Here is a 144,179-nt window from a genome sequence, read left to right as displayed (position 1 = left end):
AGCTTCCAGTATCTGCTTAACACAAGAGTAATGACAGAAATCACTAGTAATTGGCTTCCACAAGAGATATGCCTGCCATATACATGGCCTTCTCCAAGATTTGCCTTCAGGCTATTTACACTGCAGTATGGCCTCTCTAGGAGTGGATTGTCTGTCTTATGCACTGCTGTACTCTCAGAGTCTAATGCAGTGCCTGGCACATGGTAGGTGCTTAATAACTGTGTTTGGAATAAGGGACACCTGAGATCAACTACTGGTAATAATAGTTGGATCTGTTTTTCTCTTAACACTTGTATCAATCAAAAATAAAACTTCTGACAAAAGTATCTTTTTTTCTGATGATCTTTTTATCTCTTCTTCATAGTGAATAAACTCTGGATATTCTGATATTTATATCGGTCATCTATCTTTCTATCAAGAGAAGGCATATATGTATTTGTAGATCTGTATAATTTGTGAATACTTTTTACGGTAGTTTCTCAAAGCCACTCTGTGTCATGCATCTTCCCTGTTCTGAAAACCAAATAAGGTCTAGATGAGGACAGATTGCCTACTGTGTCCCCATTATATTAAAGAAAAATAAGAGAGTACTTCAATCTTTGTACATATGTGACATGGCCAATGACCTTGTGGTCTCAAAAACACCCAGCAATTCTGAGGGAAGCTCCATCTTCTTTAGATTACAGAGTAAAATATGTACATTGTCTTACAAGGGTCAAAAATGCTGATTTTCTTAATGGCTTACAATTTGTCTGAAAGAACAAGGAAAATAATGTGCTTTAAAAATATATCACCCATTCACTCATATAGCAGCGCACAAATATAGAAAAAAATGTCAGTTTAATATTCATAGGGAAATCTGTATTTACTCACACCATAATGACCAGAAAGGAGCTATTCTATTATGAGGGATAAAATACACTCAAATTTCAAATTCACTGCAAATTGTTTGAAATAAGAATAATACACTTACTTTGTGCCTTTCTTAAAAGTTTTATTATTTTATTTCTTAGAGGTCAAAGACACCAAGATCTTTTTATGTTTAAAGACACCAAGATCTTAAAGTATGTTAACAAAGCATATGAGAGGTAAATAATCGTGGCAGAGATTTACTGTTCATCAGGGAAAAACACTGTTAACATATCTATGATGTCTTCTCTTAAAGGAAATTTGGACATAATTTAGACATGATTCTGTACACAAGAAACTTAGAGTCTGGTGGAGAGAGCACGAGGGAGAAATACATGAAAAATTATTGAACTATATAATTGATCTGCCTGATATGTTGCAATCCGTCAACTTGTCAGAAGTCAAGAAAGCTATTTCTATCATTGTCTTTTGCACGCTATGTTTTCTTAAATGCAAGACATTTAAGCCACTATGAAGATGACTGCCCTTGAGTTTTATGACTTTTTAGTTTGTCTGTTTTGTTTCTTCACGTAGCTAATTCTAGCTTAGTTGGGTCCAACAGTGCTATGATCTTTTGAGTAGGGTTATGCCAGCATTTGTTATCATTCCTTTTCTCATTGCTTTTCCACAGTGTTCTGCTGTGAACCCCTTGAACACATTTGTTTCATGCATGGGGGCCTTTGCATATTCTTCTTCCACTGCCTGGAAGCCTCCTCTCAATGTCTTTGCTTGAATAATTATTATTCATTTTTAGATCTCAGCTTAGATATAATTTCTGCCATTTGGCATGAATCTCTAAAAATCATTGGGTTCCCCTCTTAGGTTCCTTAGCAGTAGCTTCTTGTTCTTAGGTATATTATAATTCAATGCTGTGGGATCCCTGGGTGGCTCAGTGGTTTAGCACCTGCCTTCGGCCCAGGGCATGGTCTTGGAGTCCCGGGATCGAGTCCCACGTTGGGCTCCCTGCATGGAGCCTGCTTCTCCCTCTGCCTATGTCTCTGCCTCTCTCTGTGCGTCTCTCATGAATAAATAAATTAAAAAAAAAACTTTAAAAAATAATTCAGTGCTGTATTTCACTTCATTGTTTACTTAGCAACACTCTAACTAGACTGTATGCTCATTAGGGTAGAGAAGAGGGTTCACGTCTTGTTCAGGATTATGTGCCATCTTTGTATTGATGTATTCTATATTTTCTATGATATGTGTCTGAATATATCTATGTATAGAAATATATTGAGACCATAGAACAGAGTGGTTATTTTGAGCCTGGACTCTGTAACTAGCCTGCCTGGGTTGGAATCTAGTCCTGCTACCTGCTAGCAATATGATCATTGTTTCTTTTATGTCTCAGTTGCATCGTCTATGAATCAGAGATAACAATAACAGCAGAGGGTTGTTGTAAATGCTAAGTAATTTAATAAACATAAAGGTCTTAGTACCTACTAGATGCTATGTAAATACTTGCTATTATCATCATAAATATTCAGTATATAAATGAATTAATCACTAACCAACCTCACTATTACATTCCTCTAAGTGCTACACATCCCTTTCCCTCTAGTGGTCTCATCCATTTTTTTCCTTCCTAGCCTCATATTGTCCTCTGTTTAATTGAATCCCGGACACCTGAGTTCCACTTGATGTAGTCACTTCTTCATTTCAACCCTGAATTGATCACAAGGTCAAAGGCAGAAAATTTGGTCATAGGAGGATTACTATCTCTCAGTGCTGGTGCATCCCTCTTTGGATGTGACACCAGTATGCAAATAATATTGTTGAAACAATGTAACTATTGGGAGCTGGGATGTAGAGCTGTTGCCTCATCATTCCTCAAGGAAAAGGAGCTTTGAAGTGTGCCACATGCAAAAGCAAAGTCCTTCTCCACAGAAAGTGTCCCTACTTTACAGGAGTGTGGTGCTATTATTGGAAGGAATGAATAGCTTATAAAATGAACCAGCCTGGGTTAATCACTTCCCTCTCTTAACTACTTTCCGTCATGTTCTCTCTTCTCAGACTTTCCTCCCATGAGACTGGTGTGGCAGGGCCAGTTCCCAAGACTGCTCTTGATCAATGAACATTTCCACTAGAATACATAATAGCAGGGTAGATCCCAGGGGAAGTGAATACTAAAAGCTGCTCAGAGATCTTCCACTCCTGGGTTTGCTAGGTGGGCATTAGAAGCCACTGGCTCTCACACATGGGCTAAGAGGGGCCAGTAGACCAGATGACCAGATATGATATAGGCTGCAGCCCTAGATTGTACTTAAATACAATATTTTTTATGACTATATTCTTGAGGAATCTGGCAGAGTGATCAGTTAGATAGAATTTAATCATTAAGAGATTCTGCTCCAGGCCACATACTTTTAGGACTAATAGCATTAAACTTCCATCAAAGGAAGAGTTTTTTTAAAGGACAGAAAATGAGAAATTATTAAAAGCCGACAATTTATTTAGGGATTATAATGAACATTGCACATTGTAGAACTTTTTTGATGCTATAGGATTTGCTTTGGAATTGACAAAAAACAAAAAAACAACAAAAAAATTACTGAAGCTACTTGTGATAGAAGTTAATTTAAAATTAAATTATTAGAGAAAAGACTAAATCAAACTAAAACTAAAAATAATTTTTACAATTTCTTGTTGAAATTTTAAAAATCATATTTTTAAATAACATGTATCAAGGGAACTTAGGATAGATTTGGAAAATACTTAAGATTTAATAAAAATAAAATTACTATATAACAAAAACTATAGAGTACAGCTAAAGAGGTACATAGAAGAAAATCTATAGCCTTAAATTCTTCTAAGAAAACTGAATATTATTGAATTATTATTCTATCAAGAAGTTAGAGAAAGCACAACAAAGTAAACCCAAAGAAAGAATAAGTAGGAAATGTTAAAAATCAGAGCAGACATTAAAATAAAAGGCATAAGAGAAAGAATTTGAAATTCTGGAGTTTATTTGAAAACACAAAAGTATAATCAAAAGTTTGGTAAAACTGAGAAGAAAAAAAGTTGGCATAAGATAGAAACAAAAATATTAAGAATAACAAAGTGTAACTATAAGGAGCACACATTTATTAAAATGGTGTGAGACATGTTATGTAAATATATTTGAAAAATTAGATGGGATAGAAAAATTTCTAGGAAAGTATAATTTAGCACAACTGACTCCAGAAGTAATAGAAATTATAAATAGGCCTGGAAACAAGAAATAAATTGTATAAACAGTTAAAATTTTACCACAATAAAAACACCAGGCCCTAAATAATTTTAAAGATAATCTTTTCTAAACATCTAAGGGACAGCTAATCCCAATCATAAATAAACTGTTCTAGAAGAAAAAAAAAGTTCTTTCTTAATTTTATTAAACTATTGCAACTTTAAAATCTAAACTAGACAAGAACATTGTGAGAAGACAATATTAAGACAACCTTATTTGTGAATATAGATAAAATATCATAAATAAAGGAGATACCTGTATACTACTTTCATAGCAGCATGATATACAATAGCCAAAAGGTGGAAGCAACCCATGTGTCCATGGATGGATGAACAGATAAATAAAATACATAAAACATATACATATAGGGAGACTATTACTCAGAATTAAAAAGGAAGGGAATTTTGACACATACTACCACATGGATGGATCTATGAGCCTTGAAGACATTATTGTAAATGAAATAAGACAGTCACAAAAAGACAAATACTCTATGGCCTACTTATATAAGGTAGTCAAATTCATACGGAAAGAAAGTAAAATGATGGTTGTTTAAGGCTGGGGGCAGGGGGAATGGGCAGTTTTTGTTTAATGGGTAGAGAGTTCCAGTTTTGCAAAATGAAAAGTTCTGGAGATTGGTCACACAACATTGTGAATATACTTAGCACTAAACTGTACACTTTAAAATTGTTAAGGTAGTAAATTTTATGCTATGTATAGTTTGCCAGAGTAAAATCAAATCATAAATAAAATATATCCAACAATATATTAAAAGAAATACATCATGACCTACTTGAGGATGTTTCAGAATTGCAAGTTTGGCTTAATATTAAGAAATCTATTAAGGAGGGGCACCTGGGTGGCTCAGTAGGTTAAGTGCCTAGAGTCCTAGGATCCAGCCCTGCATAGAGCTCCCTGCTCAGTGGAGAGTCAGCTCCTCCCTCTGCCCCTTCTCCTTGCTTTTGCTCTCTCTCTCTCTCATTCTGTGTCTCTTTCTCTTTCACTCTCCTTTTTAATAAATAAATAAAATCTTTAAAAAAAGAAATCTGTTGAGATGACTCACTACATTAACAAATTTAAGGAGACAAAATACAGGAGATCACTCATCAGATGCAGAATAAGTGATAAAATTCAACACTTCTTTGTGATAAAAAGTCATAATAATGTAGAAAGAAAAGGAAATTTTTCAAAATGAAAAAAAGTTAAAAAAAAAAAACCCTGCTGAATCAGCAGCAAAAATCATTCTAATGGTGAAATATTTCAAAAATTTCAGACAAGATAGGGTAAACACTAACTTGCTTGCCTTCATTTGTTGCTGGGGGTCCTAATTATGTTCATTATATTAGATGAATACATTTTAAAAAATTAAAATAAAGAAGGAAAAGATTTTTCTTTTTAATTTTTATTTATGATAGTCACAGAGAGAGAGAGAGAGAGAGAGAGGCAGAGACATAGGCAGAGGGAGAAGCAGGCTCCATGCACCGGGAGCCCGACGTGGGACTCGATCCCGGGTCTCCAGGATCGCGCCCTGGGCCAAAGGCAGGCGCCAAACCGCCGCGCCACCCAGGGATCCCAAGGAAAAGATTTATAATTCATTAATGACATGATTTTTTTAAAAAAGAAAACAATATGTACTTTAAGACTTCAGAGACTTCAGCAAGATTTTTTGATAAATGATCAATGTACAAAAAATGTGCATTCCTGTAAGCAACAAGTAGGCAAATATTTAGGAAAGAGATTCCAACACAAATTTTGAAGAGAAGTGAAAACCTTAAAGGAAAAAGATTTAAATCTTTACAGAGATCTAAACAAATGCAGGAACCAAATTCACAGGACAACTTATCATCATAATGACACAGTTTCTCTTCAAATCAAACTATGAAGTCTAGTCAAAATTTGAATAGGATTTTTAAAATGTAACCTGACAGGTTATCATAAATTTAATATGGAAATGCAAAGGTGCTAAGGTGATTTAAAATAATAATAATAAGATGGGCCATATGATATTATATATCAAGAAGCATTATTATTATAATTATACTCACAACAATTAATACAGTATGATAAGGAGTCAGGAATAGACACATTGGATGATGGAACAGAAGCGACTAGATGAGTTGTCAAGAAGAGAGCCAAGAACATTTAGAACTATAATGTATAACTGAAGTGGCACTCCATGGTCTGTCATGTTAACACTATATAACCATATGAGGGGGAAAAACTCATTTCTGCCTTATAATAAACACAGAAATGAATTCCTCGTGAATTAGAGACCTCGATATGAAAGAAAAGCTGTAAAATACTTAGAAGAAATTAGAGAATACCTTTATGATCTCAATGTAGGACAAGATCATTTAATAGTAAAGCTATAAGACATTTGACAACATTAAAAACTTCTGTCCAACAAATCTTACTCTAACAAGAAAAGAAAATACAGACTGGGCAAAATTATTTGCAATACATAACTGACAAACATTATTATCCTCAAAACATAAGAACTTCCCACAAATCAATGAGAAAAAGAAAGGTATTCCATTTTTTAAAAATTTTTATTTATTTATGATAGTCAGAGAGAGAGAGAGAGAGAGAGAGGCAGAGACACAGGCAGAGGGAGAAGCAGGCTCCATGCACTGGGAGCCCGAAGTGGGATTCAATCCAGGGTCTCCAGGATCGCGCCCTGGGCCAAAGGCAGGCGCTAAACCGCTGCACCACCCAGGGATCCTTCCATTTTAAAATTGAGCAAGTGAAAAAAGAAACGAATAAGCAGGCAAACTAGGAAATAGAGTGGCTCACACTCGACAACACTCAGTGATTGAACAAAATGATGCTCAAATCTCCTTAGTAGCCACGAAATGCAAGTTTAATTCACAGTACCGTAAAATTTCTTACACATCAGATTTGCAAAAAATCTAAAAGTCTGAAAATAGCAAGAGTTGGTGAGATAACAGGGTATAAAGGTATAAATTGATACAACCACGTTGGAGACAGTTTGGCAATATCAGTGAAACCAAAGATGAGCATCACAGATGACCCAACAATTAGAGAAATTCGAGCCTGAGAGCATTGCATTCATATACAAGAGTGCTCGTGAGTGTCTATCGCAGAATGAAAACTTCATGAGGTTGGGAGGTTGGTTTTATTCATTACTCTGTTTCAGAGCTTAAAAAAGTGTCTGGAGCCAAATGAATAATAAACAAACAACGCTTTAAAATGCATCTAAAGCAAATAAAATTAAAGATAAGAATGAAAGCCAGTTCTATGAACACGAAGGACAATCTGAGCGTTTGATTTAATCACTCTACTTTTGCACCCTTTTTTTGTCAAGCCAATCTAGACTTCGCTCAGCTTGTGGGCTAGCTACTTTAGCATATATTTTCTTTTCTTATCCCGCAGGCCCTACTCCAGTTGTCACAGAATGGCTTGAGGATAGCCTATTTCTTCAATAGTTCAGTCTAATGGCTCATGGTTGTCATATATATATATATCACATATATAATATATAACATATTATATATATTCTCTACCAACTGTTACCTGGGGGAAGAAGATCCTGAGAACGTCACATCTTTGAAATAGCATCCTTTCAAGATAAGATGGTGGCACCATGTGAGTAAGGTCCTTCTGTATTCAGTCCAATAGCCCTGATGCCTTGAAAGATAGACCTGTCTCTAATTCCTTCCTTCAGCAAAGAGCAGAGGGCTCTCGGGCAGTTCTAGACACTAGTGACAGAGGTTGACTCGAGGCATCAGAATGAGAAGTATTATGTAGATTAAATTGTATTATTTTCTTTAACATGAGATAAAAATGGGCCTGTGTACAAAAATGTTTTCACTAATCATTTTGGAGATCAAAGATTTCATTTCCTAAGAGCTCAAACTTCACATCTTTCAGCAAGGACTTACTTTGAACCCTGTTTAATGATGCTGTAGAAGACTTTTTTTCTCTTGAACTACAGCTAAAAGACTTGTAAAAAAATGTTGTTTCAACACTGAAGCACTTTAAATGACTGACTCTAACCACAATGTATAAAAAGTATAATTCAGACTTGGCAGAGTGAGCTAAATAAATAGTGATGATAAGCGACCTATCTAACAATGTAGCCGTCGTGTCTTGTCATTAACACAATTATGTCAGCACAGTCAATCAGCACATTGCCTTGACTTTAAAGCCGGGGACTGAATACATGCTTTTAAAGTTGGAGGTTGCAGAGAGAGAGAGAGAAGAACTATCACACTTAAGCCAGCAATGTGACTTCACAGTTATTCAGGGCTTTTTAAGAAAAACAAGGTTATACATTTACAAAATGCTTTGTTGTTGAAGTAATGCTAAAATTATTCTTATGAGTTCAATACCAGCTGTAATAACTCTCTGGCAATCCCAAACAAAAAGAGGGACTTGGGTTGCAGTCTTCTTTTCACATATGAGAAACTGATTTACTATCTGAAGTGATAATTAATGGGATTCCGTTCAGTTTCAAGTGGAGATGAATCGCACAAGAGGTGAGTACGGGATCTCAGAATGGCGATATTCTTCTGAGAGCTCTCCCAAGCGTTCTGGGCTGAAAAACCTCCATAATGGTAATCAGCAGGTGACAGCACCTGCCAGCTGAATATCACCCATGACAACAGGCAGAGGGACTGAGCCACAGAAAAGGGAAGGACATATCTAAGAATCCTATGTGTTATTTCTCTTCTGTTTGGCTGTATAAAGCTCACCCAGGCTACAATAATCTGTTTGTATCGTTTGTTGGAGTGACTTCAATTTCACTCATGGACACAACTAACATGCCACAAAAAACCACTTGGCATTCCTTTGAGTTTAAGATAATTTTCTGCAGACTGGAGAAGAGGGCAAGTGTTTTTAAAATTCAGTGAAGATGTTTGTCTATCAGAGTTTGAACAATACATACTGTGTTGACCCTTAAAATGGAAGGGGTGGGGGGGAAGCACCCTGTGGTTGATTAGATTGACTTTTATCCCATGAGTTCTACAATGCGGGCTGTTTCTACAAGCAACAGCCATTGTACAGGGCTTGTGGTAGCAGGCAGGCGATGCTTTTTCTCTAGTGTCCCTGTATCCACAGCAGCCCATCCCCATCCTCCTGGCACTCAATGCTGCCTCTAGCTTGCTTTCTTTTGCTCCATGTTATTATTTTTAAAATTTATTTATTTATTTATTTACTTATTTATTTGAGAGACAGAGAGTAAGCAAGAGAGAGAGAGAGAGAGAGCAAGGTGAGAAGCAGAGGGAGAAGCAGACTCCCTGCTGAGCAGGGAGCCAGACATGGGGCTCAATCCTGGGACTCCAGGATCATGACCTGAGCCAAAGGCAGGCACTTAACTGACTGAACCACCCAGGTTCTCCTCTCTGTGTTATTATTATTTCTTATCATCTGTCATATTATAGGTTATGTATTATTTATTTCTTTGTTAATGTCTGCCTCCCCTTCTGGAATACAAGCTTTTAGAAAGCACGGGTTTTTGTGTTGGGTTCCCTATGGTATTCTTGGTGCCTAAAGTGGGATCCGTCGTGTCATGACTGTTCATGGAAGAATGAATGACCACTACCACTCTGGTTTTGTACATGAGGTGATTAAGAATCAGAGAATCTTGCCTAAGGTCACACAGAACTTTAAGAGAAGAAGTTGCCCTTTGAACCAAGTCTGAGGATTGTCTGGTCTTCTTTGCACCGAGCCACATTGCTTTCAAAACAGAGGTTATGTGTTCATTTAAGAACTGACAAATACTGGCTACCAGCTTTAACAGTTTGGGGGCAGATCAAAATCAGGAAAGAAAAACGTGGTGATATTTCCTGGTTTCAGGAAAGTGGCTTTAATATTCTAGGTTTTTTTTTGTTGTTGTTGTTGTTGTTTTTTAAAGTCACCAAAGGGGTAGGAAGTGAAATTGCTTAGTTTTATCCCAAACAATTATAAAAAACCATGTTGAGGTTTCAGAAATAATTTAATGACCAGTATGATGTGATTGAATACAAATTTTAAATACTGTAGGGGTGGGAGCGAGGTGGGGACTACTTTCTATGATATTAAAAATAAAAATATTAATTCCCTACTTCCCACTCCAACGAGCACCATATCATTTTTCACTTCTTCCTAAACATTGGATGGCAGCTTGTTTAGCTAAAGCAAGGTAGAACTATGTTTATTTAAATCATGAAGTGTTTTGGGTGGAAATTAGTGAGGCATATCTCAAAGTATTTGGACACTTAACATAAGAGTCAAGGATTTGGGCTTTACTTTGGATATATCTGAAAATCATTAACAATTTCATGGACAAAGGAGGTTTTTCCTGGAAGAAAAAAAGGGAGTTTAAAAAGTCTGCCAAGGACCTGAAACAGAAAAGAAATAGTGGAAGAGGTCCACCATTTACCACTTTCTATGACTATTAGGAAGTATGCCCAGCTATCCCATGAAGGGATCATCATATCCATTTTACAGATCTTATAACAGCTAAAAACCTTGCCGAGGATCACATAGTTCATAAGACGTAGAGCCAGGATTTAAATCCAGGTATGTTGGTTGCAAATTTAAAGCTGCTAAGAGACAATATATTGGCCAAGGAAGTCTTGAAAAGCTACTTTCTTAAGAGCCCATAGCCTGGGAGACTGCACTAAAATGAGACATGGTATGAAGAGATCCAAATTTTGCAGTTAATTAGCTCTAATAAATATAAAAACCATGATCCTCAGTTTCCTTTTATGCAATGAGGAGATAATACTGCTGACCTTATAAGTTTGGCATGAAGATGAAAAGAAACAAGAGGACAGATTTGCACAACACACTTCAGGACCATCAGAATTCTCTCTTATGCTTTCATCTGTAACAGTCTTTCAACGTCTCTGGTATAAGCTGAGAGGGAGAGGGATAGCACTTGCCAAATATATCTAACCATGAATCTCCAACAAAGATTGATACATATTGACAAGGATTTTAACTGAAAGGTAGAAAGAATTTCCCATTTCCCAACTTTCTAAAGTGAGTAAAACTGGCAGAGAGATCTGCCCTTGATGTCATGAGAAGAGAACACAATGAATTTGGGAAAATGAAACCCCCAAAGGTTGACAAACATGCTCTCTGTCAACTGTTACAGTCTTGGGAAATGTCAGCTTTGATAATACTGGAAAAAAAAAAAAAGAAAAAGAAAAAGACACCCTAAAGAAGGACCTGAAATCTGGAAGCTTTTCCACATGTAACTGGACTAACCCATTTGTTGAACAATTCCTACATAAGTGACATTGTACTAAGTGTTTACACACATTTTCTCTTCACAACGGCTCTTTGAGTTCTGTGTCACACCCATTTTACAGAGAGGAAAACTGAGCCCTGTGGAAGTTAAGGAATTTGTCCATGTTTGCTCAACAAAAATAGACCCCAAATCTGGACTCTGTCTTTAAAGTTGCTGCATGTAACCACTAAGCCATGAGATGAAACTAAACTCTTCAGGTATAAGAAGTGATTTGATTGCTTGCTACCATCGCAGACAAGGAGATTACTATAATTCGTGGAAGGAAACTAGATATCTTACCCTCCCGTCCCCCAGGAACAGGGTGGAACAGGGGCAGAGAGGATGAGGAACTATGTTTCTGGAGCATGGTGGTGTTCACGGGTGATGCATACAACACAGAGGGGGCATCTCCTGAGTCCCCCATGTCCATGTCGGAAAGACGAGGGCCAGCCTGAGCTAGGCAATTGCTTATGTAACAAAAGGCCTGGCATACAGAGAAAGGTTAAGGATGTAAACTGGAAAGAGGGCTTACTAAGCAACAATTAATGGGGATGTGTTGACAATTTACAAACACTGGCAATCTGCAAATATCAAGGAGAGAGATTTGCTAAAGCAGAGTACAAAAAGGTGTAACAAAACTAAGGCATGATGATATAATAATTGCTCTTCAAATTGCATTGAATAAAATTAAGCAAAGAAAAAAATTAGGCCAAATGTCAAGAAAAACTGCCACCCTGACAGAATTAGTATCAGCTGCAGTGTGGAGGGTGTCCGCCCAACGCTAGCTTCACAGCCCCCCTGGTAGCAAGGCTGTGGACGCACTACCGCCCTTGGAGACTAACCCCACTAGGTCCCTAAGTGGGGGACACACAGGGTCTTGGGGCACAGTATCAAGTCCCCTGCTGGTGCTCCAAGTCACTCTGTAATGTAGGCCTCTGTTTCTTAAAACTGGCTTTTGGTCTATTTCTAGACCCGGTTTCCTCCTTTTACCCCTGTACTGGTTACTGGTTAACTGTCTTGTTTCCTGAACTTGAACCCCATTTTATGAGGCTATTCAGCTATCCCTAAGCATAGGGATTGTAGTTCTGCTCTTTCTGACAAAATTCCTACATATCGACACCTGCCTGCTCAGGTTAATCAACTGCTACTGGATTTCCTTCATCAAACTTGAAGGAAACCTATTAGGAAACCTATGACTTTCACTGACTCTTTAGATCTGTACTATCTTCAACAGCATATGGATCTATCCTAAGGACTCCATGCTTAAGGTACTGGGCCAGACTTCTTCCTGGCCTCTTCAGCTAGGCACGGCCTCACTCCCATATTGTGCGCATTCGATGGCCTGGATCTACTCACAAGCCCTGGTCATGGTGACAATAGTGTGGGTATGTAGCCATGACTATAGAGATTGAATGGAAGAAGCCCCTGGAAGGCCTTCTTGATTGGGTGATATTGAGCCGAGTCTTGAAAAATAAGATACTCATCAGCTTGCCAGTGGAAGGATGAGAGAAAGACATTTCAAATAGAGGGAATAGCAAAGGTATGGAAGCATGACATGGCTTTAAGGTGCAAGCAGTGCAGTGCTGCAGGAGGGTGACGTATGAGATGAGGAATGGCAAAAATGATGTTGAAGAAGAGGACAAGCTGAGAAGGAATTGACACTCCACGTTAAAGAGTTTGGGCTTTGTCTTGACAACAATGGGAAGACACTAAAAGATTTTAATTGGATTAATTAATTTGGTATACTTGTATAGATATTTCAGAACCATAATTTAAGTAAATGGAGTGGGAGGTGGAGATTGAGAGTATAGACAGCCAACCGGTGGGAGACTATTACAATGTTCTAGTCAAGCATTGGTGAAATAATGAATTCAAGTCAATGGCGGGGGGGCGGGGGAGGAGAGTGATATAACGGACCAGAAGAAATATTTTTGACGTAGAATTGATTAGACCTGGTGGCTTATCAGCCAGAGGAAGTAATGAGGAAGGAGGAATCTAGAACAAGTCCTGATTTCTAGTTTAGAACAAGGGATGCGTTCCTCTCCTAGAAGAGCAGAAAGCCAGATAGTGGATTTCTCCAGGGATGTGGTCTTGGTGAGACCCAGGGATGACCCGCAGGACCAGAGAGCATAGCCCCAAGGGGAATTGAGAGCCAGGTAGGCCCTACAACAGAATCATCAATCTGAAGTAGCTAAGCAGAGAGAGAAGCTAAATAAAAGACTACAGACCCAGAACCAGAAGATTCTAAGTGGAGGGTACAAGTCAGAGAGATTCTCTGAGCCACTCTGACACCTAAGTTCTGGGCCAGGGAGGAGAGATGATGAATTCAGTGTGGCACATGCGAGTATGAAGTGTCTATCAGCCAGTCCAGGAGAGAGTTCAGTGCAGAGAGTTCAGTGCATAGTTGGATTTAAGTCTGGTGCAAGGAAAGGAATTATCGGCATGAAGGCTGGATCCAGTCCATGGGATGGGTGAGGTTGCCCAGCATGAATGTACTGTTCATGGGATAGTTAGCCCATACTTGTGTCCTCTTTCTTGTCCCCTAAGACATTCTAATTTTCTCTCATCATTCCTCTGCCATTAGGAGCTCCTTTGACTTATGCTTGTTACACTGATCCACTCGCAGCTTCTTTGGAGCCCCTACAATCCTCCTTGAGCCTCCCTTTGCTGTTCTGATCCCTTCTATGCCTCCCCTGTGAGTCTTCAATTATCTCTCAGCTTTTCTGAGTCCCTCAAATCCCTTAAATCTCAGCTGTGAAAAGCATACTATTCTTAGTAGGCATGCCCCTTTTGAAGTCAATGGGAATTTACAAACAACAACAATAAAAAATAAACACGATCCATCTGCCATAAAACATTGATGCAATTTAAGAGAAAACTAGAAGTGGTAGTTTTTAACTACAGTATCTAATCTTTCCTTCTTTTGAAAGAATAATATCTGGTAATGATTTGAGATCATAGTTTTCCCGATAATTTCTACATTTAAATCTTAATCTAAACTGTTCTCCCTGAAAAAAGAGGTCTCAAGTCAACCACTCAATGTAATGTCCAGGTTTGTACACATGCCCACATGCCCCAAATCAGATTCTATAACTAGTAACTGGGGGTAAAGGGAGATCCATTTCTGCATGAGTTTTGAGCAACAGAATTTCATCTAATATTACAAACGGTTGTAAAAGTCACACAAAGCCAGGTTTGGAGTCATGAGGTTGACAGCCCTTTTAATGCACTTTCATTAAAGATACTCATCAAGTCATGTGCCACATTTGAAGACTCAGATATCCATCAATTATCATTTAAACTTGCTTTGTGTGCTGTGAGACAGTGAGTTACTCTAACTTATGTTTACAAAAGACAGAATGGTATATTGGAAAGGTCTCGAGATTTGGAGGCAGGGATATCTGTCTTCCAATTCCACTTTTGAATTCTTTAGAAACAGTGTGTGTGTGTGTGTGTGTGTGTGTGTGTGTGTCTTTTTTGAAGAAAGAACTACCATTTCTGATCATTTAATGTCCTCGAGTCATCTCCCAAACTGAATTACAGGTATGATTTCTAATTCGTAACCACTATGAAGTATTATTATCCCATTTGAGAGGTAAGAAAACTGAGGCCAGAAAGTGTTTAAGTGTCTCACATACTTGCAAATAAATAGTAGCTCATGGATCCAGACTCTTGTTTCATGTGCTCAGTGAGACTGCAGTCTTTTCTTTGTACGCACAGCCTTTCCTATGAATGGCCTCTTTTACTAATAAGCTATGTTAAAGCCTTAACGTTGCTAAGCCTCAGTAACTTAAGCTTTAAAATGAGGACAATTATTTGTACGTAGAACTGTTATGGGGATCCAAGGAGGAAATGTATAATTAAGTGTGTGGCACATAGTAAGTGCTCACAAAATTATGCGTTTTTTGTTGTTTTTGTTTTTGTTTTTTTGGTAGCTGAGAATCTTAGAAGCGAATTGTCCTAGTTTTTGTTAGTGAGATATAGCAGAAGCAGATAAATTGCAGAAACCCTCTCATACTTCTCCATGTGAGAAGGGGTCTCTACTTCTTCGAAGAGACACTTTTTGTCTGTCTAGAGTTTTCTAGCTGACCCTAGAAGGATGCCATCAAGTGTTCCTTCACAGTATAGTAAATAATGGTACTAAAGTTCTTTGTGGGCTTTTATTTTACTAGTAGTTCAAGAATATGTTTAGTTAACTTGTGCCCCCGTTTATCGTGATGCTGCATCAGCAAAAAATCAGTAAGGAACATTAATTATCAAATGTGCCAGTTTTGTGACCATTAAGTACCTCATTAGATTCTGTTTTGGAAATTGCATTTATGAGCATCTTTATAGAAAAGAGCACAATATGATTGGCACTGCTTAACCGTAGCACAAGTCCAAAGCAAAATCACTTATTCAATGCACCTCTTTTATTATGATGATGATGCCACAAAACAACAAAATGATCATTTTTTTTTTGCAAGCATAACTAAAAATAATTTACAACCTCAGCCTCCAAACACATACCTTGCTTAAGGATACAATCTTCATATAAAAAAAACCCCAACTTTGTAGATTAAAAAAATATGTATCTCGAAGATCAACCTGTAATTTTTGTTTTGTATTTAAGCTCCTTGTTTGAATGGTGAAGCTTGTCTACACCTATAATCATCCTTCCTCATTGTGCTTGCTGGAATGTGGGCAAAACTGGTCTCTGTTGACAGGTTTTATATCATATTGTCCTTATAGGCACTGATTTTTTTTTTTGTAGTGGTTAGCATTAAAATCTGATATGCTTCAACTGGGAAGGGAAAAAATAGAAAAGAGAAAAAATAAATTAAAACTATGTTTAAAATATATGGTATTGCCTAACCTTTTCTCCATTAGGGAAACTATAGCTGCAAAAAAGATTAAATACAAATTTGCTTTGCTTTTAAACCTACTTAAGAAGCACCTATCCTATCTGTCCATATAAATTCCAATGGAAAACATGATGACATGCAATTATTAATCTCAATGTACACAGCTATGCCTCGGGGACTCGGTGGTTCATATTTTACTGTTCTGTAATCAAATACAAAACTAATGAGTAAAAATATGCTTCCCCCAATAAATTTCCAGCACCTGGACAAGTGTCTGACAGGGAAATGGAGGATGCGCACACAAAATTCATTCTGCAAAGCTATTAAAGTGTTATACTTGCCAACAAGTGTTCATTAAACAAGAATGAAGGATCTTTATGCCAGTTTCTTACCAAAGGCTTTTTAATATTTTAATGGAGAGTAAAGACTATTTATCTGAACTCTGATCAGTTAACGTTCAGATCTGTTATGAAGAAACAAGGAGTCCTTTATAATACCTTTCATAAAAATCCACTTTGCAATGCTTCAAATAAAGACTAAGGACTGTAAAAGATTATGCTGCATATAAACAAAATCAGTATCGTTTTGAAATTATACGGTTATCCGTGGAACTCCTTAGTACATTAGAATCATGCTGTATTTTTATTTAAAAAGTGGTTAACAAAATCCAGTATACAGATGGAAAATGGGATTAGAGGTGGCATCTCAGCCATGTGACTTTATCCTGGCCCCAGAAAGCAAGTAGCACAGTTAATGGGGCAGATGATGGGAGTGGAAGGCTCTTTTGCCATCTATGACCTGAGAAAGGAAGGGAAGGGGAAGGAAGAGAAGATAAGGGAGTGGATGGAGGAAGGAAGGGAAGGGAAGGGTTGGGGAGGGAGAAGAGAAGCCAAAACATCAATGTGTGGTGATGGAATCTCCTTTTCACAACAGGATTCAAGTAGATAAACTCTCCCACCTAGGAGTCAAAATATATGAACATATGCAAACCAAAGAAGTTGTGAAATAAAAGCAGTATTTTAGGAGTTATAATACAGTACCTCTGAATTAATATTTTATTTTATTTTTATAAAGATTTTATTTATTCCTGAGAGACACACACACACACACACAGAGAGAGAGAGAGAGAGAGAGAGAGAGAGGTAGAGATGCAGGCAGAAGGAGAAGCAAGCTTCATGCAGGGAACCCAATGCGGGACTCGATCCCGGGTCTCCAGGATCACACCCTGGGCTGAAGGCGGCGCTAAACTGCTGAGCCACCCGGGGATCCCTGAAGTAATATTTTAATGTCAGGTTGCTATTCACATGAATTTTTATCACCTAATTCTACCATAATAAATGTATTCATATATCCATTTATGCACACATGTAGGTACACAGACATGTATCTCTCTCACATACACACACACACACACACGCACAAATCTGAGTGTTGGAGTAAATGTTGAGTATGGAGGCAGGGATCTAGATCTTGGATATGAGACACAGCGACAATTTTCAGGACTTCATCCCCAACACCTGTGTTTGCTACATGCTAAGCTCACCCTTGGGCATGCCTAGAAGGCAGCCAGACTGACAAGACAGAGCAGGAGCAAGGTCTCATCTAACTTAATTTTTTCCTTATTCCAAAAATAGAGATTAATACTAGTAATAGTAATAATGGTAGTTATAATGCTTTAGCTAACACTTATTAGACACTATGTGCCAAGTGCTCTCCTAAGAACTTTACATTTATTTTCCTACACGATTTCAAAATAACCCAGTGAGAGACATACTATTATTAACCTTTATTTCCAGGGAAGGCAAGCGAGCCTCAGAGAGAGCCTGCCACTGGTTTGTGCAGGAGGCCAGATACAGATCCAGGCAGTTTGCCCTTGGTAACCAGACATTTGACGGAAACATCAAGAACCAGAGTTAGACCAGGTGATACCTACTTTGTATTCCTTGCACCTGGATTACCAAAGAGGGTGAGAGCCCACAGGGAGGGGCATTTGTCATGGAAATGAACCACAAAAAAAGGCAGAAGTTGGGGTGGCTGGGGCCACTGATTTCCTTGTGATCTTGCCCAAGTTGTTTAGCTGCTGGGTTTACGCTTGGATAAACTAAGGTAATAATGTATGGCTAGAAAGGGGCTGGGAGAAATAGGGAAGGCTTGTTGGGATGGTTTGAGCTCCTAAGATAAAGTATGAAAGTGCTGGAGAAAGATACAATAGCACCCCTGTTAAATCCTCACCTAGATGCAAAGTGTCTGTAGGAACACTCACGGGAAACCAAAGACACACTCCAGAATGTACCTCTCAGTATGTTCGAATCTGCTCATTATATCACCTCTGCTAATGATATGTAGGCAATAGGAGCCTATTTTTCTAAATGTGAGAACTTCCCATCTCAGGTTTGAGTTTCAAGTCTTTGGAGTGAGGCTATATAAAGTCAGCTTTAGATATAGCTTCTTGATATACCTATGTATACGTACATATAGATACCTACACATTTTTAATGAGAAAAGAGGGAGGGGTCAGGATTTGGATGGATGATGAATTTGACATTCAGGCCAATGACCGATCGAGGTAGCAGGGAAAGCACATTTGCAGGCCAAAGACTTGTTCTCCCAGTCACAAGGGACTGTCCCTCTTCGCCAGGGTCTGTGTTCATGAAATCATTCAGCTATTAATAGTGAGGTACAGTGAGACCCAAACTTCACATCCTCACCAGAACCATCTGAAGCCAATACCATCTCCCATAACTCACAGGCAGACTGCTTTCAGTTTGAAAACCCGGCAGGGATGCTAGCACCGATGACCGTGAATAAATAGAAGGTTCTGATCTTCCTCCTCATAAGGAGAGATATCTGAATCTTAAAAACCATGGGGAGAAAAAATGACTAACAATTTAGAAAACCCCACTAGCGAGAAAAAATGCTGGTAAAGAGGGAAAGAGTGGCTAAATGTGATTTTTTTTTTTTTTTTTTTTTTTTGCAAACACATGCATATACACTTCGGGGTGAGAACAAGGATTTCAATTTTATTTATTTAACTTATTTAACACGTGGAGAGTGTGCCTTGTTATGTGCCAGGCACTATTCTAAGTGCTTAACAAATATGAACTCATCGAACTTTCTTTTTTGATGCAGTGTTAAGCCTAAAAGATTGTTTTATTCTGAAACCTGGAACTGCGATTAGGTTGTCTCTGTACATTAAAATGTCTTGCCTTATAAGGAAGCGTTTGACTGCACTAGATTAAACTCATAAAAGCTAATGAAGAGTCCTCCTTAATACACATTTCTTTTTTCCTGTTTGGACTTGAAGTGACAACATTACAGAAACACCCTGCAGGTCTTTATCTAAATAGCATCCTATAAAACAATGTCCTCCTGTCAGTCACCACTAATTCAGCCCAGTCAAGCTATAAATCTGTCCAAAGGCCAGCAAAGTGCTTAACTTGGCACATCACTAATAAAATTAGGAATGCGGGTTTATTACATGAACCTTAAGTAGGTTTGGCCAAGATATTAAGATTTTTGCTTATGGCAACCATAGCTAATGTGGATTGGTATTTTCATTATAACACACCCCACAGCATTTCCCAGTACATCTCAGGTTTCCAAATTAGAGACTAATCTTCCATGCTCTCACACTCACTGGTAGGGGCTGCAGCCGGAGCCCCATCGCTAAAGCCTCATGCACTTTAGGGTACTCAAGAATGGTAAAGACTTTTCAATAATGCTAATTCTGCTGAATAAAATTAGAGCAAATTAATTAATACTTCTATTAACGTAACCTGATTTCACTTTGTTCAAGAACAGAAGCACTTACAGGCTTTTAACATGCGCTCAGAAATATCATTTCAGCTCAGGGCAATTTTGAGAAGTGATTTATAAGCAGTTGCAAATGCTTCTAAAATGGTAAGATTTGAGAAAGCTGAAGGTACGTTAACCAAGTTGTCCTGCGGTCTTGGGTGTTTTATTTTATTCTTTAAATTATGGAGGAACAACAAATATATCCTCGCTCCTGAGCCAACACTTATTGTGATGGCCTATATATGCATAGTGATTTAGTTCGCAGAGTGGGCTCTGGTGCTTCCCGTGAACGACTCGACAAGGTGGATGTTGCAGGCATTCTCCTCATTTTCCAGATGAGGACACATGCAAGGACCAGGGTGGAGAGTGCAAAGTGGCTCTCTACCTCATGTCAAGAATGTCTCTCCAGAGAATGCCTCATATTTGTGAATATTTATAGTCTTACCAGATGTTATTACCTCCAATGGGTCTGTAGAGCACCTAGAAGGGTGGTTGGCACATGGGGCAGTGTGCATCCTCATGCATGTTTCATCTTTTTGGCTCATCTTAGTATATCTACTTTCTCTGACCTATAGGCTCTTTGAATCCTCCCTTCCCAATGACACTAGCTTCCTCACACTTTCCTTTCTTACCCACCCTGTTGAGATTGTCTGTGTTGGCAGCCTGCTTTATGGTGGCTGCATTATGAGGTTGGGAACGCAACCGAGGGATGAGAAGCTCTCCTTTGTGTGCCACAATCTCAAAAACCTGTGGATGGGCAAAGTCACTAAAGTTCACTTCATGAAAAATACAACACACCACAGAAAGCAGGTGTGATTGATGCTGGCAGAGCAAACTGTTTATCAGACAAACACATTTTGCAAACTTTGACATAAATTGTTAAGTTGCCTTATCACTCAGACAATGTAAGACTAGCATCTTTGCAGGGACTTCCCCCAAACTCTTTAATGACCTCTAAAAAGCTCTATCTTATCATGATCTGATTTGCTACTACAATAAATCATTTACACATAGTTTAAAAGAAAAGCTAGTATTGGAAATATGGAGTCATTTTCCAACTATAAGAAGGCTTTGGCACTCTTCTGGCTCTTGTGAGTTCCAAAGGCATGAGAAAGCACTCAATATGCTCAAGACAAGAATGTTCAACAGGAGTCAGAGGGCTGCAGCCTCTTTGGGTCTAACTGGACGCTGATTACACATTTAGTAAATCTTACAGACCCTTCTGTTTTCTCCCTTCCTGCTTTCTGACTTGTATTACTTATGATAGGGGAGGAAATTTAAAAAAAAAAGGAAATTAAACTATTTTTTTGTTTTTTGTTTTTTTTAATAAGTTTATTTTTTATTGGTGTTCCATTTGCCAACATACAGAATAACACCCAGTGCTCATCCTGTCAAGTGCCCCCCTCAGTGCCCATCACCCAGTCACCCCCACCCCCCGCCCTCCTCCCCTTCCACCACCCCTAGTTCGTTTCCCAGAGTTAGGAGTCTTTATGTTCTGTCTCCCTTTCTGATATTTCCCACACATTTCTTCTCCCTTCCCTTCTATTCCCTTTCACTATTATTTATATTCCCCAAGTGAATGAGAACATATAATGTTTGTCCTTCTCCGATTGACTTACTTCACTCAGCATAATACCCTCCAGTTCCATCCACGTTGAAGCAAATGGTGGGTATTTGTCATTTCTAATGGCTGAGTAATATTCCATTGTATACATAAACCACATGGAAGTTAAACTATTTAATTTCTAGTGTTTCTGATGTTCAAAAATCAAAATGCTATCTGGTGGTGGTATACAATTGACATTTAGGATGTTAGTGTTTAAATTGTGGCTCTGTCTTACATAATCTAATTTAATTCAATCAAATCAGTAAATAAACATTTATTGAGCACCTGCTATGAGCCAGACACTGTGCTAGGCATGAGGGATATGACATGAGCATGATAACACTGATATCAAGTGATCCTAGGTTCTGATAAATCACAACTACCCAACACATGCCCTTCTTCACCTTCTAAAATGACTCAGATGATTAAGTAATTTTTAGGTCTAATTTTTGTGTGGATGATGATGATGATGATTGTTGTGCCGAATCTTGTCTATTTGCTTCTTAGATATTTTCCACTCTTTTTTACCCAACTCTGTCCTGGGAGAGTGAGAATGGGCTATTTTGTCCTTTGGCTTTAGTTGTGTCTAGTCAATGGAAAGTCCCTGTGGTAGAACAGAAGGAAGGAGAGAGAGGTCAAAATATTTGTTCTTCTGCCTTGTCAATTTGCAAGGATGACTTGAATTGGCTGTACCAGTCTGTGGAAGGTCCCTGATTTTTTCAAGGTAATGTTTTTTATCTGCCTCTCTCTAACTGGGTCCTGGTAACTGGCCTGCCCCATCCATTTGGACAAGAATATGGCAAGAGTTCACTGTTGCTAGCCCCAGGGCACTGCACGACCCTGGTGGCTTCCTCACACCCTGCCTACTAATTTTTAATTAGTAAATTATCTTCAGGTCTACCTAATTTGAAGGTACCATCTGTTTTCTGCCAGGGCCCTGGTTGATATACTACAGGATTTTTTTGTCAATTGAAATTCATTTTTGAAATCTTGCGAAGTCAATGTAAGACAGAAATTCTGAGGAAGGGTTGGAGGATATACTAATTCCAAGAATAGTTAAGACATTCTCTTTGGCATAGGAAAAGCATTCTAGCATTTAATTTAATAAGACTGACAGGTGGACTATGATGAGAGAATCAGGAGCCACAGTATGAACTGCATTTCCCAGAATTCCCTTCCTGTATGTTATGGACAATGGTGGGCCACAGTTGGAGGATGGAAGTGAAGCAGTGGTCACACTGTTTTATATTTCCAAAAGGTCAGGGCAGGGTTGCCAGGCAATTTTGCAGCTCATGACCTTAGTCTACTTATGATTTGGCTTACTTCATTGATGTGGGATAACAGCTGGGCTTGCAACGGCTCTCTTTTCCTCTGGATTCTCCTTCAGCTCCTGGCACAGGTGTTAAGCTCAATAATGAGGGGAACTAACTTCTGTGAAATGTGATTATCATCCAGGTTGTAGGAGCTAAGAACTGGTAGGGGTTCCTATGCAGAGAACCCATGTGTGGTTTTCAACTTGTGTTGGCAGGTTCCAGCTTGTTCTTGCTCTCCTATATGTTATATCCATCTTCCTTCTCAATTCCCTGCTCCTACGACTTCAAACTCTAGCATAAAATATAAAGAGAGCAGTGTTACACGGACTGTTTAGCTTGCTTCTGTAATTGTATTAGAAGGAAATCCCTGTAATAAATTTCTTTCTTTCTCCGTCTATCCCACTGGTCTATGTGTGTATTATATATATATGATATATATATATATATATATCATATATATATCATATATGATATATATCACATATATATCATATATAACATCATATACATGATATATATATAAAACCTTGCAATATATATACTCATTATATATCTATGTTTGATATCTATCTATCTATCTATCTATCTATCTATCTATCTATCTATCTTGTTGGTTCTACTTCTCTGACTGCATCCTGACTTATACACTGACTAAGGCTTTTTAGTAGCCTAAGCTTCAGGCATGTCCCTCAAAGTTGGATCTGTTCTTTATATTGTCAGCCAGGAACACATTAGCCAAGACTGAACCTTGACTATCATGCCAAAAGCAAAGAAACACTTCTTCCTAAAATAGCTCATTTGGCAAAGGGCCGTAAAAATTGGTAAGATTTTTTAATTGGGAAATTGTATGAAAATAACTAAGTGAGGCGAATGAACATACCTATTGGCTTACCATGAACCCTACCCTAGAGTTGCTACAAAAGGAAGATTGACGTTAATGGATCTAAGGAAAGAAAACTGTGTGAAATCCCCGGGGATAAAGAAAATGTTTGGATCAGGGTATCTGTGTGTAGGGAAGGTAAAGACAAGCAGCCCAGAGTGGACAAATATTTGTGAAATAGTGAAGTAATAGGTTGGGAGTGAAATTCTTAGATGTACTCATTACCCATTCTACAACCACTATGAGGAGAAAAATTTTAGTACCATTCCAGCCTAGTGACAGCCAAAAAGACAGGGTGGCATCAAGATGATACAGAGTTCTGGCTGGATTGGGGAGCGGAAGGCCATGGATATAGCCATTATTCTCCTTCTTAAAATACTAAACTGTTTGAGGTACGCAAGCCAAGAAAGATAAAAAAAAAAAAAAAAGGGATCCCTGGGTGGCGCAGTGGTTTGGCGCCTGCCTTTGGCCCAGGGCGCGATCCTGGAGACCCGGGATCGAATCCCACATCGGGCTCCCGGTGCATGGAGCCTGCTTCTCCCTCTGCCTGTGTCTCTGACTCTCTCTCTCTCTCTCTCTCTGTGACTATCATAAATAAATACAAAAAAAAAAAAAAAAAAAAACTAGGGCAGCCCAGGTGGCTCAGTGGTTTGGCATCGCCTGCAGCCCAGAGCCTGATCCTGGAGACCCCGGATCGAGTCCCACATCGGGCTCCCTGCATGGAGCCTGCTTCTCCCTCTGCCTGTGTCTCTGCTTCTCTCTCTCTCTCTGAATAAATAAATAAATAAATCTTAAAAAAAAACCTACATATTTTTTGCATATGAAGTGGAATTAATGGGTCAAAAACCTACATATTTTTTGCATATGAAGTGGAATTAATGGGTCAAAATGAACATGAATTTAAAATAATCATAATAAACATGGTGAGATAGGTAATTTGGTATATTGATAACATGAAACAATTACAAATTATAAAGAGAAATCAACTCAAGATCTAAATGAAATATGGCAGACCAAAGAACTTCATAGATATGTAAGAGAGCAGATACATCTCAAAGATAAACTAGTCAGTGGAGGATTAGGTCAAGAGGTTCTCTCAGAAGATAAAGAGAAGGCATAAAAAAAAAGTTTCAAGGTATGGAGGATAGAAGAGGTGATACCAAAATATGGCTAATAGAAGACCCAGAAGAAGAGGTACAAGTAAGTGAGAGAGAAAATATTTGATGGAATACCCAAGAGTTTATCAGCCATAGGGATGAAACACATCTGATTAAAAAGACACACATATTGCCAAACAAGAAAGGTAGCAGGGGGAGAAAATCCTACACCAGAACATATGATAGCTAAGTTTAAGAGCATCAAAGTCAAAACCTGAAGTCTAAAAGTTATTAGAAAGAAAGAGCAGACTAGTAGAAAGGAAAGTGCTTGATTAACATCAGACTTCACTGAGTGGAAGAAAAAATGGTCAAGAAAATAGAGGACGTAAAAATTTGTGTTCTGTATCTAATGGAGTATTGTCAGGTGTAGAAGAGTCATGAAAGCTACATTTACCCTCTCTGTTGTAGCTCTATCAGAGCGGAGGCCCTGGCTCCAGCTGGAGTGAAGCCTGTAGCCAGCAGGCTTTCCCTCTACACTGCCTTCCTCACTCTGTACCCTTGATGGCCTGGGGTTTGTTCATCGGAGCCTCTTCATCTCCCCATACCTCGAGCTTGCCTAGAGGAGAAAGTGCTAATAGATGCATCTAATAGATGCTTCCTAGATTTGTTGTACTGGTCTCAAAGTCCATGATATTTCTTCTCTGCTGAGAATTGGACTAATTAAGCCAACTCAACAAATGTAACCAGTAAACTATGGAAATGGAATAAACCAAACGTATTCTATCAACAAATATTTATCATATATAACTTAAAGCACTGGATCCTATGAAAATGTCAGAATGGATGAAGCCCAACTCCTGAAAAAAAAAATGTAGGAGCTAATGGCTTACAAAATATCTTAAGTATCCTTCACATGCAGGGGAGGGAGAAGCCTGATTCAGGAATTCAGAGGAATGAGGCATCACTTTCATTCAAAATGATAAGGGAAGACTTCATGGAAAGAATGGCACTTAACTCTGGTTTCTGAAGAAATGATAAGATTTCAAGAGGCAACAAACTGGTACTCGGATTCCAGGTGGAGGAAATAGCAAAAGCACAAGAGAAAGGATTCTGAAACCTTCAAAAAGCCCAGTGTGGCTGGAAGAGGGTTCACAGGGGAATTGGAAGAGATAAGCCTGAAAAGACTGGGTAGGTCCAGAATGCCAGGAACTTCAAAGAAAACCCGGGAGCTGGAGTAAATGTGGTGAGTATGTAGACCACCAAAATTTTATGAGCCAGAGGAGAGCATGGTACAAACCAGATGAACTGAGTGAAGCTTAATTTTGCACCAATAAAACATATATATATCGGTTGGAGAAATCCTAGAGTCAGAAAGAAGACTGAACTAATTTGAGCAGAAATAATTAGATCATAAACTAGGAAGATAGTTATAGCCAAGAAAAGGAGAAACGAGACAGTCCCTACTTGGCTATTGGTCAGGTGTGGGTTCGAAGAAAAAGAAAGATAAGTGGCTGCTACGGGTTCCCGCAAAACATCTGCAGCCCTTGGAGTATAGAGGTGCCAATGTCTACTCTTGGTTTCATCGGATGAGAGGGATGAATATATATGTGTGTGCATTTTTTCTTTTTCCCATTCAAGAACCAAGTCACAGTTTTTCATGAAAACATGTCCTTTGCAACTTTTGGACCAAAAAGTGTTTTATCCAAAGGATCCAGATATTTTGAATTTCTTTTCTTTTTTTTTTTTTTTGATATTTTGAATTTCTACCTCCCTTCTTTAGCTGCCAATGACTAGAAAAGCCAATCCAGTTTGGTTATTTTGAGTTAATTACCTTTATTAAAGTTTAATTTAACATTTTGAAAGCATAAAAGCAGCCAAAACTTGCCTCGAGTTCCCAAATCTTCCCAGGCATTTGGATTCGTGAAAACTGTAAAGACCAAGGCGGGGGTGGAATCTTGTTTTGCCAGAGAAAACTCACAGTGAGCAATATAAAGTAAATTTACTTCAATTTAATATGGATAATCATATGCAGGTCTAGAGTCTTTATATTTTATAGCTCTCCTTAATTCCACATCTTCCTACTGCAGACAGTACAGGCATAAAACATTTCATCATAGTGTTTAGGGATTTTTTTCCTTAAAAAAAAAAAAAAAAAAAGGAAGGGAAAGGGGGAAAAAGTTCTTCCCTAATAGTGTATACTGTCCAAATTCCTGCTATATTATTTACAATGATATTTTCTATGTCAGGGTTACAAAACTTCAGCGACGTGTTTAATTGAGAATAAACAGAAATGCACAATGAAGGGAGCAGTATTAGAAACAGAGCTGCATTTTTTTCGTTGCTGTTTTGTTTTTGCTTTCAGGCCCCATTTTAGAGATAAGTGTTACTGATAAACTGAACATTCTTCTACTAAATATTTGCCACGCTGCATTTAAATCAATCAATCAGAGCTCTTTGCTCTGAAGGAACAAGCGTTACTACCTTCTTTAGTATCTACTGTGTGTCTTGCCTTCCTTTAAACATCACCATAGTTAATGCCCATGTGGAGTGGAGCCCGGGTGTGCTCATACACCTGCACACATATACACACAAAGAATCTACTGTAGATCACCAACCACCCTGGTTATCAAAAGTTAATGGACTCTGAAATTGATACAATTCCAATAATGCAGCTCATAAAAATCAGAGTGATATTTTATTTGTGACCTACATCATTCTCATTTAAGGTCCAGAGGGAATTAGGATACCCTTCTGCATTTCACCTACATAGTTGCTTCATTCATTTTTTGGACCGTGTTCTTTTTTAAATTGATGGCAATGTACAATCTGCCATCTTAGCCCATTTTTAAGTGGTTAGTGTTAAGAACATTCACATGGTTGTGGAACCTATCCCCAGAACTCTTTCTTCCTCGTGCAAAACTAAAACTCTATGTCCATTAAACAATACCTCACTTATCTCTCCCCTTAACCTGTGGCGACTGCCATTCTGTCTCTGTGAGTCTGACTACCCTAGGTACTGCGGGTAAGTGGAATCATACAACATTGTCTTTTTTGTGACTGGCTTATTTCACTTATCGTAACGTCCTCAAGGTTCATCCATGTTGTAGTATGTGTCAGTGTTTCCTTCATTTTTAAGGCTAAATACCGTTCCATTGTATGTATGTACCATATTTTGTGGATCCATTCATCCACTGATGGATACTTAAGTTCCTTCCACCTGTTGGCTATTGTGAATAGCTTGCTCTGAGTGTGAGTGTACAAACATCTGCTTGAGCTCCTGTTTTCACTTCTTTTGGGTCTATACCTGGAAGCGGAGTTGCTAGATCATATGGTCGTTCTATTTTTAATTTTTTTGAGGAAGTGCTATACTGTTTTTCATAGAAATCGCACCACGTTCTATTCCACCAGCAGTTCACCAAGGTTCCAATTTCTCCACAGCCTTTCCAAGAGTTCTTCTCTTGTTTTTCTTTTTTCCTCTTCTTTGATAGTAGCCAGACAAATGGGTATGAAGTGGCATCTCACTGCAGTTTTAATCTGCATTTCCCTAATGACTGGTGATGGTGAGCAGCTTTTCAAGTTCTATTGACCTGACTTACTGACCAGAACAAGAACAAAGGCAAGGATGGGAAACACATTTCCTAAATTTCTCAGGACTTAGAGTGGTAATCAACAGACATTTATTGGGTACATTCTCAAGATGAGGATCTGGGCTAGAGCTAGAGATTTTGAAAACTAAATAAAATAGGAATTGGAGAGGCATCTGCCTGCAGGAACCTGGTGGGGAAGGCAACATGTGTATAGTAGTGCAATGACTCTCCTTGAGACCCCACATCACTTGAGGAATTTCTAGCACTGGGACATCATATGTCATGTCTTTTGCATTTTTTTAAGAAATGAATAAACTCATTCTTTATATATGTGATCTTCAAAAGAACACTCCAGAGCAAACTTTATGCTTTTTCCCAGCGATGAACTTCAATATAGATCAACATACACTACAGTCTTGTAAGTCTTCCGAAAACAGTTGCCTTTGAAGAGGTGTGAATTTCCTTTACTTTCCCTAAAAGGGTGTTAACTTCAAAAGGCGACCTGGTGAGTGTTAAAAAATTAACACATTTAAGTCACTAGCCAAAACATCACCCCCGGATCTGTGAACCTGAAATTGAACTGGTAGACTGAGCTGACTCTGATTTGGATGCCAAAAAAGTCATCACTCAGCACTAATCTGGACCAGTGGAAATTTGCTCTTCCCTTTGGTTGAGGAGAGGAAAGGATTTGGAGGAGGGTGATGTTAGCAGGGCATAAAAGTAGAAGGCAGCTAGTTATAAAATCTAGACCCTTCTAACCCCTTAAACTTGCTTTAAAAGCTGCTTTACTGCAGAGAATGTGCACTTTAGCTGGCAATCATAAAAGGAAACCTCTTTTTATTAACAGTGGAATTGTTTATTTGTGGAGAAAATTGACTGGAATATCTTCACTGGACCCCTATTCCTCCCTTCTCTCCCTATTTCTAATCCATTCAAGACACAAACATAGACATTTTTTTTTCTCCCATTCCCTGTCACTTTGTATAGGCATCCACCAATATGTTGCTTGGCTCCCCTTTACTCTCTGTAGTTCTTGTTTGGAAGTGATCTTAACTACTGGATTCTGGTCAACAGAAGTATAGCAAATGCAGGAGTATCGCTGTCAGCCGGCACATCGGGGACTTTTCATGCTAAAAGGAACTCTCTGAGGGCACCTGGATCTACCCTTCTGCCTCTGGGCATGACTGCACTTAGCTGATGCCATTACAAAGGCTTTCATGCCCCATACAGGCAAGACATCACAGTATGATTGTGAAATACTAGGAAACATCAGGAGCAGAAAAAGAAAGCTGGTGTGTAACAGAAGTACTGATTTTTTTTTTTAATAAAGGTTTCTAAAAGAATTGGAGAGCAAGAGGCCATGACCCAGGCTATAGTTTTGCTAAAGCTCTAAAGCAGCAGATAGTGCATGAGTGTTTCTAAAAGGGAAAGAACTGGCTGTGGCGCGGTCTCCTTAGTCATTGCTCAGAACTCTGACAATCACACACACGGATCCAAGCCCGACAGCCCACTGCTTGCTTTACCTGGGAGATGTCCCTACTCATTCACGGGTCTTCATTCCTGCAATCAACAGAGATTTATGAAGTGCTAATGGCACGTCAGGCACTTTGCTAGGTGCTGAGAGTAGGGGGATGAATATGACCTATTAACTCCATGAAGGGCCTCCCGGGTTAGTAGAGGAAGGACCATCCAGATAGGAATCACAGTGCAAGGTGGTGAGCACAGCAGCAGCATCTCATCAGGGACAGGAGCTTATGGAGGAAGAGCGACACTATGTCTCTTAGTGAGTCACTGAAGAAGCTTTTTGGAAGTTTTTCTTTGTCATTTTATTATCTGTCTCCTGATGTGTTTCTCCATTAGCATTTTCACTGGCCCATGAGCCTCTTCCCTTCCCCTCCTCCTCTACAGCTTTGGGTTTGGAGCCCAGGACAAGGACAACCTAGAGATATGAGGGATATATGTTTTGTTTTATTTAATTTGTTAGTATGTATTAGTATTTAGTGAGCTCTTACGAGCCAGCCGCTTTTCTAAGCACTGTACGTGAGTTATGCTATTGTAGCCCTTCCAGCCCCTTATGAGGTAGGTCCGTTTTCCATCATCATTTTACAATTGAGGGATCTGATGCATAAAGATGTAACATAACTCCCCAAGGCAGCAAACTAAGTGGTGGGGAGGCTGGGATTGGAAGCCAGGTGTTCGGCTGCAGAGTTCACGTTCTCACAGGGTCGTGAACACAGTGGTTGACATAGAAAGAAGAGCTAGAAGAAACATGTGCAGTCCAGAAGAGAAGGAGGCCAAGCCAGGACTCCGAGGAGCTGATATATGTAGTGTGTGGACCCAGGTGGAAAGAGCAGCAAAGGATATTGCCAGAGAAGGTAGTAAGGATGACGGGGACCTAGAGGACGTGCTGTCCTGAAAGCCCAGGGAGAAGAGGGATTCAGGAGGACACAACCCCAGGCAGCTTGTGTTTTGAAGAGTTCTGAAGAGTGGGGATGAGAGGTGAAGACTTCCCCAAGTCCTAGTCTTTCCACTGACATTGTGAGGGCTTGGGAAAGTCACTTAACCCTCCAAGCTCGCTCTTGTTTTCTCATTGTAAAATAGTGATAATTTTTATGTACCACAGAGGCTTCTACGGAGCTCATGCTAGAATAGAGTTTTGGGGAGCCATCTTGAATATAGTATAAGACATTCACTATGTGAACAGTGTGTTTATTATTAGACCATTCTTCCTGAAACCAATTTAGTTCAAACACTAATGAAAATTTTCCTTAAGTTTCCCAATTTTTGCCTTAAGTATATACATAATTGTATGTTTTATCTCCCTTATAACTTTAGTGAAAAAAACTAATATGATATAATTAATCCATATGACTACTAATGGCATAAATTATTAGTTTATGCATGCATTGATTAAAATTTTGAGTGCTTTTATATTGTTTCGAGTAAAGTTTTGAATATTATATTTGAATCAAAAATATGTTCAACCTATGATTTCTTCATAAAGTACCTTACAGTCAAGAAGAGAAATCTACCTGTAAACAAATAAATATAGTGCAATGATTCTAAAATAGGGGTGGCTTTGTCCCTCAGAGGGACACTTGGTAACGGCTAGAGATATTTCTGGTTATTACAACTAGGTGAAGGTGGTGGTCCTAGTGGCATCTTGTCTGTAGAAGTCAGGGATGCTGCTAATCATCTTACAATGCACAGGACAATGTCCCCTCTCCCACCTCAACAAGAAATAATTCAGCCCCAAATGTCAATAAGGCCACAGCTGAGAATGCTGATCTACTAAAATGAAGTAGGGGTTGTAACAGAGGATTGGAATGATGACACAAAGGAAAAAGCACTAATATATTTACTGGGAAAATCAGCAAGTGACTCTTGACCGTAATAAGTACATTTGGATCTTGTGCAATTCATGCCAGAGATAATTCCCATTTCACCGAAACTCCTTAAATGACACTTGCATGTTTAAGCAGCTACACAAACTATTCAAAGCTTTCAGCACAACTAACTTGAATGGGAAACTTTCATGAAAAGTTTTTGTGCCAGGGCTTAGATTATATTATATATTGGTTCACTAGTATCTAATTGCTTGTATATCATATTAGCTAGGGACTAAGTCAGGAAAATCAAAACCACTGTAGATATTTTGAAAAGAGAGAATTTGTAATTTAGATGATGGAAGAGCTGTGAAGCCAAAGAGGAAATAGCCAGGCAACCCAGAGATTAGTGGGAAGCCATGACCACCCTGAGGGGTGGAGGAAACAAGAAAAGCTGATGTTACTAGACCTTAAAACTGGTGAAAAACAGTTAGGGCTAGAACCACAAGGCACTGCCTAGCAGAAGCTGGAACTGGGGAGGGAGGTCTGTGAGGTAAGAGCTAGAGCAATGGAGAAAATACAAGACAGCCAGAGATGTCACCTTAGAAGGTATCAGAGAAAGAAATACCTCAACTTCTCCCTATTCTCTTCTTCTCACCCTCAGGATTCTTTTAGTCCCTCCCATTGGCTGAAACTACCCCATAACTAGTTGGCAAGGGATTCTGGGAAATGTAGTTCCCTGTGACACAGATCCAAGCAGCAGAAGGGTAGGGAAGGAGCCGTAGGCAAACATCTGGCACTCACATCATTGCTAAGAAGATAAAGGAATACCTATCCCTTAAGAAGAAAAAAAGTGGCCATTAACCTCAATTATATTTTAAATAAATAATATTTACTCAAATATGGAATCAAAAAGGCTGAGATATTTTTAGGTTGGTGATGAATGGCAAAGAAGCTCTCTGAAGTTTATTTTGTGTCATGTGACATCTAAGATTTAGTGTTTGTAGTTCCAATAAAAAGTGAATATATAAGGCATTAACCATTAAATAGAATCATTATTTACTTGACTAAAGAGAACCCGGCCTTGTGACTATGTGTGAGAATATAGTTAAGTGTTTCAAGTAAAAGCAGATCAATGAGATGTGTGTGTGGAGGAGGACACCTGGGTGGCTCAGTGGTTCAGAGCATGGGTGGCTCATCTGCCTTTGGTTCAGAGCATGATCCCGGGGTCCTGGGATCAAGTCCTGCATCAAGCTCCCTGCGGGGAGCCCACTTCTCCCTCTGCCTATGTCTATGCCTCTCTCTCTGTGTCTCTCATGAATACATAAATAAAGTCTTTAAAAAAAAACTGAGATATGTGTGCCTATAAATCTAATTAAATATAGTTGTCATAATTACTATATTATACTGGAGATTGTTGATATGGAAGTCATCTTGTTTGAATACTTATTTTATGAGGTTATAGGGAAGCAAAAATTGACATAATATGAAAATATTATTTAATGTAGTGAACATTGGCAATTAATTCTCACACAAACATGCTTACCAAAGTTGGCCCAGGATCTCTCCCTTCCAAAAAGTTAAAGTTTCTATTGGTCATCATTTCACTGACTGTCGAACATTGTACCACAAAAAGAAAGCAAAACAACTACATTATGGAATGAAATAAAATTTTTAAAAGATTAAGTTGATGACAGTGATGCTGGGTAACACTCTGGGGGCCAATGACAATGACCAAACCAATGACAAAGGAGAATCTTATTGAAATAAACCAGTTAACAAATCAAGAAGAGAAACAGACAAGAAGAGTAAATGGAATTTCAAATGAGAATGATTTTAGTATTTAAGGATTAATAGAAGCCTCAAGGAAAACTGAAGTTTCCTGAATATTACAAAAATTTTTATGATCACACAGTAGGTCAAATTTGAAATAAATATTATTCAATCAGGCTCTCATAACCTCATAATCAGGCTTTCAATTTCTTTGAAAAATATCACCCCAAAAGTAAATATATGATCCATTCTTTGCTCATTTTAAGAATTAAGCCTGGTTGGAAATATAATTGAGACAGTGTTATTTTAGATAAAATAGTACACTTATTTTCATAAACGCTAGATTCTATTTCAATAGGAAATCACAGTAAAATGCTTTTTCACTCTTGCTTATGAAAATTTGGTCCTCATTTAACGTGGATTCCCTGCAAGTGGCCTCCTCTTATACAAATCACCTTCAAATAGAAAGGCCGTGCTGGTCCTCTCATGGCACTTAGAGCATCATTTGTTTATGTTTGTCTCCCACTATAAACACTGAGTCCCTGGAAGTAACCAGGGACAGTGACACAGGCAGTCACTTCAATATCACTGCAAAGTACCATCTATAGCTTTTCTGGCGCACAGATTGGTTCAAAAGCCAATTGCTATAACTTTTAAAAAGCGATCGAAATAGGAACAGATAATAGAGGAAGCAGACTCATAAAATGTTATAGCTGAAAGGGACTTTAAAATCATCTAGTGTCCATCCCTCTCATTTTACCACTGAGGAAACTGAAGAGTCGAGAGCCATAACTTGTCCAGTGTCATGCTGCTAGCTTGTGGCAGAGCCGTTACTTGAAACCAGGTCTCTGGACTGCTGTCTAGAACTTCCTCCTAAATGGCACTTCAGCAATCATAGCAGGTGATGAACTCTGTAGAGCTGAAGCAGACACTGCGTATTTCAGGGACCTAGGAGGCCCTAGCTGCTGCATAATCTGCAGGGTGCTCTGTGACTTGAAGGCACAGTATTGCACAGCCATGACAAACCCAGGCTCCAGAGCTAGACTGCCTGGGTTTCAGGAGGCTCAGCCACTTCCTAGCTGAGTGACCTTGGGCAGCTACCTAATCTCTCTGTGCTTCAGTTTCCTCAATATTTTATGAGTGCCTACTATGTGCCCGAGGATAATAATACCCCCTACCACAGTGGGTCTACAGGTAGCTACTATTTGTGTAAGCTACTCAGAATATGGCCTGGCTCATAGCAATCTCTCAGGCCTTCCAGCGTGAAAGATTCGGGAATTAGCAAGTTGGCATCAGAGATCAGAGGCACAGAAGGAGGAGTTGTGTAGGAAAACCATCTACGTCAGCTGTCAGCTGACCACCTGGTAGCCTGAGGCTGCTTAGGTAATGTCAGAAGCACCTAGGTGCCATGGACTTCCTCTTCTATGGGATCTGCTCTATGTATTTACCTGTTTAAGTTGAAGATTCAATAAACCTGTAGTTCATGGTCTTTCTCAACTCTTAACTTTTTATTTCCCCTTCAAAGTCTTGAGTTAAAAATTATTTAAGATAGTGTTAAGATGCCAGAACAGATCACATTCATTAGTCTGGTTTTCTGATGGGGAGCAACTTATTGTTGATAGATCAGATCATCAAAGCCTTGAAGAATTGAAGGTCTGGACAGAAGCAGCCTTGTTTGGTTGACGCAGATAAACTACCACTTAAAATACAAGCTATGCATGCATGCTTGGATGTACACAGACCAACATAGCAGTTTGGATTCAACTTTCCTATCTGTGCAGCAGACAGATTTAAGCTCCTGCCTGCTGAATTTCTTCACAAATTTTGCCAGTAAGATACTGGCCACAGAAAATATGTCTCTAAGGCCCGTAGAATTAAGACTTTCTTCTTAATAAAAACATCTGTTGAATAAATCTGGCCTAATTTCTCTGTAGGCCGGATCCCATGCTAATTTACATAACCTATCCATCCTATTCTTAAACTTTCTTGAGAAGTAAATTCCTCAACCTTGCCTAGAACCCCCTTCCAGTTTCTCACAAGAAGTGCTAGGCAACCAGCTAAACTAAAAAATGAGAATCTGAAGGAAACAGACAATCCTACAGGTATGTCTCTAATCCTTCTACCCTAGTTCATCAGACTAGATAGTGCTAATCCAATTTAAGTTTAAAGTTGCAGGGAAAAATACCCAAACTGTTATAAGATCAGTCCTCCATGGTGGGACGAGGGGAATTCAGTCCAGCAGCCTCCTTTTAGAGAATCTTGAGACTTGTGAAAGGCTTCTTCTAAAAATTAGAGAAGAAAGGATACAAAAGACTACAAGTGAACATCCAATGCAAATGGAATTAAACTGTGAAAAGCTCAAGGGAACAAAGAAAACTCAGTTAAGCTTTTGTTTTTCTGTAAATATATCAATCATCCTTTCAATATTTATTGAAAGGCAATGAAGGGTGGGGTTAAGAGCTTGGGCTTTGGAGTCAGGTACATATGGAATCAAGTCCTGGTTCTGCCACTTACTAAGTGTGAGATCCTGGGTAAGTTGCAAGCTTCTCTGAACCTCTCTTTCATTGACTGTAAAATGAGGATACTATGGTACCTACCTCATAATGCAGATAATGCATTTAGTGTACCCAGCATTGTTTTGACACCCTAAAAGCATTAATTTTCTGTGTACCTACCGAGTGAGTATTATATGCAGGCAGTTAATGCAACCAAGTTCCTGTATCTTGGAGGTATGTTCTAGTCAAAAAAATAGGAAACTGACAACATACACACACACACACACACACACACACACACACACACACACACAAATATCTCTATCTCTATCTACTGTCCAATCTTTTGGCGGATCAATAGAGATAGATGGATAGATAGATAGATAGATAGATAGATAGCCCACCCCCCAAATTTAAAGGAGTATAAAGAGACAGAAAGGGATGGAGTTGGGTGATGTTGCTACTTTCTATAAGGAGTTTGAGAAAAGCCTCTATGACCTACAATTATTGACATCTAACCAGAGACCTAAAGGAAGTGGAGGAGTAAGAGCTGCAGATGTGTAGGAATCAGGTGTTTCAGGGAGAGGGAACACTGCAAAAGCCCCAGGGTGGGAGAGTGCAGTGGTATGCTGCAGGAACCACAAGGAGGCCAGCATGGGTGCAGCAGATCCAAAAGCAGCTGAGGCAAGAATAAGGAGGTCATTGTAGGTGGCTCATGAAGAGTTGAAATTTGATATTGAGTGAAGCGGACATCATGGGAGGGTTCTGAGCGAGAAATGACATGAGCTGACTTGGATTTTTAAAGGATCACTTCATCTCTGAGTAGAGAATGATCTCAGGGTGAAGGTAAGGATGAGGGGAGAGCAGTTAGGAGAGTTTTACAATAATGCAAGCAGGAGATGATAGAGACTTGGACTAAGGGGGGATGGAAGAGTGGTGTGTCATGGTCAGAGTCTGGATATATTTCAAAGGTAAATCTAAAAGGGTCTGCTGCTGAATTTGAGGAAGGGAGAATGAGAGGAAAAAGAAGTCAATAATGATGAAAAAGTTTTCGTCCTCATATGAAAAATACAGGGACTTCTGGGGCACCTGGGTGGCTCAGTCGGTTGACATCTGACTCTTGATTTCAGTTCAGGTCAGGATCTCAGGGTCATGAGCTCCGTGCTGGGGTGTAGGTAGATTTGCTTGGCTTAACTTCCTGAAAAAATATGAAATAAAACAGGGCCTAGCCTCATGTGGAGGCTTTTTCCTTCTGTACTTTTGGCCCTTCCACCTTCTTCCTGGAATGCAGAAAGGGGACTGGAGTTGTAGCAGTCATTGGTGATAAGAAGAACCAAATATGTACCATGAAGCTGGTAAAGCTGGGATATAGAAAGAGAGTAGGTTCTTGGTGTCACATAAAGCAGCAATGACTGCCCTAGACCGAGTGACATAAATAAGACTGTCATGTCAATCAAGTTTTCTGTTATTCATAGAAGAACACATTCTTCACTGGTGCAAATATATATTGATCATCTAAGTGGAGATGATGAGGAGGTAGTTTGGTTTATAATCTGGAGATCAGAGGAGAGAAAATATATGCCAGGACATTGGCAGCGTGCAGATGGTACTCAAAGCTGTGGGGCCGACTGGATAAGCTATCAGGAAGAGTGAGTGTAGGGAGCGAAGAGCAAAGTGCCTACCCAGGCACTCTGGGTAGTGAGCCTGTGGCACTCTGGGATCAGAGTCAGAAAGAGGAGAATCAGAAAAGGAGATGGAAAAAAGATGGCCAGTGAGTGAGAAGTCAATCCATGTGGTGTCCAAGCAGCCTCTCGAAGAGTATCTTTCAGGGAAGGAGTGGTCAGTTGTGTCAGATGTTAATGAGAGATGATGTAAAATGCATCCATGGACGTGGAAATATGGAGGTCATTGGTGACCTTGACAAGAGCATTTCCAACTCAGTGTGCAGGAGCTAGACTTCTTACTGTGTATTTACTATGCCCAGACTTTGATGGGACCTATGCTTATCAGAAACTGGACGGTACACTATCTGCCTTTTCATTAAAATCAAAAAGCAACCGATCAACCATCTCAACAAACAAAAGGACAATTTTCATTGATTGAACTTCAGCAGACAAGGGAGAGGATGCCTTTCTTTTTCTGCTGATAATAATAACACTTCCACAGTCTTCGTCTCTAGTTATGGACTTCGTGAGAGAGACATAGGCAATGAGCATTTAGAGGAGGATAGGATGGAGCTCTGGCTTTTCCCCACTGCTTCTCACGGTGTCACAGCCTGAATGGATCATTTACCTAAGGTGGGTTCAGTTCCCTTATCCCTATGATAGATCAGACTAAGATTCCCTTCCAATTCTAGCCTGCTGCGTTTCTAGACCAATTAATGGCTATTTTCAGATTTATACTACCCAAAAGAGCACCTGGCATGTTATGGGCACTCAAGAAACATTTTTAAAAAGAAACATTTTAAAAATATACCTGGTAAGAGACCTCAACATGATACTAGGTGACTTGTCTAGTCAGAGCTGGCAAGTAGGGGAGCCCAGCATTTGGTCTTCCAACTCCAAGGTTAGTGATAGATTTTGCCTAGATTGCAAGATTTAAAATATATAATCTTTCTGTCCATAAAAACACCTCTCTCTTCTTGCACATTTACAATGATATGGATACTAGCCAAGTAAAATAGCAAAGTCTCCTTGACTAATCGGTCTGGACGTCAGAGGCCTTCAGGAGATAAATACACCTCACGAATACTAGGATAACTGATTCGGGTACTACAGTTATTGTTTAAAATAGCTCAGTGTTTCTTTAGTTAAAAGGCAGGAACAAAGTCATTCAAAGAGTAGAGAAAATATTTTTATTTTTATTTTTGGAAGGTTTATTTGTTTGATTCCTCAAAGTAAAAATGCCCCAAATTCCCACACAAGCAGAAACATAGTTAAGCTGCATGGTTCTGTCTTGAGTATGCAAATATCACAGCCCAGTCTTATGTCAGCTTGAAAGATAATGTCATGCAGAAAATTAAGACCATCTGATGAAATCATGTTATGAAATGTGGCTTGAGAGAGCAGCTTTTTGTGTGTTAAGATTTGATATATTTTCACACCAAAACTCAAATGAACAGGCAAAGGAGCCTCAATTAATGCAAAATTTGAAAATTTCAGACAAATTTATAAGGTGTTTACTGAGGAGAAAAGGGGGGGGGGGACGTCTTAAATACTGTCTTCTGGTAACAGCCTTGATTTGATGTTCTGTGTCTAAGGAACCGAATGCCTCAGCTTTTCATTTAGAGTTTTGAATTTAATCTGATGGCAGTTTGGATATAATAATGATGCATTTATTGTTAATTTCCTTAAAGCCTTGCCATCTAACAATGTAGACCATTATCACCCCAAATACTTTCTGTGTTTGTAGGGATTTCCATATTCCACAATGCACAGAAGCCGACTCCAAAGCAAGGCTGAAGAGGAATATATGAGAAGTAAGAATATATTTCCTTAGTAACTAGCTGGTCTTTTTTTCATCTCTGCAGACCTGTTTTCCAGAAGATGGGAAGGAGACTTGACAGGACTTTATTGGTTCATAAATTAACTTGGTAGATTTACAATCATTACTTGGAATGCCAGGAACTCTTTTTAGGAACTTATTTTTGAGAGAGAGAGAGAGAGAGAGAGAGAAAGAGAGAGAGAAGAAAAAAAAAAAAAACATGTTTAACTCAGAATATGAAACTGGCACTGCAGTTGGCCTAGAAGAAGATGTGTTCATTTGTTTTAAACCTATGGTCCTGATCTCACCTGCCACTGACATGGTTATTTTTGGCTGAAGGGAATATTTAAACAGATATTCACAATTACGTTTTCTTTCCAGGGTAAATGCATAAACAATGAACCGTCATGAGCCATGTGATCACCGAGATGTAGTCAAATTTGTTGGCTTCTCTAAGAGACTATGATGAAGTAGAGAAAGGTCAAATGGACACCATGCCAGAGTCTAAATGTCCATTGTTTCCTGCTAACAAGCGAGTCCAGGCCAGGAGTGAAGAAAGATAGGTTAATATCTGGGTGACCTTCTCCTCCCAACTCCCTCCCAAAGCCAACTTGTGGAGATAAATGGCCCCATCCTGAGGGGACCTCTGGGCTCAGGGTTCATGGGAGAGTTATTCTCCTAAGTGCATAAATGAAGGAGATTCTACATTGACAAGAGGTGGGCAGAAATTCTGACCCATGTCTATTGGATCAAAACTCTCTCCTTATCTTATTTCATCCATGCCCAGAAGAAAACTACGTGGAGGTCTCCAGCCCTCTCAGAAGAATGGATACAGGAGGGCAACTATTTAAACTCAGTGCCCCACGCTCTGTGGAAAAACGTAGGCTGCTAATGAAGGAATTGTTCATTTGGCCAAAGCAAACTTGAGCCCTATATTTTGCTGTGATCCGGGCAAGCAAATCAAAAAAATAATTTTTTTTTTCCAAATAAGATGGGCTAATTATAGAAGGCAGAAAGTAGGTAAAATAGCTCCTTGTTCAGAAGCATCCACATATTTTCCTGAGATGAAGAGCAAATATTTTGTTTAAATAGCAAGCAATTTTCTATAAAAGTGCTACTGCTTGGAAATGCTCTTTATGATTTATTGCTGCCTTTTAACCTGAAAAAAATATTAATAACTGAGGAACCCTTGTTGGTATCTTTATTATGCTTAAACCCAAATAACCATAATATTATAACTGGTGTGGTCACATTGAATATTTTTCTTTCATGAATGCAGCATGGGCTTATTAAGAGGGACCAGAAAATGAAACCGGAGGCGACCTTCCAGGCCTTGGCTTTGTGGCACTACCGAAGCAGTAAAAAGGCAGCTAACTTTTAGAAGAAGGTGGGCTGAGGCCACGCAGAGACTCTCCCCACATTTTCCCCATTTTCTACCAGATAGAGCACTTTCTCTGCGTATGGGTTCATGTCATCATTCAGCTGTTTCTTCTGGCAAAGCCAGAATCCAGAACAGAATCTCAGTGAAAGCGAAACCAATAAATTAGATCTCTTTGTGAGCAATTTGCCGTTAGTTCTATTCTCCTTGCCTATTAAGATTCTTTATTTACTTCACCAAGAGATTTCTGCTGACAAGTCCATCCATTTACCACCAGCCTAGATAACATGATAATAAACAAAATGTCAAAAAATGTATTCGGGAGACCTTCCCATTCCCACCCCCCTTTCCCTTCTCCTTTATTGTCAAGCTGGTATATTAAAAAAAAAAAAAAATCACTGGAGCTGAAAAGTTTAAAACGGACACGGTGGCAAGGGCTTTTGGTTCAGCCGATTAATTGTATTTTACGGTGTTTATGTATTATATATTTATAATTATATATTTATGCACATGCACACATAAATATCACACCCAGAGCTGGGACGCTCAGAAGAGCAAGCATCTTTCAGCTCCTGCTGCTTCTGTTCCTGATCTGATTTGGCCAATAATCACGTCTCCAGAATGGGGAGGTGGAATGGAGGCGTACTGGGGGAAAGGAAATTTTCCATTTGATGCTTATGGATGATTCCCAGAGGAATCCTTTGTTTCCGAGGATCTTTCGAGTCCTTGGGGTGAAAGGCAAACGCTGAGCAGCTCCGTCTTGCACATAACTCCAAGGGAGACACCTATAATACGAACCAGAGATCCCCGAGGGCACCGTTATACATTTATTATAAAGCAAAGATTAAAACAATTTTATGGAAATTAAAGATAATATGGAACATTTGTCTCTCTCTCAGTCAAAGAGAAAGTTCAACAAACAGCTCCAGGCAGCTCCACGCGAGGTGATCGAGTGGCTGGGGCTAAGGGGCGCGCAGGGCAGGGGCAGGTGGGCCGCGTGGGTTTCTCAGCAGGGCACCTTGCGGGGCCTTGGCACCTGGGCTGAGGGAGAACCGACTCGCCTGCAGCATCAGCACAACGGGCCAGCCGAGGGGTACTTAGGTGGCTTGCCCTTCTGAAGTCTGTCTCAGCAGGACAGGGTACACACAGCCGGTGGGGACCAGGAGGGGTGCTCCGAGAGCTTTCTAGGTTTTGTCTGTGTTGGTGTGTGTGTGCGTGCATGCATGCACGTGCGTGTGTCTCTGCACACGCGTGGTTCTGTTCCTACTTGATTCACGTGCTCCCTAGGAAAAGAATGTACAAAAGCTGAAAATTTGCAAAAACTCCAAGCTGGTAGCATTTCCATTTTATATATAATAGAATCCTGTTACCAAAAATGTGGTTGTCAGAGGAGAGTAAAACATCTGTGTTAAGCAAGAGATACTCTACTTCATTTGCACACAGGGGTCTGATTTGACCTCCAGCACACCGAATTTATGGCAAAAGGAGTGCTTTTAAATTGAGTTTGTTTTATTTTGATCCTCTGTCTGGATATTTCTTTCATACCTCCCAGGCAGTAGCTCTCATGGGTAAGCTTATATTTTTGTTAAGAAAAAAAAAATGCAATTGGTGCTAATCTGGACTTCCATCATGGGCGTTCAAGCTTTCCAATGTTAATAACCACTCCCAAAGAAAGGATCATCAAAAGAGTTCAGACTACGTGGTTTTGCGGTCAAGGCAGTGAGCCATGTTCAGAAATGTCTGCTTTCCTCTCCTTGGTCCACTGCTGGATAACTATGTGACATTTATAAGTTAATTGTTTTCTTTCAGCCCGGATTTCTTCAGCTGTAGAAGGCTACTCTTTATTTACTTATTTAACATGGGTCTAGGGATGGCAATGATTTATGGAGTGAACTAGTTAAAGATATTGGGCTCTTGATCCCACTGACCTGGGCAGGAATCTTTCCTCATTACTCACTAGCTCTAAGACTTAGGACAGTTACCAAGTGTAACGTGTGTGTGCGTGTGCGCACGCGTGTGTGTATAATAGACGTAATGTCTATACATATACATTAGTTATTGCGAAGATTAACCGAGATAATGTATGTAAAGTATGTTAAGACAGTGACTGGCACATGGCACTCAATAAACATCCAGATTTTATAAATAATAATAATAGCTAAGTGTACTTAAGCCTCCACACAAATAATTAACTAAGGAGGAAGCATTATCATACAATTATTATTCATAAATAATAACAGCAACATTTATATACAGATTTTTATGAGCTCTCCCCAGCAATGAATTTTAATGCCAGATCACAAGCACCATACTTCACTTTTCATTTTAAACTATACGACTTTTTCATATAGTGGCATAATGTAGTACAGACGCTTGAAACACCTCCAATTTTAATTCTCCTCCTCCCCCACTGCCTCCCGCTTTGTGCTCTCTAATGAAAAGTAAAGGTTAAGGGCAATCTGTTGGAGGCTAAGGCTTACTAGACAGAGCAGGCCAGCTGATGGCGCAGGGCTCAGAGAGTGATGTGAACAGGAAAGGGGACACGGAGAAACTTATGAAACACACAGAAGGTGTCTGCACTTTCGTATTAAAAATACACTAGGGGAAAAAAACTCCGCACCAAAAATAGCAGAAAAAATATTTTCAAGCACTTCTCATTTGCTTCCTTTCGTCCTTCCAATAGGAACTATTTTCCTCCAAATGGATGGATGTGTTAGTTCAATAAATACAAAAGCCCTCTTGTTAGAATTCATTAAAAAAAAATAAATGTAAAAGAGACCTCCTTTATAATCACAAAAAGACACGGAAGCCAGGGGTTCCTGGCTAATAACACACATCAAGGAGCATTAAAGGGACAAGGCCTTCGTTTTTACCTAATAACGTCCACCCTGGAGTGTCATTGCTTAATTATGGTTTCTCAAACTTTAGGCAATAAAGGAATCTGAATTTATTTTCAAGCACATATTGATGTACAGCCAAACAATATAGTTGTTTCTTATCTATTAATGAGGTTAAGACCTGTGCCTTTAAAGAGGTCACAAATAAATTCTTGGGTGTACTTTGCCTTTTAAATATTTTGAATATATGAATTCATCGGGATTTGAGGATTAGGTAACTGCTGTCTACACAAAAAATCTGCAAAATTTTTCATTACTTTTTTATTAGTTGGCAGCAAATACTCTAACTGAACTTTTATGAAGCTATAAACATAAAGGACCTTCTGATACTGGTATGATGATAATTCTAAATTTCCTCTTTGCAGCTGTGGTTGATCCCCTCTATTTGGTACAATCTATTTTTTTGTGACTTAACAGAAAAAAGTTGGCTCACTACCGTATTGCCTTCGAGCACTTTCTCGGGAAGTTCTTGAATTAAATCCACATGGAAACCCAATTCCCCTCTCCACCTTTCCCTTAAGGTAGTTATAAAATGTCAGTAGAAAGCAAAGCTGTTTATTTTACTTAGGGTTGGATTCTGTTAGTAAATGAGTTTCTGGTGGGGCTTATGTGCAAACCACATCTTTCAATCAGATTCTTTACATTACTAAATGTGTATTAAATTGTGCCATAAATATTAATTTAAAATTCAGAAGTTCAGATTTCACCTAAATCCAAGTGAATAACCAGAGAGACAAACTGTTTAACAAGTTCTAGATTCATATTCTAGCTCTACTAGCAAAACACTACTTGACTTCGGGATGTAGTGAGACAGAGGGACAACTGTGCAGCCTTCCCAGTGGGCAGATTTCCCACCCGGCAGAGATCTATCTGTGAGCCGACTCCTCCATGGCAGCTTAGAGATCTCCGCAAAGACAGTGTGGCATCCTGGCAGGGGCGACGGCTCTCCTCCTGGCACCCTGGAGATTGTATGCACTAAGGCAGGCCCTGGCTGCCCAGCCATGTCTAATGCTTCACGGGTTGGAACAGTGTTCAAATATGATGGAACAAGCCAGTGGCCTGGGAGGTGCCAGGAAAAGAAGATGCTGGCAGGTTGATTCATCCAAGATAATATATTTTCTCTGCACTGGACGTTAGGGGGTATCTCTTAGGAAACGGAGCTCTGTTTTTCTGGGGCCTGATAGGCAAGAGGCCCTCACTGGACCCTTAGTGGCTCCATCCAGCTCTCCCCAGCTAGTATCTTTGAAAGAGTATTGCACGAAGCTCCATAGACAGCAAGGTGTTGCTAATAGTTCATGTGTAGGTAAAACATGAAGACAAAGACTTCTGTTGCCTTGTCCTCATCATGTGACTTGGCGTAACTCTGGAGGTGTTTGACCATTTCTCCTACTAAATTCAAGGTAGTTTAAGAAAGGAACAGTGACATCAGAAGAAACTGAGGATGGGTGGTAGAGACCACCTACTCCCCTTTCTTTTTTTTCCTCATTTTCCTGCAGGCCTGAGCCTGTTCTCCCTACATGGAGCTGTAAGTGGCTAGCTTTTGTTTCGGGACTTTGAGGCGTCAATGTATAAATTCCCTAATTAAAGAGATACAGGATAGTTTTTGCTACCTGTATTCCTGTCCTGCTTAAATTTAAAAATTCTCAAGGCCACAATATGGTACTCAGTGGTCCTCCATCTTTTCTTTTGGGAAAACCCATTTAATTTTGTTACAGAGTCTCATGATCCTCCATATATGTGCTTTAAAATCTGTATTATTAGTCACATCCACCTCTGTAGATCTTTGAAAATACATTGAAAGATAATAAATGTATCTGTATGAAATATAATACTATTTGAGATAATCCTTGGTTTTAGCCTCTCTGATATTAATTCTGCTGTCTCCCAGGAGCCTGGAGCCCACGTATTGGCAACCACTGAACTCCCTGAATGGAGGTGGCTGCGAGACGGCATTTGCTATGGTCTTAAGTGCGACAATATTAACTGAATGGATCTTTTGGTATTGTCTGGGATCTACTTGCTAGCATCATCCTGGTCCCTCACTACACAAAAAACGAGGCCTGCCTGGATTAGAAGATAAACCTCAGATGACAGCAAACGTGTAACGGATCAACATGCCTCCCGACTACATGGGTAACTCTATCTTCTTTGTGTCATTAGCTTGTAGGTTTGTGGTGTTTTTTACGCTAATTATATGACCACTCAAGGAAAAAAAAAAAAAAAAGAGGACTAAGAGGAGAAAGGTAAAAAATAGGCCATAGAGAAGTAGAACTCTCTTTAGTTTTCTTCCTATGTAGTGCTCCAAGGCTTAGGTTTGAATGATGCATTTGACTCAAACAGTAAAAATCTATAAAATGTAGCAGAAGAGGAGTAGAAGGTAGTGGTGGGAGAATGGGCTTTGGAGTCATATGTGGGCTTAAATAAATATTTCAATACTTACCCCAGCTATATGAGCTTGGGCAAGTAACTCAGACTCTCTCCAAGTCTAGGTTTTATCATCCCTAAAGGAGCAATAATATTTATACCTATAAGTTAGTGATTATTAAATAATAAAATTATGTAAAGGCTTAGCACAATTGCTGGTGCATAGTAGCACTCAAAAATTATAGGAACAGTTGTAAGTACCTTGTGACAGGCTGGAAGAAAGAGGTTCCAGGGAATAATATTTAGAGTTTAATTTCTTTTGGCCATTTCTCCTTAAAATCAGTTGGCTCTGTCCACCGCGCAGGGTTCTCAGTGGCGGTCAGGTTTAAGCGCTCAGGGGTGCTGGTCAGGACACGGGGACAAAGAGGAAGACGGCAGGGCTCTGAGCAGCCTGGCCCATGAGTCTGTAGCTCAGGGAACACAGTGAGTGGTAGGGGACGGTGGCCACACTGCGAGGACAGGGGAAAGCAAAGCAAAACACAAGAGAAGGAAGAAAACAGGTATTGACAAACCAACTGAAGGACATTTAGTAAGCCGACGAAAAGCCTGGAATCACTGTAGCAGGGCATTAAGTTGAAAAGGCCCAGAAGCCTGTGGACCTGCAGCTGAGTTGACATCAGCCAAGTGTCTAGTACCTGAACTGTCCCTGGGAGCTGGGGCAGAGACAGCGTGCCTTCCCGTCAGGCCTTCTGTTTTCATGGAGCTCTGGCATCACCACTGAATGAAAGAGAAACCCCTACTACTGGTAATAATAATGATAACTAATATTAGTTGGGTTCTTGCCATGTGACAGGCTTGCGGACATGCGTTAGTTCATTAAACCTTCATGACACTTCTACGAAACAGGTAATATTTATTATTGCCACCTACACACAAGAGGTCTGCGGCTCACGGAGATTGTATGATTAGTTCATTGTAATGCAGGGAGTAAAGGGCAATGCTTAGACAAGCCCCAATCCTTCTCACCCCTCAACCTGAGTCCCTAATGGGGTTGCTATGTATGGCTGCACAGGTTGTGCACTGCACAGTTCCTGGTGTTGGCTTTCATTCAGAATATCCCGTGAGTAGGGCAGCTCTGGAGCTGCGTCTCTGGACAGAGGTCTCAGTTCTTAATCACTACTCTGTAACTCAAATTGAATGCCTCTAAGCTCTCCCTTGAAATGACCAAGTAAAGCTTTATGTCCTGACTTAATGTCTTCAATTAGAAGGGGGCTCCTTGGCCTTATCTTCTCTTCCGTACTTTTCACAAAAACGGCAATTCATGTCTATAAATGCGTTTCAAATGTAGGCAATAGTTAAAAGAGTCAAGATCGCTACCAACGATCCTGCTCAAGATAAATTCATGTCAATCAAATAAAGAAATTCTAGACTCTGCTAGTCTAAGCCAGAATCACTTCTAAAGTTTGAACTCCTGCATTACCTTAAGGTGGAAGGAAGAGATTTTTTTTTTCACTGAATCCTTTCTGTTGAGGACCACCATCACCAAATTGACAGACAGGCTGCATGATCACCGTCCAAACTGCTGTGATCGGTGAACACGAAGAGTGTCCAATGTTGGCTGTCCATCCAGGTAAATGAAATGTGGCATCAGAGTAAAACAAGATTAGTCTTTTCTAAATCCTGAAGACAGAAGGGTTGGTTGCACGTGGAAGGCCAGGTTCAGATTTCAAGGATCTAGCTGAAGTCTAGAAACATTAAAAAAGTCAAAACTGTATTATACAGCCAAAACTCAAGGCAGGTAGAAGCGAGACGGTGCCGTGGCAGAGTCACGGATGGAAAAATCAGACCGGGGAACAGAAGCACTAGCTATTTCCCTATGAGACAAGAGGAATCTAGAAGAGAACCAATTTCTTAGTTGGCCAGCTCCCCTCTCATCATTGCCATTATTGTGTTTAGGATTACTGCTGCTCCTTGATTCATCAACATTCACTGGCAGAAATGACTCAGGCTTTTTTGGACTTATTAAATATGGGGAGCAGTGAGCTTTCTGCCAGCATCTTTCCTGAATTTTTTTTTCTTTCCCGTAATGGCTTCCTCTTCTATCAGCCTATCCTGCATTTGCTTTGCCCCTTTCCCTGTTACAGCTCACATGGCCTTTCTTTACACATGTGTGTCACCAGCTTCTCAAACTCCACTGTATTCCTTTCCTCCCCAAATTGTAGAGACCATTATTTTCCCATTAGAGCAGAACACCAGGAACTGAGAACGGTTTAGTATTCCAAGATTCCATAAACAGCCCAAGTGATTGCTCAGTTTTACACGACCTCCACACATCATTTTAGCAAATGGAGATGCATTAAGTTGTTCCAACAGGTGTATGATTATAAAAAGAATGTCAAATTTTTGTGGAAATTAATATTGGAGTATGGGTTCTATTATTACTGCTTAGCAGCAAATGGTTTAAGTAGTATAATAATATAGCAGGCTCTGGGAGCCAATTAATCCATTAGAGAAAAATTCCATTTATTTTAAAAAAAAAGTGATTTTAGCTTGAAAGAGGAATTGGAGACAACAATTCTAAGTGGAATTCATCTTAGCAAATCGTACACTGTTTTGTGGATAATGCGAAATCCAGGTGTGGAAGGCAAAGAAAGGGCATCAAGGAGGCACAATTGCTATTTTTAATACAACGTGCTTTTGAGGGGTATACTAAAACTTTTTATCACGGACACAAATTATTTTGGCATCTTATTGGCAGCCACAATTGGACAAAACATGGAAGTATGTACATGCAACACGAGCTCTTGGCTTCGTTTCTTCATCCCTACATATTTCAGGGTTTTATTTATGGCTAACTTGAAGCTGGATGTCAAATCTGGGCCCCTCGGAACAAAATCTTAATAATTAACTGGCAAAACTGAACATGATCACTTCTGACACACCTACACTGGTAATTACTGCTTTGAGGCCATTTACTAATGAAATTAATGTATTCATTGCCCTAACAAATTAGCATAACTCATACATAATACCCCACATTTCAAGACCTCACTAGAAAAACAACACTTAATACTGCAGAATGAGGTGGCAAGGGCATTACATGGAGACAGTATTCACTGAATTACTACATGGAAAAAACCACAATAGCTAAGTGTTCGTCGCAATGCAAAATGTAAACACAATGTGGGTATTAAAGCCATTAATAGTGTAGTCAAGAGTGTACAATTGATGATTATCTTTGCACTTCAAATAAGCAGATATCACAATAGCAGTAACCATGGAATCTAATTAACTGGCTACTTTTAGAGCTACAAAGTAGGAAAAGAATGCTCCGCAGACTCTTCTTCCCCACCGCTCTGAGAAAGAATATTGTTCAGCTGTTGCCACTTCTCTGCATTTCTTACTAAATGAACTCAATCGCACGCTAATTAAATCCTGCCTCCTACCCCAGCAGCAAGAGGGTTAAAAAACAGAATGTAAACATTTTCACTATGTACGTGTTATTCTTAAAGGGTGAAATGTGAAAATGATCCTTGTATAGGCCTAATGCTTTAGTGTAAGAGGTGATTTTGCTTTTATTCTCTACATGCTTTTCACTTTAAATGACAGAGATAATTATAAGTCCAATAGGATAGTAAGAAAACAAACCAAGAAAAAAAAAAAAAGGATACAAGTCTCTAAACTATATATATATATATTTTTTTTTTTTGACAAATTACAACCTGAAGACATCTTCCCCAGCATACAAGTGCCATGAAAGGTGGTGGTGTTTTCATTACCCCTGTCCTAGACCCACTTTAAGAGACTTGTATCCTGAAATAATCATCTGCTCGACTGGGGTGGTGTTTGCAGGTACCCCATACATCCACACACACATTGAGAATCAGCAGTCAGTCCTTGGAAAGTTGAGGTTTGGATTTGACTTCTGTTTGATGAAACAATGATGCTTCTTACAAAAAGACTTGCATCAACAGCGTCCTTCAATTCACAAGAGTTAGCCTTTACTCAGAACATAGAAATACGTATTTCATCACAACTCAGGATGTAATACCTGGGAGCACTCCTGGGACAGATTACAATTGAAGGCTAAAATCTTTACGGATGGAAGGAAACTTGGGGATCCTATCATTCAGGTTCCTCACTTTGTAAATAAGGAAAGAAACAGTTTGAGCCTTTAAGCAACTTGTTCAAGGTATCACAGTTACTAGGTTCTCAGCTGCAGGCTGGGTTTTCTGACTTCAGTTCCAGAGCTCCTTTCACCACACTGATGAGGAAGTGAATGCACGAATTCTAAGGAAAGAAATTGTAGGTGTCCTCTTGCATCACTTAATGGGAAAATTAACTGATAAGTGTATCTCAGAATCAGGGACTTTTGCAGTTTCGTTTGTTTTTGCATTGCAGAGACCAAGCCTTAAGGTTGCTCACAGATTCTTATGAAAATGAAATCAAACAGAAATAGAACAAAGACTAAAGTGGTGAGAGTACTATATTTCTGTTACACCCGCTACATGATTGTCATTTGGTCTGTGGACTGGTTTCTATTATTTCATTGGCGCACAAGAGGTCTTGTGCTTTTGTAATTTGCACAGTTCTCGCTGAGCATGTCTAGGTTCTAGTACGGCGTGTCTATGCCTACTCCTTTCACCCTTGATTCCTTCCTTTTTCCTCCCTCCCTCCCTCCTTCCTTCCCTCCTTCCTTCCTGCCATCCATCCACTGTCCATCGTCCACACCTCACTGAATATCCCACAAAACTGGCCAGATCAGTGACTGCCAGTGATAAAAACTTCAGCTTGTCATCCTGCACCAATGACTCCCCTTATTTGCAGCACACGTTGGCTACATGGAGATTGTCAGAGGTTCAGAGCTGAGCGGAGCCATAGCTAACTCTGTGTTCTCTCTGTTCCCTTCTGAGGCCAAAAGGAAAGATATTAATAAGGCGACATGACAAACACTAAAAGGCATGTTTAGCTATGCATCTAGGTCCTTGAGTGGTAAAGGCAGCATTTACAGGAGACAAGTGAGGAAGGCCTTGAGACAGATAGGAAAACTTGAGCATAACAAATGTGCTTTTTTATGTATAGAATATGGACTTGAACCAAATGAAATGTTGGCTAAAGCTCAGTTCTAAGAATATTTTGATACTCTAAGAATATTTTGGGTTTAGTCAATGTACAAAACATATAGATTTGATACTAGTTGAAGCTTATAGCCAATACTACTATTAATTTCAAAACAACAGTAGTAATAGCTACCAGAGTTTTGAGTAATTATATATGCTGGCAGTATATGCTTAGAATTTTACTATCTCATATAATCCTCAAAGAACACTATGAGGTAGGCTTTAGTTTTAGAATTAGACTCATTTTAACCCTCTGAGGGTCAGAAGGTTTTATTATGATGATGACTACTATTATTATCAGAACAGGAATAAACATTTTCTACGTTTCTTATGTGATAAGCCCTACTCTACAAATTGCCGCTTAATCTTATGTGATCTTCACAACAATCCAAGAAACTAGGTATGATGATCCTCATTTTACAAAAAGAATTAAGGAACAGAGAGGTTAAGTAATTAAAGGGCACACATATGGTAAGTAGTGAAGCCAAGTGAACCCTATAAGCCTGACTCTCTGGTTCACACTTCTAACCATGATATTCACTACCCCCAAAACAACTTGCTCACATAATACAGAGAAAAGCCAAGATTTGGAGGCAAGTCTGTGAGGTATCACATCTCTCTCTTTTCTGTTTGTTTACACACCAAGTCTGTTCTGCTTCAAAGCCTATGGCTTCCCCTCTATCCAGAGTTCTGTGTCCCTGACTCGCCCCGAGTTCATTTTGCGGCCCTGAACGGAGGCAGCTCCTTCTCAGAGAGGCCTTCTTGGAACACCTGATCTAAGTATGTTGCCCAGATATTCCACATTACACTAACTTATCTCCTTGGTGGCAATTATTTATCACTCTAGATATTAGGTCATCATATATTTACTTGTTTGCTGATGGTTTATTACCTGACTCCTTGTCTCTTAGCTCCATGAAGGCAAGCACTTGACCTAGTCTCTTGACCAGTGTACATCGGGACTTCTATTAATGCTTTGCAGAGAGTAGGTGCTCAAAAGTACTTGTTGAGTGAGAAAATAGGTGCATATATTTAGCCTCTGTGTTGTAACTATGACTCTCCCCGGTTTGCCAAATGACTTCTTGAGGGTATTTTATATAGTGGTGGAGGTGTAAACAATAACAAAACCAAAACCACTTTGCTTTAATGATGAGCAGGTTTTATTTTAGCATCATGGTTGGGTTCGCGTTCCTGCTATCAAAAGTTAAGAGAAGAAAGACACTAAGGACACAACCTTATACCCTACCTGTATGGGCATTCGTGCTGATTTTTTGGCCTTAAGTGGCTTTTTTCAGTCTACGGAGGCCTTCAAGAGTTGCACTGTAATTGGAATTTTCATTTTTCTCTAAGCTAATGGCACAATACTGTTTGGACAACAGCTACAGAACTGACCATCAGAAGGAGCACCTGTCACTTGGAAGTTTATTAAAGAAGAATCTGGAAAGTTGATCTCCTTGTCCTTAATTTCCATGACAATCAACTATTCTTTCATTAAAAAGAAAAAAAAAATGTGTCCCAGTTTTCTATTTCGAGTCTATGTGTCTATACCACATTGAGAGAACATAACTTCAGCTTGCATGTGGGACTGGGTAGGCGTGAAGATAAAATCAATCGAGAGTTTCTTCAATGTGGTTTGAGTTTGGGGCAGTGCCAGCGGATGGAGGCAGAGAGTGGCAGAGGAGGTGCCTTGACTAAACGTCATTTCTTCAGTCACATCCTAACTGTTTCCGGACTACAGGGATAGGCATAGGCAAGAACAGTTGGTAAGTAGGCTGAGGGGATAGGTTAGCAAGGGGATTTATGTTGTTTAAAAAAATGGTAAAACATAGACACTGCACCATCATTTTACAGTAGTTAAATATCACTGTGCAGGAGTTAAGGTCTGGGGAGATCTTTTATGTCAGGAATGGCCCTCCATTCCCTTATTCTTATTAAGTGCTTACTGCATGCTTAATAAGGTATGCTAGACATACCTTAACTCACTAAATCTTTAGGTCAGGTAATTCTCATTACCTGCATTTTATTGATGAGGAAATTGAAGCATGAAGGATTAAGTAACTTGCCAGGGCCACCTAGCAATTAAATGCCAGATTCAGGATTCAAACTCCAGGCTGACTGCTACCCAAATCCTGGCCTCCTAAGATCCTCTATTCTTTTTAGAAGGAATTTTCCTAGAGGATCTCAGGCAGGGTGAGTTCTTCATTAAAAAAGCCCCACGTTTTGAAGGCGGGGTGGAGGCAGGTAGAGGAATAAGCCATCTCCCTTTCCTCCAAACATGGCTGTCTGCAGCTCAGATAGATTTGGACAGAGGGGTAGAGAGAGTGATTTGTGTGTGTTTAAAAAATGGTCTATAAAATCATGCTGAGAGGGAAAAACAGAATTGAAAGAGAAACATAATTTTATGTGTTTCAAAACAGGGTGCAGAAATGGAAGGCAGGGGGACAAACCGCTCTTAATGCTCTAAAAATAAAAAAGATGGGATGAGGAGGAAATCCAGGACATTTCTGGAAAGTACGAGTCACTTTATGGCCATTTGAATCTACTATGGTTCAAATAATGACCTAGACATATAATGCCAAAGAGTAACGACCTAATGTTAATGTGACACAATAACTCCAAAAGGTGGATGGTGGGTCCCCTCCAGTGGCCCCACACTTGTAAAGGGCTGGGACTGTCTGTCTGTCATGGCACACACACATCCAGACATGCCCACATGTCCACTGAACTTAAATATTTGGTATTTAGGACAACGTCATAACAATGTCAAAGGACTGGGGCCCAGACTGTTGTCTAGGATCTGGAATTTTAACACCAGGGCTCTGGGAGCGATGCTCTCTGAGAATTCTTTGGTGGCCTTTACCTCTCAAGGCCTTAAGATCCTGTGCTTGCATGTGTGTGTAGTGAGGGAGGCCAAGGATGGGGGGCATCTTGCTTCAGGACCCACTTGAGCTTATCTCACCCCCTGCACGGGAGGGAAGGCTGGGCATGGCCAACCTCATGGAAAGGTGAGGGTGGGGACGCCCTCCGTGTCCTGCACCGTGTGCCTGGGGCTGCCCACACTTAGTGGTGTTTGCAGACCCCTGCGTCCCAGATTCACACTACAGCAGTGCTAAAACCCTGGTTGTCTCAAGAACTGTGGTCTCGTCAGGCCAGAGCCTCAAGGAATGCCACATCGTGGGGGTCAAGTGCTAAGAACCCAGGGACTGCCAAGGCCCCAGTTTGGTGGAACTTACGAGAAACATTACTAAGAGGCCATCAATCTTCCTCTGGAGACATGCTGGCCGCAGTACAGGGCTGCTGAGGGGGGTGAGCGCCGGGACAGCCAGCGCAGGGCCCAGGCCTCCCCCTGCAGCCCAGAGGGGAGCTGTGCCTGGAGAGGGAACTCTGGGTGACCTCAGGGAGCCACGCATGCGGCCTGGCCAGGGCCGCCCATGAGAATGTTCTCTGCTGTGTTTATAAACTTTACAAAGTTATGCTCACAGTTATATAACCCCTCTGTGGTGCCACGGTTAATGAAGTGCTGGGAGTCAGAAGACGAGCCACGCTGCTGTTTGGCCCGCGCTAGGCTTCCTGCAGAAGGGTTGAACTCAGTGCTCATGTGCTGGTGTGACACAGGATGCGACCCCTCTAGCGCCGGCCCCAGGTCAAGTCAGTCTTCTATTTCAGGAAACTCAGTTGAATTAATATGCAACCACCTTAAAGTCATTTCAAAGAAGGAATGCTAATGAGCGAAATTTGAGGCTGACTCCAAAAGCAGAGCAAGATTGCCCGGTAAAAAATAGCTATAATAATAATGTTGACTCAATAGTTTATCCTTGTTTTTATTTTCCGCGCATCAATCTGTAATACCAAATGTCCGTTTTTGAAAAATGCCACCATTCCATCTCCTCCTCCCACAGCTGCTGCATGCTTGCCTATTTAGAAAGAGCTCATCAGCCTTTTTCCGACAGCTTTCTAATTCTTTATCTCTGTAATAATGATCCAAATAAACAAAACTTGGCTGCTTCTCATCTTTACCTTCATCTCCCACCACACGTGCCTCCAGGCATACACATAGCGCCTAAGTGTTGCTTTGCCCCGAGGAAGCACTCAACAGATGTTGGTTGAATAAATGCAAGGAATCGGCACAACCATTTGCTGATAAAGCTCACTTTCACCTGAAGTAGGACCTGGAGGTTCAAGTCAATATTTAATTGAAGAACTAATAGTTGTGTTAAACCTAATGAATTGCTGTATCTACAAATGTCATAACGTTTCTCTCTTAAGAGATCACAAAGGGACTCCTATGGCCAAAGAAGTGCTTGGATCAGTAAACTATTTGGAGAACTATAAAAATCTTAGTGTCAGTTGGATGAATAAAACATTATATAAAGTAATAGATGGCTGTGGCCGTAGCCTTCCACTAAAAATATTCCATTTCATAAGCACATTCAGAGGGAAACAATATGATTGTGATATTCAAATACATTCAAGACGACAATATGTTCTTTTCCTTAGTTTTCTCAGAGGACGAAGTATTCACCAAAATCACTTGTTGGTGTACTTAAAATGCTGAAGTGATAATATTTAAAATATTTATATTATTTATTAAGATTTTTTTCAGAGGTAGTATTTTAAGAGTTTGAACCTCACGATTGTTTTTCTACCTAGATACGATAGCTTGAGGCAGATTCCTCAAAACAGAAAAAGGGAAATAAACCTTTATTTTTTTTTATAAGACATACAAGACTGGTTACAAGATGAATAAAACTCATAAAAGAAAATAAAACAACCAAATATCAAATTGAACAAGATAAGAATTATGATGTTATTTCACCTTTTATCATCTTAGATATGAAAATTTAAAAATCCTCCATTTTCCTTTGAAAGAAAAATAAGCATATAAAATGTCAACAAGGCTTCTCTTAAATTTTTAACAGACTCATAAAAAAGTAAACTGCAAAAAAACTTGAGAAACATTTTGCATATGATTTCCATAAAGTTGTTTCACTTCCGGAAAACTCAGAATAGTACTGCACATGTTCTGTACAGCACAGCGTGGGGAAGAGTGCCAATGAAGAGAATTGCAGATTTCAGAGTTCTTCTATCAAAAATAATGTGTTTTATATCTTTATAATTGAATATATCCTTAGATTTTCAAATCATAAGTCTTATGGAACCCACCACCACATCTTGCAAGAGAATGTGGCATGTTTCATAACATTTCATGTCCAATTTCCTCTAAAGGTATATCTGTGTTAACTTCTCTGGTGTTAAGGACTGTGGCTGGCCCATTAGTTTTCTGTATGAGGAGAAGTAGGGCTCACATCAGGATAAACAACGTTGTTTTCTCCTGGTATAAAACAATTAATCAAGAGGGAAAGGATCTCTTTAAATCAAATGTAAGAGGCTGGGGGGCATATCACTCTCTTCTAGAAAACTGGAGTAACCGGTTATCCTATTTAACCTATTCCTCAAAGCCTCTTCATGAAAATCTATTTCCATTTTACAGAGGAAAACAAAGAATAAACAAAGGCAAGTTACAAGCTTAAAAGCAAAATCAGGAAAAAAACAAAACAAAAAACACCACGCCAGGAAACACTAAACCTTTCCTCCCATTACCCACCCACCCCCAAATATCCTCACTACTCAGATTTAAATACATATTTCTTAGAAATATTTTGGTTGTCTTATGCCATTTCTATGTAAATGACTGAAATGATGATCATGTATTTTTGTAAATCTCATGTAATTCTCCATGATTTTAATAAGTGTGAAATATAATTAATCTACCTATGAGGAAATTTTTACATTTAGGAATAATTATCATAGTTCTTTCATCTGTGAGCAACTACTTTACTTCTGAGAAGTCCAACACAGGGTTCTTTCCTTGTGCAGAAAATGAGAATTTTGCTTTGGAAAGATGGGCCTCTCTTCTCCTCGCCCTGCCACCCATCCAGGCTCTGTTTATGGCCCATTATAACTGCAAGCTACCACCTCTCACAGATGTATCACCATCTTTTGGATGCCACAAGTGGGTGAGGATGAATCTATTCAGAGTTCTGAGGGGAGCTGGTGAGAGCAATTAAATGACTTATGCCCAGTTATGGGAAATAGTTAATTAGAAAAGTATAATTAGAAGGGCCACTGGGTGGCTCAGTGGTTGAGCTTCTGCTTCTGGCTCAGGGCATGATCCCTGCCTGGGGATCGAGTCCCACATCAGGCTCCCCATGGGGAGCCTGCTTCTCCCTCCGTCTATGTCTCTGTCTCTCTCCTTCTATGTCTCTCATGAATAAATAAAATAAAAAAAATTTTTTTTAAAAAGAAAAGTATAAGAATATAGTAGAGCCAAGAAATAGTGTACTTTGGTGGAAATTATGGCTATAGAAAAAAATGGAGGTCAAGAATAGAAAAACCTTAAAGTATATTCTTTAGTAAAAGAAGTATGGGACAGAAGTGGCTGTGTATGACTTGACTGGCTAACTGCCTAATGATGACCTCGAGTATTAACATTGTATGAACAATACTCACAGATTTAGCACATTAGCTATCCTGGACCAACAGCCAATTACTTACTCAGGGTACAATGTCTTTCATATGTGAACTCATGGGTTATAAATCATTTGTTTCCCATTAACAGAGCTCATCTTTGAACAAATCATGGCAAGACAAACAGCTGTGTTTCTTACCACAGAGGTACAGCTTTCAATCTAGGCCTTTCTTCCTGAACAGAATTCTATTAGAAAAAAATTTGTTTTTAGAGAGAAGACTACTTTAACAATTCCATGTACCAGAAAGATACATATAAAACATATTAGCATTTATCCTATTTTCCCCCTCATGCTAGCAGAAAGTAACAGAGTGAAAAGGACACACTGTAATATTTAAAAATCTGGTTCATATTTGATCATTGGTATCTTCTTTGCATTTATATGTGTCATTATATGGAAGCAGTCTCCAAGAGTCTTCTAGCTAACAAGCATGAAGAAGTAATCCCCTAAAAGTACCTTAGACATTGAGTCCACACTGGCATTCTGACTTGGGATGCTCTTTGAACTTTCAGAAACATTCAAGGCTCATGGTGTTAGACCATTATCCTGGAGAGAACCCACATACCGTGTAGCATGGCTAGGCCTGACAGAAAACAGGCAAATTAGTGTATTCTACAAGCATGACCTCCAAAAATAAAGCCAAGGTATGCTTGGAGGAGGAATGTGCAGAAATTGACACTTCTTTCTAACTCCATAACTACATAATGAGTCGGGCCTTAAGGCAAGTAAGAAAAAGGAGACCCTCACCTGAGATGAAGACATGGTAAGGGCACTTCCAAAGTAAGCTACATACGGGAGGCTTCAATGAAGGCGGGGGAACTACAAACATTCGCTGTAATAGGAGAGTACGATTTTTCTTCTTGGAGAAATGCATTTCCTTTATATCTTAAAGGAGAAGTTTGAATCATCCCACAGTTTTAAGGGAAGGGAGAAGAAATGGGTGGGAAATATCAGAAAGGGAGACAGAACGTAAAGACTGCTAACTCTGGGAAACGAACTAGGGGTGGTAGAAGGGGAGGAGGGCGGGGGGTGGGAGTGAATGGGTGACGGGCACTGGGTGTTATTCTGTATGTTAGTAAATTGAACACCAATAAAAAAAATATATTTATACAAAAAAAAAAAAAAAGGGGCATACAAAATCTACCTTTTTTTTTTTTTTTTTTTCAGAAATTGAACAAGGTACAGAGATGAATGCTGCAAAACATCATGGATCTTGTAAACCACCTGTTTGTTTTGTCGGTATCTTCAAGTCATAATTGCTGTTACAATTTACTTTTCTGCTGATCCTTAGAAATAAAATGTATTTTTTGGACAGTATTTCTATATAAATATCACTACCTATTATTTGATTACAGCTTTTAAATGGGCTAATTAAGAATTTTGAATAAATTATAACTATATTTTGTTTTGACATCTGTAAATCCATCCATCCATCCATAAACGAAGGCCAAACAAGTTACTCCTGAACGTTGTCATTATCTTAGGGCTTTCTGTAAGACCCCAGTAGGAAAGATCTTTCCCTCTAGAAATTCTATAGTATTAATCGTCTAAGTCTTTACCACTTTGAGGCCACAGTCTTCCATTGGTGTTATTTGTGTGCATGACTGGTGGCCACAAAAAACCATAAGCTTTCAGACGGCCTCTTTCTGAAGCTTTCTACAGTTTTCTGAAACCACAGAACAGCGATTAATAACGTGTGATGAGTGAATAAATAAATGTGGATACATTTTTCTTCTAAGGGATACCAGATTAGTCTCATAATTTCCTTTAGTGGAATTTAGTTTCAGGATAGTAAACTGAGGTTTTTAAAATTGATAGTAGCCCATATAACTGTAGCTAAAATAGAAAGATGTGGTATGATCAGGCTCCCTGCATGGAGCCTGCTTCTCCCTCTGCCTGTGTTTCTACCTCTCTCTCTCTCAATCTGTGCCTCTCATGAATAAAAAATAAAATCTTAAAAAAAAAAAAAGGGGGTGGTATGTCCAAAATCATCATTCCAAATATGAGGCACTTCCAAGCTATGTCAAATCTCACTGGTAATTTATTTTTTAGTTACCTTTTTATAACAACAGCAACAACATAAATGGAACCTAAATATCCAAAAATGAAAGAATTGTCAAGTAGATTAAGATGTGCTCATATAATTAAATATCTCACACCAATCAAAAATGCTCTCTTGAGGAATTTTTAATGATTTGTGGAGAAGTTTATATTATGCTCTGTGGAGGAAATAAAACAGGATATAAAATTGAATGTTGGGGCACCTGGGTGGCTCAGTTGGGCACTGACTCTGGATTTCCCATCAGGTCATGATCTTGGGGTCATGCAATCAAACCCCAAGTTAGGCTCCACACTCAGCATAGAGTCGGCTTGAAGATTCCTTCTCCCTCTTCCTCTGCCCATCCCCTGCCTCTCTCTCTCTTAAATAAATAAATCTTTAAAAAATAAAATAAAATTTAATATATAACTCAGTTTCGTAATAAAGAAAAAGGAGATTAGAAGGAAGAAGGGGGAATGCATAATTGAAATTTCTTTGTAGGACCATTTGGATGAGGTTTATTCTTCTCCATTTCTATAGTTTCTGAAATTTCAATAATAAGCATATGATAGTTTTATTGAAAAGTTATGAATTTGTACAGAAGAGGGTGAATTTGAATGCCAAAAAAGCAAAACAAACAAAAATGACCCCCACCCCAAAATCTGTTTTTATTAGGGAAACTCCAGAGGAGCTAAGATAGCAAATGTCAAAACCATACAGTACAGACATTATATAAAACTTAAGATATTAAAACTTTTTAGTTTTCTCTCTCAAAATTACTACCAAACATCTTCTAGTCTAAGAGGCATATTTTAGCATTCACATGAAAACGTTCTGAAATTAGAATGTTCTAAATTCCTTTTTCTTTTTTGTCACCCTAAAGCTGTTAATAGACCTTACAACACCCTCTTGTAAGAGACGTTTTATAGGATACCTGGGTGCCTCAGTGGTTGAGTGTCTGCCTTCGGCTTAGGTCATGATCCTGGCATCCTGGGATCGAGTCCCACATCGGGCTCCCCTTAGGGAATCTGCTTCTCCCTCTGCCTATGTCTCTGCCTCTCTCTCTCTCTGTCTTCTGATTCTCCCTCTGCCTCTCTCTCTGTGTCTCTCATGAATAAATCAATAAAATCTTTTTTAAAAAGATAGAGATGTTTTATAAATCTAAATTGCCAAATATAATTCTCAATTCTCTCTGTCCACCTGTCTGACGGACTTCCTTCCTTCCTTCTTCTCTCCCTCCTGCCCTCCTGCCTTCCTTCTTTCCTTCTGTGTAACATGATTGAAGATGCACTATGCACCATGCTTAGGGAAAGTACTACAGTATAACCATGACATGGTCCCTTTCCTCAAGTTGCTAACAACCTAGTGAGGACCAGACACCTAGGAAGAGGCTGTTTCAGTGAAGTGTGAGGAACACTGTGGTGGGGTAGATGGACATAGAGTGCTGTGGGGCACCGAGAAGGGCATCACTCCAGAACTAATTTCCCAGGGTGACATTGGAGCAGAGACCTGGCATATCCAGGGGAGAGGCAGTGAGGTGGAGAGTATTCCGAGTAAGCAGAGAGACAAACACACAGAGACAAACACACAGAGAGGGTAAGAGAGTCTGAGAGAGAAAAAGAAAGAGATGAGCAGTGATAGAAGCCCAGCAGAGACACAGAAAGCAAGGGCCGGGTGACCTGAGAGTAGTTGGGCCCGGCTGGGGTGTAGATTTTAAGCTGAAGAACATCAGCTTCCTCATGAGGGAAGCAAGCATCAGATTATGCTTGTGGCCTTAGGCCTTGCGTGCCACAGCTCCACAGTCAGAAGCTGACTCCTGAAGGATTGAAGCACAGAGTGAGAATTTTAAGTATGATGTGGTTTAGACACAGAGAGATTGTGATGAATCCTGGGGTGGACTCATTACATCTGTGATTATTATGTCTCTGATTGTACTTATGTCTTTAATTGTCATGCATCTCCTTTGATTTGTCACTTTTTCATCCTATTATTCCAACCCAGGGTGGGAATCCTGACTCAGTTTTCCAGGTCACTCCAACCATCTGTCTTCCAGGTCCAATGAGTCACTTCTTCCTCTGTCTTTCATCACTTCAGCTGTGAATGGAAAATGTGCAGCTTAATTTGCCTATGTCATGGTCATCCCCCTACCCTGGTGGCAGCATAATGCTCTACAGGAAAAAAGGTGTGGGCTCTGGACTTGGGCAGAATAGGCTGCAACTCTGCTCCACCATCTACTTCCTACGTGGCCTGGAACAAATTTATATCACTCATCAAATCTCAGTTTCCTCATCAGAATCAATACCGATCTCATATGAGGTTTGCCAGGACTGGATGAAAAATCTATATAAAATGCTTGGCCTGTGCTAGATGCTCATAGAGTCCTCTTCCTCCTGTGATTGATTTGTCTCCACGGTGTTTCCACAACTGGCAAAATATTTGCACATTAAGAACTAAAGGCATGGTTGCTAAATGAATGAAGATAATGTTTAATGGACTAAAATCACCCAAGTCAGATATTTGTCCTTCATTATTTTTTCGGACAAACATTTGTCTGATTTTATTTAAATTATTTTTAATAGTGGATCCTACGACACACCTCCCAAATCTATCTTCAGGATTGAAGGGCTTATTCCTCCATGCCCTTCCTCAGACAGCCCTCCACTGAAATTGCTTTGCTGCAGAGATCCAGCTTGCCCCAGGTCATGCCCATTGTCAGGGTCAGTCTGCATTCAATGCCTAATCCACCCAGAGGTAAAAGGGCAATGTCCTCCCCCAACTGTGACCATCCACCTAGTTCAGAGCTCTCAGGAGCCTGGCTGAGGCCTGGCTGGAGAGGCCATTACAGCCCAATCTCTCCTTCTACCCTCGTTCTACTTCCTTTCCCTCCCTTCCAAGTGCTGATTCCCTAGCAATCCTTGATAGATCCTCATCTCTGAGTGTGCTCACTCTCCATGCAAACATATCTGTGACACCTCTGAACTCGAAATCAACCATTTTCCTTTCGAAAATGCTTCTCAAAAGCCTTAGAATGCCATGTGTTATTTTTCAGTGACTGGCTATGTTTATTAAGCCTCCTGTACTGCAGGGCTGTGTCTATGAATGTTTCATGGTCGGCTCCTGTGAAGCCGCATTTTTTCAGCGAATCCCCCTACTCCCCAGTTCCCCAGGGACAAATAAAACTTGCCTCGCCAGAGTTGGAGGTAAGCAGACTCCAAGGGAACAGTTTCCTCCCATATTTTAAAATAGTATAATTTATAACATGAAATTAAAAACAACATAAATTAGTAATTCCATCCCAGCATTCCAATTTAATGAACTAGAGGTTTCATTGCATTATTGTTTTGTTCCACTGGACCAATCTTTTGGTGTACAACCAGAAAGTTCTTCTTTATTAATAAATAAGCACATAAAAAAATTAAAGGTGCCCTTTGTGCAATTATGTTGATGTCTCACAGGAGTGTAAATTCAATAATTTAAAATATTATTTTCTTCGCATATTCACAACCACACTAGATAAGAAAGTGAAATTTGTGTCTTTTTAGTTTAAACTCTTCTAAGTGCAGTGCGGCAAAGCAATAGCTCCCTAGTGGCACGTGAGAAGCACTTACCGGGAAAATTGTTATTGGATTACAGTTCTGGCAGCATAAAATGTGAGGAAAAAAAAAAAAAGAAGGACATCTCTGACATCCAAAAAGTGACCAAGGATCAGAGATGTGTGACACTTACATAAGATTCAAGGTCAATGCAAGACTTAAAAGGGACACCTGTAGTTTTAGTTGTAGTTCATTCATTACTATTTCACAATACTTCATCGACTGTAATTTGGATATGCAATAGATGCAAAAATCCTATTACAAATATTTTAGAATTCTGCAGACGTGGTAAAGGCATTTCCCTAAATGCTCATCCTTATCTAGACATCATGGTCTCATTAAAAGATCTTATTTGCCCCTGAAGAATGTAGGTCCATACATGGAATGTCGCTGCCATATGCAAGATTGATATTTTCTAGATTATTTTCTTAACCTTCTCTTGCCTGAACAGCTATAGTCTATAGCTTTCCTATTTGCTCTCACCAGCTCTTGTTCATAATTTGGGTTTTCTCCATTCAGACCACTTCAGCTTGTTCTATGCACCTTCAGACTATCTACTTTCACATATGCAGTAAGCTCTGTGAGGACAAAAATTCTATGAGTTTTTATTCCAAACTACACCATGGACACACAGCCTAGTTTCTGATCTACAGGGGTGCAGACTGCTGACTGCTGACTGGATGAATACATGGGTGAATATATGGTTTTTATCTTCATTTTTCAGAAGACTAATGTAATAAACTTACAACAGATTCTTTTAAATCTCAGAATATATGGACCACTCCCCCACCCCAACACATATCTACTACTTTCCTTGGGTAATTCTGTCATGAATTAAAACTAAAATTTTATCCTTTGATGAACTTTATATCTTTTCAATATTCAAAAATAATATAAACGCTTAAGAAAAGGATGCAAATGAACTTCCATATTTAGAATATGAGTGATTAGATATCTTAAACAATTATTCAGCTATAAAAAGTCTATATAAACATATGCTAAGTTTTTTTTAAATTTTTAACTGAGTAAGCAAGAAGGTAGAGGAAATCCTCAGGAAACAAATATAAGTGAATCCAGAACAGTAAGGGCTTTGGAACCCAAAATAAAAACAAGCAAAACCAAAATAACTTGAGAGGCAACTGTTATTCGTTGGGGATCTGAAAATCAGCCTTGATGAATCTGAGACAGGAAGCAAATTGTAGAGACCATCTAACTTGGGGATTCTGATAGGCCAACATCAGATAAAACCAAGATCATAAAGGTCTTCACTCATAGGGAATTGAGTGAAGGAGAATAAAACTTGTCTTAAAAGGGAGCAACAGAGGAACTTATGTCTGGGTGGAAGGAAAATTTTCTATTAACTCATAACCCAGCCTTCACTCAAGGTTGTAGCCTATATATTTACACTACCAAAAAAAAAAAAAAAATCAGATCCAAAAATTATGTCAAAAGATATTCTGATTTGGAAGGTCCAAATGGTAATAAATATCTTCTATAGAGGTAAGCCCCTTGAAACTAAGTCTCAAGACATTTCCCCAGATAAAATTCTATCAAACACAAAAACAGTACAAAATAAAATAAGGAAATTAATCTGAATATACTGGTAGCCACAATACATTGAAGTGAATGAAACACTTCAGTTAGAAGACAAATATTGGGAATAAAAGACAAATATTGGATGATATAAGTTTTAAAAAATCCTCATATATTCTATCTACAAGAAAAATATGTAAAATATAAGACTAAAATGCTTAAAATACGAGGTTAAAAAAGAAAAAAATACAAAATAGAATTAGTATATTGCAGTAATAAAGTAATTAAAATAATTCAAAATATACTTCACTACCAAGGGCATTACTAGATATTAAAAGGATCATTATGTAATTTGAAAAGATTTAATATATCTGGAAGATATCAAGTTCTAAATGTATTTATTACTATGAACACAGGCTAAGAGTATATAAATCAAAAATAGAAAGAACTGCATAAAGAAAATGAAAAAATGTGCTTTTATTGGGGGATATTTTAATACAAGTGTTTCAACTATTGCTAGACTTAGCAGATGAAAATTAATAAGAATATGATTTTGAAAACCACATATAGCAAACTAAAATACTTGTATAAAACAACATCTAACAATTGAATTTGAAAGCTGACCACCCACTAGACAGACCATAAATAAAGCAAGACTCAACAAAATTAAAAATATTTCTAAACAAATAATAAGTCAAGAAATAAATCATAATAGATATTAGAAAATACTTAGTACATAATAATAATAAAAGTACTAAATGTAATAGATATCAAAACTTGAGAAATGCAGCCAATGTGATCATTAGAGGAAAAATTATAGCCTTAAAAATGCTAACAATGAGAAAAACAAAAAGTTTCCGAATTAGTGAGCTATATATCTGAGTTTTAGAGTTAGAAAAAAAAGCACAAAATAAACGTTAAGAAAATGGAATAAATGAAAGAAGAAATAGATAAAAGAAAAAAATGAAATAGAGAACAATTTTAGAGAAATTCAACAGGAGCTAAAATTTTTATTCAAAGAGATTAATAAAATTCATAAAACTAAGACAAGATTGACCAGATAATTATAAAACATTTTAATATTTGAAAGTTAAGGGGGTCATTACAACACTTAGCTATAGAGATTTAAAAGATTAATGTGAATCACGTTCTGCTAATATATTTTATTAAGTCATGAAAGGGATATGTTCCTAGGAGATACAATCAAATTTGAATCAAGGAAGAGGGAAAATATATATAGTCCATTAACTATTCAAGAACTTAAAACATTAAAAATTTCCCACCAAGAAAATGTTAAGCCCAAGTAGTCTTACAAAGTAGTATACTAAGCATTCAAAGAACATATTATTTCTGTACATAAAATCTAACAGAGAATAGAAGTCTTTAATGAGATTTTTAGTGTAAACTGAAAACCAACACCATACAAGAACTGCGTGAGAGGCAAATCACTATCCTCATCTATCACATGAGCATAGATGTAAAAATTCCCAAACAAAACTAACAGAATCCCACCAAAAAAGAGAATATATGAAATCTATTGTAGGTTTATTACAGAAATACAAGTATGACTCAACATTAGAAATTCCATCAATGCATACTTTATCATATCTGGCAGATTAAAGGGTAAAAAAACCCCACAAACTTGAAGATGCAGAAGCATTTGATAATATTCAGATTTTATAGATGAAAAAAGTTCTTAACATAAAAATGAAAGGGCTTTTATTAAACTCATAAAGAGTATCTACAAAAAAATGTTATTAAAATCATGATACTTAATGGTAAAACTTAAAATATTTTCCTTGAGATCAGTTACCTGACAAGATGCCAGCCATCAACATTTCTATTCATCATTATATTTGAGGCCCTTACCAGTGCAATAAGAAAAAAAAAAAAAGACAAAAGAATTAGAAAGAGGAAAGAAAGGTATCATATACTGAGAATGTAACTGTCTACAAAGCTCTACAAAGAATATTCCTAGGAAACTACTGACAAGTTATTAGAATTAATAAGAAGGTTTACTAAAATATCATATAAAAAAGTTAATTACATTTCTCTACAGCAGTAATATTTAAAAATATAAAAAATTAAAAGGATATTTATTATATGTAATAACAATATAAAATGTAAGGGATCCAGGAATAAATCTAACAGAAGTCATACAAGAGCTTTATGGAAAAAAACTGATATTTATTTTAACTAATGAAGACCAAGAATGATTTACAGGTATACTATATTCAAGGATAGGAGGACTCAATTTTATAAAGATGTCAATCCTCTGCAATTTTATCTATAGGTTCAGTGTTTATGCCAACTAAATTTTCAAGTCTCCCCTCCCCCAGGTATAGTGGTGAATATGGTAATCCTGAAATTTATTTGTTAAATAAGAGAATATTTAACAGAGTCCAAGATATTTAGAGTAGTTGGAGTGGTCAGCACTATCATATATCAAAAATAATTAGAACGAAAATAATAAAGATACTATGGTATTGGTCAGAAATAGAGGAATTGACCAGTGGATTCAATAGAGAGACAAGATATGGACCCGACTGTATGTGAAATTCGATGTATAAAAAACTGGTGATTGAGTCCAGTGGGGAAAGCATGTGCAATTCAATAAATTAAAATGGGACAAGTGGTTAGAGATACGCAGAGATTCAACCTCACAACATATACTATTCTTGGTGGCCTAACAGCTTAAACGTGGAAAGCAAAAAGCTCTTGGAAGGATGTTTAGGAGAATATTTTTATGATTTTGGGATAGGAAAGACTTCTTTAAACTAGATCTTCAAAAGGTCAGATTTTAAAATTAAATGTTGATAGAATTCTGTTCATTAAAATTTATAACCTTTAATCAAAAGTTAGCATAAAGAGAATAAAAAGGCAAGCCACAAAATGGGAGAAGATATTTGCAGTATTTAGAGGTCACAGAAATGATATGCAGAATGTGAAAAGAACAAATCAATAAAGGAAAAAATACTCAATATTAAAATGATCAAAAGAATGCTAGTCAGCATTAAAATAAGAAGCATCCACAGCCCTAAGATGTTCAATTCATTAGCCATCACATAGATGAAAATTAAAGCCCTTATATGATACCATTTGCTATCAAACAGCTATTTAAGTGATATAAAAGCCTGACAATATTAAATGTCTTCAAGTGCATAAACAGTAACTGTATACACTGCTGGTAGGAGTATAAATTGATACAACCACTTTTAACAATAATTTGACATTATTTTGGAAAGCAATTCAATTCCTGGGCAGTGGTTCTCAAAGTGTGATCTAAGAAATTTTTCAGCATATTTGCGATGTCCCCTCATTTCCAACCGCATATTTGTATGAGACAAGATGTTTTTCAAATACTTCAACCAAAACTACAAGTCCAACAGACTGAATGAAGAGCAGAAATGAGAATTTGATTGTTTTCCTTAAGATAGATATTAAACAATTTCCAAAAATGAATATAATACCACTTTTGTCATTGGCTTATTTTCATTAAAAAAAATAGTTAATTTTGTAAAAATGGTAGCGGCATGAACTTATAATGGGAGTTATTGTTATTTTTATTTTATTTTTTATTGAAGCAGAAGTGAGATATAACATTATATTAGTTTCAGACATACAACATAATGATTTGATATTTGTATACATTGCAAAATGATCAACACATTATGTTTATTTACCATCTGTCACCATATGAAGTTACAAATTTTTTTCTTGTGACAAGAGCTTTACTTTATCAGCAACTTTTAAATTTGCAATACACTATTATAGGCCATAGTTCCTATGCTGTACATCACATCCACATGACTTATTTGTTACTAGAAGTTTGTACCTATTGATCTTTTTCACTAGTTTTGCCTAGTCCCTAACTTCGTCTCCTCTGGCAACCACCAATCTGTTCCCTATATCTCTGCATTTTGTTTATTCATTTTTTAGATTCCAGATATAAGTGAAATCATATAGTAGTTGTCTTTCTCTGTCTGACTTATTTTACTTAGAAAAATTCTTTCAAGATTCATCCATGTTATTGCAAATGGCAAAATTTCATTCTTTTTTATAGCTAAGTAGTATTCCATTGTATATGTCTACCACTTCTTCTTTAGCCATCCATCCATTAATGGTCATTTGTTTCCATATCTTGGCTATGTAAATAATGATGCAGTGAGCTTTGTAAAGATGCATATCTTTTCCAATAGTGTTTTCATTTTCTTTGATGAAATACCCCATAGTGGACTTACTAAATTATATGATATTTCTATCTTTAATTTTTTGAGGATACTCCATGCTGTTTTTCATAGTGGTTGCTCCAATTTATATTCCTACCAATAGTGCATGAAGGTTCCCTTCTCTCCACATCTTTGCCAACACTTGTTTGGTTTTTGGTTTTTGATAATAGTCATTCTTTTTTTTTTTTTTTAAGATTTTATTTATTTATTTGCAGAGAGAAAGAGAGAGAGAGAACACAAGCAAGGGCAGTGGCAGAGGGAGCCGGAGAAGCAGACCCACCACTGAGCAGGGAGCCTGATGTGGGACTCCATCGCAGGACCCCAGGATCATGACCTGAGCTGAAGGCAGACACTTAACCCACTAAGCCACCCAGGTGCCTCAATAACAGCCAATCTGACAAGTGTGAGGTGATATCTCATTGTGGTTTTGATTTGTATTTCTCTGATGACTAGTGATATTAAGCATCTTTTCATGTGCCCCTTGACCACCTGTATGTCTTCTTCGTCACAACTATTTATTCAAATCCTCTGACCATTTCTTAAATTGGATTTGTTGGTGGTGGTGTTATTGAGTTATATGAGTTCTTATATTTAAAACATTAACCTCTTTTCAGATAAATGATGTGCAAATATCTGCTCCCATTCAACAGGTTGTCTTTTTATTTTGTTGATGGTTTCCTTAGATGTGCAGATGCCTTTAGTTTGATGGAATCCCATTTGTTTATTTTTGCTTTTGTTGCCATTGTTTCTGGAGTCAGGTTCAAAAAGATATCACTAACACCAGTGTCAAGATTACCACCTGTATTTACTTCTATGAGTGTTATGGTTCCTGGTCTTGCAGCCAAGTCTTTTATTCCTCTTGAGTTAGTTTTTGATGGTAAAAGAGAGTGGCTGTTTCATTCTTTTGCATGCAGCTGTCCAGTTTTTCCAGCACCATTTATTAAAGGGACTGTCCTTTCCCCATTGTATATTCTTGCTTCCTTTGTCATGTTAATTGCCCATATGTGGGTAGGTTTGTTTCTGAGCTTTCTATTTGTTCCATTGATTTACGCATCTGTTTTGGTAGGCTAATACAAAACTATTAAGATCACTACCTTTTTTTCCTCTTTTGTAAATGATTTTATTTATTTATTCACGAGAGACACAGAGAGAGAGGCAGAGACACAGGTAGAGGGAGAAGCAGGCTCCTGGTGGGGAGCCCAGTGAGGGACTCGATCCCAGGACCTCAGGATCACAACCTGAGCTGAAGGCAGACACTCAACCACTGAGCCACCCAGGTGCCCCCTAGATTACTGTAGCTTTGTAATGTAGTTTGAAATCAGAAAGCATGTGCCTGAAGCACATAAACAGAAGCTTGTTCCTATAAATTGTCCTCAACAATTTTCAAGGGTGAAAAGAGTCATGAGACCAGAAGGTTTGAAAACTGCTGCATTAAAAACTTCTGCAAGTATAAATTAGGAGACATGCACCAAAATGATCATAGTCACTTGTTTGTAATAGAAGATAAGAAATAAAAACATTAGACAAACTTGTAATATCCATTGACAAATGGATAGAAACATAATATACTTACCCAGAGGAATATTATATATTTTGAAATACATACACAGCATCTAGTGCTATGTTTCTATATTGAGATCTATATCTATCTATCTATGTAGATACAAACAATGGGATCAGCTTCAGAAACATGCTAAAGGAGAAAAGCAAATCTTACACTTAGCATGAATTATTGGATCTAAACAACATGTGTGACAAAGCCGTGAAAAGAATTAGAGAAACACCGAGCGTAAAATGTAGGATACTGATGAACTCTAAGGAAATAGGAGTACACAGGAGCTTCAAAAATGTGTTCTATCCATTCAGCTGTATGGTAGGTTACATGGAAATTTGCTTTGTTTTTAGTTTTTAAACCTTGCCCAAATATTACAAATATTCTTCTATGTGAAATATTTAATTACAACAGTTATTAATTTAAAAAGGCATTTGAATGAATAAGAAAGAAAAAGAGGAGAAAAGAAGGGAGAAAGAAGGACCAGAGCAGTAAGACAGTATTTCCTGACCTTTAATGAGAGCTAAACAAGTCTATTAAATGCACCTTGTCCAAAGTTAACCAACTTTCCTGCTGAGGGGAAATAACCTTTTGGGAAAGATACCACCTGTTCAGCCCTACATTTCCTAATATGCTGTTAAAACACCTATTTTAAAACTCTTTTAGATAAAGAGACACGTCTGTGATCAAAGCGGTACTGAGATCTCTCTGTAGGACTGGCCCAATCCCAAATACAATTTAAAGAGCTGTACCAGTTATCAGGATCAGAGGAGATGGTCTCAAAAAAGGTTGAGAGCATTGGTTTGAAACCATGGAGTTCCTTCCTCAGGACAACCTACAGCTTGCCACCTGCCATTTGCTGAGTTCCTTAGTGAGGCCAACACAACAGCCTTTCCCACTGAGCCCAGTGACCTTGCTGCCACCTCCTGAAAACACAGTGGTGGGTGATGATGCCCCGTAAAGGAGAATGTGGGACAGAGATGCAGGACTTTTCATTATTCCCTAACTGGAACAAGCGTGTTTTTCACCACTCTCCACACGGCTGTTTTGTACTCTCATATAATGAGCAACTTTGGCACCTATTTTGCCACTTTTTAATTGTGTTGCTGAATATAATTGGAAAAAAAATAAAACCCAAAGAGCTACATCTAGGGAAAGGAAAATGGGAAAATACGGGGAAAAAGTTTTGTTTTTGGAATGGCACTACTTAGACTTACGCCTGTACCAGTGACTATTCAAGCAGTAACTCCAGGGACTGGCAGTGCTTCAGACAAGCACTTTCTGGTACAGTGTCATTGTTTTGTATATCAGGAATCAAAAATGTCATGAAATGTGAGGACCTTTCAGAGTTTGTGAATTACCAGCCATGTCAGCTCATTCTCTAATCTACTTTTTTGAATACCCAACATACCGGTAGCACAACGATTTATTGAAAATTTAATGCAGCTGAATAACTACACTGAAAATGAATTGTGCCTTATAGATTTAGCATGAGCTATTGGGGATCTTTTTTCCAATATTTTTTTAAAGAGTGTGGTAAAGCTTTAGATTTTGGTGGTTTTAGCCCTGCTTTCCTCAGGGGAGTATTAATGGGTCTGTGCTTTGCAAAAGTTCCACTCTCTGAGGGTCTATTTGAAAAGAGGAAAAGGGGAAGAGTAGCCCAACCACAGAGATCCCAAAACGCTCAAGATCCGAAGATTGAAGATGGGACAGGGACACTAAGTACATAGGCAGAAATCTCCAGGGACAGAGTCTGAGAAAAGAAAAGGTGGATGCAATGAGCAATGGGTTTGCTAGGTTGGACTAGCAGATAGTATGGCATAAGCTCCAGGGTTTTTAGATAATTCAAGAACAACATGGAAGGACCCCAGATAATGAACTGAGGTCAAATTTCTCACTAATTCTAATAAGTGAGCAAGGTAGGCAAGGTAGGCAAGGAAGAGGGGCAAGAGTCAGACTTAATCTGATTTTAGAAATCATATTTCACAGGCCAAATATGTCTCCTGGAGTCCAAGGAGGCTGGGAGTCCAGTGGGTTAAGTGTGTTCCTTATGGGAAAGCCTAGGGCATTAGAGCCAAATTGGTAAGATTATTGTCTTGGAGGCAGACAGCTTGGCCCTGGTTTTGCCTCTTATCTATTCAATCTCAACAAATCAAAGTTTCTTCGCCTGTAAAAAGGGGAGTCTACCAATATGGGCTTCTACTAATGGGGTTATTGGGAATATTCCATGTAATAAATAGATAAAATGCTCATCTTAATGCTTCACATATGAATGAATATTTGAATGTTCAATACATATTAGCTATCATTTTAATTATGATATTCTTATTGTTCTGAAATTTAGTTTCTCTAACCTGTGAAAGGAGGACTATATAAATGGCCATATTCCTGCCTGGGTTTCTGGAAAGCCTTGTACATTTGAAGAATCAAGTTGCAAAAACAGAAATATATAAAAGAAAACTTCCAAAAATAATTTCCATGGCTACTATTTACTAAGCATCTAGAGTGGACCAGATCTCTGCTGATTTCTTTCACCCATATGATCCCACCCAATCCTTCTAGGAGCCTTGAAAGATAAATTATACAGATTGGGAAATCAAAGGCTTAAGCAAGTTCAGTTTCTGGCATGTCCACAGTGAGAAAATGTTTAAACCTGGTCCGAAACATGGTTACTTTGTTCTCTCATAATTTTAGTAGAATTATCTTAAATTCTTCTTTCTTGATTGTTTCACTAATAGTAGTTACCAAATACTGAGTAACTTCCATGTGCCTGGATCTAGACTGAGTATTGAATTTCTATTTTATCTGCTTTATGTCTCTAGAGGAGAGATTTTATCACATCTCATGATAATCCCACGTGATAGATACTGGATCTCTTTTGTACGGTTGAAAAAAAAATAAGACTCATGGAGATACAAGTGTCATGCAAGAGTGTAGCTAAAACTGAGATCCGCCTTAATTCAAAGACTTTGTTCTCTCCCTACCCCCATTATAATTCACTGTCCCATAGGACCCGAATATTCCACTCCTAGGTATCTATCTAAAACAAATGAGAATATACAGCCACCCAGACTTTGGCGTTACTCACATTCTTAACAGCAACATTCCTCACAATAGTCAAAAACTGGAAACAATCTAAATGTTCATCAGCTGGTGAATGAATACCCAAAAAAATGGTGTATCCGTACCATGGATTGCTGCTCAGTTATAAAAAGGAACAAATTACTGATGCATACTCTGACAGGGACAAACCTCAAAAGCATTATGCTAAGTGAAAGAAGCCAACACTGGAAGCCACATACTATATGATTCCATTTATATCAAATGTCCAGGAAAGGCAAATAGACAGAGATAGAAAGTACATTACAGTTGCTGGGGGGAGGGGTTGGGAATGGGGATTAATAGTAAATGGGCATGACAGATCTCATTGGGGTGATGAAAATGTTCCACAGCTGATTTATGGAGATGATTATACAACTTGGTTAACTGAACACAAATGTTAATTTAATACTTGAAATAGGTGAATTATATGATATGTAAAATATGCCTCACTAAAGTTGTTATAAAAAAAAGAATTGTGAAAAATGCAGTATTTAGTAACTCTTAAAATACTTGGCACTTTGGCTCACTGTGTGTTTTTTTTCTCGTTATTCTAGATTGTTAAGGTCTTAAATATGGTGCAGTATTATTTTTAATGCCCTATGAGTCATTTCAACTAATAAATTAAAATGCTTTTGGAAGTTATATGTGTTCCTGCTATAATAATTATTGTCTATTTTATTAAAAATAACTTTATTAATAATACCTTGTGTTATAGTAATCCTAAACTACTTCAATTCATTGTCCCTTATAGAAAATATCAATTTAAAAAAGGAGAACAATATTCTAAAGATGGGTGGATCTAAAGCAAATATTGAGGACCTTCTCAGTATTTATAGTCTATTCACTATCAGCTTGTTGATAGTTTTCAAAGGGATCACCAACAGTGAAGGGCAAAACTACAACTTTTGGTCCCCTCCACACTTCTGCTTTTTCTAGAATTCCTTCTTAGTATCTTGATCCACATTTTATTAATGAGGAGAGGAGGGATAAGACAGTGGAGGGGAGAGAGGGGTTGAGAAAAGAATAAACAAATATTTAGAAAGAAGATTCTGTATGTCTCTGTTGGGGGAGTGTTTCTTCTAGTCCTCATATTGCCTTTGATATTGAGAAAAAAAATCTATTGACAAATTTTCAGTTTATTTGCTTAACTGTACCAGAATTCTGTAAAATCTACTGGTGATAGCTTAGGAAGGCCCTTCAAGACAGATGACCAGTCTTTGTCAGGAAGAGAAGAGAGCCCATAGTAAATGGTGTGGAGGAGGAAAGGAGGGAACAACATTGCACGTAAGTTGCATTTTTTCTCTATTATCACAAGATTTTGGAAATTCTTTCAAGATAATAGAATAGAACATTTTCCTTTTTTTTTTTTTTTTTCCACACCCCCCATTTGGGAAGTAGGACCAAGGCTGGTAATTCAGCCTGTAAGTACCAATATTGTTAGTATTTGTTCTGACCAGGCAGGGCCTCTATTGTTGCTAATATTTTGAACATAATCTTTAGTATAAGCACATATATATATATATATATAAGAGATACTGGTCCTGAAGCTTTATGAGGACAGGTGACACTGTCTTCATTCTTTCTCTCTAGCAAATGCCTAGTGCACATAGTACGCACTCCACAAATTAGTGTAAAAAATTGAATGAATAACCTGGGGAAACTAAATGCTGCATGAGAAAGTGGGTGCACAATTAAAGGTTACAGGGATGCTTTGCTACAGAAGCCCATTCTAATTATGCCATAAATAGTCATGAAGTATTTTAACTTATGGATATAGAAATTTCGCTGCACTTCTGAAGCTAAGGTCACAGATTGAGACAGATCTTTCTTATTCCACCTGAAAGTGATAGTGAGCTATGAGCACTCTGTGGTCAACCTATTCAGTTCGAAAGCTTGAAAACTCCATCTTGGTTTCTGTTTGCTGAAATATGTTATTTAGTCACTAATCAACTGGGGTCAAAGTTCAGGGAACAAGAGGATAAAGTTTGACTTACATTTGAACAAAATATTATAGTTACAGTTCAAATTCTTTATCTGTAGAAAACATAAAAGGAGATAAAAGAATCCTATTTCAATAGCTGTTTAGAATAAAGTCATGTTTCCTTTCGCTTCTTCTGGCAAGTTCCCTCCATTCTTTCTGTTCCAGGAATAATATAGAAAATAAAGTGTAGCAAGAAAAGGTACAAATTTGTGTGTGTCTGTTAGGTGTACATACCTGTGTGTCTTTGTGTACGTGTGTATGTGTGTTGGGACGGGTAAGAAACTACCCAATTTGGAAAGATATTCTTGATATTAGTCCAAAAAGAAGCCTAAATTAAATTCCACACCAACTAAGACATTTACATCCTTAGGACCAACTGGGTAAAATTAAAGCTAGAACTCAATAGATATTAAATAACAATAATAAAATAATTGGAGGCTTTAGATTTTAATGAGGGGTCATTAGTTGCTCTTTCTATCAATATAATGGGCTATAAAGATGAGCTCTTGCTCAGTTATAGTTATTAAAGACCACTCTTTTTTTTTTTTCTAAAAATACAATGCCTGAAGACACTCAATTGAGATTCCAATTTGGTTCATGACATCCTGACACCTTGGTTGAGAAAGCCAACAGGGAGGTTCTGCATTTTGTCTTTTAAGACCTGACCCTGACCTGGCCTCACCAGGTCACATCTCAAAGATTTGTCTCTATATCACTTTTATATAAACCTCAAAGAAAATGTACCTGGATGGATGCCACTTTTTTTTGCCTTGACATTTAACATGTAGGAAGTGGACGAAAGATTCTGGTTGGGGAAGCAGGGGAAATACAAGCAGAAGTTTAAGTCACAAACTAGCATTTTATGGCAAAGACACATGCCTTCTGAGCTGGTTGAAACACATCTGGAGAAGCACAAGAACAGACTAAAGTGTTTTTGAGAGGGTAAGAACAATGGTTAGAGGTTTGGCAAACACATTTTACAAAGGGAAAAAAGAAAGAAATTAAAGCCCAGGTCATGAACTCAGAAGCCTTCTAAGTGCCAAGCAAATAATAAATGTGAGTGAGCAAAGCAGGCCAGGTAGAAAGAATAATTTTAATCTTCTTTTTTTTTTTTTTAAAGATTTTATTTATTTATTCATGATAGTCACACACAGAGAGAGAGAGAGAGAGAGAGAGAGAGAGGCAGAGCGAGAAGCAGGCTCCATGCACCGGGAGCCCGACGTGGGATTCGATCCCGGGTCTCCAGGATCGCGCCCTGGGCCAAAGGCAGGCGCCAAACCGCTGTGCCACCCAGGGATCCCAATTTTAATCTTCTTAAATAATTATTCCTACTCCTATTTTTCTGAAAATGCAGACTTCTCGGTCCTTCTTTTTTCTATCCATCCTTTGAGAGAGAAATGGGTCCAAGGAATATTTTTTTGTCTCAAGCAAAACAAAAGTGTAAGCAGGATGATAAATCATGGAGAGGGCCCCGAGCAGAGCAGAGGGGACTCCCCATATAATGCAACAGTGGCTACTTGGCTGATTGATGCTATGCAGGATCGTGGGTAAAGGACTTTAGAGAGCATCATTATCAAGAAAAGATGGGGATTCAACTTCCCAACTTTAAATATTAGCTATACTTTAATTAAAAAGAAAAGTACTTCTGTGAAGGCCAATATTGTGCAAGTGGAGTAAATCACATCTGTGGGACAAATTTTGCCATAGGCATCCTTGACATCTTTGAAAAATGGACTATAAAAGAGAAAATTCAGAGCTGGAGACAAGAAAGAAGGCCTAGCAAAATACAGTAGACTTACTCTGGATCACTCTAGAAGAGGGGAGTAGCCCCAGTGAGTTAAAGTTACCAAAAGGAGTATTTCAGTGCCTCAGGAAGAAAAAGGGTCTACAAAGTCAATTCCATGAGTGATACAGGTTGGCTCAGGAAATGACAAGCATCCTGTGATAGTTAATTTTATGTATTAACTTAAATGGGTGAAGAGATACCCAGAGAGCCAATATATCATTATTTCTGGGTTTGTCTGTGAGGTTGTCTCTGGAAGAGATTAGCATTTCAATCAGTAGATAAATAAAGAAGATCACCCTCTTCAATGTGGGTTGGCAGCATTCAATCCTTTCAGGGCCTGAATGAATGAAAAACAAAAAATGTAAAACAAAAAAAGGGGGAGGAAAGGCAAACTGTTCTCTCTGCTTGAGCTGAGACATCCATCTTATCGGGTCCTCCAATATCAACTTGCTGGTTCTTGGGTTTTCTGACTCAGGGCAGGACTTACACCACTGGCCCCAGATTGTCAAACCTTTGGAATTTGAACATAATTAAATCACAGGGGGTTTTCTGGTTCTCCAGCTTGCAGACAGTACATGATAGGATTTCTTGACCTCTGTAATTGTGTAAACAAATTCCTATAACAAATCTCTCTCTCTCTCTCTCTCTCTGAACACACACACACACACACACAGAGTCATATATATATTGTATTGGTTCTGTTTCTCCAACGAGCCCTGAACAATACATACCCTATCATTGGCCTCAAGTGGAATGACCCTCATGGATATTGCTGAAGAAACTTGTTCTAGGTTCTCCTCTGAGAGCTCCAAGTTCCCTTTTAACCAGGAAAGTTAGTGGCTCTAGCCCTGACTCTCTGCAGTAAGAGGACAGAAACTACATAGTATACACTAAATTCTGCTCCTGAAAATTTATTTATTCAACATTGACTCATTTTGGGCAATAATTGTATCTTTACCAGCTCTGGAGTAAGACTGCCTGAATTTGAAATGAGGTTTTATCATCATTGATTTTATAATCTTGAACAAGTTACTTAAGTTCTGTGGAACTAAATTTACTAATCTAAAAAATGGGTTTGGTGATGGTACCTGTTTCACAGTGTCATTGGGTAGATGAAATGATACATATAAAATGCTTAACATAATGCCTATAACAGTAATTGCTTGATAAATCTGGGGAAGCACACAAATAGAGTGCTTTTGAGAGCATGAGGACAATAATAAGGAGTTTGGCAAACATGAATCCTGAGGGACGTCAAGTGCCAGCAATGGTAGTCGTGTCCCATTTTGTGGGGGTGAGGGAGGCATGTTATAGATTTACGTAAGAGGAACCGTGTCTACCTTCTTCATGGTATTTCCAGAGCTAACCAAGTAGGGGCTGAAACCACAGCTTTTCAATAAAGGGAGGACCAACAGAGTCTCTCTCTAAACCCAAGTTTGGTGAGGAGTACAATGAAGATAATCATGGTATGCTCAGGCTTCAAAATACGTAAACAGCTTGTGTTGCCTGATTTGGGTGGCAATTTAGTAGATTCTTCACGTTCCTAATAAATATACCTCAAAGTGTTGAAAACCCTTATTTTTGTGGACGTCAATAAAGCATATTGTTCTGTCATGTTTAGCTGAAAAATGTAAGCATCTCCTTCAGACCTGATGAGTGTGATCCAGCTGAGCCCATTCACTCAGAATAAGTGGGACTCAAGAGTACATCTTCATAAAATCACAAATCACAGGGATGACACCAAAAATTTGTAAAGCCCAGAAAGGCCCAGCAACTGATCAAAATGGGCACCCAGCCAATCAGAAGAGATGTGAGCCATGAAAACCAGCAGAGATAAACCGATGGATACTAGTTGAATATCAGCCCTGCACATCAGATGCCTTGCCCTTTGGGTCATCCAGCCATAAAAAGCTATAATCTTAACTGTTAGGCTCTCAAATGTCAAAGCTCTCTTGTTGAATCATACATACTTATGTGATTATAGAGTTCTATAGTAATACTTAAATACTAATAAATACAGTAATATTGTATTTATACAATATCCCAGGAATACACCACCACCATTATATTTGTATCTGAGCAGGTTATGGGGTCGAACTGATCCTCTGACCAATAACTGTTCCAAGATCTGAAACCATAGACTGTGTTTGGCTTAGGGCACACTCAGAGTCTTATCCTGGGGTTCTCCATGTTCAGTCCAAAAGACACACATTTCGAAGAGCAGTGTCTTCTATTTTGCCTCAACAAGTCCAGAGTGTCCTGTACCTTTTTAAGTACTTGGTTAAGACTTCAATCAATGCTCTAATTATAGGCAAGAGGAAAGAACATTAGAAACCAATGCCAAGACTGAGCCGAGAAAGCTGCTTCTTTTCATGAGAGAAGAGTTCTGTAAACTGCTCAGATCCGCTGCCCTCACTAATGTTGAAGTACTTATGGCAAATGCAAGCATCATCCCTCCTTCTGCCCCCAATGTCTGGGTTATTGCCATTTTAAAAAATTTGCAAAACCAATAGGATATTTATGGGTAACATATACAGAAAGAGCTCTGTAGTACCAGGAGAGCTAAGCTGGGCAATCCTCGCTAGCAGATGATTCATTTGGGGTCATTAGTAAAAATGAGATGTTGTCAACATATGGTCTTTGTTTACCAAAACCTTCACCAACTGGGCTCAAGATCCCTGCTGCAGACAGGACTAGACATCAGAATTAAAGGGCATTTAACATTCTCTACTTTCATCAATTTTGAAAATAAATCTAGGTGTTAGAAATTTGAATCATTGCTAACCAGAGTGTTTTAACATTTGATTCTCAGACCACCTTTGTCAGAATCCCCGATTGTTAAAAATGCAGATTCAGAATTCTCAATCAATACCTATTGATCTACCAGGGACCATGTCTTAACAATTTTGGTAGCCCTAACTCCTAGCATATTACTTAACCTATAGAAAGTGCTCAATAAGTTTGTTGAATAACATGGCTTATTAATTAACATGATCCTGGAATTGATGAGTTGGATGATATTAAATTAACCAGAGATTTGCTTTAATCTTCCTTCCCACTGATCTTCAGTTGGCAGAACTAAAATAGTTGGAAAAATACAAGTCAAAACACTTTCCACGGTTTCCTTTAGGCTTCCAAATTTCCATCAAGTCAGTAATCTTTAAGAGATGAAGTTAGTCTTGGAGCAGTTCTATGCTGGCTAAAACTCAAAAGAACCTAAATGGTCTAGAGTTAAAGCTTAGATCTCAGACAAATATGAAACTGAGCAGTATCTGATGAAGAGTGGGGGTGGGGGAGTAAATCTGTGGAAGAAATGCAGAAGTAAAAGAGTGAGATGAAGAGGAAGGCAATTGGAAAGTGTGTCTGTCATAGGCATGCACTCAGCTGTCCTGGGTAATAACCTAGGGTTGGTCTAAACTAGAATGAATAGATGGCATCCTACATGGTGTGGTTCAGGTGTTAAAAACCCCTCAGAAACTCCAAAGCTTCTCTGCTACCAGCCCTTCTTACTTAAGCATGAAGAATCAGAATATCATCAGACTATCTAACCAGTGATTCCTATCCTTGGCCCCACAGCACTGGAGCTTACTCGATGTAACACAAAATGCGGGGTTAAATCCAAGTTTTGATTGCACGCTATCCTCAGAATCTTTACTACTTCAATGGCCAGGTTAACACACTCCCAAGAGCCAGCAAGTGATGCTTGTGTATGAGTGGACAAGCAGAAGTTGGTTTGCTCAATGAAGAAGCACAAGAGGAATATTCAACAAAAGTTAAGGGAGAAGCGTGAGGGTGTCTCGAGCACCCTAAAACACAAGTGAGCCTGCAGTTGCTATCGTGAAGGTCACTTACTTTATAATTTCATATGTTTTATATGAGCACCTCTTATAAATGGCGGTCCCTCACTGTATGCCTCTTAATTTAAGGGAAACAATAGCTGTTTTTTGAAGGAAGGAAAGAAGGAAGGAAGGAAGGAAGGAAGGAAGGAAGGAAGGAAGGAAGGAAGGAAGGAAGGAAGGAAGGAAGGAAGGAAGGGAGAGGAGGCAGAGGAGAAAGGAGAATTGCCAGCTCTTTGAGGTGTGTTGACAACAAATCCCACCAAAGACAACAGCAGACTAAGAAGAATCCAATCTTGTGTTATCTGGAAAAAGATTATTTAATAATAGGTCTTTTTTGCTATGGAACGGCCTGTGCTGGTTTTTCTCTTCCTGTATTTTCTTTCTCTTGCAGAGCTCCACAGTTTGACTCCTACAGGTCATTATATACATGAAGAGAGCCAAGAAATTTTGACATTTGCCGTGGGTGATAATGTATTTGAAGAGATTGGAACACACCCTTAGTGGGTCCTCTCCCCCACACATGCACAGAACAGCATGCCAAATACAAAAAGACCCAAGGCAGGTCATGTTCAGGAGCACTGACTTAAAAGCTCTTTAATTTTTTGAAAAAGGAAAGCCAAAATTTCTGTTTTAGCCCTGTGTCCCATCTGATCAAAGTCCAAGAACATGAACTTTCGGATCATAAAACAAGTAACACACATCAGCACTGGGTGATGAGAGGACAGGAGAAAAGAGTATCAGGAAACATGTGCACTGGTACGGCCGCAGATCCATCTTCTAGGCCCTAGCTCTGGCCCTGCCCTCCACAAACTGAGGGCCCCAGGTAGGAGGGTGGTCTCTGCACCCCGGAAGTCTTCCACATGGCACTGGAGCATTTTTACTCCCTTCTCAGCATTCCTCTGGTCTGGCCTGGACTTGCTTTCAGTCTCAGCAAACCCACTGTGCCCTGCTTTTCATACTACCTTCCCCTTGGACTATATACATCTCTTGTGTAAAGAAAGGCTTTTCTAGATGCTTTCAGATTTCTAGGTTTGAAGCAAAAGAAGTAGGAGCTTGCTTATTTGAATAGATGCTATCATCTGAAATCTTTTTTTTTTTTTCAAGATCTATTTATTTTAGAGAGAGAATGAGAGAGCGGATGCGAGTGAGAGGAGGGGCAGAGGGAGATAATCTTTAAGCAGACTCCCTGCTGACCGTGGAGTAGGACACAGGGCTCAATTCCACGACCCTCCGATCATTACCTGAGCCGAAACCACGAGTTGGACACTCAATGGACTGAGCCACCAGGGTGCCCCCTCCTCTGAAGTCTTTTATGAAGACTTTTCTTTTAGTGTGGCTCCTAACAATTCACTCTGCTCCCAAAGCCTTCATTTTCCTTTTAAGTATTTACTGTACTGACCTATTTTGACTGCAGTACATGTAATAAATGGGCTATAAAAGATTTAGCTGTTTGGGAACCACTTAAGTTCATTAGAAAATCTGGAATTGAACTTCTATTTTTCCCTTAAAACTCTTGCTGGATGGGGCTAGCACCATGACTTATGAGAAAATAATGTGCATTTTAAAAATTGAAGTTCTCAGGAGCTAATTTCTGTTGAACCAGGAGTTATGTAAGCAACTGAATTTATTGAGAACCTACTATATGCCAGGTACTTCCATTGTCTTCACTCAAACTCTGGAGGAGTGTTATTCCCTCCTTATGGATGAGGACAGTGAGATTTGCTGTGAGTGGTAAGTGGGATTATGATTATTCAGACACAGGCCTGTGTCATTCATGCTGCCACAATTTGGACACCTGGTGAAGGGTGAATCTATTAGGCAGAGTTTTTCTGACTCTACAGCTTGTGATCTTAACCCCCACATCCCAATGACATCTTATTTAAGCTCCCTTGGTGGATTCCCATCACACACATAATAAAGTCCCTTTTTGATTTGGCCTCCTGCCTCTCAAGCCTCGCTGTGTACCATTCACCCAATCAAGGCTCATGCCAAACTCCACAGAGTTTTCTGGACAGGAAATGCTGCTTCATAGCCCCATAGCTTTGAGCAGCTATTCTTTCTACCAAAACAACTTTTTTCTATGTATACCCGGGAAAATTCCTCTTTTTCAGGAGTCCGCTCAGGTGCTACTCACCCTGTCAAGATCCACCCTGCCCTCTTCTCTACCTGGCAATTCAAGAATTCTTTTCCTGGATCTTTATATGCACATATGCACCTGTATCATTCTTGACATTCTTCTTCTTCCAGGTCCTCTTCCCAATAATAGCACCCCCAGGGTCTGGCACAGTATGATACATAGTTAAGACCTCAATAAACTTTTTTTTAAAGATTTTATTTATTTATTCATGAGAGACAGAGAGAGTGAGAGAGAGAGAGAGAGGCAGAGACACAGGCAGAGGGAGAAGCAAGCTCCATGCAGGGAGCCCAACGTGGGGCTCAATCCCAGGTCTCCAGGATCACGCCCTGGGCTGAAGGCGGTGCTAAACCGCTGAGCCACCTGGGCTGCCCAATAAAGTTTTTTGAATGAATATATGACTCGCTATCACAGAGAACTGACTTCTATCAACCTTTGTCATTCAAGGGGGGGATTATATCATCCTTCGTAACTGTTGATGTCTTACTCTGTATTTTTTATTCTTTCCACCCCCTAAGTTTTCAAAGTTTGTCGGTTCTGTCATTAGCCAGCAATCCCAGTTAATGCTGACCTCATTACTTTTGTTTTTGTGGCCTAAGTACACTTTCTGCCACGAGTCTAGCATACCCTGGGCTCCCTTTCCAACTTCCCTGACATCTGCCATTTCAGTTCTTCCTCCTTACTTCCATGGCAGATGTGAACTCCCAACACTGGTGTGGCAACAATTTAAATTCTCTCCCTAACTCCCTAGTTTAGCAGTGCCAGCAAGAACCAATCCAACAGAAAGAAAGAATGAAAAAAAAAAAAGAAAAAGCGTTGCTCATGCATATGATTTGTAGCAATAGATAGAGGCAGAGCCATTCCCAGCTGGAAACAAGTGTTCCCAGCTTTGGGTCCGTCACCTTCTGGCCCCAGGTTAACAGGGACTCATGGTGAGCAATCAGGTTCTCCAGCCCCTGAGTGCAGCAGAGCATCAGGCTCATCTCATCTCCTTCCCGGCAGATAAAACATTCTTTGCCTCTAATTAAAAAGATTAATAAAGGAATAGGACACATCGGGTTCACATCAATCATTGCCCATGTGGTTCTTATTACTGTAATTAAAAGTTATCTTCCCCAAATTTCGGGACGAAAGTGCCATGATCTTCAATTGAAAACACATTGGAAGTTTTACATTCTCTAACTTCATTCATTTTCCTTCTTAACAAAAAAGTGACAGAGCAATATTCTTATGGCTGATAGGTTTAGAAGTGTCCTTCCTAGCAATCTATCAGCAAAAAATACACTTTAAAAAAAATTCCTTGAAACACACCATAAAAGGCACATTTCCCTTTTGTATTCAAAATGAAGGATTGCTTATTTCTAGAATTCCTATGCCTGCCTTTTCTTTTTGTTCAGCCATCAGAGAGAGCCCTTGAAAATTCTGATATGAAATCATTTTTAATGACAAGTTAAAAATTCACTAATGTCTCCACTATCAGGCTTGGGCTAGAACAAGACAAACTTAATGCTTGAAAACCTATCTCTCTCAGAAGGCATCGGCTCTCCCAAACTGACACGAAACACCAACACGCTTTGCTGGCCCCTGGGTTCACCTGGAAATGTGTGTAATTCTGGAGACACTGAATCCTTTTATATAATCTGAAGGAGTGGAGTCAACCCTGGGGCAATATATCTGGGGAATTAGAAATTCAGTTTCAATGAGATCAGATTTTACTGGTCGACCAGATACTGTGGGCTTAGAGTCGGTGAGGCTGCAGCCCAGGGGGGAAATGGCCAGAGACATGGAAGGTGGTTCCAGGAGTTCGTCCTCTGGGTGGGTATGAGGTCTCCAGGCAAAAATGCTTCATCTGGAAGGCCAGTAGGATCTCCAGATGCTTGGCTTTTCCTTTTCAGTATATTTCCCTCCCGCCACAGTGCTTCCCGACGTTCCTCTTTTCCCGGACTCTCCCGTATCCTGGTTGCTAGAAGCCTTCGCTGGTTGAAATGCATGAGCGTTGCCTTTTCTCCAGGCTCTCAGCCTTCCGACCCAGGGCTCTAACTTCTCTCTGTTTCTCTTATCTGTGTCAAAGCAGGGGGCTTGTAACATTCTTTGCACATCTCACATCTGCACAGTTCAAAGCAGGAGCCTGCAGCCTCAGTGTTTTTTTCTTATCTATCAAGGCTTTCCTGTGCAAACAAGGGCCTCGGCAGCTTCATCTACATGGCTCCCTAGCAGCTCCACCTAACACACTTTGAGACAGGGGCTGACCACCTCTAGATTCGGGTTTCTTACTCCCATGAAAAGTGCACACAACTTTAACTTGCAGGCGACCTCTTATTTAAAAACCTATCGTTTCTAGCTTATGGATATCTAATCCCACCAGAGTCCGTTGCTTTGTACCAAAGTCCTTGTCCACAAGAACTTAATGGCCTTCTCCAAGCCATTCAGATCTGTGTGGAGCCACACTCCAGACTGAAGTAATTCCCTTCCCTAAAATCTCGTGGTCTGTATTATTTCCATCATTCACGTGGCACTAAACACAGTGCCCCTTGTACCTCAGCCTTTTTTTTTTTTTGTTCAATTCTTTCTCACCTAGACTATGAGTCTCCAGAGGGTGGGAGATCTGTCTTTTCTCTTTTTGGTTCCCAGAACCTCTCATAATGTTCTCACATTGCAAGTGCTCAAAGAATGTTCATAAGGATGATACCTTTTAAAGATTTCCACAGTGGGTAAAGTCAGACTGTCACAGAGTCAGACCCAGCAGGTGGAAAGTGTGCACATGGAAATGCTTGTAGTTATGGATAATTAATGCCCTTCTGCCAAGGCCTGCCTGTGTCAGAGGCTGTCATCTGGGCCCCCCCTGGATTTCTCAGAAGCCGTCATCTGTGCTCTGAGCCTCTCTTGCATGTGCCAATGTACTCAGGCGATGGGGCAAAGAGTGGGGTCAGAATTTCTTTGCCAGAGAAAGGACCTCCATTTACCTAAACAGTGCTTAGGAAAGTGCAATGCAGACAACATGACAAGCTGCACTTCTAGGATGTGATCTGAAAGGGCCAAATTCAAGTGTTCACTAGGGCAGTCAACCTCCTCTAAATTCTAAATCAATGTCTGAGGGTGGAACCTGTCCTGGATTCTGGTCCCTCTGCCAAACACATAAGATATGGCCAAAGCCTCAGGAGGGAGAGCCAAACATTGAGATGGAAAATAATATCTTTTTAGCTCAGAATTGGGGGTTGCTAGTTGGGGCCCAGGGCTACAGGAAAGCACCGATCTATACATTGAATGCAGAGGCAGAAGCAAAATATGCAGAAAGAAAGAAAAAAAAAACATACAAGAGAGTCTATATTACCAAAGAACATAGAAGAGACTCAATAGTGGCGAATATTGGAAATGTTCAAAGTATGTTCTCAAAAACAGTCAGTTCGTGTTAACTTGTCACCCACTGACACCCCTATAGTTTTTTTTTTTTACTGAGGAACTTGCCTATATTGGAAGTTAAATTATCCAAGAGAGAGCCATACATTTCAAATATTGTAGATCTGCAAACATTTTCAATGAAATCAAATGAAAACATATCATTTGAGACCACAGCTGTTTTCCACATTTTCCTTTGTTCCTCTTGGATACTTTTCTAACTTATGTTTGGTTTCATCACTTTTTAAGACCAGAAAACATTATCAGTGGGACCGCTAGAGCACCAGCCCAACAGAACACTCAGAAACAAGCAACAGAAGCACATTGTTTGGGCTGCAAATCCTTTTTTTTTTTACTTTTCCATATGTTGGTCTACATGGAGCTAGTGATAAGGCAGAGAGTCTGTCACCCCGACAGCGAGTCTGGAGGTTCTTGTAGGGAAAAAAAAATACGGCACAACACATTGGTTGGATATGGAAATGGACGGTTGGATGAAATGCTTTGTAGGTAAGGGGCTTGCTTTCCAACTAGTCTGCAAAATCCTTGAGACAGAGCCATGTACCTATCATCCATAATGCATGGTTTATTTTTAGTATGCATTTACATACAAAGTTGATGCTAAGTCCTCGATGAGCACTTCTTTCCAAAAAAAAAAAGTTTACTGGCTGTTGCAGAGATACGATCTCCTTTTACTTTTTTTTTTTTTTTTTTTTTTTTTTTTTTTTTTTTTTTTTATTGGTGTTCAATTTACTAACATACAGAATAACACCCAGTGCCCGTCACCCATTCACTCCCACCCCCCGCCCTCCTCCCCTTCTACCACCCCTAGTTCGTTTCCCAGAGTTAGCAGTCTTTATGTTCTGTCTCCCTTTCTGATATTTCCCACACATTTCTTCTCCCTTCCCTTATTTTCCTTTTCACTATTATTTATATTCCCCAAATGAATGAGAACATATAATGTTTGTCCTTCTCCAATTGACTTACTTCACTCAGCATAATACCCTCCAGTTCCATCCACGTTGAAGCAAATGGTGGGTATTTGTCATTTCTAATAGCTGAGTAATATTCCATTGTATACGATCTCCTTTTAAACGGCACCCGCCGTGCTTTGCCTTGGTGGCTGGCCATGCATTTTAAAGACAGCTTCTTCTACACTGTTTGAAAAAGGAGTCCCACCCTCAAAAACCAAGAGCAACCTAACGATGCTTCATCCTGTCATGTCTGGCCAAAGCTACACTTCTTTTTATCCCTTTCACTCTTTGATCCTCAGATAAGTGACATCTACAGCTCTGTGTAACTTTCAATGTTATATATTAAAAGCAGATACACACTGAAGACAGATACATGCTGAAGACATGCCATAATTCAAGCTTCATAGACGGTAACACAGACAGAAGAAGCAAGAGACGGGAACTTCAAATGAAACCTGCGCAAAATCCTTCCTCCCAAAGTGATAATGATAATAAATGGGGAGATGAGTAATCATTGGTCTAGTGCCATAACCTTGCCACGTTACGAAATGAGTTCAGTTCTAAAGTAGGCTTAGAATAGGCAGTAGTCCTATGAAGCCTAGGCTTCCTAGGGACCGAAGCTAAAGATACTTAGTGGATCCTGGACCACATCAGAAATCTGACCCCAAGCCAAAACTACCCATAGAGAGAGAGGTCAGGGAACTCTGAGCCCGCTTCAGCTCACGCTGTCCCTGTGGGGGCGAGAACATTACCTGGAGGACTTCCCACACCTGCTCTCATCTCCTTGAGGCTGCTTCTCCAGATCAGGGCCAGAAGAGACCGGCCTCCAGAGTTTGAGACAAATAGGGAGAAATGTTTCATATGATCATACTTTGTCTCAGCTATCGAAAACACCCCGTGAATCGTGGAGCCAATGTTTAGGGAAAGGGATGGGACAGGCTGCCTACGGTCTAGTACTTGACGAAATGTTAAAAAAAAAAAAAATCTATGTGGTGAGTAAGCTAAGTATTCAGATGTTTGAGGTAGCTTTTCTAAACTTTACAATCGCCCAGAATTTGGTCTTCAGTTAGAACAAGAAAGCCACACAGGAACAATATTTCTCTTAAATTACTCCATACTATGAGATTACATGGGAAGCAGATGAGGGTGGAATAATAGAGTTCAAAATATTGTATTTCAAGAACAAGAAATAGTGTTTAGCAGGCCGTTTGAACATTTCGAGAATGTCTAAAAGCCAAAAACAAGAGACTAGCCTAAGGATTAAACACGAGGGGAAGATTATTTGTTCAGACCCCCGTTTCATGTTGCACAAAGAAATAATAAACAAGGGTGCTGGGTTAGCTACATAGAATGCATTCTGCTTTATGAATATAGATGCAAATGTGGGTGGTAATCATCAGTGTTTATCATCTTACCAACATGATAGAGTCTGTAGCTTGGAGGCAAAGCGCCTTAGAAAAATGGGCCTCTCCAGCTTCTCCATTCTCCCTGAGAGGAACCACAGGACCAAAGCTGGCCTTTTCCTTGAGCTTTCTAGTCAGAGCATCAATCACCAAGCATCCAATAGTGAAGGGCCCCCAAAGCAAACTCATCATGGCCTGGGCAATGTGAACCTCATCATTTTGGTGATGCCGTTCTGAGAGAATCACTGGGTACCCATGTTTCATTTCCAGCTGATCTGCTGAGACTCATTTGCACTGGCCAGGGACAATAGTCAGCTCCTGGAATGCAAGCGTTTCATCTCATTCACTGAAACGAGGCCTTCAGGAGCTAAAAATTCTTCTGGTTTCATTGCCTCCTGGCTGGTAGTGGTGGTTGGGTAGTGTGAAAGGTAGAGGCTGGTTTAGTTACTACTGCTTCTCCCCTCTTGCTCTCCTCTCTTCTTCTGCAATTCCTGAGCAAAGGCTTTTCTTATGGTTCAAACAAACCATAACTGTCACAACTGCTTTTTACTGAGCACTTGATCACGCATCAACCAACCTGAACAGTACAGAGACCCTGTATGGCAAGTACTTTACAAATAAACAGCAGCACAGAGGGGTTAAGTAATTTGCCTGAGGTCACACAGCTAATGAATGAAACCCAGGCCTTCATAAATCAAAAACTGTTAATCACCATGCTATAATTGATTTTCGCGAGCCATGTGGTTATTAGCTCCCCAATTCTTGAGTCTCAAATTTAATGTCTCATTCCTACTTTTATCTACCATCACAACTCCTTTTACTGGTATACCACTTTTATCTCCTTATTCTGTTCAATGATTCTTTAAATTAAATTTGTTTTGCTTTCAGAATTATTCTCAGTGTCTTGGTTACACAATATCATCTGCCGCTTCTAAGAGAAAACGACAGAAAGTGTTCAGTGGGCAGAGGCTGACTTTCCAACTCAGGCACCCATCTATAATTTTGCATTATAATTTAGAATTACTGCTCTCAAAGTGGCACCCCTAATTCTATTCTAGGCCCCCAAAGACCTGGAAATGGTAGACAATGGCGGGAGGGAAACATAATGATTCCTCCTAAATTGAAAGTCAATAAAAAATAAAAAAGAACATAAAAGATAAGGCAAGCTTGAAGTGGAGGCCAGAAACTGCTACAACTCTAAGAATAAAGAGAAGAGAAAAGGAGCCAAAACAAAAGAAATGAAAAACAGAAAATGTCCATATTGGAGATCAGTGACAATGAGAAGAATGAGGTGAGTTTCATTCATTATTCCTTCGACAAACATGCACTGAGCACTTACTATCTTCTAGAACAGGGATACAATGGTCAAGAAGCACATAAACTCCTTGTCCTCCTGTGGAGTCCACAGTGTTGAGAAGGGGTGGAAGAAAGATAGTTTCTATAGACAGAAACTATAGAGTTTGAAGAGTGCTTTTGAAGCTCTGCAAAGCACTTTAGAACCTGAAAATGGAAGGGCTCGCAGAAGTGGTTTAGGCAAAAATTGGGGGATAAATGCTATAAGCATTGCATGAGAAATGTCCCAGAAGATCTTAAGGCCCTTTATCTCCTTATGTTCAGGCTAGTCTAGTTCCTCGAGCAGATCATTGAATCTCTACTGCATTTGATTGTTCTATTTAATAACTATCTTCTGCAGAGTACTTTGGAGTCTGTTTAGGGATCACAACCTATGATAATTTAGAAAAGAAGATGATGGTATGTCTGTGTATTCTTTTTTTCCTTTTGCCATTAAAATGTCTGACATATTTGGGTGCACAATAAGCAAACACAGATGTGAATGAAGCAAAATAACGGAAGGAAGTACTGATGGAAAACTGAAAGTGAAAAGGCCACGTAGCAGATTTCACAAATGATTTGAACACCAAAGGTCAGAGCATAGCAACCCTACGGTTAGGCTCCCGTACAAATATCATATTACAGGAAATATACACTGGAGAAGAATAGAAAAGGTGCCCGAGAGGGTAAGCCAGATCAAAAAGTTTTGGTAAGCAGCCGGGTTAGGGACTGAGCTCTGTGGAAGGAAGAGCCCCATGCAGGGCAACGAGTGGTGTTCCTCATCCGCCACCTCAGAAGACCTGCAGTTACATGGCTGGGGGGAGAAAAGATAAATGCAAGACCAAAAATCCAACGAATTGCAGAGGCACTGGAACCCATGTCGTTACACGTGGAGTAATTTGAGAAGAGGTTAGGAGAGTCCGCGGAAGATGCTGTGCTTGTGCACATGCTGAGCAAGAGAGGAGGCTGACGGGAAGAACTTCTGGAAGCACCATGACCGCAATGACTACCACCGATGAGGGAGGAGAGAGAGCATCTGCCTTGCTCCCCATGGAATGCCTTTTGCTGTTTTGGAGAGTGCGGTAGAGGATGTATTGGGGACTGGTAGTGACATCACCGACTCTTCAGGGCTGATGAAAAATGGCACCAGTTGACAAAGAGGTGTGGAAGGTGGAGAGTGAGATGGGAGCACAGAAAGTGATCCAGGGCAGTTAACCCTATAAGCTCAACAAGAAGTCTGTCATGAAACCAACTGAAATATCTGCTGACTTAGCAGAGACTCAATTTTTCGAGGTCACAAAAAGAAGGATTTTACTATGGGAACTAAGAACACTGTGAAAGTTCCAGAGGCTCCTGCTTATTTACCTGACCCCACTACCTCCCCTCTGCTTCTGTTCTCTATATAAACTGTCCTGCTTCTTAGCTAATGGTTGGGTAGCTCTTTCCAGTGACTGTCTAGTAGGGAATCCTCCAAATGCTCTCTCTGGACCACAGGAACAGGTGCTTTGGCATCGCTGCTCTGGATGATACTCTTTCATATAAAACATTGCCTTGTCATTCATCCTTTCAGTCATTCACCAGCTACGGTTTATGTGCTGTCTTCATGCCATGTACGGTGTTTGGGGCTGGTCATTAAATAATAAGCGACATTAAGGAGAAACTATTCAGGTTAATATTAATTCAGGAGTGATGTAGTTCTGAAAAATATGACAACCATCCCCCATCTCAGCATCGCAGGGTTTTCTGATTATCAAAAGGACCATTGAATGACTCTCTAAACAAAAGCTTTTTTGGTTTTATACATGTGCTCAAACCTGACTGGCCCTTAATCGAGGCACTAGGCGAGGTCATAAATGAATGGTGTAGGCCCTTCTAAATCTGCAAATGGCCTAACTGGAGGCCAATTCCTACACCAGTTTTTGTTTTCAACTATACCAAGCTGGTTGATTACTATAATTTCGGTCCTGATAGATAGATACAGGATAAATCCCAGGGCTGGAAGTCTGATGGGAGTATGCAGCTAAAAATATGTGGGGTGCCTGGCTGGCTCCGTCTGTAGAGCATTCTGCTCTTGATCTCAGGGTTGTGAGTTTGAGCCTCACCTAAGGCATAGGGATTACTTAAAAATAAAATCTTAAAAAAAAAAGTGTGGAGAAAAAAGCATCATTAATGTATGTCATGCAATTAATAAAAAATATAATGTGACCTTTTTGTCATTCTAAAGAAATATTTACCTTATAATTTTGTATTTGAAATGCTGTCTTTCTTTTTTGATGATGTTCCCCCACCCAAACTGTATCAGGCCCTACAACACGTGGACCTGCCCCTGGTGGAACCTTCTCTCTCTGTTCTGCTGCTATCTAGCTATGAAAATTGGGCTGGTCACTTAACTTACCTATTTATTGTTGTTGGTGTTGTTATCTTACCTCGTGTTTCCTTAAAGTATGTGTAGCAATACTCTCAGTGTGTAGTAGTGATAGGTTTTAGAAGAGGTTATCTATGGAAAAGTATATGGCAAATTAAAAATACTGTACTCTTGAAGGCATTATTTAGAGCCCCACAAGCCCTTCTTACTTCAGTTTGGATTGCATTTGTTGCTTTAGCCTCAAAAGCCCCTGTGGGGCTTGCATTGTTGTTTGGCTCTGGAATTCCTGTTAATTAATTAATTAATTAATTTTTATGTAGTAAAGCTCAGACTCACTATCTAATCCCAAATTTCTTCAAGTAGACATCGAATTATTTACTTCTTTATAGATTTCACTGGACCTAACACTGCATACATGTGCTTAATAAATGTGGATTTTTCAAAAGGAACTGTATTCTAAGATTTTGCAGCATATTTATCCATCCATCCATCCATCCATCCATCCATCCATCCATCCATCCATCCATTTGTCTATCCATCCATTTAATAAATATCTAATAAATGCTTAACATGTGCTACAATTGAAGCCCAGAATGAGCACCGATGAAAACCAGGCTGCCCCAGTTGAAGTGGGCTTGGGGGACCCTGAGCCCAGCCTGATTGGCTTCCTCCTGGCAGCATTCGAGGCTTACAGCTGTGGAGAGGATATGTGCAGATCACCAACCCTAGCACAACACACTGGCCGATACCATGCAATATGCTACAGATATAACAATTGATGCTAGACAGTGCTTCCCCTCCCCAAAAGCTTACACTGTCACAGGGAAGACCAAAAGGTAAAGAAATAGATCATAATAAACTTGCCTGAAGGAGTTAAGGGAAGCTACACAGAGAAGATATCCTTTGAGGTAGGCCTTGAATGGCAGAAAAATTCAGCAGGCAATAAAACAGGAGAGTATTCCTTAAATAGACATCAGCATCCACAGAGATGCAGAGATATGCCAGCATAAGCCAGTGAAGAATAGGTGGGGTTTCTGTGGCTCTGATGGCGGCAAAGACATTGACACCAATGACATCCTGAAGGGCTTGGTTGACTGTTTTTTGTTTTGTTTTGTTTTTGTTTTTGTTTTTGTTTTAGAGAGAAGGGGGTGGCGACAGAGGGATAGGGAGAGAGAGAATCTTAAGCAGGCTCCATGCCCAGTGTGTGAGCCTGATGCAGGGCTCCATCTCACAATCCTGAGATCATGACCTGAATTGAAATCAAGGGTCAGACACTTAACCGACTGAGTCACCCAGGAGCCCCTGAGCTTGGTGGATTTTTTAATCCTGTATTTTGTTCCTTTTTCTGGGTGTAGTGAGCAGTCCACTGAAGGTTTTAAATGGGGTTGCAGGTTCAGCCTTGCATTTCAAAAACAATACAAAAACCTCCCATTAATCCTGAGCTTCCAAAACTAGAATCTTCCATCCAGATTCCAAAATGTTTCACCATTTGGTATGTGATGATTGTGGATTTCTTCTGGATGATTCATGGAAGCCACTATCACAGATTCATCCCCTCTAATATTAATTGAATTTAATCTGAAATGGGAAGCTTCAACAGTGTTGAAGAAAAAGAAAATATATTTGAAATCTAACTCCCTTATTTTAAAAGTCTTCAAAAAGCGAGAAATATGGGACTATAACATTTGCTCTCTTTCTCTAACTGTGCATTTCTTCTAAACAATTTTCTGAGATTTCTCCATTGATTAAAGTTAGGACTTCACTGTGGGAACCCTTGAGTTTTAGCCAAACAGAGATTACTCTTTGGATAATACCGTGCACAGTAAAATGGAATATGCCTACTTTTGTGTATCTAAAAATGATTAAGAAGTCTGTCCTGAATGTGAAAACCAGAATAAAATGATACGCATTAGGTGCAAAGCAAAGAAGTAAAATACCACCCGGAAGGCAAAAAATATGGGTTTCAACACGGGCATATCTGTAGGTCTATCAAAAATATGATAAGGCAGAAAAAAAAAACCGCTTGCATTAAGATCCACATCGCTGAATTCTCCAGAAGGCAGGCACCAGTCAAGTATGGGGAGAGGGAGCACTTCCCCGGGCAGGTCCTCCCGGGTAGAATGAGGTCCCCAAAGAGCAGAAATGTTAATTATTAACCTCAATATGAGGCCCTGCATTAAGAGTTCATATTTGTAAATGCTTTTGATCCTCAGATAAGCTGTTTTCTGTTCCAGCACTCCCTCGGCAACTCCAAACTCTCTATTTATTATTTTTTTATTTTCTTAATTTTTTAATCAAGACCTGGGGTGAGGATGGTGGGGTTTGTATTTGGGGAGGAAGAGAATCAAGAGCCCCCTCCATACCTGGGAAAATGCTAATTCCTGTTTTTAAGAAAATAGGCTAAGAAAAAGCTCAAGGGAGTCTAGGACATCAAAGAACTCTTCTAGAACAACTTTTTGACGATTTAAATGAAAATGAGGCGACGTATATGGATTACATTTTCCCCTTAAAGCAGCCTGAGGTTTGAAGATTAAGGGGGAGAGAGATGGACGTAGAACATACTAGGGGTGCATCATCAGAGTTTCAAGGGTCCCGCCGCCCAGGGCATCACCCCGCACCCCGAAGTAGGCCACGCCAGCCCTGAGAGCACTCTGTGGTAGCTCTTTCTGCTCACGAAGGACATGTTGTCCTGTAATTACTCTGTCATTTCCTAAAAGGTGAAATCCGTAACAGGTTCATGCTTTTTGGCCGAGTCGGGAGTCCCGGTCCCCCCACATCCTTTCAGGAGGAACAAAGAGGAACTGGACATTTAAGAACTGTGCTCCAGAATCTAGAAGAAAGAATATTTGGCAGGGAGGACGCAGATAAGACACAGAAAAATGGCAAACAACATTTCTGTTTCCTCTCTGGCCTCTCAAAACACCTCCAAAATGCTTTCTGTCATTAACTTTTTTTTTTTTTTCCTCCCTCTCTCTCTCTCTCTCTCTCTCTGTCAACAAACAAGTATAATTTTGTAACTGAATGTGATAACAGAATAGGGTAGGGTAAAAATAGCTAATGTTTAACTCGCAGACAAAATGAAAAACCTACCACCCCAACCAATGTAAATGTTAAAGCGATGTTTTAATTCTTAGGAGAATCTAAAGGAGACGTGAGCATTGATCAAGGGTGGTTATTTGTTGTCCGCGCTCCTGATAAAAATTGTAAGGTTGGGGAATTAAAAAAAAGAGAAGTTTTAGAGCCTAGAATAATTGGGAATTTTACCGTCTCAAAGATCAAATGCAATAGGAATGTAACCTGGGTGTTTTTTTTTTTTCATATCAAAATTAATCTTTCAGTTTGAAAGGTCTAGCGTTGTGAAATGTTATAGGGCATTTCTGGGCCAACTCAGAATGAACAGTTAGCAGGCTTATCATCAACTTAGGAATGATGTTCTAATTTCATGAATTGTAAAAAGTCTAGTCTTCTCTAACTCCACAGGGAAGTCAGATCAATAGGTGAAATGTCTGTGTATGACATGGTTTTGTATGAGTTGGAAAACTCTGTATATTATATAAGCAGTTACTTGCTAGTCAATTCTCAAGGGTAGGCCTCCTCTGGAGGTTCTTAAGATATGGTCGTTAAACACAGCTTCATTTAGACCCAGTTCATAGCGACACAACCTCTGATCATTCTATCAGCTACCTACCCTCTGCCAGTACATTTTAATAATCACACTTTTCTTTTGTCCTCTAACCTCCACCCTATCACTCAGAAATTTCTGTTAACCTGAATCTTTGAAAACATGACCCAAAATAATCATGGAAGTTAAAGTGGAGATTCGGTGGCTCACAGCTACAATGTCGTTTATGTCTGGAATCTTTTCTGATTGTTCGTGGCATCAACTTTACTGGTCAGTGTTCTTCCCAAACTGGTTGTTACATGTTTTGAATATTATCGTTGAATGGATGCACAGTGTCCTAAATTCCTCAAGATAATGTTACTAGGTCTCAATTAACACTGCCATTGACTTGTTTCCGTCGCTTGTCGTATCTTGCCAAGAATATTGCCAAAGGCCCTGATAACCGCATGAGATCACTTGTGTTCACTACAGGATACAAGCATGTTGAGATAGGTCTAGGTAGGCAAGGCTTCGTATAGGCCTTGATTATTATGATAGATTTAGTATCTCCAAAAAATAAAAGATAAAGAAACAAAGATTCAAGGAAGGTGGAAATGAAGAAAGTAGGTTTTTTTTTTCTTTTTTTAAGATTTTATTTATTTATTCATGAGAGACAGAGAGAGAAAGAGGCAGAGACACGGGCAGAGGGAGAAGCAGGCTCCACGCAGGAGCCGGATGTGGGACTCGATCCAGGACTCTGAGATCACGCCCTGAGTCAAAGGCAGACGCTCAACCACTGAACCACTGAGGCATCCCAAAGAAGGTAGTTGTGGTTCAAGAAAAATGAGCTAATATCAGAGGAAGGAGATGATTTTGAAGATGACAGCGTATCTACAGTCCATGTCCTATAGCCAGCCTCACAGACTTCTGAGTGTCAGGTGGCCGCGGATGAAACCCACCACTTAATTTCACCTCAATCAAGAGAACACTGGAAGGGGAGCCCTCAACAACCCTGATTTCAGCATCGTCTGCAGCCAGAGGAAGACGTGTCCTCAGCAGAGAACTGAGTTCCATCAGTGACGTTGGTGTAGATGCCAGGGGGCAGCCACAGAAACAGCAGCCTTTGCCCCTGGACTGTGCATTAGCAACAGAACAGCCCCTTTGGACACTGACAACCACCAGAGACATGACCACAGAACGCCAGCATTCTCATGCATCCATTCACTGATCCCAACCAATATTTATGAGTTCCTGCTATGTTCCAAGAACTAGGGGTTACAGATAAGGCAGCAAAAATAACACATCTGCCTTTCTGATCATTAACTACAGTGAGAAATCTATTTTCTATCCCAGTTGAGCACACGTACATGCATAGGTGCACACATACCCATGAGCACCGAAACAAAGTTTCAGGAAACAATGCTGACCCTTGTCATATGATGCACTCTGATATTTTCTACACTCAGTTGATATTTTCTATTATATTGTATCCTATATTCTTTTGTGTTAAAAATATGCTGCTTAGTCTTACTAAATTGATTTATGGACCAATGGATTCTGACTCACAGAATGAAAAGCACTTTTCTAATTGGAATTACAACTGTCGTATTTAATATTTATTAAGCATTTACGATGTGCTAGGTACTGTTCTAAGTACTCTACGTATACTAACTTATTCATTCCTTATAACTTGACTGCATTCACTTGGATAATGAGAGGACTTAGTCCCAAGGAGTCTTGCTCCAGATCCTACACACTTAAACAGGGAAGAAGGATATAATGAATATCACCAAATAACCAAAGGGACTTGACCTTGTAAGGAGACACCTCTGAGGACTCTCAGATCTATTTAGGAAAAAAAAAAAATTAGTAGGAGTGGTCTGTGAATAGCCAGGAAAATAATGCCTTGCAACTGTTCCTGCAAACCTATTTTTACCCTCAGGCTGTTAGGGCCTGGAAAACACAAATGATACCTCACTACATCTCTGCTTCTCCTAGAGTTAAATGTTTTCAATACAAGTCTGATGTTTTCACCCTCTGACTTCAGAACTTTCAGTGCAACTCCAGGGGCCACTTGGTAATATCCACTTAGTGTGGAGTGTATGTTTCTTCTGCCCCACCCCAGCTACCAAATTGGAGGTCAGTTGCAGTTTCCTCACCCTCCCAACCAGCAGTTGTGTGGAATACCATGACAGTGGGTAAATACCACGGATGGTAGTTTTGAAAGAAGCATTGTGTACAGGGAAAGCAAATCCATACTCAGGATAAGTGTACATTCCAGTAAGAATAAAGCATTGCCTCTCCCATGACAAAATCAGTCCAATGCAATCAACCAGGTAGCCGGTTTGATCACCCTAGAGAATGGTGCCATGTCGGGGACTCCGTGTTGGTCTTTGATGCTGGCATAGCGGGCATTCAGCAATAGCTGACGCCAGGTTGGTACTGGTAAATAGAAGTCTATATCGCTGAGCCCATGTAAAACTTCCATCCTTTCCACCATGGCCACACAGTTCATGACCCTTTGGGCAATAATGGGGTGGCTGGGGAAAGAAGCTGATTGAAATCCAGCAGATGGCTCATTCTATCTACTTGATTGCTAAAATTCTCCTCTGCTAAAGTTACCCTTTGGTGATCATTGAAATGTTACACAGATATCTACACTTTTTTTTTTTTTCTCATTCAGAGAGGTCTATCCACATACCTCTTTTCCAAATTTCTTTGTTGCCAATGTTCCATTCATGTTCCTTCCAAATCTCTAACCATGCAGCCAAGCCATTGGCCACTGCCAATGGATCTATACACTCTTCCTACCCTTTGCCATTTACCATTCAGTGTATCTAGGTGTCTTGCTTGAAGTTTCATCCACTGGTGGGATTTCCCATTACCATTGTCTTTCAAGGATGTCCCAGAAAGGGCAGTGTTGTATTGCAGCTGCTCACTTTTGGGTGGTGCCTGAATATCATGCAGAAGAAGCATCTGCATGATGGGTTAAGCTTTCTCTTCCTCAGTCAACTGGTCATACAAAGTCTACACGTATACATGTGTATGTATTTGTGTGTTATATTCAATCTGATTTGCAAATAAATTAATGCAACATAAAACCCAAAAAATCCATTTTGGGTCAAGCTGGATATCATGAGGTAGCCAAAGCTAGCATGCAAATTAAAAATTGTGTATCATCAAAACCCTTAAATTTCAAAAAGTACAGTACATATACTATAGCTTATCAGTAAGTTCCACGTAGCCAATTTTCCTATACCACTGGACTAGACAGTTTCTTTGGTTCAGCATCAGATAATATGGTTAGCTTGCCACACAAGTAGCTAGAGACCATGCTACAAGACTTACATACTATAATTTTAAACACCAGAGAAACAATGGCAGAGCAAGATGCTTCCCACATGAGAGGCATGTGAGAATTGAGACCTTAGGACAGAATAGAAAATTCACACCTCTCATCTCATACTTAAATAAATATAGAAATAGGAAGCCAACCAGCCAGTCAACCCAGGGTAGGTTTTATTTTCAAAGTCAATGTTAAACTCTACTACAATAAAAACAACTGTTTATTGGACATCTTTTCTAAAAACACATGAAGTTCTGAGGATCTACATAGCTCCACATATTCTATCATTGTTGATACTCTGCATTAAAGACAAAACACATATCTTTGCCCTAAAGGGGCTTACTTTCTGAAAGACAGGATAATTACCAACAGAGTTAACTGAAATTCATAGAAACATAACTCTCTTGAGCAGCCCGGATGGCTCAGCGGTTTAGTGCTGCCTTCAGCCCAGGGCGTGATCCTGGAGTCCTGGGATCGAGTCCCACATTGGGCTCCCTGCACGGAGCCTGCTTCTCCCTCTGCCTGTGTCTCTGCCTCTCTCTCTGTCTCTCATAAATAAATAAAATCTTTTTTTAAAAAAGCCACTTAATAGTCATAGAAAACCTATGGCTATTACTATCATCTTTAAACAGACAATTGTGACTTAAAGAAATCACTTAACTAATGTCTCCAAACTAGTATAAGGTAAAAATGGGATTTCTATTTGGGTCTAAATCTCATGCTTTTAGCCACCAAGTGAAGCTCTTACAGAAAGATAGCAAATGAATACTGGTTTAATTCCTCCTCCTCAATGAGAACCTTATGAGTTACCCCCTTTACCTTAGTTATCCATCCACAGTTTTTGTGGTATGCACAATAAAAAGTATTGGGTTCAAATTCTAACTTCTTTATTGCCTGACTGTGTGACCTTGGCAAAGTCATTTAGCCTTGCTCAACCTTATTTGGTTAAATAGTAAGTGGCTTCTCTTATTGGCAAGTCTGAGATATTCAAGTGTTTTGTGAATCAGAAAGTGGAATCCAAATGTAAAATGCCATCTGCATCTCTTTGTAATGTCACAAGAAGCTATATGAAAGTTAAAAAGTAACAATTTTGAAAAATTTGTATATTGGTATTTTATCTAAGAATTATCAGTCTCACTACAAAATGTAAAAGCAAAAGGAATCAAAATAAAATTCAAGAAAATCATTAATTCCTGAAAGAATAGGATGGGAGAGTTAGAAGATCTCTACAGGAAAGGCAAGACAGTGAGCACCTATACAGACAAGTGGAGTGGTCTTAGTCGTGTCACTTAATCTCTTCAAGCCTCACTTTCCTCCTTTATAAAACTATGGGGTTGTGCTAAATAATCTTCAGGTTCCCTTACAGGCTTCACATTTTATCAGTCAAGACCTTCAGGATCCTCTAGCTGTGACCACCTCCGTCTACTTCATTCTGACCAGACTGGAGAATCTAACAAAATCTCTCACCCAGTTGATCTGAGTGCATTTTAACCACAGAAACACTGAAGATCGTGTGTGTTTGGTCTGCTTTTCTGAACTGAATGACCTCTCAGCTTTGTAAAACGTATCTTTCATTGACTTCAATATCAACCACCTAATCCCTGGAAATTAATCGAGGGAATTTGAGTTTGAATTTCCTTGGTGTATGGAAAATCTTGTTACTTAAATCTCACTGTTGTGTGTTGTAATTTTTAAGAGATCATCATAGCAATCTCCTAGTTCTATTTAAACTCTCTCTGAAAATCCAAATGGGTTTATTTCTTAAATTGCTAATAACCTTACCCAGTCAGACAAATTATCAAGTACATGGACTATAGTTGAACACAAACTCATTTCATTTGATCAAGGCAAGAAAAAATATAAAGATTTCCATTTCGAGAGTAAAACTGCCAGGGTGAATTACTTGGAATGCAGTTCAACGTGATGAAATGCCATAAATTATACTGAAAATTTCTTTGTGTAGGTATTCAGCTCGGTATGCTTTTATTGATAAAACAGCAATCCCCCTCCTTTTTTTTTTTTTCTTTTTTTCCTTTTTTTTTTCCCCCTACAAGGAGTAACGATTACATTTCCCTGGAAAAGGATTTGACTTTTATTAGCTGACTACGGCACTGGTACAAAAACTCTTAATGCTCTTATGCTAATTTTGGCAGGAAAAAAAAATATATCTCCCTAATAAGGTCGGCCTGGGGTCTTGGGCCTCATGTCACCTGGCTTGTGTTCTTTTGGTCTCTCCTGTAAGGGCAGCTCAAGCGAGCAAGTCAGTTCACTCAAGTTAAAAGCAGGAACCAAGGTGAAAGAAAAGTATTCTCAGATACAACATAACAAATGTACTGCCTCATAAAGATGCTTTTTTCAAACAAAAGTCTGGCAGAGCTGGGGAATCAGAACAGAAGGAAATACAGAGTTCTAGCAGGCTGCACTTGTAGCTCCTGAAGGAGGCTGGATGATTCCCACACACTTCTCCCCCCACTGGGCGTGCATTCGGCAGTCAGTCTTCTGCTTCGGTTCTGCTGTTTGATTTGCAAGAACCTGCTAGAGTATACAAAAGTCAAAAAGTATATATATATACATATATCAAGGTTTTTACGTCCGTATCTTTGAGCCGAGTCTTCAAGAGCGACCAGCTGCCTTCTGAAGAGACCTGTTGGAAAACTTGGACGGAATCTCCCCGAGTTGGAGAGGAAGGGGCCCCATTCCCTGCGCATTAGTCACTCTGTAAAAGATTAATCCTAACGAGCTACGTTCTCCAGGCGGGCACACCCAGGCTTTGCATCACATACCTACGATTGCTCAATATTTAGGCCAAAACGTGTATACTCAGATGCTGATGGATATCGTCTTTCCAGAAACCATTAACCACAGCATTAACTGTACTAACTTAGGGAGGTTAAGGAATGAGGCCCAGCAGGGGGGTGCTTCGAGTGGCTGGGGAAGCACCTGCTCAAAGCCGGTGTAGAAGGACTTGTTGAGGGGACTCCACTTTCTAAAAAACACAGCCCGAAGAAAATCCAGTGCCCCGGCTTTCTGTTCTGAGTTTTTGGCCCCTTCCCACGTCTTTGCAGGCCAGTTGCAGCGGGGAGTGCTGCCCGCTTCATTGGCTTCATCAGCTAATGGCAGCCACCACCGTGATGGAGTTGGGAGCGTCATGCTCAAGAAATCAGCAAGGGGACAGAAGTTCCTGCTACCCTTGCCAGAGCCCCGGGGGACAACCACACACAGGGCGGCCACGCGGAGTTGGCTAGCTGTGCGCCGGGAGCTGGGCCCGGCCTGCTGCTGTGGCCCGGAGGTCACGGCCCATGCTCAAGGCCCCTGTCCCAATGCAGGTCCGCAATCGAATGCCATTTAGATTCCATGCCTGCTTTGCCTGATGAAAAAGGTTGTTTTTGTTTTGTTTTGTTTTGTTTTGTTTTGTTTTGTTTTTTTAAATCATTCTTCTGGCCTATCTCTTGGGACTTTGATGACTGTTGAGATTGAGAAGACGAAAAGGTAAAGAAACAGAAGCAGATTTTAAAAATCGAGCTAAAACAAAGAGGGATGTGAAGCAGAGAGAAGCATGAATCTCATGGTAGGATTAAACATGAATTTGTACTTAATGAATTTGAGAATAAATGTTAATTTATTAACAGAGAGAGAAAGAGAGTCCTCTCTATATATGACTATGCATATCACAGGGCTAGGTGATGCTGAGCCATCGAGCAGATTGTGACTCAGTCTCTCACCTTCAAAAGCTTACATTTCAGTGGAGGAAACAGGTCGATGATATTTGCTGACATTACTTTTGTCATTTGTGCCAAGCTTTGAGCAAAACACATGGTAGGCTGTATCGCTTTTAATCCTTAGTACACTATATGATTGATTAAGTACTATTAGTATCATGCAGGTTAAGACTCTAAGGCTTGGGAAAATTAAGTAACCTTGCCTAAAATCACACAGCTGATAAAGAGGCAATCCAGCAATCAAGCACAAATCTTCCAAAGTCAGGAATCGTATGCGTTAGAATCATGATATGGTGGCTCACCAAGAATACAGTGAACAATAATAGAAGCAGATTGGAACAAAGGGTAAAGAAGAGGTAGGAAAAAGTTGGTTGGGAGAACAAAGAAAGGGATACTTCATTTTAAATAGCTTTATTAGGGGGACACCTGGGTGGCTCAGTGGTTGAGCATCTGCCTTTGGCTCAGGGATCGAGTCCCACATCAGGCTCCCATCAGGGAGCCTGCTTCTCCTTCTGCCTGTGTCTCTGCCTCTCTCTGTGTGTCTCTCATGAATAAATAAAAATCTTAGAAAAAAAAAGCTTTATTAGGAAGTTACTGTTGATCTATGGCTGTATAAGCAGCTCCAAGATGTTATAAGGAGTCTCAAGTGTCAGTGTAAGGTACTTGGGTATTGTTTCAGTAACTGACGTGCCCTCTCCCCTTTCTGATTTAGGGTAAATGCCCGAAGCTCTGTGCACATAAGACTCAATATCCTTTGTTTTGTCGGAAGTAGAAGAGCAATCGTGTACTTGCACCTGAGGTGAACAGCTGTCAAATCAAAGAACAGGAACAACAGAATGTGAAGTTGGACCACAAGAATTTGCAGAAGCAGCAGGGACAGCAGGGGCAGCCAGTTTGTGTGCACACAGCCTTCTTTTCTCCATGAGAATGTAGATTCCAGGAGGTCTGGGACATTCCTTACCTTGCATGTTGCCACATTGTCAGTAACCAACTTGGTGCTCTGTGAATGTAACCAGGTAAGCTGATGAGTCTCTCAGCAGACTCTGAGAGAACTGGGCCTCATCGTGGGTTTTCCCAGGTCACATTACCCATAACTTTGCTCCCCATTTCATCTTACATCTTAGACTTTCCTTCTGGCTTTGTGTTTCTTTGACTGGAAGTATATTCTTCAGTCCTCATTCCTTCACTGAGATTCTACTTATGATAAATTCAGTTTTTAAAAGAACATTTGATTTTATCCCCATTCTTGAATAATAGTTAATTAATCATATATGTAATAGTCTGGTTCCACATTTGATGTTTGACTGCTGGTCCTTTTTGACTCTCACTGCTTCCCCATCACCTTCTGCCACTTATCTGGGAAAACTGATAAGAAAGCCTGGGTGCTTTTTTAGAGTCAACAGGTAGTTCAAACCATGCAAACATGGTCCACACGAGAGAACTCTTAACCCAATACAGCTCCAACCCCCAACATAAACCCCAAGCTATTTGTCCCTCTCTGGTCTCACATCATATATTGGATCTGCTGGAGAACCTGCCCTGTTCTCCTCAAAAAGCTCCATTGTGTATGTAATAAACCTTTCCGCATCCTCTTGGTGTAAGTGTGGCATCATTAGTTTCAACATCTGAACCATATTTTGGGTGAGGGTGGATCCATTCTGTCTTTGAGTAGTGACCATGACAATTGGAACAGTGAGCAAGGAATCTGAGCAATGACGTCTTCTCTTACTTTGACTTGCTAAATGACATTGCTGCCTGATGACTAGTATGTCCTTTAGTTGTGTTGCTGCCTCCTGGAAAGTTTGTGCCTTGAACTGTGCTTCTTCACACTGTGTTTGCTGAGTCCTACTAAACCTAAATTGGAAGCTTTGCTGATTGGCATTTAAAGACAGGCATGTGGGATTGGGGCCCTCTTTAAAGGGACCCTGAGCTGTGTGCATACAGACCTATCTGTAAGTCTCAGATTGGATTGTTTTTTTCTTGACTCTAGCATAAGCCAGGACTAATGCTAGTATAATGAGAACAACTCAAAAACCATGTAACTGTTGGTTTTGACTCTCAAGCAGCATTAGTTCCCATCCTATAGAGCTCTCAGGAAAAAGACAGATATCCAGGACACTATACTGGCCCATTCAGTGGTCACTCACATGGAGGAAGAGCACTCTCCATGTGACATGCTGATGTCTATGCTCCTACAAGCAGATTTCTCACTGGGACCCAACAAAATGCCTTTGCTGCTGCTGCTGACTATGCCTCTGTCACCAAAAAGGATCCTGATAGGATTATAAGGATAACAACTACGACACCTGTGTGGCACAGCCAAGTCGTTAATTCAACTATTGCCATGGGGAAGGACCCTAACCCTGGTGATACTAACATGAAACTCAAAGAAGGAAGAAATATAAATATAATCAAGGTGGAGAAGACCTCCCCAAAGTATATCCACTGTTTGCAAAACCAAACAAATAAACAAACAAACAAACAAGCAAGCAAACAAACAAACAAAAAAACCCTGAATTTAAAAAAAAAATCCCGAATACACGTGAAGGAAACAAAAAATGAACACACACACACACACACACACACAAAAAGTCCATCTATCGACCCAGTTGGAAATCCAAATTTACTACAAGAAATTATACTACAAAAAGACAAAACTAATTGGTTTTTGTGCCTCTGTAACATAGGTTCTGAATCAACTTTAACATCTAATGAGCTCTATCAGTGGGTAAACTTCATGACCTTAATCAATACAGGGGCTCAAATTACAGTTATACTTGGAGATTCCACTAAGTTCAAATGAGATACCACTTATAATCTTAGGGGAGTTGTTGAACATAATGTTGAACATATGATACATCTTAACTATTGGAACTATTGCCTTGCTTCAATTTCCCATAGCCATATTACCCAATGCCCCAAAATACCCTATAATGAGCACAAATACTCATCCTCAATAATAAATAAATTAAAAGGAAATTCTTTGGGACTCACAGTTGGCTTGGTAAAAAAGATCTGATGGACATTTTCACTTCCCTGTCCCCTATTAAAACAGTCCATATGGCCACTATAAATTAAAATAAGGCTTCTAAGGATTGAAACCTATTACATAAGACTTATTTCAAATAAGAGCAATCATCTCCACTGTGTTTCTATTTAAAAGCCCAATTTGGTCTTTTTTTTTTTTTTAACCTGGAAAGAATGAATAGCATCCCATGATGGATTACTACAACGATAGTACTGTGGTCCTCATCTGCAAAAAGTTTAAGCCATTTAAACCCTGGATTATGCAAGGAAATCCTCACTTCAGCTCCTAAACAGGTAACCATCATAAGACAGTCTCCATACCACACTCTCTCAGGCTCTTTTCAGAATTGCCTGGGAATCTGTTTTCTCCATAAAGCCTCCTTCTGGGATCCATAATCTTTTCATACTTTATTGGTGTTCATGTGGCATCATCAGGTATGATATTTGACCTGAACTTTGGGTGAAGATGCATCTATCTCTGCGGGGTGATCACAACTGCATAGTTTCAGTTGATGACTATTTGAATTCAACACTCTCTTTAATTGCTAGTATTGCTATTGATAATTCTGCTTTCAGTATATTTTTATTCTTTCAAAAATGTTCTTTCTTTTCTTCCGATGCTCTGAGAAGCTTTTTAAAAATATGGTGCTCTGTAGCATCTGGGTGGCTCAGTCAACTAAGTGTCTCCCTTTGGTTCAAGCATGATCTCAGGGTCCTTGGATTGAGCACTGAGCCCATGTCAGGCTCCTTGTTCAGTAGAGTCTTCTTCTTCTTCTCCCTTTGCTTGTGCTCTCTCTCTCTCTCTCTCTCTCTAATAAATAAATAAAATCTTTAAAAAAATTTCATTCTAAAGTTTTAGTATGATGTGTCTAGGTGCAGATTCAATTGTATTTATCATGTTTGAGATTGCTTGTACTGCCTGAATCTGATAATTCACATTCATATAAATTTGGAACAATTTCTCAATTATCATTTCAATATTGTTTTTTCTCCATTCTCCTTGTTCTCTTCTTCTGGACTCCTTCAGAATATATGTTTGACTTTTTTGTTTGACCCTTTATGTCTCTTAGACTCTCTTCCATTGTATCCTTCTCTTTACCTTTCTCCACAACATCATAAGAATGTTTTCCAGAGATCTATCTTCCGTTTCCCAATTCTCTCTTTAGCTAGATCTAATCTTGTGTTTAAATAGATCATTAGGTTTATATTTTTAGGGACTATATTTAGCATTTTTATATGTTCTATTTCTACTGTTTCAATAGCTGACTGGTCTTTTTTATAGTATCCTATTCCTGTATCTTGTTCTCACTGCTTTTAAAGTATTTAGTTATTTTAAACATAATTATTTTATAGTATTTAAACTTCTTGAGTGAGAATAGAGTGTATATATACATAATTCTCTGATTCTTGTGCGTGATCACTCTTGTCCATGGTGAATTGTTTTCTAGTGTGTTTTGTAAATTCTAAGTTGTGAGAGTTGGTTTTAAATAAAGATTTATCTGTGACAATCATATTAAGCCTGGTGAAAGTCTACCCCTTCATCATTTTGTGTGTGATTGTATACGTCATCCCAGCTTGGGCCCATGAGATGTAAATTTCTTGGTTTGAGGGGGTTCACACTGTTAGTATAAATTTGAGAGCATACCTGCCTAATGGAAACAAGATTATAAATTCTCAAGTATGTAATTTCCTACCCCCTCTCACTTATAGCTTATGTTTATACAGAAAAGCATCCTTAGTTTTCTGTATAGGTGGGCTGTCTGGTTTCAGATTTATAAATAGAGTCTCAAGTATTACTCTCTCTCTCACTATGGCTTTTACATCTTGCTTCTTATTCCTTGGTTTCTGAATCTGGTAACCTTCTTCCTCCTAGCACTGAAGTATCAGCTCCCTGGTAACCTTCTTCCTCCTAGCACTGAAGTATCAGCTCCAGCTCACTACACTGCTTGTCAATCAATTTTCTATCTGCTTTTGGACCATGGGATTTTTGCTGACATTCTTGTGATCTGGCCTATGCATTTAAAAGGATGTATGTTATATATTTGTTTTGCTAAAATTTCTAGATGTTTTATTGCTGGGAGAGTTTTTAAGCTATCTGATTTGTCACTGCCTAGAAATGGAAGTTCTCAAAAAACCATTTCTTTTCTTTGTTCTTTAGTATGTACCTAATATGCTTAGAAACTGGAAAGCACTAGAATGTGGAACATGTCAAATTTCATAGGTGTCTGGATACATTTGGAGTATATAAAGGGGTGGTATTTCTACACATCAGCCTAGACTCTTTATAGCACAAATTTCTCTGATCCAAGATGGTAAGTAGCTGTGTTGTGTTGGTATATGTGCATACTTATCATAAATGCATATTTATTTGTGTACTTAAATGGATACATATATAGCCATAGATATTTTACTTTAGAAATCACTGCTTGTCAGCCTCTGATTGTGTCTTACCCAGCTGTGTTTCTTAATTACTTCTCCTGAGGGGTGACACTCACCATAGTTTCCAAAGCCATCAATATATTTTTTTTCCTCTCAAGCCTAGTGCAGTGGCATCTGATCACCTCAGCCCTAACTACTGTGCTCTTATGTTTTGCACACTACTCATTAGTTCAAGGGCCCAGTATTCCTACAATGACCATTGAACTCCTCAGTGAATGTCTTTTCTCACGTACCCAAAGTTCCCTGACTGAAGTTTGTTTGGTTGTGTCTTAGTTTCTGCCCACTTGTCTTGGAAATTACTATTCTGAGAAACCCTAGCCCTGAATCTGATTCTGCTCCACTTTACTCTGGCCAGTGTCTTTTTTCTTTTTCTTTCTTTTTTTATTTTTTAAGATTTTATTTATTTGAGAGAGAGAGAGAGAGAGAGCAAGCAAGAGAGAGAACACAAGTGGGGAGGGGCAGAGGGAGTAATACACTCCCTGCTGAGTAAGGAGCCTGACTTAGGGCTCTATCCTGGGACTTCAGGATCAGGACCTCAGCCGAGGGCAAAAGCTTAACAGACTGAGCCACCTGGAGGGCCCCTACTCTGGCCAGTGTCTTGCCCTAAGAACAAATTATTTTCCTTCAGCTGCTGATATGATGATGGAGATACTACAATCATCTTCAAGCCTCTTGAAGCATTCTCCAAAGTATAGTTCACCTTGTGTTCTCTACCTACATGAGCTTCCTATTGACCTGAGGCCCCAGGACCTCCTCTTGGGAAGCCTACTATGTTATATTTTCTAAGTTGTGTGTATTAGCCATGTTCTTTAGACACACATGTTCTTTTGCATATCTTTTTCCCTATTCATGAGAGGTATCATTAGTCTTATAACCAAGTTTTCAGAGAAGCTATCAATTATTTGCATAAAACAAATACAAATTTTAAACCCTATGAGTGCCTACATATATATTTTTACATATTTTCTTCATTTTATAAACAAAACACAGAAATAAACATGAGCTATACTGCCAAAATATTCATCTGGACTAATAATTTGTATATTTATTTGCAAGGTTGCCTTTGTTATCAATCTTTAAATTAGAGATAAGACCGCTTTATCTTTGAATTTTTATTTTATAATATGATTAAGCTTTCCATAAGTGTTCTTATGAGCATTCAATTCTTATTCTCTCAACAATTAGCTGAAAGTCATAATACAAACTGTGCCATAAAAATCAGCCACTTAAAATGTACAACCTCAAAATACAGATATTCTCAATCTTTTAGTAATGGGACAAAACTCTTATTTTAGTCCTCAATGAATGTGGGGAGAGAAAGAGAACTCATAAAATTAGTGGGTGAGGGAATAGAACCAATTAGAACAGGAACATGGTGCCAACAAGGGTTTTAAGAGAATGAGGGATGAGCTATGAGAGAACACAGGGATGAGGACAAAATGGCCAGGAAATGAAGAAGGAGCTATTCAAAAAAGAGAAGAAATGGTCTGCAGAGAAGGCCAGAAAGGATTGGGAAACATTTTCAATTACCAAGACAAAGGAACTGGGCAAACACTTCGAAAATGGTGGGAAAGAACAAAGATCCTGCTGCAGAGAAAAAGGGCCTTTTTTTTTTTTTTTTTTTTTTCCAGGGGGGATGGTGTTTGGAGGTAGAATTTGGTGGAGTCTTCTGGCAGACATTTATTCAACTGAATCTTGTAAAATTTATTTCTGGAATTTAGAATTGGAAAGTTGGATGTAACAGAATATTTATGTAAAAAAACTATGTAAAATATACCAATAGCAAAAATATGAAGTCTTATATAACTTTTAAAACATTAATCTTATTTTTCCCCAGGAAATGATTATAATTCCATCCATAACCATAAGAAAGATTAATTTGAAATTTAAAAAACCTTCACATGCTCAAATTATTCTTAATAATCTGGAGATAGAATGTGTTTTGTGGGAGTCAGAAATAAAAATAAAGTATATAAAAAGCATACCATCAAGTAAAATACCGGCTGAGGCCTATTTTTTTTTTTAAGTTTTAATATCTCCTAAGCGGCCTACATAAAAGAACCATGTATCTCAACATGTTCGTCGTATTCAAACATTTTAGTCATATTCAATGCATTTTAAAATACCACCATATATACTTCATAAATGTAATTCAGAAAAACTTTGCTAATTTTCACTTCCCTAATCTGCAAACCCCAATTCTCACAAAGAACCCCGCAGTTTCACTTCACTTCTCAGCAAAGATTTAATAGCTGAGAGCTCTATCATGTTCTCATATTACTGAGACTTCATTATTTTTACATGCCACACTACAAGACACTTACTAATATACTATTAAGCATTATCATAAATAATTAAAATGCAACCACACTTGACAAAATGAAAGAACAAAGTGTATTTTGTGTTGCAGTCAACTGGTGTGTATGTTGGCCCGAGTGAGCTAAGCACATATTTTAAAAATAGAAAATCAATTACTAAGAGCAACCTCCGTTGGACTGCAATGGGCCTACCTCTCATTAGTGTGAGTTAGTGAGGTCTTTTCCTGGCTCCTACCTGCCAATTAAATCATAGAGTCGTTATATCATTATCACTGTTAAACTGAAAAAAATTAAAAGTACCAATAAAGCTTTGTCTTTGTACCAGCCTTTTCCACGGGGCCACTGTGTTTCATTCCTCGTCTATTTGGTATATCCAGCTCTTTTAGCACTCTTCCCTTGCCTTTCACACTCTGAGGCAAGAATTTACTGTCCTATTAATTGGTCAACATATATTTAGAAACACATACCATGTGGTCAGTACTATACGGAAAATGCTCAGGATGTATTAGTGTAAGTAACAGTCTTTGCCTTCAAGGCGTTTACAGTGTAATTTGGGAAACAAGATTAGCATAGAAAAAGACAAAAAAAGAGTGGCCTGTATCAGAACACATATAATTAAATTTTAATTTGTGTGGTCTTCATCCTTGGAGCCACATAGTAGAGGACACTGAACCCAGAAAAAAATCCCCAGATTCGATGAGCCTAGATTAAGTGTTGGTCATTTGTGCTCTGTTGGCATCCTACATTTACTGTGTCAAAAGTTGCCCATTTACACAACGGTAATGGAATCCATGTAATGTAACATCTCTCACCAGACCACATGCGTCTTGAGGACAGAGGCTGGATCTCGTTCACAGTACTGTTTCCCCACCCATGGAGTGCCAGGCACTGAAAGTGGTGGGGAGCCCAGGGCCGGATGAAATTAAAGACATAGGTGAGGCTGCACAAGGGGCCTCCTCATGGCCTTGCTGTCATTTGGCCATCAGCCCTCCGAAAATGGGGGAAACCAGCATTGCAGTTGGCAAAATGGCACAAGCAAATTCAAGTTTCGAAAAGAGTCCTCCATCCACAGCGTATTGAAGAGGGGATGAAAATGAATGCAGGGAGCTCAGATAATTTGAAATAAACATTTAGTTAAGTAAGGAGGGGCAGCCAAAATTAACATGTGTTTGTGGTGTGATTTCCCCAAATTTGGGTAATAGCCAGGTTTTCTTGGCCAGTAACGTGGAAGTGTGGTTATTGCTCTGTTATTATGAATCAGCTCATTATTTCTGAAGGTAAACAACTTACATTACATTACTATCACTTTTGATAATCTTCGATAGTCTGGAATATGTACCGTTGTAGAGACTGAAGGAAATTAAAGGTGATACAGAAACATTTTCAACAAGTTTTACTTGCTCTCCTAGCATGTGGCTCTGCTGAGATACTCCAAATGGAATATTCTGTCTTCTAAATCTACTATTAGTTGCTAATCTTGCTAGGTGTGCAGTCCAAATTGCTGCATCTTGAATAATATAGTTCATTGCCCCCTTTGTTGGGGAATATGAAACTGTTCAATGAATGTGCAAGAAAATCAAATCATTTGAGCCTTTAGGACTGCGATGATGCTGAGTTTCCAGGAGATGTGGCTCTGGGCTGGGAGTGGAGTCAGGGGGTAGCATGAAGTTTTTGTGAGTTGCAGCTAATCCTAGCAGGCGATGGTTTTCTCCTCATGTTACTCTCCCTCCTTGAAGCCTTTCAATAGCTCTCCATTGCTCTTTGGATCACTTCCAAAGCCCTGCCAACAGGTCTGCCAAGCCCTGCATGGACTGGCTGCCTCCTACTACACTCCAGCCTCATTTCACACCTTTCCCGCCAGGTGTTCAGGTACACGGGTCTGCAAGGTCCTGAAATGTGCCCTTCTTCCTTCCACAAAGGATGCGTGACCTCTTTCCGTACTCTGCCTGGAATGTTCTCTGCCCCATTCCAATCCCCACCTCCAACTTTGGCTGTTTAATTGATTCCTACAGTTTCTCTAAGTCTTCGTTCACTGATTCTTTTTTCAGGCAAGGCTCCTCTGAGCCCCCCTTACCCTGACCTCCACCCCAGACTAGGTAAAACTGGCTCATTTTATACCCACGTAACACTATATAATTACTGTTCACAGCACTTAAACTTGCACTTTTAAGTAATTAATTTCTATCATTATTTGATGGAGGCCTTCCTCTCATCAGATCGTAAGCTCCGTGAGGATAGTAAGCACATCTCCTTTTGTGCAACATCATATCCCTAGATGTTAGCCCAGTACCCAGCACATACTAAGTGCCCAATAAAGATTTTTGAAGAAATAAATGACTGAGTCACTGAGTACCTAACTCTAATAATAATAATAATAATATGTTACTTAACTTTTTCCCCTCTCTCTGTCATCTCATAACCATGTGCTGGAACTTGGATTTTTCTCTGTATTTCACTTTGGGTCACCCACTCTTTAGGTGCAATTTACATGCTCCCATTGTCTTACACAGAGTGGCAAATGAGAATATGGTACCCACCGTGGGTGAGGCTTAATTTCAGGAAGTTCAATATAAATCCACAGGGGGATACATTTTGGTTGCCCATTGTGCTCTCTTGCAGCTGAAAAGAGACAATAAAACAAGAACACAAAAGGGCCAACAAGGCTTAAAGAGATCGCCTACGTACTAGACCTTTTGGCTTACCCTCCATGATTTAAAAGGAATACCCTGGATGTTATGAGCCTATATTTTTTTTATTTTTCTAGATAAAAAGGTAAGATTTAAACAGAATTGGCTTCAAGTAAAAAATAGTAACTGCACTAAAATCCATGGATAATTAGACCCTCATAAGTTCACTTAAAAGTTCATCATGCATGCTATCCTGGCGGGATTTCTAGAAACACAAATAGTATATAGATGTTTCTCACGACTCGGGAGAAGCATGGTCCTCTCCTTTCATTTTCTGTCGTGTGTATGTGGGAATCCTTCCATCCTCATAAAGAGAAACGACTGAATGGTGATCATAACCTTTGCCTGATTGTGTATTCCTTTAGTTCCATTCTTACTGTTTGCATGAGAGCGCTGTTGTGGCAGTGGTTGCTGGGACGGTCCCTGGGAGATGGAGAAAGGCAATGGGTCATGATGAAGTAGGGACAACTGAAGTCATGATTTGTCTCACTGTGGGTTCTGTGGGCCAGAGTTCCCGCAGTTTGCTCTGGCTTCTGGTTGTCACAGGCACAGCCCTGGAAGGCGCAAGTGAGCGCTGTCCCGGTGGGAAGGGACAGGGACAGACTCCAACAGCATCAGCTGTAGGAATGCAAACAAGCTCTCAGGGGTGCAGACAGCAAAGCCGGCCAGGGGTCTTCTGGGAGACTTGTTTTTAGACCTCTTTAAAGTTGCAGTAAAATGGCAGAAAGTAGCTTTGAAGCCTCTTTTGAACAATTTTATTGTCTGTTCCCTTTGCCACAGAGGATGGGAGCGGGGAGCAATGTTGATAAACTGCTAAATAATCAACTTTTGTATATTTCATTTGAAAACTTTAAAATTTTAAATACTCACTTTATGGCTCTGATAAACATGACAGGGACTCAGTGCTGGCCTCCGTGCGCTCCTCTGGTGGGTGGATTTAAGATGCTTGGCTTAATAGCATGCTAAGGGATTGTCACTGGCCCGAATCCCACCCCCAGCCCATGACTCACTGATTGGAGAGGGTTACTATGTCTGGGAGGCAAGCTTCACATATTTCCAGGGAAGAGGCTAGACCCAAGATAGAAGTGGAATCTAGTCTTCCAGTGTTGATTAGGGGAATACATCATATTTATTGGGAAAGAACCACACAGATGGAAGTGGATCCCAGATCGGGGTGGGAGGAACCCAACATCATTATTTAATGCTTTCGTATATTTGTGTATTTTTTGAGGAGAGGGATTTGGTCTCATTCATCTTTGTATCTCCACTTGTTTGTGCAGTGCTTGGCACATAGTAGGTGCTCAATAAATACATGTTTGATGAATGAAAAGCAAACTGAACAAGCCTACAATACAATTGGCTTCTATTTTGGTTTCCTAGGATTATTGTAAGGAAATGCTAGAAAGTATATGACTTGAATAATCGAAATTTATTGTCTCACCATGCTGGAGGCTAGAAGCCTGAGATCAAGGTGTCTGCAGGTCCTTGCGCTCTCCAAAGGCACGAAGGCACCAGAGAAGATCTGTTCCAAGCCTCTCTCCTAGCTTCCTGGTAGTTCCTTGGTTTGTGACAGTGGAATATCAGTTTTTACATGGTATTTTCCTGGTGAACACGTCAGTGTCCAAATTTCTCCTTTTGACAAGGATGCCAGCCATATTTGAGGACTGGTCCACCCTATGCCAATAGGACTTCACCATAATTTAGCTAATGACATCTGAAATGACTCTGTTGCCCAATAAGATCACATTACAATATACTGGACTTCAACATATGAATTTTGCGGGATGGAGGACACGATTCAACCCAAGACAGTTTCCTGTGCAATGAATATGCTTGAATTTGAATTTATCATACAGATATTCAAAGAGCACTGATTGGTTAGGTACTTTCCTGGATGTCAAGAGATGTGTATTATAGATTCAAGTCAGCCATCAACCGCTATGTTAACATAAACAAGAAATTCATTCTTCCAATAAGGAGGCTGGGATATAAGATCTTCAAGGTCCTTTTTAGCTCAAATGCTCTATGATTTTCTTAGCCATCCATATGAAACACACCTCTTATATGGCCTTTCCTTAGTGCTCTTTGATTATTGCTGCACACTTAAATTAGACTTCTAGAATTCTATAGCAATGGAGTCCTGCAATGTCTCTCTAAAGAATTCAAGAGTTTGGTGCTCCTGTTTCAATGAAGGCAATGTTCAGAATTCATGAAGTCAAGGACCATGTCTGTTTCTCTTACTCGTGAATTACAATAGCTAACATAGGGCCTGGCACTCAATAATAGTAAACACTCAATAAATATGTGTTGGATAAACGTTGAGTGAATGAATGTACTTATTGCAATAGTATTTCCATAAATTTGCTAGTTATATTCATATATGTTGAAACCTTTCTTCCTCACTGTTCACATTTACCTATAATTACCAGTGCGTATCTTGGAACTCAAAAATCTCACGTTGAATGTCCACAAATCAGTGGCTCTCTAAAGATAAAATCATTTCAAGGTATCTAAGGGATTATATGAAATACTTGGGGCATTGTGGAGATATCAAGATATAAGAAACAGTCATCGTATGAAAAGCGGCAGGAAATGGCATTTGTAAAAAATCCTCCAGTGCAATCTGGCAGAGTAAATCAGCATCTCTCCATGGACTTTTCTCCATAAATCTTACAGTCTATATTTCTGTATATATTTTAGATTATTTTATGTGATGGGAGACCCATGTATGCCTGAAAGAAAGAGCATAGTTGAAAGCTGAGAATATAGGAAGCATTAGTTTCTGTTACCTCGATGTTTGGGTACAATAGATCACATGTGGTTCTCTGCAGGAGGTCCATGTAAAGAGTCAGGAATAGTTGACTCTGTGAATAGTAAAAACTATAAAATTTTTTTTGAATTATTATTATTTAAAGCCCCCAAAGAGTTGGTGTCTTATACCATTTTCAGGGCTTTGACATTATTTCTTTATGTTCAAGGCCCCAGATTTAAACTTGTCCTAGCAAAACGGAAGAAGCACGATTTCTGAAGCTGCTGTGTCACTGTCACATCTGGCTCAGCCAAGAGGCCTCGGTACTGTCCGAGCCATCCCACCAACATTAGGACTTTCAGAGGAGGATATAATCCGCTAAGAGCAATAAATAGCCAAACTTATGATGTAACTTAGTTCTAAAAACATTTTAATAACTGGAGGGAGAATTTTAAGTTACAGGAATAGAATCTAAGGAGTGTTTCATTCCTCCTGCTACTACTACCTAACCCAAGTAACCCCTTGCTAGTCAAACTGCAACAAGCCATTAACCTGGAACGGGGAAACTGTTTGAAAAATCTTACAGGGTACAGAGGTGCCTTCGTCTTCCTGAACAGTAAATGGAACAGGACTCTTCCAACGACGATGTTAGAAAATTATATCTAGTTTAATTTTTCTCCTACATCCTGGTTTCATTTATGAGACTGTTCAGTTCTCTAGGGCTGCAGTCAAAATCAGGAAAGCTTTTCTGCCAAAGAAGAAAAGGTTTCCATTTGACAGAAATACTGTTCAGAGTGATTGATTTAAAAGTGCTGAACTCATATTCAGAGTCTGAAATCCAGGAACCGCCAGCTGGGCTGGGATTCAGAATTACAAGGATGGAGTGAGTTTCGGAGTTGTGATGCATTAAGCAGTGGGGGCAATTGCTTTTCTCACCTATCTCACAAGGGATGGAGGAAGGGAAACATTTAAGAATTAAGAAAGAAATCTCAGAACTGTTGAGTTACTGCGTCTTGCTCTGCTAGAGGCAGAATCACAGTTTGCATTTAGTGGACAAACTTCGGTGGTGAGGAATTTAATACATCTTTGGGTAACTAAGAATTGTTTGAAGGGAGAGTCGGAGAAGACAAAATAAATAGTAGAGGAGGAAAACCATATAGCTAGTTTTACTAAAGCTGGACGTTAGTAAATATGTGGGTGCTTGAGGGCATAATGGACCTATTTAGAACAAGCAAAGCATTTCCAGGGTGTGAACTCAAAGGAGTTGGTCTACTGGAAAAATATCTTTTGAATATTCTGTAAGAAACAGTAAGCACGAACAATGGTACTAGGGGATTAAGACATATAATGTTAACTTACTCTTTTAATTTGTGTACCGTGGTTTTTAACAGATGGATTTATCAGTGGTTTGTTGTTTCTTCTTCTTTTTTTCCCCTAATGCATGCTGAGCTATTTCCTTGCATGTCGTTTTAAATAAAAATATTTTTAAAGGGGACACAATGTTAAACGAGATGTATAAATAAGACAAGTGCTAATTACAGTGTCTAAAAAGAATGTCTTTACCCTGTAAATCGCGGCACAACTGCTTACACAGGGAATGAGGGAGCTCCATGCTGGGGCTGCACTTTCTTTCCATCAAGTCACGGAGCATAAATCTGGGCAATAAATGATCAGAAGGTACTGTACTGTGTAACTTGTACAATGTTCATAAAAGAAATTAATGAACAAATAAATATTCTCTGATGGACGAGCTGGCAAAAAAAATATATCTCACAAAAATGCCTTCCTCTTTCGATGGGGGATAATGGCTCGGAAGTGACATCTCTTTGAACAGTGTGCTTGGTCTCAAAGAGATTAATGCTCAGAAAGTAATCTTGGTGTCTGATCTGAAAGCCCGGACATAGGCCAAACCCCTGTGGCTGTCAGTGGGGGATCTGCCTGTGGCGACGAGTCAGGATCAAACTATTCTCTCACTTCTGGTCACCGAGCCACTAACCCACTTGAAATTCTCAGGCACCTAAGTATTTATTTGTATCCACCAAGAGAAGTCCGTAGGTCTTCATTCTGAATAGAAGTAACCCTACAAGCTTGAAAATATGTTAAAAACAACAACAAAAAAGACTTTTCTTGGAGAAATACTCAAAGAATGATAATGTCAGTTGCTGTCCTCTGAGTTTTGGTTGGATAGGACAGAGGTTTGAGTCGGTTTTGTTGAGCTGACTTCACAAGGAATACCACCAGCACTGCCACTCTCACGATGCCCATTTATTGGACAGGCATGTACGATGGCTCTATGAAGCCTGTGACAGTGAGCTTGAATTCCGTGGTGCGGCCTTGGCGGTCCTGATCAATATGACTGTTTCCTGTTCATGATCATGTGCCATGATTTCCAAACAGAAGTATTTCTACTTTTTCCTTGCGTTCTGTGTGTCACCACTGGCTTCTCCTATCCTCATTCTTGTTTGATGTTGTTTGTCCAAAATTTTATGCACACTGCCTCTTCCTTGGCCTTATATCCACTCTACTCTCCAGGTATGCATTCCCAACCCACCCGACATGGCACACATTAAGCCCCCATTTCTCTGAGAAGCTTTCCCAATGACTCCATCCCATGATTTCTCTATTCTTTAAATTTTTGGTTTTAGAACTTGATAGCACACTGAATCCATTTTCTAGTAATCGTTTCACTTCTGTTCATATTACCCTTCCAAAGTAAGCCTAAGCCTTCTGAGGTCAGAACCCATTTTGTAACAAGGCCGTTGCATTTCACGTGAATACTGAAAGGAGGTTTTTAGAAACAGAACAACTGAAAATATTTACAACTCCTCACTTTTTGCATAAAACTTGAAATAGATTAAAAATGAATTGATAATTTAATAAATTGTCAAGAATTTTATAATTCCAAAGTTCTGTGCTTTTAGCCCTTACAACAGCATCTCTTCAGCTGTTAGACAGAAATATTCTTCTTCTGTTAGTATCATTTGAACCATGCTTCTATTGATCTGGATTAAAATTTTAGTAAGTTGTTTGGTAACTATCTTGTGGTTTATTTTAATCTAATTAAATTATCATTTTTAAATTATGGTCTATTAAAAGTGAATCTCATTATTTTTCAGCATTAATACTAATATTTAATACTAAAGAATAGGCCCCAAATAACTGAATTGGAAGTTAGATTTGATAAGAAAATACTAAGAAAGCCAAAGACTCGGCACAATATACTATGAATCATTTAGGACAGAGTCCCCTGTAAAATTCTGCAGACAGTATGGTGCCCCACCTCCCAAAATCAACATTAAAACAAACACATTTTAGAATTCTCAAAAACTGTAAACAAATTTTTTTTAAGTGAAAAGATAAAGAGAAAACAATAAACCCTTCATCTGGTGGTATGGCTGTAAGATCAATCCCCTCAGATCTGCCCCAAAATTATAATATCCATAGATATTTGAATAAATTACAGTATGCCATCCCCCTGTGTTTATTTTTATCACATTAATCACGGAAATTCTGAATTCTGAAGACTCACACACCTTTGTTTTGTTATGTTGTTCCCTAAAGCACAAAGCTGCCAGATAAAATACAGGATGTCCAGTTAAATTTGAATTTCAGATGAACAACAAAGGAATTATTGATAAAAGTTTCCTCTAAATATTGCATAAGACCTACTTATAATAAGAAAATACTATTCATTGTTTATCTGACTTCAATTTCAACTGGATGTCCTCTATTTCAGAAACTAGCTAGGAGATTTGTAGTTAAAACCCAACAAGTATGTGCATGTGTGTGTGCACATGCGCAAAAACCAAGTTTGGAAGATACTCAATGACGAGTCATCAGGTATAATGTCTTACCTAAAACAGTAGTCTTGCTTAAAATGGTCTTCTCAGATTATTTCTGATTTAACACAGTGATGGAGTTTATTCTGCTTTGGGACCATTCTAATGATTAGAATTTTAGAAAGAAATTACCAGATCTTCCTAAAACTTTCTGTCCTAGGGAAAATAAATCTACTCATTATTTCAGAGGATATCTCTGGAATATTTAAAGGCAGCTATATTGTCCATCCTCTGACTCCTACTCCTATCTCCTCCATGCTTTGTTTTCTTTTCTTTAGGCTGAGAAAATTATAATTTCCTTAAGTTATCTCTCATAATGATTTAGTTTCCAAAGCCTTTTTAGTTCTAATAATTATTCTCAGATATCGTTATGATTTGACATAGTATAGCCTTTGAAGAATGCTGTTGGATAAGAATCTCATTCTGTTTCTCTTGTCCCCTCCACTACCACTACTGACCTGGGCACAAAGTAGATACACATCAATCGTATTTCCTAAGACCTTCACGAACTTTCAACGAGAATCACTCTATCTTTTGTCTGTGTCTGAGTGCATTTTGTGCTTTCCTTTGGATATAAATTCCTATGTTCAACAAATATTTATTCAACACCTACTATGAGCCAGCCACTGTTCTAGGTTTGGGAAACTAGTAAGAAATAAAAGAGACAAAGGCCCTGCTTTCATGGAGTTCTCATGTGAGTGATGGAAGGCAAGAAATAACCCCCAAATTATATAGTTTATCTGCTGGTGACAAATAATCTGAAGACAAATCAAGCAGGATAAAGGGGATGGAGGTAGTCATGGGTAAGTGGATCTAGTCTGCAGAAGGTGGTCAGGGAAGCCACTTTGATAAAGTCACATTTTAGCAAGTACCTGCAGAAGTAAGAGTGAAAGCCATGCAGATATCTAGGGTGATAATATGCAGGTAAAAGGAATCACGAAGAGAACAACCTGAGGTAGGAGCATGTGTAGTGTGAGTGGCAAGAGAGCCAGTATATCTAGGATGGAGAGAGCAAGGTGGGGAGGACGGAAGAGGAGAAGAAGGAGGTAACTTGGGGCTGCATTCAGGTTATTTCTGAGCAAGTCATACCTGGAATGCAAAACGATATGCTCTTAGGGCAAGGGCTGTCTGTTGGGAGAATGTCAGCAATACTGTTTGGATGTGACAGTGACCTGCCTGGGACATCTCTCTCTCCATGGATTACAGCTCTGATTTGGCAAGACAAAGAGCTAGGGGTTGTTTTTCTTTCCCTCACTGCCCTACTCGCTTTCCCCCTAAAGATGAAAGCTTGAATGATTACAGTGGGCTTCTGACGTCTAAGGGAGATGTCCTTTGGCTGAAGCCACATCGGCAGGTGCATTTTCTGGCTAGAGCAGCCAAGGAAATTCTTGCTCCAGTGTCAGTCTTTGTTTCTTCAAGAGTACTCAGAATTCTAACACGTGGGAAGTCAGAGATAAATGTCTACTAAACTGAGCTGTTGGACCTCTCGATCTATGGTTCTTGACCTCTGTTCACTAGGTTGATGCTATTGGTAACTTCAAAAGTCTCATCATTTCGGAAAGGATGGGAGTTTGCTAACTTGCCCTATTTCACATGATTCATTTGTTGACCTGTCCTCCTCTCAGATGTAACTCTTTCTCAAAGATTCTTCCAATTTCTTAATTCAAATTGCATCAAGTGGCCATCATGAATGGCCACTAGTGATGCTTTCTTTAATGACACTGCTATTAATAGATACCCCTGCTATTTTCATTTGTGCTGCTATCTCCTGCCCATCACCATTGCGTACATCTTGACTGAAGAAACAAATAATATTTTGGCCCCATCTGGTATTTATTTTCTGCATGGTTGCAAAATCCCAAGTTCTGAACGCCTGTAGCAAGCATTGGTGAACTTCCTTTTCTCTCCTCAAGACACCTATCACTTCCTGTAAATTCCAATCTCCTTATGCTCTGACCTGGAAGCCTCTAGAATATCCCATAACTTTCCTCTGCTGCCCCATCCACTCTTACCTAGTGAAACTTCTTTGAATTTCTCCCTTCTACAGGATTCCATTTCTTTTCTGTATGTTGTTGGAATGCAGTAAATAAGGACTGAATGACTAGCTTGTATGTGTCACACTGTCTTATTTTCTTTATTTAAAATTTTCTCAAGCACCACTTCTTGGCAGACACCTATTGTGATGAGCTATCTCTCCCAAACTATCATCATTAACACACTTAGTCTTTTTTGGCAAATATGCTTAAAGTTATAAACAGAGAGATGAGGTGGGGTTAGACCAATGAGAGAGTTAATTATCAGAAAATGCGCCATTAAGTGAGGCCAATGAACATCCCATTTAAATTTAAATTCACATTGTGAGTCACAAAAATCTCTACTTCCTTTAAGGTTCCTGGTCTGTCCCACATGACAGATGTTCAGCAGATACATTTTAAAAAGCTACCAAGTCTATAATCCACAAAGCTCTTTCTCTTTTGGTAACATTAGTAAAAGAAAAACACATTTATTCTCCTTGCTAAGCTTAAAACAACAACAGGCAAAGCGAGCTAAGGTTTCTTCCTGCCCTGCCCTGTCTTTCTCTTTCAGCCGAATTATAGTCTTACTCATGCTCTGAATCAAAATTAGGATGAACAGTTACCTTCAAGTACAAATGAAGAGGACCAGGGTGGGACTTGAGGGGGCTCCCAATTGTTCCCCAGTGGCCAGTCCTTTCATTTCTGGAAACATAGTCTTCATATGTATTTATTCTTCTGCCCCACGTGGATGTTCACGAAAACCATTCTGTGGTTCTCCTCCTTTCTATGTCTCTCCCTGAATTCTACTATGGCAGTCTGGGCACACATCCAACATCAGTAAATGAAAACCTCTTCATGCAGCCCAGCTTCAGCACTGCATACCAGCAGTTCAGTGCTGTCTTTCCTGTCCCACATCCAAACGTTAGCATATACAATATCAATAAGCTATTCCTTTCATCTTCCCAACACTGTAGAGGTGTTTATATTTGTGTGGGACATTTAAGCAATCCCAGCCAATGGGCTTGTACATCAGGCTAGGCCCCAGGCAGGGAGCAGGCTCAATTGGAAACAGGAACTAAAAGTGTTCTTGGTAAAACCCTGCCTCTGCCCAAATGTAGTTGTCTCACTCAATGCCTGACCTTCTTTAAAGAGGTCACCCTCAGAATTATGGGGCAGTTTGATAAGCTGGAATATACTAATTTATTGGCCATTAAAAAAAAAGAGGAAACTTTATTTGGATTACTCTGCTTTCTTGAAAACTTTTTTTTTCATAATTAAAAACATCTGGAAGGCATTTTAATATATCATAAACAAGAGGAAATCCAAAGCACGTGACTTCTAAGAAAATGATGCAAATAGAACTCCTTGCCAAAATTTACTGTAATCTGTTTTTCTTTTTTTTCCGGGGTGGGAGTTTGGAGGTGGGGGATTCAAGAAAGGAGGGCAAATGAGAATAACATTGAGAATTCTACAGAGAAAACAGTTATTTCAAAATTAGTCTACTGCTATTTTTGGCCAGCGTTAGAAGACATTACACATTGGCAGAGCCTCTGAAATATATTTGGTTTCTTTTTAAAAATTAGTCATTTTACTGGTAAATTTCTTTCTGAAATGGATAAATAATTAAATAAACACAAACTAAATTAGAAGATTAAAATAAAAAGTTGAACCAGAAAAGAGACATCTTCCAGGGTGAACTTGGGTAAAGAACAAGCTATTTGCTTAGTATTTTATTCTTCCTTTCTATAGCCATCTTTTCTTTGGATAATAGTATAATAAGGTTACATGTAGCTCTACTAGATATCACCCAAAATTGATGCCTGCAAACAATATTTCAAATGTTTTTCAATTTGTCTTTCATCAGGTAGGGCATAAGCTACCTAATGTTATAAATGATGTGTTTTGAGGACTTTCTTCCTTTGTTAACCCTGGAGAAATGAGATGTAATCACCAATCTCAAGAATTGAGTTCTCTTAGTATTGTGGGTAACATACCACACATACACACACACACACACACACACACACGCGCGCGCGCGCGCGCACGCGCACACACATACATCCACTCCCCTATAAAACAGACCTAAAAATATCAGCATGGCCAATGGTTGCCTTATTTAGCTTCCAATTCTTGGATGTACACTTAATAATTTCATGAAAATAACAATGTACCTGGTGCAAGCTATATTTTTAAGTATATAAATAGTTTATAAAAACTCATTGAACTGCTGTTAAGTCTGTAATTACACAAAGCATGTGAAAGAATCGGTGGTATTTTACAAGATGCAGGAACCTCTTATTTTCCTGGATGAATTCCAGGTTAGGTATTATGGAAAAGCTAGTGAACTAAAGGAAGACAAATCTATATTCAAATTGTAGTTTGGTACTCCATAGCCGTGACTTCTCTGACTTTCAAGTTCTTCACCTCTAAAACAGAAAATTATTATCTATTTTTTTCTAAGAATTAAATGAGATAATATAAATGAAGAATTGGGCACAGTGTCTGAGATATAATAGGATATTGAGTGAGAGCTATTATTCTCCTTCTTGGTATTAGTTTATTATATCCAAAATATTCCATTAAAGAAACAGTTGCTGGCAAGACTTTTTGCCAGTTTGTTTACTGTTCTCCTTGTAGTTTTAGGGGGGCTCCTATTCTGCTTTGCCTCTTTCTGCCCAAGAAGTTAATAGTTTGATTGAGTGATTAACTCATCCCTTCCTTACATCTTACCATGTGGGTGTGGGCCCTGGCTCTATCCTTCTAGGCCCTGAGGCAGACATATTAGAACCCTTAGATGTGGTCCTGACATTTGAGGAGCTCTAGGTCTATGTAGGGAAACAATTAGCTACAAGACATCCATTCATTTAGCGCTAGACATTGTGAGAGATGCTGCAGATAAGAAATGAGTGAAATAAGCTTCCCACTTGGCCAGAGGACCTGGAGGCTGTGTCTGTCTCTCCAAGCACAGGTAGAGATATAAACAACTGGCCAGCTGAGCAAAAGGTCATCAGTGTTCACTGTGGGAATTGACGGGTGGGTCAGAGGTCAAGGTATATTTTAATGCAATGTGGAAGATTAAAATAAGATTTAAAAAATGAGAATTTAGGATCCTGTTTATAAATATCTGTAAAAAAAAAAAAGATTTGTTTCTGAAAAAGACTTATTTATAAGTGAGCTAGGGAGCATATAAACTCCATTAGGAAATTTATATTTTCCAAATTGTGAGAGCTGGCTGTACGAATAGGATTTAGGGGTGAGGGGACAAGATATTCAAAGAGGATGGGCACTGAAACCAGAGAGACATATTCCACCTCAATAACTTTCCAATATGAAGCATTGAACGAGTTATATAACCTTTCTCCTTTTTTTCTTTTTAAATATTTTATTTATTTATTCAGGAGAGGCATCAGAGAGAGGCAGAGACATAGACAGCAGGAGAAGGAGGCTCCCACTGGGAGCCTAGAGTAGAACTCGATCCCAGTACCCCAGGATAACAACCTGAGCCAAAGGCAGACACTCAACCACTGAGCCACCTAGATGCCCCTTATATAACCTTTCTTTTCTTTGATTTCCTCATCTGCAAAATAGGAATAATATATATTCAGAGTTATTGTGAAGATTAGTGTTAATTTATATTAAGCATCTGGCAGACAGGTAGCACAATAAATAAATGGTCTATTATTATTGGCCATAACTATTAAGAAGAAGGCCAAAGGACTTATTTAATTTATAATTGCTTTCCTTACAATGAAAATATAATTCATATCATTAGACTTACGTGTTTTTCCTGTATTGGTAGTATGAACATTAGCTATTGTTTGGTCATTGGTCATAGAGACAAATTTCTACTATATTTTAAAAAATACCTTATCTACCGTGATATGTGTTGGAAGTTTTGATTATTTACCATTTTCCAAGAGATTTATTAAAATAAACATACAGTGTAACTCTTTCAAAGATGACAGCCAACATTTTATAAAATTTATGTTAAACTAGAAAAATATCATTTAAAATCCATATCTGAAGTAGATGATAATGGATTATATTCACCATTTTTCTTACTCCTCTGTCTTTAATAGAAACACAAAGCAATAGCTTGAGTAACACTCAACTACAGATTAGGTGAACAAGAGCAGACTTTTATTACCAAGGAAATCACAAGGCTAATTTGCATTGACTGGTTAAACAACAGCCTACCAACCATACTAACCAGAGAAAATAATACGCAGAGACAGAAATGGAAGGGACTAGGCTAAGATAATGGTCTTGCTTTTTTACATTCATATTTTAGAGTCATGATATCTTGAAATAGGTTGTCAGATGGGTTAATGGGCCTTACTATTTCATTTTAACACTAAATACAAAAAAAAAGTTTATGGAATCTACACTTTGAAACAAGCTTCCATAAGCCATAATCCAATAATTGTTAGCTACACAAGAGGCATTGAGAACATTAAAATCTTCTATGAAGGAGGTGAGTTTAGTAGACTAGAGCTTTCAACATAAATATTTCTATGGGGATATAATATAACAAAAGTTAAAACAGTCAATTGCAGGTACAATATTAATAGTATAAAAACATATGCTGTAATAAGAGATGGTTATGAATAGGCAAAATAATATACTAGTCTATATATATATATAGATAGAACATTAATAGCTGGTTTACCAATTCTGGTTTGGCCTGGCATGTTATCTATTACTTTCATGAGTTTCAGAAATTCCTTTTTCTCATTTTGGATCTTGGCCCATGGTGATATTCTTTAGATTGCAATATCTACTCATATGGTTTATCAATTTGTATTGTCAACCAGTCTGTGTACACACATTTTGAAGGGATATTTAGCTTTTGCTAGTGGAGCCATTTCCAGATCAGAGAGGAAAACAAAGGGGGAAACCTCTCAGTCTAATGTTAAGAAATAAACAAACAAAACAAAAGCAAGCAAACAAACCCCAAACTCCAGATTTAGAGCAAGGTAAATGTATTTAGAACAAGATAAATATGCCCAATGATCATTAACTATAACCTTATGTACTTAAGGATGTCAACCATCATCTAATAGATAAGTAAGGGTAAAAAATATTTAGAGATGTTATTCACACTGCCTATGTTAAAGTGTTACTGCTGTAGGAGGTCATCAGTAAATTTTAAAACAGTGCCCGATTACTCTTCCTCTGTGCTCAGTTACTGATGCTATCTGCCAAGCTATAGTCAAACTCTGTAAATAAATAAACCAATAAAGCCCTTGGGGAAAAGTCCTTAATCTACAACACAGTGATTTTGTAGCTTGAAAAAAAAACTTTGGAAAAATAAACTTTTGCAAGATAATGCTAGGAATGGTATTCATCCTTCCACTTATAGTGTTGAAAAAAACACAGGCTGTGTAGTTTATTAATTTAGTCAAATAATGTTGAGCCAAACTGGGTGCTGGTGTTATTCTAAAGAATAAAACAGACTTGGTCTCTGTCCTCATAGAGTTTATAGTCCAGTATAATATTTCCTTAAAATCCTTAATATCCTTCCTTTCACATCCAAGGAAGAAGGATATTCAAGCCATCATTCAAACATATCAACACTGCCTAGAATGTAAAGGGTGTACATGGTGGGAAATGAAGATGGAGGGGTAGGAAATCTCAAGTCTTGGGCATAAACCCATCTGAGTGATAGTCCTCAATTTCCCAATGAGTAATATTACAAATGAGATAAGTTTCTAATTTCTCCCTGCATCACAATGTTGTAAAAAATGAGAAAGTATGCGATAATTTTTGAGATGAAATGTTCCATAAGTCCTAGATGTTTTTATTCATATCAATTTATTTGACACATTTTGGTTGTGTGCCCTTTAGATTCAAGAAGAAACTCACCATGGTCCTGCCCACTTAAAAAAAAATAGAATGTAGTATATTCACTTACAAAAAGGCAGAGAATATTAATGATAATGTGGTTATAAAGGTAAAATACTCAGAGATTGGGTCTTCAGATGATGGAAAAAGATACTTTCCACTTGAAAAGTGAGCATTAGGCTGAACCTTAACATATAGGTAAGATTTAGGTGTACAGAAATGGCAAAGGGGGAATTCAGGAGGAACAAAATAGGCACAGAGTCAACAAGGCTCCCTCATTTGGTCAGTGAGGTAATGTCATCCTCTGGGGTTTCCTAAGTACTTATGATCTAGGCACAAACTAGGAGCTCTGCATCCTGAAGTATGTGATGTGCTGGAGAAGGCCTAGGGCCCAGATTATGGCTGATCTTGACTGAAAATTAATGACTCAATTTGGTAAGCAAGGAACATCACTGGTAACTTTTGACTAGGATCACAGCTGTTCTTTGGAAAACTAACTTTGCAGAATTTTGCTAAATTGGTTAGAGATAAGGGAAGGCCTGGGAGAAAATTCTAGCAAGAAATTGGCCAGGAGCCATGAAAATAGTAAAGTTTGGAGTGATCCAAACATTAGAAGACTTGACAGTTGAGTGGATTTAGAGTCTGAGGAAAAGAATTGCACCCACGTGTCAAGCTTAGGTGATTGGGAGAATGGTATGGCAATAATCACTAGTGTGCTAGACAATGTTCTCAGAAAGAGAAAAAAGGAAGGAAAGAAGAAGGAAGGAAGGAAGGAAGGAAGGAAGGAAGGAAGGAAGGAAGGAAGGAAGGAAGGAAGGAAGGAAGAAGGAAGAAAGAAAGAGAGAGAGGGAGGGAGGGAGGAAGGGAAAGCAAGTAAGCAAGCAAGCAAGAGGGAAAGAAAGAGGGGTGTCTGGGTAGGTTAAGTGTCCAACTCTTGATTTGGGCTCAGGTCATGATCTCAGGGTCATAAGACTGAGGCCCCAAGTCAGGGTCCATGCTCAGCAGGGAGTCTGCTTGAGAGATTCTCTCTCTCTCTCCCTCTCCCTCTGCCTCTCACACTCATACACCCACTCTCTCTCTCTCTCAAATAAATAAATAAATCTTAAAAAAAAATAAAAATAAAAGAAAGAGAGAAAGGAGAGGAAAAGAAGACAATGCTGAAATCTGTAGCATTTGCCTTTATCTGTGGTGTACATGTTCACACCATGGCCAACCTGGAGTTGGGAACAGCAGCATACAGTGAGCCCTCATAAGCTGGTAAAAGCCAGTTCCAGCATGTGACTGCCAATGATGGATATAGAGGAGCAAAGAGGAGACCTGAGACGAGAGGTGGGAGTTTCAGCTTTGGACACACGGAATTTGAAGTGAATAGCACAAGTACCGAATATTTGGAATGCTAGATTATAGTCCAGTTGGAGGAGTCAGTGGGAGATCTATTTATCTATCTATCTATCTATCTATCTATCTATCTATCTATCTATCTATAAAATATATAATGTATAAAATATATTTATAAATATAGCATACCATATAAATATATAAATATAATGTAACTATATTTAATATAAAATACGTATTAAATTATATATTATATATAAACATATTTAAGAGTTGTCTGCATAGAAGTTATATTAAAGGTGAATAAGATTACATAGGTAGAGAATCAACAGGAGAAAAAGCAGAGATAAGGACAGAATCTTAGAAAATAGTTGAATTTGGGAAGCAAGGGGCGGTAGAAAAGATACAGTCTGGAGAGGTAGGAGGCAAATCAGAAGAGGGCTCCATTCTAGAAACCAGGAAAAAAACATTTTAACAGAGCTTGATTAAAGTGCCAAGGGTGGTGGCCAGGGCAAGGATAATGAAATGGAAGTAAAGTCTTTGACATGGGTCTCTTTAGGCCCCCAGGACTGCGGAGGAGATAGTTTCAGCAGAGCCGTGGGTGGGGAGAGAATTTTAGCAGTGCATGACTTCTCATTTTCCCAACATATTTGCCAGTGAAAGGAATGAGAAAAGATGAAAGGGTAGGATCCTTTCTTTTTTTGTTTTTTGAGCTATTATTATTTCAATGGAAATTTAGCTGCAACATAAGGAGAAAAACAAACTCTCATAAGTCTCACTAGTAGCAAAAATGGCTTTCCTCCAAAGCTAAAAGCTTGCAAGCCCCATCGGGGCTGACCCTTGGGCTGCCCATTATTTGCTGTGAGCCTCGTTTAGACAGCCCACTTGGGAGAAGGAAGATTCTCGTGGACAGCTGTGACCAAGCAAACAGAAGCAATGGAATGAGCGACATCAATCCCACGAAGAGGAAGAATATGTATGACAAAGCATTTGCTTTATGAAAAATATGGAGGTGGGGAAAACAAGGGAGGCAATGCCAAGAACAAATATCTGTAAAAGTACATTCTTGTAGAATGACTTGTGTTGTTCAGCCAATTTAAAGCTTAACGTAACAGAACTGTCCTCTGAACCCACACTTCTTTGCCAAGTTGTTCCCCGAGTTGTTTTTTTCTTGCCTGGAACAGAGGATTTGCTCATTTCCACATTTCCAGGTTCTACCAAAAATGTGAGGTCTAGCCCATCTGACTTCCTCCTTAATGTCCTCTCTAACTGCCATTATTTCAAGGTGTCCAGGTCACCCCCACTGTGTTGTCTATACAATGCATAAGAAGGACAGTATCTATTAATCACCTTTGTTAAACAGTGGATGTGTGTTGACATAATTCTTTCTACTCTTGCACTATATTCAGATTATTTCCCATAGGCCACTGGTTCCTTACATTTGAGGAGCTATAAACCTCATCTTTTCCTTTTGTAAGCCTCTCTTTCCTATATAATGCATAATTATAGCCTGGTTAAAAAAATATTAACTGATGCTTGTTGAATTGGATTGAAATTTTAAAAACAAAAACAGAGAAATTTTCGTTGAAATCTTCCCGGGTAGTACTACATGGGAGCTATTGTGTAGCTGAAGATAAACTATAGTATATCTTTGTTTAAAAACACTTTGTTTTTAAAAGTAGGTTCTGGAGAAAAGGAATGGTTCCTCTAAAATGAATTTGGAAACAACTGGAAGATAAAAGTAATTTATCAATATCATCAGTTTCAACTATAACAGGGATAAGACTTTTTGAAATAAATTAATTGACCCTCCCCCTCTTCAGCCAGAGGCATCCATTACCTCAGGCAGGATTTGGATTATTAAAGCAGGAATACAAAGAGGAAAAAAAAGGCATTGTTCAAGGAAAGTTGTTGTTTTTTATTTGTTATCAGTGTGTTGTGAGACAAAGGTTTTGTGAATCACGATTTGTGGCAAAAGAAAGGGAGTTTCTAAATTCGAAGAGCTACTTACGTATACAAATTAAACCACAGAGGTATGAAAAATACACTGTGGTGTAGAGAGGAAAAAGAATTCGATGTAGGGAAAGCTCAATTTCAACTAAAAGAAAGCAAAAGGTGTAGCCCTGGCAGTGACTCTGAAGGAATTTGAGGGAAGGAGGCAGGAATCAAAAATTAAATGTCCTGGCTTTCCCTTCAGGAAGGTGTTAGAGGGAAGGTTTAAAAAACTTCTCAGTACTTGATGTTTCAGGTAGATGTAGTTTAGGAAAATCACAGATGTCTGAAGAAAATACCTCTGGTCAGCATGATGAAAGCCACAGGATGCCACCTAAGATGTTTCTAGGATGTCATTTAGAAATTGCTGACCTAGAAGTATTCAATGAGAGGGAAGTCCTGAGAAGAACCTTCACAGGAGGGCTCGCGTCAACATCAGGCTAACCTCCACAGAGGAGAAAGGGCCGTCTGACATTTTGAAGTAGAAGATGGGAATGTGGAAGAGACCTAGAAGTTGCCTTGTGAAGCTAAGAGGCGCAACAAGATAGTTGAATTGAGAAACACTGGATGTCCAGAGAGACCACCAGAGTGAGATGGGGAGCAGATGAAAGGAAATCTCTGGTCAGAGATTCTGCAGAATCAGCAAGAGTGGAGGTAGGACTAATAAAGTGGTGAAAACTGAGCTGGACATTTCCTTGAGATTCACCAGCCTTAGGTTAATGGCATCATGCCAACACCTCCTCAGCAAAAAGCAACATTAACAACAATTCAGGGGGCACTAGTACTACATGTTTGGAGACTAAGAAGACCAGATTGGCTTTGTCAGAGCAAAGACCAGTAAAGATGTAAAGGACAGCATGCAGACTTCCTTCCTCTCTGAAAGGAGGATACAGAAGCTTTTCCATGAATCCAGGCACCATTTTGAGAAATAGAAAAGGAATGAGAAAAATATCACTAAGAAGCAGCTAGACTTTGAATTAACTGAATTATTTATCCAAAAGACTCTTTAAATGTACATATCCGGGATTCCTTTAATTGCCAAAGTCTGTATTCCCTAATATGCAATGGGATGGAATGCTTGAGCGTTTAGATTAGTCATGGCAGATGAATAGCAGCATTTCTTTCTTGCACATTTTGAATCACAGACTATACATTTTGATATACAAACTAATAGGAGAGAACCAAAAATATTGGAAAACATGGTTTTTTTGGAAACCACTTTTAAATTGGCATGATATTTTTTGGCCATTTCTGGTCTTCAGTGAAAAGTAGAGAAAAAAATAATTGAAGAGAAGGCATTTTTTTTTTCCTTTGTACAAGAGTGTAGAGGGACTAATAAGTAAGATCTGAATACCAAGAGTAAAGCAAGGCATAATCTCAATACAGGGTTGAGGTTACTAAACTAACGCTACTGCTAGGAGACTGAGCACAATCCACATTTTCAACGTCTGTAGCATCAAAAATAAAAGGAAAAGTTTGTTTTCTAAAACAAAGTAGGATTAAGTTAGTAAATTAAGGTGAAGTTTATTGACAAAGGTATAGTATCTAGAAAGTTGTGTTTATTTAAATCATGTTCTTTTTTTTTTTTTAAAGATTTTATTTATTTATCCATGAGAGACACAGAGAGAGACGCACACACACAAGCAGAGGGAGAAGCAGGCTCCATGCAGGGAGCCCAATGTGGGACTCCATCCCAGGACTCTGGGGTCACGCCCTGAGCTGAAGGCAGGCGCTAAACTACTGAGCCACCCAGGCGTCCCCATTTAAATCATGTTCTAAAAGTGTATCCTGTTAATAGACTATAAAAATGTTAAAATGGAGCAATGTATTTATATTATTTAACAAATGTTCTATTTTATAGGAAAAAGTTTGAGAAAAAAACATAGACCATATTAATTTCAGAAGTTTATGGCTGCACACTACCTTGTAGAATGGGTTTATGTTCATACATAAGACATCACCAATAACCTGTGGGCAGTTACCCAGATAGGAGATGTGGATAATCTTGATTATCATACAAGTTGAAGAAACTTTGTCAAGTTAAGGGTTTTTTTTTTTTAATATAAAAATAAATCTACCTGAAACTAGCTCTTTCTGATTGAAACTTTCATTTTATTAAAAACAAAATTTTGGTACAGTTATTGGAAAATATATATTTATTATTAACACAGCATCTTCCAATGCTGATGAAAAAGTATTCATATTTATTGTCTTATTAGTCTCCTTAATAAAAGTTTCCATTTCATAGCTCTGAGGATACCACATGCCACAAATTAAAAAAAAAAAAATTTAATAGGGATGCCTGGGTGGCTCACTTGGTTAAGCGTCTGCCTTCATCTCTGGTCATGATCCCAGGGTCCTGGAATACAGTTCCCTGCTCAGTGCGGAGACTGTTTCTCCCTCTCCCTCTGCCCCTCCCCACTGCTTGTATAAGTGCAATCACTCTCTTGAATATATAAATAAAATATTTACAAATAAATAATTTAATAATATAAATTTAATATGTTAAATATTAAAATAACTTGGGAGCTGCATCTTCTTTTTTATAATATCCTCCCTCCCATCCACATCCTGCCTCCTCCAAAAAATATCGCTATGAAGAATTTTGAAGATTAAACTTCCCCACAGTTGGGCCTTAGGTGAAGCAATGTTATAAAAGCAAACTGGAACATGAAAAGAAGATACAGTGAGTTATATGGATTGGCAAACATATTCAACTTAACTGGTAATCAAAGGACAATAAGTAAAAACAAGATTCAAATTTATTCCTATTAAATTCGGTGGAAAAGTTTTCTGTTTTGTTTATATTGTTAATATTCATGCTTGCCGCTGTACAGTGAGAGAGGCACTCTCATTCACGGCTGGTGGAAGCATAATTTGGTGCAATCTTTCTGTAAATCACTTTAAAAGTATGCATGGAATGTCTACAAATGTTGATAGGATTTGAACTATAATCTCCACAGTTGAGGATCTAGCTAAAGATAGAGAGGTAAGTCAGTGAGCCATGTGTAAGCATTTTTAGCATATACTTGTTGTGTATTTGAGAAATACATGGAAATAATCTAAATGCCCAGAGATAAGAAACAAATTAAATAAAAACAAAATTCCTTTTGCTTGCCTCAGTTTGGAGACAGCCATATGGGCTTTTGAGTTCAGTTCTCCACTAGTCAAATTCACACTTGACCCAAGGGCATTTAATTCTGGCATTAATCCATTTGCTAATGGTATACTAGGCTGTTGATTAAGAATATGTTTTCAAAGGTTATGTAAAACAACAGTAAAATTCTCACCATTAAATTTTTTGCTGGTGTGTGTATATTTGGAAGGGTGGGGAAGAAAAACAGTCCAAAATGCTAATAGAGGTTCTCTCTCAGTGGTAAATTACTGTGTGGTTTTATCTTATTTTCTTCTTTAACTTTTTAAATTTTACACATTTTCTACTGTGAAAGTTCATTAGTTTCAAAATCAGAAAGAAAGGAAAATTATTACAGTTTAAGACAAAATTAATCCTGAAAACATCCTACCTGTTTGTTATATTTTACAAATAAAATTTGTTTCCCAAATTCATTTATTTGTATACAATGTTCTGTTGAATATTGTCTTAAAAATAGAAATGAAGGTCAGAAACTTTCAAAAAATGTTGTTGGAATTCTGCCTCCAAATAATGAATATTAAGAATAACATTTAACATTTTTACAGTTAATCCACATTTTTCAAAGCAGTTACATATATATGAATCATCTGCCTCTACTCCTCCCTCATTCATAATGTGCAACCATCACCTCTGTTTAGTTCCAAAACATTTTCATAATCCCAAAAGGAATCCCCATCCCTATTAAGCAATCACTCCCCATCCACCCTCCACTCTGTGAATATTTTTGATGATTTCTTTTCTGTTTAATTTTTTATACTTCTTCATTTTTTGCCTGTTAAGTCTTTTTAATACTGAGAGATTGTTTCTGGCTCTATCAGCATTTATTCTGTGCAATGTTCTATATTGTGGGCGGCTGATATCATCTCATCTTTTTATTTCTATAATGAACCCTTAAATTTCAGAATGTCTGATGTGAAAAATCATTTTTGTGAAAGCTATAGCATAGATTATTTTAATTATAAAAGTAATATGTATTTATTGTGAATGGCTAAATAATACATAGATAAAATAAAAAGTAAGAGCCTTTTATATGTCCCTACATTTACTGGAGGAACTATGAGTAATGATTTACTTGTGTAGCATTCCATATTATTTCTTGATTCAGTTACATGCATATGCTCCTCCCTAAATTATAGAATATTATTTATATTATTATATCAATAATCAGAGTTTTTACCACATGTTCATTAATTTTATGTTTCATTTATTTATCAATTCTTTCAACCACTATCTACTGGAAGCTATTAGATGACAAGAATTCTAGGAGATGAAGATACGAGAGTGAATAAATATCCATGTCAGCCTCTATCAGATCATTATTTGAAATAAGTGTACATCATTCCATCATCTCGATGTCCCATAATTTAACACAAATTAATATAACCATTCATCTACAAATGGTCAGCAACAATTCTTTTAACCAACATGTATTGGCTACCAGCTACCACAGACTAGTGCAGACTGAGATAAAGAGTATATTTGTTTCTTGTTTTTATAAGTATATCCAAAGTAAGTGCTATTCAGCTCCACTTTTACAATATTAAGATAATCTTTCTTTTGTATTTGAAGTGAAGTTAGGTTTTTGAGGGAGTTATGGGTAAAGCAGATTCAGTGATCACAACTATTGTGTTCAAGAGTATAAGGAATATATTTATCCCGTCTCAAAAGACTGTAAAGCAGAAGAAATAATCAAAATAATTAAAACCTTTCTGACAAGGGTATGAACCTTTCAAATGGACAACTGACCAGTAAGAATAGATAAACCGTAAAAAATGGATGCCTGCCAGCTTTGGCAATGTATACTTTGGTATACACTATAACAAATATCCAATCCTCAATTTGATTGAGTCCTTCTGCACCTCTTTTATGTAGTTTGCTTGTTTGTTTTGTTTTGTGGGAAATGGGCAATATTTGTGCTTTTTCATTTACATATTTGGCTATGTGGAAACCCGAGGGAATGAATCATTCTGGATAGCTGAAAATTTTAATCATTTTTGATGGAAATCTTTCTAAAATGGATTTCACACTTCCCTGCCTTCTTAAACAGAGTGGATGGAATGTAATTAATCTTTTTTTGATGACTTGGTTTTATCATTATGAACATTAATGACTGTGCTGTGCTATCCAGAGATGACGTCCTCAACACTGATTGTGGTATGTGGGATGGCCTATGGTCCTAGCAGTCTCTTTGAGTATTTGTGTCTAGGTTAAATTCTTCCTTTATTGTGAAGCAGCACAGTGGAGGTACAAAAAGGTGGGCTTAGGAGCAAAAAATGCTGTGTTCAAATTCCAGATCTTGATTTGAGAACCAGTTACTCTTTTGACCTCTGTTTCTTTATCTGTAAAATGACCACAGTAACTCACCTAACAGGGATGTAATAAGCATTAAATAATGGGTCCTATGTGTAGTGGAAAATAAACTGATGCTAGTTTCTGTCTCCTATCAGGGTGTTTAATAATTAAAAAGCATTTTTACTGATTATTTTGCAGTTTCTAGTCTGCTGTGGGACTGGAAGCTGGATGGTGGAGTTGAAAGTTGTGACATCAATGTTGAGTGCTTAGATATACAAGTCAAATTTTAATTCCTAACTGTGTAAGAATACTTCTGCCTCCATAAAATAGAGTTTAGGAGGAGAAAATGCAACTTGAAGATTTTGAACTCCATACGTAATGGGAAAGTGTTTTAAATCAGTCTGCATATTCTCTTCCAGGATATGAAGTTGGTAATTTCCAGAAAAATGATCATATAAAAATTAATCAGCTATATTTACCAAGAACCTAACATACACTAGTTACATGTCTAGGTTCTGAAGATTAAGCAGAGAAAGAAAGAAAGAAAGAAAGAAAGAAAGAAAGAAAGAAAGACCAACCTCTGTTCACATGTAACTCTCATTTTAGTGAGAAAATAAAACACATAAATAAAATAATATATAGTACATCATTTTATAAGTCCTCTTGAGAAAAACGATGTGGAAAGAGGATATATAAAGCCAAAGAGGAGAGATTCAGTTTTAAATATAATAGTTAATGAAGACCCCCTAGAGAAGATGACATTTGAAGAAAGGCTTAGATGAGACAACTATAGACATATTTTGCTGGCAGATTTGTTCAAGAAAAGACAACAGTAATACAAAAGGAGGCCAGAAGGTACCTGTTGTGCTCATGGAATAGAAAGGAATCCCAGAGACTAGAACAGAGTAATTACGTCAGACAGTGATGAGAGCTAAGGACAAAAATCAAGCACAAAAGGCTATCAGGAATGTCTGGATTGAGGTGGTAGGTGGTGTTAAGATGCAACTTCATGTAGGTAAGATGACACATGTGAGAAAAGACTGGAGTTGGCAAGGGAGCAAGCCATACAAGGTTTTGAGGTAATAGCCTTCTAGGCAAAAGTGGAAAGGCCCCAAGGCACTGTGTGTCTGAGTGGCTCAAAGAACAGCAAGGTGACCTGTTAACTAAAAAGGAGTAACTCACAGGGAAAGTAGCTGGAGATGATATTAAAGGGATAGCAAAAGCAAGATTATATAGTGTCTTAGGCCATTATATATATTAACTTTCACTATGGGTAAAATGGGAAGACATTGCAGAGTTCTTAGCAGAGGGGTGGCTTTCCTTTCTTGTTTTTGTTTTTGTATTTGTTTTTGTTTTTCCAAAGCTATTAAAAGAATCATTCTGGTTACTGGATTGAGAATAGACTGTAGATGGATAAGGAAAATATCAGGGGGAATGGTTAAAAAGCTACTGCAATAACCAGAAAAGACATGATGATGGCTTTCATGAGGCTACTTAAGAAATAATGCAAAGATGTGTTTGTACTCTGAATATACTGAAAGAACAACCCATTGCCCACTGCCCATGGAATATCATAGAGAGAAAGAACATAAGACTGTGCAACAGAGAGTATTAAGTTGAGGAAATAAAAATAAATAAAAAAAATATGCTTTTAGAAAGGCTGTTACTTCAGTTTAGAATAAGTAACAGGAACCAGTTACCCTTCTATGTGAAACAATTGAAATATTGGATGGAATACATAAAATAAAAGCTTTCAAGATATTTCACATCAATAATGAGAGACAATGATTCGTGATAGGGAAAAAATAAAATGAATCATACACTTGCTGTGACTTACCATCTTGAGAGAATTTCCAGGTTGTACCACAGATGTGGGAAACCTAGAAAAAGCCTGATAGTTTCCATGAGTTGAGGAAACAAAACTGGGGTTCTAGAGAAGCCAAGGAACCAGGATTTTCCAGAGAAGACTAAGAGAGGAGAGATCTGCATAGAGAGGAAGTTCCAGAGATCTCTAGAGGGTCGTCTGCTATGGTCAGTAATGATTGGTTCAATATGTGAGGAAATTATCTGTAGCCAGTAAAAGGAACTGCCAGAAGAAATTAAAGGCAAGAGAGACTAACGCTCACACAGAAAGGAATAGTTTCTGTTCCCACCAAGCAAAGTAGAAAAATCTCATTATTCATGGGGCATTATAGAGAACACTCACAAGGATTTTGCCCCAGTATTAGGACTGAGGCAAAATTGATTCTACACTGAACATTTCTCTGGTTCCACCTAAGAAAGCTTAAAATCAAGACCCCCAAAGGTCAAACTTTCTAAATAACTTTACTGCATTGTAGGTCATAGCTCAAGAATATTTTTAGGGATATAAGAAAATTTAGCACCCAGCATGGCAAGTTTTGCATTGTCTAGCATACGATCAAGCATTACAAGGCATGCTAGGAAGCAAGAAAACACAATTCCTAATGAGGAGAAAAATAAATTAATCAAGAAATGACACAGATAATGCAGTTAACAGAAAAAAAAGGCATTACAACAGTTTTTTGTAATCATATTCTATTTGTTCAAGAAGCTTAGGGGGAAATTGAGCATATTAAGTAGAAAAAAGATAAAAGAAAGACCCAAAAAGAACTTCTCAGGCAGAAAGTACAATGCTGGGATGAAAAACAATAAAACTGAATTGAGTTAATAGCATATTAGACATTTTAGAGGACATAAATAGCAAACTTGAAAATATAGAAACAAAAAACTGAGAGAAAAGTTACTAAAAATTATTATTTTTTAAAGATTTTATTTATTCATGAGAGACCCAGAGAAAAGCAGAGACATAGGCAGAGGGAGAAGTAGGTTCCCTGCAGAGAGCCCAATGTGAGAATCGATCCCCAGACTCCAGGACCACACCCTGAGCTGATGGCAGATGTTCAACTGCTGAGCCACCCAGGCATTCCAAGTTACTAAAAATTAAAATAAAACATAGCTAAGCATTAGGGATCTGTAGGACTACTTTAAATAATATAACATACATACAGTCGGAGTCCCAAAAGAAGAGGAGGAGGGAAAGCAGAGGGAATAAGAAAAAGAAAATTAAATAAATAATGGCTGAAATATTTTAAACTTTAGTTAAATCTCTAAAACTACAAATCCAATAAACTCAATGAACTTCAAGCTTAGAAAACTTGAAGGAAACTATTCCAACATTTATAAGAAAATGGCTTAAAACTGGTGATATATAGAAAATCTTTTCTATATATATATATAGAAAATCTTAAATGCAGTCAGAGAAAAAATGACATAATTTAGGAAGAGGAACAAAGATAAGAGGATTTATTCAGACTTCTTTCTATGGAATAAAAAATGCAAACATGAAGACAATGGAGCATCTTTAAAGCACTACAAGAAAAAAAATCAAACCAGAATTTTATACCCAGGTGAAATATCTTCCCAAAAAACAAATACATGTAAGACTTTTAAGACATACAAAAGTAGAAAAAAATTATCATTGGCTCACCTGCATTATAAGAAATGCTAAAGAAAGGTCTCCAAGCAAAAGGAAAATTATACCAGAAGGAAATCCACATCCAAAGCTGAAGATCTCCTAAAATTTTGATTATAGAGGTAAATAAAAATATGTTTTCTTGTTAATTAAATTCATTTAAAGGATAGTTAATTAAAGAAAAAATTAAAAAAGTATATTATGGGGTCCATAACACATGTAGAAATAAAATGTATGAAAATAATAGCACATAGGCTGAGTAGGGATAAATTGAAGTATACTGTTATAAATTTCTTATGCAAGAAGCAGCAAAATAGCACTTGAAAATACACTGTTAAGTAAATACACATACTATAAACTACTGAAATAACATCAAAAAAAGTTATAAATGATAAGCAAAAATACTCAATTTCTAGAAAAGAAGGCAGATTTTTTTTACAAGGATAACAAAGAACATGGAATAAATTAGAAGTTGCTAGAAAGATGGAAGATTTTAATCCAACTATACCAACAATTACATTAAAGGTAAATAGTCTAACTGCCCCAACTAAAAAGCAAACAACAAAAAAAATAAAAAAATAAATAAATAAAAAGCAAACATTATCAGACTGTATAAAAGAACAAGACCTTCTCATGCCTGCAAAAACTCTTATTTTAAATATACAGATACAAACAAATTAGAAGTAAACGATGGAAAGAGATATATGTACTATGCCAGTTGCAATAAAAAAAAATTGGAGTGGCCATATTAATATAAGACAAAGTAGATTTTAGAGCAAAAAATATTACCACGGATAAAGACATACATTTCACAAAGAGATATGGGTGAAATCATCAAAAGGATATAATAATATTTTTAAAAATTTTTATTTAAATTCCAGTTAGTTAACATACAGTGTAATATTAGTTTCAGATGTTCTATTTAGTGACTCAATACTTACATACAACACCTGGTGCTCATCAAAACAAGTGCACTCCTTAATCCCTGTCACCTATTTAACCCATCCCCCCACCTATCTTCCCTCTGGTAACCATCAGTTTGTTCTCTATATTTAAGTCTCTTTCTTGGTTGCCTCTCTCTTTTTCCTCCCATGATGATTTGTTTCTTAAATTCTAGATATGATTAAGATCATATGGTATTTATTTTTCTCTGACTTATTTCATATAATACTCTCTAGCTCCATCCATGTTGTTGCAAATGGCCAGATTCCATTCTCTTTTATGACTAATATTTCATTGTGTGTGTGCATGTGTAAACACATCTTCCTTATCCATTCATCATATAATAATGGTCATCATATAATCACATAATAATTTTAAATGTTCATGATTTAACAGCAGAACTTCAAAATACATAACAAAATCCACAGAACTGCAAGAAGAAATGGACCAATATACAATTATAATTTGAGATTTTAACACTCTTCTCTCATTGACTGATAAATAAAAAAGGAAAAATCAGTGAAGATATATATTTGATCAACAACACATTGGCCATCTAAACTTACCTGATATTTAAAAAACACTTTCTCCAAACAGCCAAATACATTTTTTTCCTAGTCTGCACAAGGCACATACCAAGACAAATTATGTCATAGGCAATGAAACAAGACGCAATAAACCTGAAAAATTCAAGGCGTACAAAGAGTATTTTCTAACTACAATGTAATTTCAGTGTAATATAAGTTGAAGTCAATAGCAGAAAGATATCTGGAAAATCTCCAAATATTTGGAACTAATTAACAGAATTCTAAATAATCAATGGGTGAAGCAAGAAACCAAAATGAAAATTAGAAAGTGTTTTAAGATCAATGAACGTGAAAATAAAACATCCAAATTTGTGGAATACAGTGAAAGTCATGTTTGAAGGGAAACTTACATAACTAAATACCCAGACTAGAAATAACTAGATCTCTAAATTAGTAGCCTGCCTCAGCTTAATAAATTAAAAGAAAAAGTTAATTAAACGAAAGTAAGTAGAATAAAGGAAATAATATAAAAATCGGAGCAAAAATCAATAAGAGGTTGTTTTGTTTTGTTTGTTTGTTTTTAGAGAGAGAAAATCAATGAACCCAAAATCTGGTTGCTTGAGCAGATCACTAAAATTTGTAGATCTTTAGGTAATCAGAGAAAAAGATGGAGGGAGGAATACAAATTAGTAAAATGATGAATGAGAGAGGTGACATCACTACAGATTCCACAGATACTAAAAGATCATAAGAGACTTAGTATCAACAAATCTGACAACTTAGAGGGACTAGATAAATTTCTTCCAAGAAATCACAAAATACTGAAAGTTCACCCAGAAACAAATATATAACCTGAATAGTCTTATATATATATATAGTAAAGAAATTGTAATGAGGTTAAAAACCTTCCCACAAAGAAAACTATAAGCCCAGAGAGCTTCACTGGCACATTTAAGGAAGAAATAACACCAATTCCACATAATCTTCCAGAAAGAAAGAATTGACTACTTCTTCATTTTGTGAAGACAGAACTAACATGAGATCCAAGGAAACAAGCAAACAAACAAAAACAACTATAGATCAGTACCCCTAATGAACGTAGACACAAAAATTCTTTACAAATTTTAGTTCTTCAATCCAAAAATATGTAAAAAGCAAATGCATCATAACCAAGTGAGGTTTATGCCAACAATACAAGATTGGCTTAATATTTGAAAATCAACATAATTCACCATATTAGCAAACTAAAAACAACTAAAAAATCGTATAGTCAACTCAGTAAAGGAAAGAAAGCACTGGACAAAATCCAACATCCATTTTCAATTAAAAAACACCTGCCAACTAGGAATACATGGGAACTTACTTAAATTGCTAAATGGCTTCTATAAAAACCTACATCATTACAATCATTGATAATGGTGAAAGACTGAATGCTTTCTCCATAAGATGAGGAACAAGGAAAGAGTATAGTCTACATTAACTTCCATTCAAAATTGTACTGGAGGCTTTTGATAGCAAAATAAGACAAGAAAAATGAAGCATCTAGATTGAATAGGAAACAGTAAAATCTTTATTTACACATGACACAAATGTCTATTAAAAAATCTTAGGGAACCATGAGTTAATTTAGCAAAGTTGAAAGCTAGAAGATCAATATACAAATCAGTGTATTTTTATATTCTAACACTAAACAATTGAAATTGAAATTAGAAAATCGGTATTGTTTATAAAAGCATA

The 144,179-nt window shown here is 38.6% G+C and overlaps 2 long non-coding RNA genes across 2 annotated transcripts; one reads left to right on the top strand and one right to left on the bottom strand.

Annotated features, from left to right (window-relative positions):
* Positions 1-38,931: 38,931 nt before the first annotated feature.
* Positions 38,932-123,918, bottom strand: LOC102152083. Its single transcript, XR_005361304.1, has 3 exons — positions 123,484-123,918; positions 47,697-47,961; positions 38,932-41,740 (listed from the first exon to the last, which is right to left on the bottom strand). It is a non-coding gene; the product is annotated as an uncharacterized LOC102152083 (long non-coding RNA).
* Positions 102,704-105,375, top strand: LOC111096412. Its single transcript, XR_005361305.1, has 2 exons — positions 102,704-103,556; positions 104,499-105,375. It is a non-coding gene; the product is annotated as an uncharacterized LOC111096412 (long non-coding RNA).
* Positions 123,919-144,179: the final 20,261 nt, after the last annotated feature.

This window comes from Canis lupus, chromosome 6 (genome assembly GCF_011100685.1).
Source record: "Canis lupus familiaris isolate Mischka breed German Shepherd chromosome 6, alternate assembly UU_Cfam_GSD_1.0, whole genome shotgun sequence".
NCBI lineage: Eukaryota > Metazoa > Chordata > Mammalia > Carnivora > Canidae > Canis > Canis lupus.
The sequence above is the reverse complement of the archived record's forward strand: the minus strand, read 5'-3'. Positions and strand labels throughout refer to the sequence as shown.